This window comes from Pelobates fuscus, chromosome 4 (assembly GCF_036172605.1).
Source record: "Pelobates fuscus isolate aPelFus1 chromosome 4, aPelFus1.pri, whole genome shotgun sequence".
NCBI lineage: Eukaryota > Metazoa > Chordata > Amphibia > Anura > Pelobatidae > Pelobates > Pelobates fuscus.
Genome location: NC_086320.1, coordinates 163,110,476 through 163,234,281, shown reverse-complemented (window position 1 = coordinate 163,234,281; position 123,806 = coordinate 163,110,476). Strand labels below are relative to the sequence as shown.

The 123,806-nt window shown below is 43.2% G+C and overlaps 2 protein-coding genes across 6 annotated transcripts; one reads left to right on the top strand and one right to left on the bottom strand.

Annotated features, from left to right (window-relative positions):
• The first annotated feature begins 19,751 nt into the window (after positions 1 to 19,751).
• Positions 19,752 to 39,684, top strand: TMEM14C (transmembrane protein 14C). Of its 2 annotated transcripts, none has more exons than XM_063451738.1 (5): positions 19,752 to 19,853; positions 21,879 to 21,955; positions 23,149 to 23,250; positions 37,734 to 37,821; positions 39,560 to 39,684. In XM_063451738.1, exons 2-5 carry the CDS (start codon positions 21,880 to 21,882, stop codon positions 39,615 to 39,617), a joined length of 324 nt encoding a protein of 107 aa, XP_063307808.1. In that variant the 5' UTR covers positions 19,752 to 19,853; position 21,879; the 3' UTR covers positions 39,618 to 39,684. The 2 variants fall into 2 exon arrangements, with proteins under 2 accessions (XP_063307808.1, XP_063307809.1); XM_063451739.1 differs by having other exon boundaries at positions 19,766 to 19,853; positions 21,867 to 21,955.
• Positions 39,685 to 42,015: 2,331 nt separating this feature from the next.
• On the bottom strand, positions 42,016 to 82,896 carry MAK (male germ cell associated kinase). 4 transcript variants are annotated; one of them, XM_063451728.1, is made up of 15 exons: positions 82,599 to 82,896; positions 65,171 to 65,492; positions 63,363 to 63,417; positions 62,581 to 62,702; positions 60,854 to 60,936; positions 60,069 to 60,201; positions 58,163 to 58,334; positions 55,548 to 55,715; positions 51,867 to 52,163; positions 51,097 to 51,278; positions 50,267 to 50,385; positions 48,479 to 48,610; positions 46,258 to 46,374; positions 45,658 to 45,750; positions 42,016 to 43,104 (listed from the first exon to the last, which is right to left on the bottom strand). In XM_063451728.1, the coding sequence occupies exons 2-15, from the start codon at positions 65,269 to 65,271 to the stop codon at positions 42,947 to 42,949; spliced, it is 1,932 nt and encodes a 643-aa protein (XP_063307798.1). In that variant the 5' UTR covers positions 65,272 to 65,492; positions 82,599 to 82,896; the 3' UTR covers positions 42,016 to 42,946. The 4 variants fall into 4 exon arrangements, with proteins under 4 accessions (XP_063307798.1, XP_063307799.1, XP_063307796.1 ...); XM_063451729.1 differs by lacking the exon at positions 60,854 to 60,936 and adding an exon at positions 61,432 to 61,511 and having other exon boundaries at positions 65,171 to 65,302; XM_063451726.1 differs by having other exon boundaries at positions 65,171 to 65,302.
• Between the last annotated feature and the right edge of the window lie 40,910 nt (positions 82,897 to 123,806).

Below are 123,806 nucleotides of genomic sequence, written 5' to 3'. Positions count from 1 at the left end.
CCTCCAAGCTCCACAATACCACGACCGACAACCAGACACAGGCTATGGAACAAGCCTGGGGAGGGGGCAGAACCTGTTCCGACAAGCGACAGGGACCACCGAAAAGGACAACACAAATATGTTAAACTGAAGCCTAGCCAGGGCACCGGTTAACTTTCATTAACTTTCTCTAACTTTCTCACTTGGGGATGCAGCTGTAGGCCGCAGCAAACCGCTAAACAGGACCTCTAAATCAAGACGGCCGACCATCTTGACATGACAGCGTGAAAGCAAGTTCGTTCTGTTGAAATTTCACATTGTAGACTAATTTTTACCATAAGTAATAGATAGCCTTTTGAACTGTTAATATATGTCTTAGCTCAAGTTATATTGCCTACTATATAGCTACATAATCAACTATGCCTGTTACAAGCTCCAGGTTAGAATTGATGTACTAGAAATACCTGTCCAAGCCAGTTTACAGTTTGTACCCACTTTGGGTGATAACGCCTTTATTACATGTATATTGAGGCCATGCCGCTCAGTAGCATTAGTCGCTACATATCTAAAGCCGGCTAACCACAAGAGTACCATAGCTATAGACATCACCCTGCTCATACTTACTATGTTTTTTCCATTTTTAACGCAACAGAGTATATCCTATGTAAGGGCGACGTATAATAATCTTTAATATACAAATTATTACTTTTTGCTCTGAAGACATGCTGGAGGCCGTCTGTGACACACCATGCCCTTATGGCGATTGCCATATGCGCCCCCGCTTAAAGTGGCATCTATTTTGTTATGGTCTCTACTTGTAATGCACTTAAATCTTACGTCCATACCACTCACGATCCCCACATAAGATAATGAGCGCAGTTTGGCGTACACGCCTCTACTATAGAGTCTAGGGTTACACTTTGACTCAATGCCACCGCTGCGACAGAGTGAGAGGGCTCATGCCTAGCACTTACCCCTCTTACCTGCGAGATGGCGACATGTTCCATTCTTTTAACCTGTTGCACTATGGTACTAGCTAGCCCTACCTACACCCAGGCCCAACTAGTGAAGTTTTATAAACGTTTAGCCTAACAGGAGGTACTCAAAAATTTATGTCAACCATATCCTAAAACAAAAGCTTAATGTTTTCACATGTACATGTTATATAAAAAAATGTGCACTGCCCAAAAAAAAACAAAAAACTTAAGCTACATTGTGTAAATCTCGCCTTTGCGTTAACTAACATAATTCATTTTTTTTTTTTTTTTTTTTGCATGTTTACGCTCCAAGCCTTAAAGACAACTCACTAAGTCTACCTATTCTGTAAACGTACTATTTGTCTCTCTAACATGTATACATAGTGTTCTTGGTTTTTTTTGTTTGTTTGTTCTTTTTTTTTTTTTTAAACTACTGCGAACCGTACTACTAGATTTTGCTTTATCAAAGCTTAATATGTATAGCCTCCCTAGTTAGTACCCACTTAAACTAACCCTAGCAACGGTTAACTCTTGTTATATTAACTCCTTAAAATTGTGCATGTCACATGTCACATGTTAATTGAAATGTCAATCTACTGTCTACGTTTTCTCTCAACAAAACCTAAAACTGTGCCGTTTATTCATATGCCATGTTTTGATTATTGTCTGTTACCGCTTACGTCTGCTATTGTGGCTGAGTAAGTCTATTGTTATACCTTGCACAACAGAAAATAAAGAATAAAAAAAAAAAAAAAAAAAAAAAGTACGGTTGAACAGACATATAGTCAAATTCCAGGTTTTGTTTACGTTTTGTTTTAATCACAAGGTGTACATTTGGCTCAATTCTTAACCCCTTCAGGACCGGACTGTTTTTGCGATGTTTGTACGTTAAGGACCAGAGCTATTTTAACACTTTTGTGGTGTTTGTGTTTAGCTGTAATTTTCCGCTCTCTCGTTTACTGTTCCGATACAAATTATATATTGTTTTTTTTTCAAGACAAAAAGGGCTTTCTTTACATACTATTATTTTTTTTTTGTCAATCTTTCTTTTATTATGGCATTTGCGTCACAGGGTACAGAATAAAGAAAGGGGTTATTACAAGGTATCAGCCTGGTTTGAAGTACACTCCCAAGAAAGACTGCCACATTTTTTTTTTTTTACAATAGGTAAGCATAATAACACAAGCGAGGTATAAAAAATAGGTTCAAAGAATAATTATAGAGATTATTCAAACGGTGCTTTTCATGAGCAAAATATAGCCAATTAATCATGCTAAGTGTTAAACAATAGATTCTTTCTTTTTTAGTAAGTAGAGTCAAGGTAGGTAACATGCATTAACAGAATAAGTCTGGTAGATAAACGTGTCTATAGGTGAACATAATGGTACTAGCTAGGTTTAACTGTAACGTAAGAATATGTAAAGATTACTTAAGCTGTGCTTGTCATAAGACAGGTATATATAGGAAATTAAACATGCCAAATGTTAAACAGGCTTGTACAATCAGACATACCTGTAGACCGAGCAATTAGTAGACTATGCACAAGGTAACCCGCTACTCTCCCATCTACGACTTTGTACTCAAATCACTGATCATTATTAGTAAAAATAGTTTTTATAAATTTAAACAACATTTGCCCTGAATTTGAACCGAAATATGTTAACAAAATGTACACATCATGGTGAAGAGGTTAGAAGAGCGATATAGGTAGAGAACCTGTCTAGTGTAAGTGAATGTACATAGAGGTTTAAGTACTAATAGAATAAAATCCTCCAGTACTCATTACTGACGTATGTGTGTTGATGAGTTGCGTTCTGTAGACTAGGAGTGTGCATCGCAGAATGATTGGTCGGTTGGGTACTGTTGAAAGTCACATGCTATAGGTATCTGGGGTATAGTTACAGGTTCAGCTGTTTACAGTAGTACTACATTTCACAGCTGCTTAGCAATCAACACATTTGTTCAGAACATAGTTGTAATGGTATTCTAGCACACGTATGTTACGACAAGGATTTGGGGGTAATTAGTTCAGGCCGTGACTTGTCGTCCGTCTCTCAGTTTAACAGGGACGACCTATAGGCTATACCGCTGAGTATGTACTGTTGGGGGTCCATTTGTGTATACATTTGAACTGAGATGCCTCGTGAATAGAGGAAGCAGCGCGTCAATTGACTACCAGGTCTAATTGTGTCTGTGAGGAGATATAAAGCGACCCACATGCCCCCCGGGCCTGTTGGTATGCATGGTAGATTGCGGGGCTAATTACAGTGTGCTCCTGCTTTGCTCAGTCCATTCGTCATTAGGATATGGGCTTATACAGAAAGAACAAGGCATACCTTACGTGTTAAGGACTAATTGACAACTTTGGGTTGGGGCGCGCCTGAGAGGCTATTTCTGAGCAGACTACCGATCCAGTTAGTGGAGTGCTTCTGGGGTGGTGATGGTGGTTTTGGCTGACCCTCGGGCCCCCTTTGACTTCCATTCTAGTGTGTCGTATGTGTGTCAGGGGGGATCCCGTGTACGGGTGTGCCTAGCTTGTGAGGCGTTCTTGTGTGGTCCGTATGGTGCTTCTACATAGTTGGAGGTATGGTCGCCAGTCGTGGGCGTATCGTTATCTGGCTGGCTGTGGGCTATTCCCGGGTATTTTGCCCTGTCTGTGTATCTAATGTTAACAATTGTGTAGGCTGGTAACGGCATGTGGTTGTAACTGAACAAAAACAAAACATAATATAACATCAATTTAACGAAGGTATCTAGGCACCTTGTAGCCGTTTGTTGGGCGGCTCGAGTCCTGGGATGCATTTACGGGTACCGCGCTCGGAAGCAAGTGGCACTGCCCGCCAATGCTCCGGCTTGGTATGACCGCATGATCCCCGGGATTCCCTCAGCTGAGGGTGCGGGGTTCTGGCAAGTGGACGGTCCGTACTCCTTCCAGGCCATAGCACTTCCAGCTGAACATAGGTTGTGCCTGCTCGTAGTCTCAGTGCAGTCCGCAGCAAAAGTAGCGGCTTACGTGCGTCCATGATGCAAATGTCCCGGGTGTCGCCCATTCACTCGGGAAAGGCGTTATCTCGGTCCGAGAAGTAGCATTGGTTGGGTTCCCGTGGGGAGCAGGTTCCCACAGAGGGCAGGAGCGATAGTGAGGTGCGATTGGATTGTGGTGCGGCTGGGGTCGGAGTGGGAGCTCCGTCTAAGTCGTGACTGAGGCGTAGGTCACTGGCGTGGTGTTCCGTGGTATAAATGGAGCGCTCCTCTCTGGGTCGGGGTGGCGGGGGCTCGGGGTTCCGCTTGTGTGAGCGACTCCTGAGGCAGACCCAAGGTCTGCAAAAGGGCTGCTGCGTCCCGCAGACCCTGGATCTGATGAGTTGTCTCGCCCTGCTGCACGAGGAGTGTATGGGAGGACCGCCAGCGGTATTGTATGTTGTGGCGCCGGAGTGTGGCCGTGAGGGGCCGGAGTGTTCTGCGCCATGCCAAAGTCCCGTTAGACAAGTCATTGTAGAAGGTCAACCTTGTATTTTCGAATTGTATGGGGGGTTTACCCCTGAGGGCGGTGAGGACCGCTGCTTTGTCTGACCCATTTTTGAAGGTGAGTATAGTGTCCCTTGTGGCCGTGTCTGGGGCCCCAGCGGATTTCGGGATCCTGAAGAGATCTGCAGGTGTAACATGATTGGGTTGACCTGGGGCAGTATGGTGGCCAGCAGGCGCCTGATCGTGTGCGGCAGCTCTGCCTCCGACATCCCCTCCGGTATCCCTCTGACCTTTATGTTGCACCTCCGCCTCGCGTCCTCCTGGGCATCTAAGCGCCGTTCAAGCTGCCTGTTTTTGTGGGTCAGGTCGCGCATGTCCTGGCGATAGTGTGCTGGTGTTCCTGCGAGACGTTCTCAAGTGCTGTAATACGGCCCGTCAGGCCTTGTAGCTCTCCCCTCAGAGCGTTGACATCCGCAAGGATATTTTTCTGTAAATCCGCTAAGAGGGTTTTAAGCACTCCAGTGGTTACCAGGTCGGCATCAGGGTTATTCTTCGGTGTGTTCGGTTTCATCTTCGGCTTTGGGTCCGGTGCTCGGGGGTAGTCCTCATCGGCTCCCTCTGAGTAGTCTTCCGAAAAATCCGAGCAGCCTCCGTGGAGCGCTGCCATATTGGATTCACTCGGGCCACATGCTTGCCGCCACATCTCCCCAATTGTGAGCCCTGGGGCAGGTTTGTCCGGCTTTTGATTTTTGTTTTTGCGTCCCATGGAGCTGTAGGGGTTCTTGCGTGTGGTCCACGGTTAGTGGGGGTAGTATTTTCCGTGTTTAGGCTTATTATCTCTGGTTTTGGCCCGGAGCTCCAGAGGTGTGCGTCCGTTCGCTTCGGCAGTTCTACATACTATTATTTTTATCATGTCATATAATTTAATTTAATAATAATAATAAAACATGGTGAAAAATTACAAAAAAAAAAACATGTTTTTTGACTTCTCCTTAAAAAATCTTTTACTGATCTACAAAATCGAATGAAACAAACTGCTAAATAGATTCAGAATTTTGTCCTGAGTTTAAAAACACCCAATGTTTACGGGTTTTTTTGCTTTTATTTGCAAGTTATAGGGCTATAAGTACAAGTAGGAAATTGCTGTTTCAAAATGTACATTTTTCAAATGTATCAATAGTGACATTGTAACACTGTTATGTCATAAATCTCCAAAAAACACCCAACATGTATATATTTTTCTTAAACTAGATAACCCAAGGTATTCATCTAAGAATATTTTGATACCTTCTATGCAGCCATTTTACCACAAACCTTTGCCAAACTTTGCATAGGTAGTTAATTTTTTTAATTTTTTTCACATAAATTGCAATTCAGGTATAAATTCACAGATTCTGTTAGTGGCATTACCAAACAACACCCCAATATGTGTTCAGAAACATCTCCCGAGTACAGGGATACCCCCCATGTATAGGTGTGTTGGGTTGTTTGGGGGCTAAAAAGCCAAATTTTGCAGGTGCGCATATCAGTTTCCCAGCTTGGAATTTTGACATTTAGTCAACCTGCATGCATGTCCTATTTGGGACATTTTTTAAGCCGACCAATGTATTTTACCCCCATCAAACCATCTATTTTTGAAAAGTAGACACCCTAGGGTATTTCACATGGTGGTATTTTAACACTTTCCATGCACTAATTCTACCACCAGGCTTTGTCAAACATTGAGTTAGTAAGTTTTTGTTCAGTTTCAGTTTTTTTCACACACCTTGTACTTTAGGCATGAATTAACAGATCCTGTTATGTGTCACTGCCAAACAACGCCCCAATATGTGTTCAGTAACATCTCCTGAGTACAGGGATACCCCCCGTGAATAGGTGTGTCGGGTTGTCGGGGGGCCAAAAGGCCACATTTTGCAGGTGCGCATATCAGTTTCCCAGCTTGGAATTTTGACATGTAGTCAACCTGCATGCATGTCCTTTTTGGGACATTTTTGAAGCCGACCAATGTATTTTACCCCCATCAAACCATCTATTTTTGAAAAGTAGACACCCTAGGGTATTTCACATGGTGGTATTTTAACACTTTCCATGCACTAATTCTACCACCAGGCTTTGTCAAACATTGAGTTAGTGGGGGGGCAGAGCTATAAGCCTGAATCCTGCTATAAGCCTGAATCCTGCCAAAAATCATAGCAAGTGGCCCCAAAAGCTGGTGCACTGTCCCTGGCGACGGGGGGACCACAAACAAAGCAAACCGCCAGCAAGCTCTCAGCCGGTACTAATCGCCACGACCTGGGGATTGATCTGCGGCCTACACGAGGCCTGCCTGAACGACATGGGGGAGACGGCCGCTCCCTCTGCCGAATGCAGCACCAAGGACCGGAGGTCTCCCCAGCATACTCTATCCCCCCCCCCCTGCCGGTGAGGGATATCCCGGCATAGAGTGTGACACAGGAGGGAAGCCCCAGCAGAGGCCTACCTGTCGCGAAACACGAGGACAACCCGACGTGGCGGATGAAGCATGGGACCCTGCATCTTTACCCACTCTGGCAGAGCGGCTAGACCGCCTGTTCGACGCCTTCTGGGCCAAGCTAACCGTGCTCGATACCTCCAGCACTCACGAGTCAGCCGACCAAGCTACTCCAAGCCGGGGCCGCCCAAATGACCGAAAACGGCAACAGAAACTACCTTTACGGGTCCGCGGAGCGGAGGGGCGGCAGATAAAACGCAAGCAGCGGGTGAAACGGATGACCGCATGCGACTCCGCAGCCCAACATGCTACTCCTCCTAAGATCCTGCACGGGCACCCTCCTCCATACTCTGCCCCGCAACGAGCACTATCGAGACCACATCTGACCACAAGGAGCCAGGGGACAGGCTTGAAACCCACGAGGCCGACGTTTATGCACATATGCCGGACCAGGGGCCTGAAGCACCAACTCACACCTCGGCAGGGCACCCAGAGGAATCACCTTCCAAGCAAAATGCCCATGTCTCACAGCCTCACACTTCTGCAGTCCTCCTGCCTCATCAGTGCCAGATGGAATCGCTGGGATATGGAGGTTCAGCCGGCTGTGCGAATCCAGAGGTCGGGAGTGGGCTGAATGCCTATCAGAGACTGCCCGATGTTACCCCGCAACCACATCCTGACTCTTGGACTATGTTTTCTGCTATATGCCTTCTGTTTCGAACCTCTAACATCACACTGTCCACACTCCAACGCTGTCTGACACTCCACTCTTGTCCCATCCACACACCTCACACATCAGACACACTCTACTAGATTATCTCACTCACTCTACTTTAACCCACTGTTACTGCACGCTGTAAGTTTACATGCCCACTACCTCTAACAAACCACTTCTAAGCAACTCTGGGACCTGTCACTTGTTGATAAGCGACATGCATGGCCTTGCTGCCTTTCACGGCCCTGGACACATTCCCTGTCCTATAGGCCTGATTTAAAAAGCCTGATTTAATTGCCTGATTTAACTGCCACATTTAAAAGCCCGATTTCAAACCCTGATTTACAAGCCTGATTTACCAGCCTGATTTATGAGCCTGTTTTATCTAAGCTTGATTTATAAGCCTGTTCTCTAAGCCTGTTTTATATGACTGTCTTCTAAGCCTGTTTTATAAGCCTGTTTTTCATGAATATTTAATAACAAAAAAAGTGCATTGTCTATTTACCCCTACTGTAACTAATGTCCTGAAACCTGCATATGGAATGCCGTTGGGGTACCATATGTATGCCTGATTAATATACGCACTACAAAAATAAAGAATTAAAAAAAAACAAAAAAAAACATTGAGTTAGTAAGTTTTTGTTCAGTTCTTTTCACACACCTTGTACTTTAGGCATGAATTAACAGATCCTGTTATGTGTCACTGCCAAACAACACCCCAATATGTGTTCAGTAACATCTCCCGAGTACAGGGATACCCCCAATGTATAGGTGTGTCGGGTTGTCGGGGGGGCTAAAAGGCCACATTTTGCAGGTGCACATATCAGTTTCCCAGCTTGGAATTTTGACATGTAGTCAACCTGCATGCCAGGGCCGCCATCAGGGGGTGACAACCATAACGGTTGTCACGGGCCCGGCAGCCCTGGGGGGCCCGGCCGTCCGGGCCCCACGTGTAGCGGTGGAACTGCCGCCGGTGCAGTTGCACCGGCGCCCGCACGCTGATGGGGCCCATCGGGTAGCCTTAGGGCCACCCGATGGGCCCCATATCTTCAGGGGCCCGGTCAGCGCTGTGGCCGTGGTATAGCGCGACCGGGCCCCTTTAAAAAATAAATTGCCGCCGCAGCGCAAGTGCTGCTGGGAGGAAGTGGTCACTTCCTCCCAGCTCACTCCGCGCGGGAGGAGGGAGCGCCCGCCCGACAATGAAGAGGGAGAGACAGCTGACTGACAGTCCCATCAGCCCCAGCCAGCCACCCTCCTGCAAAGACAAGGTAAGAAACAGGAGGGTGGCTGGAAAATGAGCTCTGTGTGTGTGTGTATGTCTGTCTGTGTGTGTGTATGTATGTTTGTGTGTATGTATGTTTGTGTGTATGTGTGTATGTCTGTTTGTGTGTATGTCTGTGTGTATGTCTGTGTGTATGTCTGTTTGTGTGTATGTCTGTTTGTGTGTATGCCTGTCTGTATGTCTGTCTGTCTGTTTGTGTGTATGTCTGTCTGTGTGTATGTATGTCTGTATGTGTGTATGTATGTCTGTCTGTGTGTATGTCTGTTTGTGTGTATGTCTGTCTGTATGTCTGTCTGTCTGTTTGTGTGTATGTCTGTCTGTGTGTGTGTATGTCTGTGTGTGTGTATGTCTGTGTGTGTGTATGTCTGTCTGTCTGTGTGTCTGTGTGTGAATGTATGTCTGTTTGCATGTATGTATGTCTATCTGTATGCATGTCATTATGTGTATGAATGTCAGTGTATGTATGTATGCATGTCATTATGAATGTGTGTATGCATGTCATTATGTGTGTGTATGAATGTCAGTGTATGTATGTCTGTATGTCATTATGAATGTCAGTGTATGTATGTCTGTGTGTCATTATGAATGTGTGTATGTATGGATGTCAGTGTCTGTATGGATGTATGTATGCCAGTATGAATGTATGTCTGTATGTATGTATGCATGTATGTCTATCTGTATGCATGTCATTATGTGTGTATGAATGTCAGTGTATGTATGTCTGCATGTCAGTATGAATGTGTGTATGTCAGTATGAATGTCTGTCTGTATGTCATTATGAATGTGTCTGTGTCTGTATGTCCTTATGCATGTGTGTCTGTATCTGTTAGTATGTGTCTGTCACTATGTACGCCTGTGTGTCTGTATATGTGTGTATGTCTCAGTATTTGTGTGTCAGTATGTATGCCTATATGCGTATCAGTATGTGTGTCTGTTAGTATGTATCAGTGTGTGTGTGTGTGTGTGTGTGTATCTGTGTCCTTTTGTATCAGTGAATGTGTCTGTGTGTGTATTCCTGTGGGCGGGATTTGGAGGCGGTCTCTGTGGGCGGTTTTGGAGGCGGGCCCCCAGGGGCCCAGACCCTGAGCTCAGTTAGGGGCCCCAAAATTTCTGGTGGCGGCCCTGCTGCATGCATGTCCTATTTGGGACGTTTTTGAAGCCAGCTAATGTATTTTACCCCCATCAAACCATATATTTTTGAAAAGTAGACACCCTAGGGTATTTCACATGATGGAATTTTTACACTTTCCATGCACTAATTCTACCACCAGGCTTTGTCAAACATTGAGTTAGTAAAAATGTTTCAGTTTATTTCACACACCTTGTACTTTAGGCATGAATTATCAGATCCTGTTATGTGTCACTGCCAAACAACACCCCAATATGTGTTCAGCAAGATCTCCTGAATACAGTGATACCACCCATGCATAGGCTTGTCGGGTTCTTTGGGGGCTAAAAGGCCACGTTTGGCAGGTGCGCTTATCAGTTTCCCAACTTGGAATTTTAAAATGTAATCAACCTGCGCCCATGTCCCATTTCAGCCAATGTATTTTACCCCCATCAAACCATATATTTTTGAAAAGTTGACAACCCAGGGTATTTTAAATGGTGGTATTTTAACACTTTTCATGCACTGAATCCTACCACCACCCTTTGTCAAACTTTTGGATAGTCATCTTTTTTTGTTTCTTTGTCACACACATTGTACTTTAGGCATGAATTAACAGATCCTGTTATGTGTCACTGCCAAACACTGCCCAATATGTTCAGCAACATCTCCTGAGTACAGTGATACCCCCCATGTATAGGGTTGCTGGGTTGTTTGTGGGCCAAAAGGCAACAATCAGAACTTGTACATGTCAGTTTTTCAACTTGATATATAGGTATGCTTGGTCTATCTTCAGTTTGACATATATTTTTGTACCCCCCAGTTAATGTTACCATCATGACAGTATATATAGTATATATTTTTATAAAGTAGACATCAAAGGTTATAGAGGATGGGGTGTTTTGACTTCTTTTCCCCAACCATTTTGCCCCCCAAAGAAAGTGTAGTGGTAATTTTTTTATTCTGGTTTTTATGCACACGTCATCTGGTTTTGGCCAGCTGGTTATGTGTTACTGCCAGAAAAACTTGTTAGGCCAAATGTGCAGGTAGCAAATGTACATTTAGCAGCAATCTTTAAACTGACTCCTGCAAATAGAATCTAACTGGAGATTTGGGGGAAGGAAACTGACCAACAAAAAATGGCTGCTTTCCAAAGAAACAGAAAATAAAATAAAAATTCAAGAACACTTCTTACAACTGTCCTGTGTGGTACAGCTTGAAACATGTTCCTACACATCGTCCTGGTTTCGAAGGGCAATCAGGAAAGTGAAAAGGGGTGTCTGTCCTTTTCCCATTTTTTTTTCCCGCCAACGTTTCTGGGGGGTTTTTTTTCTAGCAGTTGGCGGTAACTTAAAAATAAAATGTCTGGACTCAGCTTGCACCGTTGTTGGAACTTGTCCATCTACATAAATTGTTAAAGAAATTATTTTCAACTGAAATTGGAGAAAGGTGGTTTTCCCTGGATTATTTTTTTTAAAAAAAGCAAAAATGAGTTCTGGGTTGCTATACCATGCTTTGGTTTTTCGTAATATAAGATATGGCTGCATCAGCTGATCAGCCAAATCAACACCCCCCATGTACTTATTATATGCCCTGATGCAAACCGGTTTGGACTCTACTCTGCCCCGGACAGAGACGTCTGACATGCGTTCGACATCGATGGTGGTTAGCATGTTGTCATCCTACCTGTCCCTAAATTTTAGTGCAAGCACTTCAGCTTTGCGAAGTGCTTTACATTCTCCTTTTTTACATTTTGTATCTATGAGAGATCATGGAAAGTCTTTGGAATTTTTTCTGGCAGTGCCGCAGGCCAGTGTCTGTAAACCATAAAGTGTTTTAAACAGACGGACACTACTATAAAAATTATCCACATAAAGATTTTATTAAACAAGGGGTTTAGTAGGTCCCATACAAGTTTCCCATCATATACACGAAAGGCAAATGTGTATCCACTTTCGCTCTCGCACAGTTTGTAGAGTTTTATGACATACCTAGAGCGCTTTGAGGGGATGTATTGTCTGAACCCTAATCTCCCTTTGTATTTCATTAGAGATTCATCTATGGATAAATTTTGTTGGGGGGTGTAAACATCCGAAAATTTGTCCTGAAAATGGTCTAGCAGTGGGCGGATTTTATGAAGCCTATCGTATTGGGGGTGATCTCTAGGGTGACAGAGGGTATTGTCACTGAAATGTAAAAATCTCAGCAGTAACTCGTATCTGGCTCTAGGCATGGTTTGGGAGAATACTGGACTAGACATTATTGGGTTGGTGCTCCAGTATAAGCGAATCGATGGCTTCTTTATAATCCCCATGAGCATTGTAAGAATTTTTTAAGCTCTGGGACATCTGTGGGATGCCAGTCATGCTCCCTGGCTGTATAGCTACCTGGATTGTTATCAATAACTGGGTAGCATACAAGTTAGTCTGGGAAGCAATCTCCTTCCAGATGGTATCCCCTAAAAATAGTTCTACATACTGCATTGGGGAGAAGCCATCCACATTAACATTAATGCCTGTGTTGGCACTAAAAGGGGGGACGTTGGGCTCGGCTAACTGTGGAGGTACCCAGTCCTCCTCCACATTCGGCGTAGCAGAGGAAGCACAGCTTCTTTCTTCAGCCGGCTCACACACAGATGACATGTTGTCTTGACTAGACGTGTCAGAAAACTGACCTGGGTCAAAATCTGACGCAGTGTCAGTGGCGTCAGAGTCTAACGCCAATAAGGCATATGCCTCTTGCAAGTTATACATACGCTGCATGTTTTACACACGACTAAAACAAATTACAAACACACAAAAAACATTTTATACTTTTTTTTTTTACTAAAACAGACTAAACAGCAATCCCTAAACTAACTCCTGTCACAAAAATCTAATGGAGATTTTGGGGAAGGAAACTGACTGACTAAGACAGACCAAGACAGACCAAATGAGACCAAAACAGACCAAGACACAGATTTTTAAAACAAATTTAACCCTTCAAGGGCAAAAAATAAAATAAAAAATACAGACAGTACAAATGCACTGCTGTAACAGATCTGGCAGGGAAGGGGTTAAAACTGATTTTTTTTAATTCACTTTAGATACTGTATAAAGCTCTGGAACACTTCTGCTGCAACAAACTATCACGATCTCTGTTTCTCTCGCCTCACAAAACGCTACAGAGGAGAGAGGGGCAGAGATCACTGTCAAAGTGAGTGTTTGTAACACCCACTTTGACAGCAGCCAAGTGTGAGCGATCGCGGATCGCTCACACGCTGCAATTGGCTGTTACTATCTGCCTGGGATGTCTGGCAGATAGTTACAGCGTTATACTGGCGGGAGCGATCTTTGATCGCTTCCCGCAGCCCGTTTTTCGCTATGACGGTTCAGGACCGTCAGCGGTCCAAACGCACGTTTTACCGCTGACGGTCCTGAACCGTCAGCGGTCCTGAAGGGGTTAACGGGTTAATATGTAGCCCACTCTTTTTTTAAGGAACCAAAAGTAATTGACTCAAAAGCTGTTTCATGAACAGGTGTGGGCTATTTCTTCGTTATTTCTTCATCAATTAATCAGGTAAAAGATCTGGAGTTCATGTTTGCCTATCCTGATTCAATTTAGCAAGTTTACGCCTATATAATGCTCACCATGTCATTCACCTATACTGCCACTAAATGTTTGACTAGCCTGATTTTTATTGTTCTGTATTATTATTTTTTTAAATGAGGCTGCTTTAACTAGGAGTTTATTAACTACATATATACACCTCTTTTTTCTTTACTCTGCATTGTTTTACTCACATGACTCAATTTGGAAAAAAAAAGGGGTCTGGAGTTGATTCCAGGTGTGGCAATCGCAATTGGAAGTTGTTGCTGTGAACCCACAACATGTGGTCAACGGAGCAAGTGAAACAGGCCATCCTTAGACTGTAAAAAACTAAAAATCTACCAGAGAGATAGCAGAAACACTAGGAGTAGACAAATCAACTTTGGTACATTCTGAGAAAAAAAAAAAAAAAAGAGACTACCATGGAAGACAACAGTAGTGGATGATCGTAGGCTCCTTTCCATGGTACAGAAAACCCCCTTCACAACAGCCAAGTGAAGAATACTCTCCAGGAAGTACACATATCTTTATCAAAGTCTGCAATAAAGAGAAGACTCCACAAGAGCAAATATAGAGGGTAACAACAATTTGAAAACCATTCACAAGCCTCAAGAATAGACAGGTCAGATTAGACTTTGCCCCAAAAAACTAAAAAAGCCACCCAGTTCTGGAATAGCATTCTTTGGACAGATAAAAAGAAGATCGACATGTATCAGAATGATGGCAAGAAAAAATAAATAAAGAGGACTTGTAACGGCTCATGATTCGAAGCATACCACATCATCTGTAAAAGACGGTGTGATGGCATGGACATGCATGGCTTCCAATGGCACTGGCTCACTAGTGTTGACAGAAGTAGCCGGATGAAGTGTATAGGGATATATTGCCTGCTCAGATTCAGCCATATTTGGCAAAGTTGATTGGACGGCGCTTCCCTTTACAGATGCACAATAACTCAAAAGCATACTGTGAACGCAACCTAGCAGTTTTTTAAGGCAAGGAAGTGGAATATTTTGCAATGGCAGAGTCAATCACCTGATCTCAACCAGATCGAGCATGCATTTCACTAGCTGAAGACAAAACTAACTGAAGGCAGAAAAACCCATGAACAAACAACAAATGAAGACAGGTGCAGTAAAGGTCTGGCAAAGGAACACACCCAGTGTTTGGTGATGTCCATGCGTTCCAGACTTCAAGCAGTCATTGCCTGGAAAGAATTCTCGATAAAGTATTAAAAATTAACATTTTATTTATGATTGTGTTAATTTGTTCAATTACATTTGAGCCCCTGATATAAGGGGACTGTGTATGAAAACAGTTGCAATTCTGAAACGTTTTATACAATATTTTTGTTCGACCCCTTGAAATAAAGCTGAAAGTCTGCGCTTTCATTGCATCCCAGTTGTTTCATTTCAAATCCATTGTGGTGGCGTACAGAGCCAAAATTATGAAAATTGTGTCAGTGTCCAAATATTTGTGGACCTAACTGCAAGTGTATTTATAAATATGTGTTTGTATAAGTCTTTGTATATACATGTGAGGATACATTAATATGCCCATCACGCAGAACTTAAGTAAAAGCAATAAAGAAAACTCTGAGGCGTATTACCGGGCCTTAGAATGGCCAGATTTAACAGATAAAAGGAAAAGTACAAGACAGGCTGAGGTCAGGAATACAGAGTGTACGTAAACGGTTAGGAAAGCCAAAGGTCAAGGAATACAGAAGTCAGAATAGTCAGTAACAAAGCCAAAGTCCAAGAATTACAGAAATCAGAATAGTCAATAACATAGCCAAGGTCAAAATACACAATAAACGATACCAGAAACGCGCTCTTGGATAACCACAATGGAAACCACGACAGGGCACAGAGAGATGGACAAAAAAGGTTTAAATAGCCTATGGTGCTCCTTCATTGGTTGTAGAGGAGCATGTGACAGTGGAATGTGTGTGTGTGACGTCACACACACACGTTACCCAATAGTTAGGCACTTCAGGGGTTAATTAAGAACTTTAAAAGGTTCTGAAGTGCAGCACCCGGCATCTCTAATGTTTGTAGAGAGGGAGGGAAGGGGCTGTGTGAGGGAAGGGGTACCTGTCAGCTCCGAGACTGCTCGGAGTGAGGACAGCAGGTGCCGCGGGATAAGGTGAGTAATTGCAACATTCCCATTACCACGTAGGAATGCCACTGCAATGAGATGTGCTCGCCAAGTCCCAGTCCACATTCGGGCAGGAGCAGACCTGGCGGTGCCTTGACAAAAAGTAAGTATTTGGCAGCATGCCCCTTATGATGTGGGAATGCCGCCATGACGAGACGCACCTGCCGCTTCCCAGACCGCACTCTGGCAGGAGTGGACCTGGCGGGCAGCGTGGCAATACATGTGTGTTTGTGTATATGAGTCTTTGTGTCTTTGTGTATAGTAATGCGTAAGAATCTGTGTGTGTCCATTTATGTAATTTCCCAAAGAAATGTGGGGTGGGACATTGCATAGTGAGATAATTTCCCCCCAACATTCACAGATTATTTTTTAATTGTAATTTAAATCCACCCAGCCTTTGGGAGAGCTGGGTGGATTTTTTTACCTGGGTCCAGTGGGGCTGCTTGGGCAGGGAGGGAGGTAGACATGCAGGCAGTTGGGCGGCTAGCTGAATTACAAGGTGGGCGGCGTGGGAGCACTGATTTGTGAGCTTTCTCTGCTCAGCTCCCTTGCGCATCGGAGAGTGATGCCGGGAGCCAGAATATGATGTCATTCCGGTTCCCAGCATCACTCTGCGCCCGCCTTGGTACTCAGCTAGCCGCCTGCCACCAGGCTATTTGCCTGGACATTTGGGGCGGCGTTTTTTTGCCGCCCCCTGGAAAGTCAGACATGGTACAGCATGTTGGTTAGCCAACAATTTGAGTTTACATTGCTGCTTACTAACACCTCTAGTGACAGTCACTCAGATGGCCACTAAAGAGCAAACCCAGATTCAATGTCTCCAAGATCTGCATAGAGATTGATTAATGTAATGCATCTCTATGAGGAGATGCAGATTGGTACATTTGCTCCACATGCATAAATTCCTCCCAATGCTTTTCTAAGGGAAAGCATTGGCTTAGCTGAGATCATAAAGATTGATCATCTCAGCCATGGTGAAACTGTCACGGCGTGAGAAAATGGGAAGAAAGTTGAGTAAACACCTTCCTCATGTGATCGGAGGGGGCAGGTACCTAAACGCGCATACACACACTGACAGGCTCTCACACACACCCACTTTGACAGGAACATACACACTCATGCTGACAACAGGCTTGCATGCACACACTTTGACAGACGCGCACACACAAACTCTGACAGGCGCTCACACACATACACTCTGACAGGACACACACACAATCTGACAGGCTCATACACACACACACACTCTGACAGACTCACTCACACTCTTAAGCTGACAACAGGCTTGCACGCACACACTCTGACAAGCGCTCACACAGACTCTCTTGACAGGCTCACACAGACATGCTCAATCACACCCACACACACACTGACAGGCTCTCTCACAAACGCACACACACATTTTTGTTTTAATTGAAACCCACCCAGCCTCCCGACCTTTGGGAGAGCTAAATGGGTCTTTCCTGGGGGGGTCCAGTGTGGCTGCTCTCTTTCTGTGGTAGCAGTACTCTGCCTGTAGCTCATCTCTGCCCCCTCGCGCTCTGTAATGATGCCAGGGCTGGAATGACGCCATAATTCGGCTCCTGACATCATTAGGCAGAGCGAGGGAGCAGACAGCAGCTGCAAACAGAGTACTGCTCCCTTGCGCGCTGCTCACAATGCTCCCGCGGGTGGCAGCACCGCATAGTGCTTCCGCGGGCGGCCGGCAGCCTCCAATATTCGCCATGACGGCCGCCGTCGAAGCTCTCTTCCACACTGACTAGAGAGCTGGCAAATCCCAGACGCCAGGGCGAAATTTCTAGTCGCCGTGGCGATCTGGCGCTTGGGATTTGTCGAGCCATGCTGTTAATAATAAAATACGCAATTTGCTTTTCACAAGATTGCAAAATAATAAAATACGCTAAAGTACACTTTTACCTGCCATGTTACAAAATACGAATTCTAGAGCACTCAAGGCTGCTAGAGCCAAACAGGCTCTGACCTATCAGGAGTCCCAGTAAAATTTCAGATATCTGCTAATCCGAAAAGGTAGTGAAGGACAATCCTCAATTTATGCATTGCAGCACGTAGAGGAAGTAATCTCAGATCACTTCCTCCCAGCACTTCTGAATAGGAATCCACACTGTAGTAGAGCAGCTCGCAGTTGCTGTTGCAGCTCCTATCCTTGACATTCCCATGGCTGGCCTAGTCCCCACTGGAAGCCACCCACACTGCTAGATATACACAGAAATGCAGAATAACCCTCCCCTTATACAAATAATACGGACAGCCCACATACAAACATGCACACAATCCGCACAAACGAAACACCACTAACAATCCATATACAAGCACACAACCCCACATGCTATACCCCAAACAGCTCCCACACACTACCAAACACACACTGTGACATATCCATCCACACACATACACAATTCCACAAGCATACATACACAGCCCACATTCATATGTATCATACACAATACTATAAACTACTCATGAACAATATAATAGCTTGTATACGCAGGGCTGTCTTTAACGCGGGGCAAACTGGCCAGCTGCACCGTGAGCCCTGCTGGCCTCAACTATTTCTTAACCTCTGGCCGGTAATCCGCACACTAAGGAGGCCCACCGCGTTGCCCATGTGCAGAGGACCACCCGGTGGGCTTCTGTCAGCAGGGGACCCGTCGCACGCTGAGGCGCTTTAACAGCGCAAGCGGGCCCCTTGCTTTTCGGCAGCAGGCTGGGAGGAAGTGATGACCGCGCATCATTTCCTCCCACAAAGAGAGGAGCGCGCGGGAAAGAAGAGTAGGCTGATTGGAGGGGAGCTGGCCGAGAGCTCTAGACTCCAACTCCCAACACCTTCAGCCACCAGCAGGAAAGGTAGGATACTGGAGGGTGGGTTTTAAAGTGTATGTCTGTGTCAGTATGTCTGTCAGTGTGTGTGTGTGTTAGTATGTCTGTGTGTGTGTCATCATGTCTTTGTGTGTCAGTATATCTGTGTGTGTGTCAGCATGTCTGTGTGTCAGTATGTCTTTGTGTGTGTCAGTATATCTGTGTGTGTGTCAGTATGTTTGTATGTCAGCATGTCTGTGTGTGTGTGTGTGTGCGCATTTCAGTGTGTATAGATCTGTGTGTGTGTGTGTGTGTGTGTGTGTATATGTGCATACATCTCAGCATTCACACACTAACACTACACACAAATACACCCCTGCATTCAGATTTCAACACTACGTACAAACGCATGTCTGTGTTACACACCAAAATTATATGTTAATACACCCCTGCATTCAAAAACCAACACTACACAAATACATGCTTGCAATCACGCCAACACCACCTACAAACATATTCCATACAAAAACCTGTTTACATTCAAACACACAAAAACTGCTTAGTGCTAAATACAGACCTGCAAACATGGGTTAATGGTAGAGCCCCAGCTGTCTTTGCATTTCTGGAGTTGCACGACAGATGGGGATCTACCTTTTAATCACCTATGCAACAGGGAGACCCCCAAATTTTCTTGCACCTCTCTACTTTATGTCCGCCACTGTGTTGAGATGGAGGATGTGATTGCATGCCTGAGGAGGGGGGACAGGGTCCAGGGGGCCCAAAGCAAATGCTTTGCCCAGAGTCCAGTCACTATTAAAGACGGCCCTGCTTATACGCACAAATACAACGATACAAAGCAATTACAGTAAAAATAACACAAGCAGAATACGGCCACATACACCCCTCGATTAAAAAAAAAAAAAAATAGGACCGGCACGCTACGGGACATCACAATCCTGTATCGGCACAGTGCTGCTAAAAGGTTGCCTACCCCTGTTCTAGAGTGTACACAAAATGGAAAAATATTCTTAGCCTGCAGAGTGACCAAATTACTTTGTGCAGAGCAATGCATTTTATTTGCTTTGTAGTTCTGATAAGCAGGGAGTCAGTTACTTATCTCATAGAGCAGACTGAGAGAAGACCTTCTCATTATTAGCACTGTGGGAGTATCTTGACTGACACACGTGGTACTAAGATCATGTGACCACTCCTCTCTTCCTCTTCCAGGTTCTTAGCTTCTAGCATTGAGGTCATTGCTTTTACTGCAGAGATACACTGTGATCATTTTACAGGTGAGTGTAATTATATCATATGCCTCTGCCAGCTCCTTGCATGTTCTGTGTAATGATTGCAGGTTATTAGACTGTCCATATATTTATTCATATTTGCGAGATCTGCATGAGATTTACATTAAATGTATCACTGTATTCCTGTGCAGCCCAAGTTTGGTGAATTGTGAATAGAATGCTCGTTGCCTGCTGAGAGATGATAGTTTGGGTGGTGGGTCAGTGAGTTTGTATCTGTAGAAGGCTGTTCTGTAAGATAAGGTTCCAAGCAGTAAGAATATGCCCAGTGTAGGGCTGCCAGACCCACCCCACATTACTGGACACATCCATCCATGCTGATGGCAACATATGGAAAATGTTGGCTTTGACAACATATCATTCACATGATATTGCAGGAGGAAAATAATTCAATTATTTATATAACAACAACATTGTCTGCAGTGCTTTGCAGTTATACAGTGGGAATAGTTAACAGTAAGTAACTGACATACACAGATAATGTTGGCAGACAAGGCCCTGTTCAAAATGTGTTTTACAATATAGAGCTCAGGGTAGTTTCTTTGGGATTCCTCCTGGATTGATAAATTATTTATTATTACGATTATTGTTGGCATTTATGTAGCGCCAACATATACTGCAGCACTCTGCAATTACAGAATGGATATATTTAGCAGTAAGTAAGGCCCTGCTCAAACAAGTTTACACTCTGTGAAGATTTGAGGCAGTCAGATATGATGCATCCCTTATTTTTAAAATTAAGTTTCCAAATTTGAATGTGCATTAGATTTGATAGCACATTACATTCAGGGCAAAAATTTTAATTTTCAGGCAAATTCACACAGGTGAATTAAAACTGGTGAATTCACACAGGCAAAATGTATCCCTGAAACTGAGCTTAAGAAATAATAGACTTAAAGGGAAACTCCAGGCACCCAGACCACTTCTGCCCATTGGAGTTGTCTGGGTGCCAACTCCCATCACCCTTAACCCAGTAGTGTAACTAATGCAGTTTTTATAAATAATTACCTTGCAGGGTTAAGTCCTCCTCTAGTGGTTATCTATCAGACAGTCACAAGAGGGACTTCCGGGTTCTTAAAACACAAAAAGTGTTTTAAACGACGCTAGACGTCCTCACGCTATGCATGAGGACCTTCAGTGTCGCCGGAATCCCCATAGGAAAGCATTGAATGCGCATTAGGTCTCTGCATTCTTATGGGGAAATAGCTGACACTGGATGTCTTTCTGCAGAGTGTGAGGACATCCAGCATCCGTTAGCAGCCAGGAAGCTCCTCCAGTCTGCTAGACAGCCACAGACTTAGTGCTGCAATGTAAACATTGCACTATCTCTGGAACTGCAGTGTTTAACATTGCAGCACTAAGTGCAAAAGGGACACTGTACCCAGACCACTTCAATGAGCTAAAGAGGCGTGGGTGCCTATAGTGTCACTTTAAAGCAGCACTGAAACCATCTGGGCACTTTGCAGAATTCGCGAAGATCCCCGATGGTGACATCACCGTTGCGGGCAGGGGGAGGCAAGTAAAGGTAAGATTTGCTTACTTGGACCTGTCCCTTAGCGGATGCAGCCATCTTCCTCTGGGGAGTCTTCTTCAGAAGCGCCAGGAGCTGACACCACTGCTGTACTCTCGCACATGTGAGAAAGTACAGCATTGAGGTCTATGGAGGATCCCACAGGACCACGGAATCCTCCATAGAGCAAGTCAATTCCATGCAGCCTTCACTGGTGGGATTGAAACTTCTAGAAGTCTCAGGCGTAGGAAATCTATAGAGACAAACTAGCGCCTACTTTGTCTCTGTATATCTCTTTCAGTTGAATTCCAACACGGTCAATATGAGTATTTCATACAGATTCTATCTTTATGAAATTATATTTTTTTTAAGGGTGGGGTGACAGTGCAGCTTTAATGATCTTGAAATTCCTATCACTTTACATTTATTTGGAAGTTTTGCTGCTCAATGGATATTTGTTATTTATTTTATTATATTAACTTTGTATTCATTCTCCTGTTTAGAATGCCTGTCGACTGGTTTGGATTTAGCTATGCAGCACTGGTAGCTTCTGGAGGAGTGATTGGCTATGTTAAAGCAGGTATGAAAGAGTTTTCATTTATTTTTTCCTGCATCCACTCCCCACGTGTGTATATACAGGGTTATTTTCAAAATTGGGAATTGATGGGATTGACTAAGGAGCTTCATATTTTAGGCTATAATTGGAAACATTCCCCAATTTGGCTTGTTTTCCAGCCTTACTATTTCAGTCTAAATGTGGGAACTCTCTGCCAGTACGTACATCTATACTGCTTTATTGGGCATGTGGAGTGATTGGCGTTCCGTTACTGGACTTTAGTGGACAGAATGTTGGCCAAATGCAACTTTATTTAATTAAATTCCCATTGCATTGTGATCAGGAAATTAATAAATCCAAAAGAAAACTAGATTAAATATTTTCACTGAGCATTACGTATGACAGTATCTGCATCATCTTAAAGACCTGTAACCAAGTATATCTGTTGTACAGTATTGAGCTGTTTTGAGCAGTTTGACATATACTTCACGATGGAATATAATCTAGTTCTACTAAATCACTATGGCACATTTAAGTTTTGAGATGTCAGAAGAAATGAAAACTGCCATAATTTTTATTTAACAGAATGTTAAGACGTCATTACGTTCTAACTATACCTATAAGCATTAACACCATTAGATTATATTGACATATGCTAATGTTTTGGTATGACCATGGTTAAAACTCTTCTCACAACAGGGAGTCCCAATCATCAATCGATACCTTGGGCTCCCCTCTGTGAGCTGGGGTAATTTTTTAGTGGCCCCAGACTGACATGTATGCTGTATGCAGGGCTGAAGATCAGCTCTGCATACAGCCCTTTAAATATATTCAGAACACCATGGCTGAGAGATAGTCAATCTCAGCCACTGTGATTCTAAGGCTGCAGAAGGTATTGGTTATTCCTGCATGTCCCCCTGTACAGCTGCCCAACACCGATCACCGTGTAATCTGACTGGGAAAGCATGCAGTAATGCTTTAATCACTATTACAGGAAGATGGGCTTTGCAAGGCATTAGGCAAAACTTGAATAGCTTTGTGTGTATTATTTTGATATGCATCCATATAAATACATAGTTTATGGTGTTTTTTTGTTTTTAAGACCACTGTTTGTGCTGCCTATTGAAAAACTAAGAACTCCAAATACGAACAGTAACATAGTTGCAGCTCTGATTTACAGTTGCATTCATGTCTCATCTTTTACTTTTTCATTTCAGGCAGTGTCCCGTCTCTTGCAGCCGGCCTTCTTTTTGGGAGCTTAGCTGGGCTAGGTGCCTATCAAATGTCCCATGACTCCAAGAACATACTGCTATCACTGAGTGAGTAATTGGTTTGTGTTCATTTTTAGTGTTGGATTACCATTATTTACTTGCACTGGTATATGTTTTTACAAGATGACACACACACAAGACTTAGTGTGTGTTTTTGTTTTGTTTTTCCTGACCGTTGCAGGAGATGAATCAATTGAGAGCCATTAACAGTTTAATTGATATGCTTTTGTGAAGAAGTATGTTTGTAATGATTTTTTTCAAGTGGAGACTGGGTAAGCGTTTAATGGAGAAGGGAAGGGAGTTCCGCAGGAACAGTGCAGCCCTAGAGAAGTCTTGAAGGCGAGCATCAGGGACGGCTTTAGGGGTGTGCGAGCTGTGCGGCCGCACAGGGCGCCATGGAGCAGGGGGCACCCTGAGGCCGCATAGCTCACACGGCTGGGGCGTATTAGCCGCGAGGAAAACAAGGCATTTGCCTTGGGCGGCATTTTCCAGGGGGCGGCAAAAAAAGCCGCCCCCAAATGCCCAAGGCAAATGTTTTGTTAGCCTTGCGGCTAACAGACATGCTGGGCGGTCGGGCGGCACTTGCTGGTGGGCGGCTGGCGAGGGAGCACTTCCTCTGAGCTGTCTGCTCAGCTCCCTCGTGCGCCGCAGAGTGAGGCTGGGAGCCGGAATATGATGTCATATTCCGGCTCCCAGCCTCACTCTGAGGCGCGCGAGGGAGCTGAGCAGAGTGCTCAGAGGAAGTGCTCCCTCGCCAGCCGCCCGCCAGCCAGTGCCACTCGCCCAGCAGCCACTGGACCACCAGGGAGGAAGAGACACCCCCCCAGCATTCCCAAAGGTAAGGAGGCTGGGGGGGGGGGTAGGTGTCTAAATGAATGTAAAAAAATGTGTTAATGTGGGTGAGTGTGTCTGTTAGTCTGTGTCTGTTAGTCTGTGTCTGTTAGTCTGTGTCTGTTAGTCTGTGTCTGTTAGTCTGTGTCTGTTAGTCTGTGTCTGTTAGTCTGTGTCTGTTAGTCTGTGTCTGTTAGTCTGTGTCTGTTAGTGTGTTTGCCTGTGTGTGTGACTGTTTGCCTATGTGTGTGAGACTGTTTGCCTGTGTGTGTGACTGTCTGTGTGTGGCTGACTGTTTGTCTGTGTGTGTGTGTGGCTGTTTGCCTCTGTGTGTGTGGCTGTCTGCCTGTGTGTGTGTGACTGGCTGTCTGCCTGTGTTTGTGTGTGACTGGCTATGTGTGACTGTCTGGGCAGACTAGATGGGCCGAATGGTTCTTATCTGCCGTCACATTCTATGTGTGTGTGTGTGTGTGTGTGTGTGGGAAGGGGGAAGGAGTGGGGGAGGGGGGACAGGAAGGTGGGGCTCTGTGAAGATTTTTCGCATAGGGCGCCCAAATGCCGGCCCTGGCGAGCATCAAAGGTGTATTAGTGAGGATATGTAGGTGGGAGCAGCATTATGTGGAGATTTAAAAGCAAGAGCCAAAATTTGACATTGAGCCCCATATCTTACTGTAATAAATGTGAATAGTAGCAAACACTGTAGGAAAAATACAGCACGTTGGCTGCACATCTCTGACATGCTACCAGCCAAAGGCAGTCTATTTTCTCTGATGACCTTCACCTCTTTCCTCATGAGGCAGCTGCCACTGCCCTGATTTGTACTTCACTGCCACTGGATCAGGTTTGTTTTTTACGAATGGAGCAAAACCATTTACAACTTTTTTTTATTTATTTTTTTGGTAAATGAGCAGTGGAGCATTTATGAAATAACAATTTCCTGGTTATTCATTAAAGTGAGAATTCAAAGTGAATTTCAAATTTTATTCTAATATATCCAAAGTGGAAATGTTCTCTGTGAGGTATGTTTTCAGATTTGCTAGTTTGGCCTAAAATTTCAAATTCACTTAGAATTCTCCCTTTAGTGAATAGCATTGTTTCATGTGTTCATTAACAGCATTCCATTTACTTATTTATATTAATGTTATACAGACTGTTGTTTCCAGTGTAGATCACATTTTGCTTACATCTAAGGGAAGGCCTCGGCCTAGCTGCTTTTATGGGTATCCTCATTCTTCAATATATTTTTAAGAAAAGGGAGTTTGATGCAATAGATCTATTTACTGAAGAAACTCTATAGTCACCCAGACCACTTTATCTCAATAAAGTGGTCTTGGTGCAGTTTTTTTTGTGTGTGTAGAAATTGCAGTGTTTACATTGTAGAGTTAAAATCACCTCCGGAAGACACCTGCTAGAGACGTTTCCGCCTGCAGTCAGATTAAAACTCGGACTGGGAACCAAATGCTGGTGACTGCAGTATTTGATTGGAGTTGTGTGATGTAATTCCAGTAAAATACAAGTTTAGCAGGCTAAGATTGCCACAAGGCATATGTATGTATATGTGTTTGTAGTATCAGTTGGTTAATTACACGTAGCTAAGATACTGTCATCACTGTACTGACCAGGTGCAGGAATGTAAGAACTGGAATTACGCGTCCCTCTCCTTTGTATCAGATGAGCCACGTGGTTAGACCGGATGGATGAGTTTAGACTCTATTCATTAAATAGGTTAAGGGTATGTGTGGGTGTAGTTAATTGTGGGAGGAGCTACAGTGCTATATAAGGAATGTACTCTATGTATTCAGTACTCAGACTTTGCTGTATTTTGGTGACGCTAGTCCCTCTGAGTCCCGATCGGTGATCCAATAAAGAATCTCTTCCTTCCTGAAGAAACCTGTGTCCATCTCTCTGTGCTTGGCTTCCGTCAGTTTCTCCGGTATCATTTGGTGCATTGGCCGGGAAGCTCATCGTTCAACGGTAGCTGAGAGGCAGAGGCGTGAGACGGTCTATCTTTGCCCACGTTCTCTACGGCTGCACCCCTGAACTTCTGCGTGGACCTCCCTTCGTCTCGGCGCCACTGGTCTGTTGTCCAGGAGATCATCGGCCTCTACGTGAGAAGTGCTGGGGTGTCCCCGTCGATGAGTGTGAACTCAGGTTCAGGAACGAGGAGGTAAGATAACTGCTGTTTTAGACGGCAGGACCCGCTAGGGGTATACCGATTGTGCGGTAGGCCCAAAGGGGTTTTTGAATCTGTATCTGCCCCCTCTGTCGGAGGGAAGGAGCGAAGGCGCACCGCTCGATCGAACGCTCTTTAGTCAGACCGTTTGATTTGGTTAGTCAGGCGGGGTCCTGGTGTAAGATAGCCCTAGCCGGACACCGGTGTCTTGTCTAGACTAGCGTTCTAGGGTGTATATTACGTTCGCTAGGTCGGAGGGACCGGGAGACTAAGCGGCGCCTGTGTAAATTCGGTTCGCTAGTTCTCATCCTATCTGGGCTAAGTGGGAAGGCGTGTAAATTTGGAACCCACTAGACTTTTGATAGTACGACTAAGAGGCGCCTGTGTAAATTCGGATCTCTAGCTCGTTGTATAGTGCGACTAAGAGGCGCCTGTGTAAATTCGGTTCTCTAGCTCGCTATGTATATGTGGTGATTGGGCAGTGTGGCTAACCAAAACGGGTGTATATAGTTTTAGGTAGTCCATTCAAGGTACTGGCCAATAGTTTAGTTGGGAATTGTAAATGTGTTAATGATTGTTTAGTAAAGTGTATATCTTGTTAGATAGCGCGAGCTCAGCCGTCTAGCGAGAGTGTTAATAGTGTGTTGCTGTATTATAGTGCACGGTACCATAACCCTGTATATTTACTGACACTGTATAATAAGTACTAATCATTGTCGTCCATTGCATGTTTAACACCATAACCACTAATAATTGTATTGTGACCTTAACTTGTGCTTTGACCTATGCTAACCGTACTGTAACCGCTATTTGTAAAAGACGATGTTACTGGGGTGTGTTATAGACGGGTAATTCGTATATAGAGAATTATAGCGTGGGTGACTGTGTAGTTACGCCAAAGGGCATAATATTGATTATATAGTGACTGGTGTAGCAGCTGTGTGTGTACGGGAATTCCCTGAGTGTTTATTGTTATTGTGTACGTTTCACTTGGTAACCGTACCACGTGGTGCTGTTGCCAGAGGAAACGGGTGTGACTGTTGAATAGTACGCGTGTATAGTAATCGTTGTCGACGACGTTCCACTGTTAAATATGGGTGCGTCGCAGTCAACGATTCCGGATCCCTTAGGATGTATGGTTAAGAATTTTAAAAAGGGATTCAAAATTTGTGATTTTGGGGTAAAGATGTCTCCTGTACGTTTGGTCACTTTGTGCACTAGGGAGTGGCCTACTTTGGTTGCGGCATGGCCGCCACGTGGCAGTTTGGATCCAACTCTGGTACAGCGCTTACACGTGGCTGTATCAGGTAGGCCTGAACTTTACGGCCAGTTTCCTTATATTGACTGTTGGAGACAGGCCGTAAATGACTCGCCAAAATGGCTCCAGACATGCCACGAGGAGCAGTGTCGCCTCATGGTAGCTAGGACTTGTTCGTCCACTAGGACTGGTGTTAGGCCCATTTTGGACACGCCCCCTGAGTCCGAGATTCCTTTGCCGCCCCCTTACTTTCCGTTAAGAAGAAGTGACGCAAACGCAGGAAGCCCTGCACCCCTCCCCTCATTACCCTCATCCACTTCCGCTTCCTCCTCCAGTGCAGGATCCACCCCCCCTCGTACTAAATCCCCCCTTCCGGAACCAGATAGACCAACCTCCATTAAAAATGAATATCCTGATTTGGCGCCACTTCAGACTTCCGGTCAAGCTTCATCTAGCTCGGCCCGAAGTGTTCTATTCACTACCTTTTCCCAAAACCAACCTCCCACATCCCCATACCCTATATCTCCCCGACCGGAACCCATGACTGACGCTTCTCTACGTAGCCCCATCCAAACCCGACAGTTGACCGGTGCCCAACAATTGAGACACTATCAGATGCCTCTTCGTCTGAATCCCGGGTCAGCCTATATTAATGCCGCAGGTCAAATGGCACAAGCTGACCCTGTCTTCGTATATGTTCCCTTCACTACAACCGATCTTTTAAACTGGAAGACCCATAATTCCTCGTATACTGAGAAACCACAAGCCATGACTGATCTGTTCACCTCAATAGTACAGACACATAATCCGACATGGGCTGATTGCCAGCAGTTATTAATGACTTTATTTAACAATGAGGAAAGGACAAGAATAAATCAAGCAGCCATTAAAGCATTAGAGGATAGAGCCCGTGCTTTGAACCAAGCTAACCCAGCAGCATGGGCCGCAACACATTATCCCAACACTGATCCCGATTGGAACGTAAATGGTGCTGATATGGTTCAACTCAGAGCCTATAGAGACGCTATAATTGCTGGCATGAAAGCCGGAGGAAAGAAAGCCATTAACATGTCGAAGACAGTTGAGGTGATCCAGAAAAGCGATGAAGCGCCCAGTGTCTTTTATGACCGATTATTGGAGGCGTACCGCTTGTACACCCCCTTTAATCCGGAAGACGCAGACAATTCCCGAATGGTTAACTCCGCCTTTGTCAGCCAAGCTTACGGAGATATTAAGCGCAAGCTACAAAAGTTAGAAGGGTTTGCAGGTATGTCAATCTCCCAACTAATGGAGGTAGCTAATAAGGTCTATATGAATAGGGAAACAGAAAGCAAGAAAGAGGAGGAGCGCAAGATGCGTAAAAAGGCTGATATGCTAGCGGTAGCGATCGCAGGCGTAGATAAACGGGGCCCAGATAGAGGCAATAATAGATGGAGTAGGGAGCCTTTGAGTAGGGATCAGTGTGCGTATTGCAAGGAAGAAGGGCATTGGAGGAACGAATGTCCGCAAAGAGAGCAGTACGAGAGAGACCAACCCAGGGCAGGCTACGGAAACTTTAGAGGCAGAGCGAGAGGTAGAGGAGGTCCCGGAGGGAGTAATGGTTATAGAGGGAGTAATGGGAACAGAGGAAGTGTTAGGGAAGACAGGTATATTCCAGCAGCGCAAAGGTCTCGCGATAGAGAAGGTAGGGACTTTGTAGGATTGGCTGACACGGTCATGGAGGACTATTGATACCGACCGGGCTCCATCCCCCTTGGTCGAGCGGAGCCTATGGTCGATGTATCAATAGGGGGGAAAAGGAGTGCGTTCATGATCGACACTGGTGCTGAACATTCAGTGGTGACTAATCTAGTTGCTCCTCCATCTGGAAGGACTATTACTGTGATAGGAGCAACTGGAAGAAGTGCTGAAAGACCGGTTCTTAAAAGTCGACTCTGTACATTGGGAGGCCACGTAGTAAAACACCAATTCCTTTATATGCCTGAATGTCCAGTCCAATTGCTGGGACGTGATATGCTATCCAAATTACAAGCGCAGATTACGTTCCTACCAGATGGAACAACATCTTTAAAGTTTAATGGACCTTCAGGTATTATGACTTTATCCGTACCAAAGGAAGAAGAGTGGCGACTTTATACAGTGTTGACTAGCCAAAACCCTAGGAGTGATGAGACATTGTTTAACATACCAGGAGTTTGGGCAGAGAACAACCCACCAGGACTGGCCCGCAATATTCCACCAATAAAAATTGAACTGAAACATGGGGTTTATCCAGTGAGCCTAAGACAATATCACATTCCGCAGAAGGCTAAGAAGAACATCCAATCCTATCTGGATAAGTTCATACGGTATGGTATCCTAAAATTCTGTACTTCCCCCTGGAACACCCCATTGCTGCCTGTTCAAAAGCCCGGCACAGATGAGTATCGACCTGTGCAGGACTTAAGAGCAGTCAATGATGTGGTTGTTAGCATACATCCAGTTGTACCCAATCCATATAACCTGCTTGCTTTAATTCCGGGCGGGGCTACTTACTTCACAGTTTTAGACCTCAAAGATGCCTTCTTTTGCCTCCGAATTGCCGCAGAAAGTCAATGTATTTTCGCTTTCCAATGGGAGAACGCTGTAACGGGCTCAAAACGCCAAATGACTTGGACAAGACTGCCCCAAGGGTTTAAAAATTCACCTACCCTATTTGGTTCAGCCCTAAGTCAAGATCTATTGGATTTCGAGTCCATCCCAGGAGAGTGTGTATTGTTACAATATGTAGATGACTTGTTGATAGCAGCAGTTACAAAAGAAATCTGTCAGCAAGCAACGCACGATCTACTACACATTCTCTGGAAGGCAGGATACAAGGTGTCTAGAAAGAAGGCTCAGTTGTGTTTGCCAACTGTCAAGTATCTAGGATTCCATATCTCTGAAGGTCAAAGAATTATGGGGCCAGAGAGAAAAGAGGCTGTCTGCCAAATACCAATACCCAAGAATAGAAGACAAGTGCGAGAATTCTTGGGGGCAGCAGGCTTCTGTAGGATATGGATTCCCAGCTATGCGATACTGGCAAAACCTCTGTACGCAGCTATCAAAGGTACAGAGCACGACCCCTTCCTATGGACCCAAGAACAGCAAACGGCATTTGAAGATGTGAAGAAGGCTTTGATGAGTGCCCCAGCATTAGGTCTACCTGATCACACACGACCATTCTACCTGTATGTACACGAGCAAAGAAGAATGGCTGTGGGAGTATTGACACAGTACTTGGGATCATGGCAAAGACCTGTTGCCTACATGTCTAAACAATTGGATGCAGTGGCCAGCGGACTTCCACCTTGTCTAAGAGCCGTAGCTGCAGCCGCCCTGCTAGTAGCTGAAGCCGATAAACTCACTCTGGGTCAAGAACTTTATGTACGAGTCCCACATGCAGTACAGACGTTGTTGGATTACAAAGGAAATCATTGGTTTAGTAATAGCCGTATGACCAAGTATCAAGCAATGTTGTGTGAAAACCCAAGAGTGCATTTAGAGACTGTAAACACCTTAAATCCAGCTACCCTTTTGCCACAACCTACTGAAAGTCAACATGATTGTTTGGAAGTAATGGATGAAGTATTCTCAAGTAGACCAGATCTTCGTGATTTTCCCATCCAGAACCCCGATGTTCAATATTACACCGACGGCAGTAGTTATGTGAAAGAAGGGATCCGCTATGCAGGATATGCAGTAACAACAATAGACAAGGTGATAGAAGCTCGGCCACTGGCGAAAGGAACATCAGCACAAAAGGCAGAATTAATAGCACTAACACGAGCGTTACAATTGGCTGAAGGTTTAAGAGTAAATATCTATACGGACTCTAAGTATGCGTTTTTAACCACTCATGCCCACGGAGCTTTGTATAAAGAAAGAGGACTACTGAATTCAGAAGGCAAAGAAATCAAGTACGCAGCTGAAATCCTACAACTATTGGAAGCAGTGTGGGAGCCGAAAGAAGTCGGTATCATACATTGTCGAGCACATCTGAGAGGTGATGGTGATGTAACCAAGGGAAATCGGATGGCAGATAGTGCAGCTAAGCGTGCTGCTGAATCAGGAAGACAGGAGTATGTAGGGCATATAGCTGCTCTTATACCAACTCCACTGTCCCAATGGACTCCAGTTTATACAGCTCAAGAAGAGGAGTGGTTAAAGACTGAACCGGGAAAGTATCTGGAGAACAAGTGGTATCAGCTAGAAGATGGAAGAATAGTTATACCAGCATCGCTAGCGGTAGAAATTGTCCAAAATTATCACAACGGGACACATTCTGGGAGAGACAGTACTGAAGAATCTCTTAGAAAACATTTCTACATACCAAGATTGTCCAACTTGACTCAGGCCATTGTACGCAGATGTGTAACGTGTGCTAAGAATAATGCAAGACAAGGACCAGTAAAGCCACCAGGAGTTCAGTTTATGGGGGGACTCCCCATGTCCGATCTACAAATAGACTTTACAGTGATGCCTAAATCGGGTGGACATCGTTACCTGCTGGTAATTGTGTGCACCTATTCAGGCTGGGTAGAAGCATGTCCTACTCGTACAGAGAAAGCAGGAGAAGTTGTGAGATTCCTGCTACGAGAAATAATACCCCGATATGGACTACCCTGTTCTATAGGATCGGACAATGGTCCAGCTTTTGTTCACCAGTGCCTACAACAACTGACTCATATGCTTGGTATAAAGTGGAGGCTTCATACTGCATATAGACCCCAGAGTTCTGGTAAGGTAGAGAGAATGAATAGAACTATAAAGAACCAGTTGGCTAAAATGTGTCAGGAAACCCAACTTAAGTGGAACGTTCTCTTACCTATAGCCTTATTGCGAATCCGCAGTACCCCTACCAGAAGGATGGGCCTCTCTCCTTTTGAAATCATGTATGGGCGACCACCTCCCGTACTTGGTAACTTAAGGGGGGACTTGAGTCAGTTGGGAGAAGGAATTACCCGGCAGCAGGTTGTAGAGTTGGGTAAGACTATGGAGGAGGTACAGAAATGGGTACAAGATAGATTACCTGTGAATATTTATCCCCCTGTTCATAGTTATCATCCAGGAGATCAAGTGTGGATTAAAGAGTGGAATAATGTACCGTTAGGGCCCAAGTGGAGAGGTCCTTATGTTGTTCTTTTGTCTACCCCTACAGCAATAAAAGTAGCAGAAGTGACTCCGTGGATACATCACTCCAGGGTTAAACCAGCAGCAGTCGATTCTTGGCAAGTTACAGCAGATCCAGAGAATCCCTGCAAGATCCGGTTGAAACGCACTACTCAGTCGGAGTAACGAGGAATTATTGTGGATTACAAATTTTATTGTTACAGGTGTGAGTGAGAAGGCCATAATAAAGCCTGTCCGCTTACCATCACATAGTGTATAAGCCAGGAAAGTCTCGAAGGGACACCTGTGAAGACGAGCAGAACTCCATTCCCTGCAGCCCTCACATCCTGGAAGCTGAGGTTCCATCGCACGGACGAAGACTGAGGATGACGGCGAAAGATGTGCTTTTGATAGTGTTTATTTATATGTGTTTTTATATTCAGGAAGGTAGAGGTACCGACACTCCTAGCTGTGAGGTATGCATTAAGACTACGAGAACAGGTAACCATATTTCCCAAACCCTAATTTGGCATTCACAATACGAGTGTAAAGGAGATGTATCGAGATGTAGATACTTAAATATAGATTATAGTGTGTGCCATTTAGGAGTAGGAGAACCTAAGTGCTTCAGTCCGGAGTATCAACCTCGTACAATTTGGTTGACTCTCAGGAATGGAGATCCTCAGGGGACCCTAATTAATAAAACGGTGTTAGAATCCGTACATTCTTCGGGTGTTCTGCTATTTGATGCGTGTAAAGCGATATCGAGTGGTAGAAAGCCGTGGAATGTATGTGGGGATCTTAGATGGGAGAGGACGTATGGGTCTAACGATAAATATATTTGTCCCAGTAGCAAAAATAAATATGTGAGTCCTAGATGCCCAAATAAAGACTATAACTTTTGTCCATATTGGTCTTGTGTGGGGTGGGCAACTTGGGGACAGACAGTAGACAAAGACATGATTGTTACTAAGTTGCCTACCAATCCATACTGTAAGTCTATGGAATGCAATCCAGTCCATATTCTTATAAATAACCCCGACAAGTTCTTAGATAAATATGGTAATTTATTTGTGTTTCAAATATACGGGACGGGTTTAGACCCTGGGACAATATTATTTATAGGGATAGAGACTGATACGGTATCCTCCCAGACTCATCAAGTATACCATTCCTTTTACGAAGAGATGAGTATAGATAATAAGATCCCCCATAATGCTAAAAACCTGTTCATTGATCTAGCTGAAAGTATTGCCGGTAGTCTTAATGTTACCAACTGCTATGTGTGTGGAGGTACTAACATGGGAGACCAATGGCCTTAGGAAGCAAAGGAGGTAATGTCCGGTTCTGAGGCAGTTCAACAATTAATATCTTCACAAGCCGATTATCATATGAGTGTTAGAGGTAAATCTGAGTGGAGATTAAAGACCTCCATCATAGGTTATGTTTGCATAGCAAGGAAAGGAATAATGTATAATACTTCTGTAGGAGAATTAACTTGTCTAGGGCAAAAAGCTTATGATGATGATACAAAGAATACAACTTGGTGGTCGGCTTCAAATGTCTCAGAACCATCTAACCCGTTTGCTAGATATGCCAATTTAAAGGACGTGTGGTTTGATCTATCCATCACATCTATTTGGAGAGCCCCAGCAAATTTGTACTGGATCTGTGGTAAGAAAGCCTATTCGGAGCTGCCACAGGACTGGGAAGGGGCATGTGTGTTGGGTATGCTCAAACCATCCTTCTTCTTGTTACCGATTGAAACAGGTGAGACTTTAGGTGTTAAAGTGTATGATGTGAATCATAGGAAGAAAAGGGGACCCATAGAGATAGGCGCCTGGGAAGATGATGAATGGCCTCCCCAGCGTATCATAGATTATTATGGGCCAGCCACGTGGGCTGAGGATGGTACCTTTGGTTATAGAACCCCTATTTATATGCTCAACCGTATTATAAGATTACAGGCGGTGGTTGAGATTATCACAAATGAGACATCACAAGCGCTCAATCTTCTAGCGAAGCATAACACCAGGATGAGGACCGCAGTCTACCAGAATAGATTAGCCTTGGATTACCTTTTGGCAGTAGAGGGAGGTGTATGTGGGAAGTTTAACCTAAGTAATTGCTGTCTTCAAATAGATGACGAAGGGCAAGCAATAGCTGAGCTTACTAGCCATATGGTTAAACTAGCGCATGTGCCTACTCAGGTATGGAAAGGGTATAATCCAAGTAGTTGGTTTGGTAGCTGGTATGAGTGGTTTGGAGGGCTTAAGGCAGTGGTAGGTGGAGTCCTACTGATTTTACTGTTGTGTCTACTCCTGCCGTGTCTTATACCCTTAGTAGTTAGGTCTGTGCAAAGCCTGATAGGAACTATAGCAGAGAGGAAGGCTGCTGCACAGATAATGGCGATATATAAGTATAAGGCTCTAGATCAGGGAGAACCAATGCAAGAAGATGAATGAGAAGATTCACATCATAAGATAAGTCTGGTTTGGTTCAAGGTAACTTGCGGTGTAAGCAAACCAAGGTTAAGTGATGCCTCAAGTAATTGTGAAATATCAGAGGCATCAAAGGGGGGAATGTGATGTAATTCCAGTAAAATACAAGTTTAGCAGGCTAAGATTGCCACAAGGCATATGTATGTATATGTGTTTGTAGTATCAGTTGGTTAATTACACGTAGCTAAGATACTGTCATCACTGTACTGACCAGGTGCAGGAATGTAAGAACTGGAATTACGCGTCCCTCTCCTTTGTATCAGATGAGCCACGTGGTTAGACCGGATGGATGAGTTTAGACTCTATTCATTAAATAGGTTAAGGGTATGTGTGGGTGTAGTTAATTGTGGGAGGAGCTACAGTGCTATATAAGGAATGTACTCTATGTATTCAGTACTCAGACTTTGCTGTATTTTGGTGACGCTAGTCCCTCTGAGTCCCGATCGGTGATCCAATAAAGAATCTCTTCCTTCCTGAAGAAACCTGTGTCCATCTCTCTGTGCTTGGCTTCCGTCAGTTTCTCCGGTATCATTTGCGCCGTGTCTTGCCACGCATGCGCTCTCCAATCCAGTGCCTATCTATGAGAAACATTGGATTAGAAGAGATCGGGGTGATGTTGGCATTGGAGGTTGGAGTGGAGAAGTCCTGGCAATGGAAACGGGCTGAATAATATTTATTTAAAAAACAAAATTAGGGCAAAGGTAGGATGGACAGAAGGGAACCTATAGTCTTGAAAGAGCGATAGAAATAGGTTCCCTTTTTAAGGCAAAAACAGAGCAAAGTGCTAAATAAGGAGTAACCACTATATAAACCAATAGAATGTATTTCACCATTTAGTGTTTTGCTCACGTAGCAGCACCTATTTTGCCTTGGTAAATCTCTCCATAAATATCCTCTTCTTGGTTTATAGTTGATTAAATAAAGCCTGTCATTTTCTTGACGATTTATAAAAGTGCCGATTTTCTATAGAAATTGGCACTTTTCTAATTGTGGACAGAAACACTTGACAGGGTGCCACAGAGCTAACAGAAGCGGCAAGCACGACCATGGCTCTATCACAGAGAATTCTTAATGAGAAGCCTCTGATTGGTCTATTTCCTGACAACGGAAACGGGGGTGGGCTTGCAAATTTCTTTTCCATATACGCCCAAAGAAAGATGTTTACTTTGGGGGTATATCTCCTAAATGATTAAGATTTAAATGGAGTGTTCCTTTGCTGCTCAGTACTGTTTATCTCCTCTTGTACTCATACCTTGCTAATGAACAGTTTATACGCCAGTACTAATGTCTTTCTTTCATTGCTGCACTTAGCAGCTTTTAACTCTTTCACCTATTAGTCCCTCTCTTTCTTGTTACGCGTCATCTATTCTGTCTACTTCACTGAACCTCTACCGCTTCCCCATTGTGTGTTAGATTTCCTCAGTAGGCATTGCTACTGCTTCATATTTGGCCTCTAGGGCAATGCCTCTCTCACTCCTTTAACCCCTTAAGAACACATGACATGAGTGACATGTCATGATTCCCTTTTATTCCAGAAGTTTGGTCCTTAAGGGGTTAAAGTCCATTCCTGTTTGTCCACATTAAATGACCTAATGTTATGTGCCTATTTCTAATGATCAATGTTATTGTACCCAGAGTTAATATCTCACCATGTGCTTGCTGTCTCATTTGCCCTATATCCGATTAGCTTATCATCATGTATTTTTGTATTCTCGTTTTTCGGGAACTTCATTTTCTAAATGGTGATCTCCTTACTAATCTTTCTTTTGTTATTTTTTTTTCTTTTCCATACTCTCCCACATATTTTATTGAAAATGTAATAAAAACATATCTACAAATAAATCCATATTTACTGATTCGCCAAAAATAAACTACTGACGGAGTGACATAACAGCTTTTGTTTTAGGTATTTTCTTTTCTTTTATTGTTTTTTTCCCACTCCTGTCTCTCCCTGCCGACCTCCATTGAACTGTGAAGGCCTTTTTGCAGCAATACAATATATAACCCATACTTATGGTCTCAGTGTGTTATTTAATTTAAAAGGCATTCATATTCAAGCATCACTTACCTCTTAGCCCAGATGAAATGTTGTGACATGACTTGCAGCAAGCAGTTCGTACAAGACTGCCTAGAAAGAACATTAAATTGAAGCGTTCCTATAAAGAGGAAGTGTCACAATACCTTCAAGCTGCTATGCAGGATAGATCCATAGGACAAGAAAGGATACTTTTTGAACATACAATGCATGGTGGATCAGTAGGTTCAGTTTAACAAGTCATGAAAATGTGGGTTTGTTTTATTTGTATTCTGCCTGCGCTGTTTGTTCAGCAAGATTATCTGTTATTTCAAGATAACACTGTTACGTTTCAAGGGTTCACAAACTCTCCCCATTGTTTCTTGGTGGCTTTATAAAAATCAATGTACAAAAAGGATCTCCTGTCAACAATTTGTATATTATATCAGAAGTGCCATATTGATTTAAAGGATTAAAAAGACTGACTAGACTATTCCTCTTTTGATTAATTGTGGGTGAATATGATCAATTACTATCCCACTGTAAAGCGCTGCTGAATTTGTTGGCGCTATATAAATAATAACATAATAATAATAATAATGAAATTTTTTTTTTTTTTTTTAGTTGCATCTGGTACTTTGGCTGGAGTTATGGGATTCCGATTTTACAACTCTGGAAAATTCATGCCTGCTGGATTGATTGCAGGTGCTAGGTATGTTAAACTTTCACTGCATTGTTGCATAAATGTATTTTATATTTCGACCATATATATATGTGTCTATTACATGCTTACATATTGCAGTACTTTAAGCACAGCAGTTTTATTTCTACCTCTGTACAGGTGTTAAGAACCAACATTATTTCTCCAGGTGAAGGGGATAACCACTTATGTTATAGTGCAAAGAACTCCTTATTGTCTAATATCATCCAACACTTTAGTGTTGCAACTAGGTACCCAGTCCTGCACCTGATGTCTTAGAAGAAGAAAAAAAAAAAAAGCATAGATTTCCCACTGACTTGACAAGGTCTTGCACAGTCCTTGGTAACTTATGGGCTCATTCATAGGTTTTTCATGAATTTTACAAGACCAGATGCTTGTGAGAACATGACTTCCATTCTAGGAATTTTGATATAACCTCTATAGTGGCTGTGTGACAGTACATGCAGCAAGGTCTTTCAGTAGAAATCCCACAAATGGGCTACCCCAGTGCACAGAACTCCCACTGGAAATGAGTGAAGACCATAAGCTGGTTGATACTTTGTTGTCTCTGCAGACCCTAACGATTTGAAGCAATCAATGGACATTCAGATATTTTTTCCATTATTATGCTTCTCATATATATTTGTTTTTGTATATTCTCTCCATTTTTTTGTTTTGTCATAATGATCTTCATAATATATTTTTAAAAAGGGGCGAATCACAAGTCATCGAGCTACATTGTGTAACTTTGCTATATTTTTACTAACAACTACAAATTGGGTAAGGAGCACAACCATAAATGTTTATATACAACAAAAATCTTTATTTAATGGGTACACACTAATGATATATCTCATTACATGAGAAACCAAGATATAAAGTCAGATCATGTTGTAAAGCAACAGCCAGAACAATTCTGGATATATATAAACGCCAAATGCGTAATGTGTGAAAAGCAAAAAATTTCAGTATCATGGGTAGTAAAAATATCAAGAGGCTCCCTTGATAAAGGCATTTTTGCCAAAACGTTGGGGGTGGTTTGGTGATTGACCCTGTCCCTGCTTCTCACTAGGTCTGGTATGCTTGTATTTTTTTCTATATGTATTTGTATTTGTGGGGTTGGATTGTATTGGTATCTCATTTTTACTACCCATAATACTGACATTTTTTGCTTTTGACACATTACGCATTTGGCGTATATATATATATATATATATATATATATATATATCCAGAATTGTTCTGGCTGTTGCTTTACAACATGATATGACTTTATATTTTGGTTTCTCATGTAATGAGATATATCATTAGTGTGTACCCATTGAATAAATAAAAATTTTTTTTTGTATATAAACATTTATGGTTGTGCTCCTTACCCAATTTGTAGTTGCATGTATTTGGGATTTTGGGGATAGAGCCTTATGTAAGTGAGCACCATGCATCCTACTATCATAGAGCTCAATTTGGGGCTAGCTTGTGTGTAACATTGGAGTGTGCCTACATTGTATCATTTGTTACTATATTTTTACTAACACACAGTATGTTTATTTTTTTTTTTTTTTTTTTTTAACTGTGCATTTGATTAAAAAAAACGTGGATTAGAAACACTTCACTGTAGTAAATGGTTTAGAATTCTTTAAAAATAGTGTACATTACATAGTCTACGTGTGTTTAATATTGTACTAATGCTACTTCTTAGAAAGTTGTTTAATAATGTCATTTTTTTTTTTTTAATTTCCATTTAATACAGTCTTCTAATGGTTGGCAGACTTGGACTCAAGATGTTGCAGAAACCTCATGATCCATAACGGGAGTTAAAAATTAATGTGTTTAATTATTCTTTAAATGTATGCCAATTACCTTTTTCTGAATAAACCCACCTATATTTTTTACAAACTAGTAACTTGTATGGTGTGATTTCTCTTGCATGTGTTACACAAACAGATCATCGTGTACACGATTTATTAGAAGGGAAAATAACAGCTGTTGCTTTTTGTTTAAACTTAAATAATCTGAACAATGACAACTAATATGCAAACTAAATGTGATAAAAGTAATATTGCATGACCTAGAATTAAATAAAATTGAACACCTTAGTTTGTTCACGTTTAAAGAATGAAAGGCACTGAAAGCATGCCAGGAGTGTTAAACTTACACACTATTAGATGCATGTATCCAGCCTATGGGTCATGAGTACAGAAGGAGCATGCCATTTGACTGCGTGCAGCCCAGCTACATGGATACCAGATAGGTGATTAGTAGATGGAACTATGGCTTTTCCATCTCCATGATACTTGGCAAGGAAGTGCAAACAATAAGAATGTCCCTGCTGCAAGGCTTTGCAGTGGATTGCCCCAAGTCATATCCCAGATGCATCCCTGCAGCGCTACTACAGAGCAAGGCAATGCTCGGTACTTATGCTTCCTCCACTTGGATGACAGACATTAAGCCTCCTTTTTATTCATATTATCCATGCCCCACTATTTGTACTTTTATGTAATATTCTGTCCTAAATGGAAAATTAGTCTGACATGTCTGCTGTATGATTTCATTCATTGATATTTTATAACTAGAATTAATGCAAACATTTGGTGGTTTCCGCCACACATGTGCCAAAAGAATTCATAAGGATGAGTGTCCTCTTTATGTCTTCCCATAATGTGTATATATTTCGCTGTCATGGACGTGACTAATCCTAGTAGACCTGGCTAATCGCCATGTTGGAAAAACGGATGGAATGCAAACACAGATTACTCTTGTTCTGTAGTAAAGTATTTATTAAAATGTATGCTACCATATAGAAATATATATATTCACTTAATATTTTACAAATACAGATTATTTTTGTTTCTATTAAACTGTATTTTGCATTAACAAGTACTAACAATATCATACTGTACATGTTCTAAGTAAGAACTGTAAACCATATATAGAAGTATTTTTTTTTTGTTTTTGCTTTAACCATAAGTATGAATATGATTTTCTAAACTATATAGTAAACATTTCCTTTGGGCAGCCATATGTATTGAATGGCCAATGTACTGTGTTCTAGAGATCGCTCAGAAATACACAACTCTATATGAAACATTTTGTGCTATAAAATGTGTTCACATAGAACAAATATGTAAACTCCACTCTGAAAATATTTCTAAGGTTCTTTAACCCCTTAAGGACACATAACATGTGTGACGTCATGATTCCCTTTTATTCCAGGAGTTTGGTCCTTAAGGGGTTAAACAACTTGTACTTATTGTCCATTAGCTGTAAAATAATATGACAACTCTTACATTCAAATGAGCAGTATGTAAAATGGCAGGCGTTTTACTTTTAACAAATCTACAACTTACCGTAGTTCACAGTAAGCAATTAAATACATTTCTATACTACTATAGACAGTGCGGTTTATTACTCAAAATAAATGGTCGAATGCAGTGATTTACATACATAAAACATGACATTAGATGTGAATAGGAGAAGCCATGATGTATTCTGTCCAGTGTAAATGTAATCATCCAATGTCTGCCATCTTGTGCAATAAGATATGGAACAGCTACAAACTGTGCAAACATTGCTTTTGTTGTGGAATGGACCAATACAAAAGTGAGAATTAAGAAATTATGTTTTTGGTTTTTAAGGAACACTCCAGGCACCTAAAGGGCACAATGGAAATGCTGGTGAAATTGTATAGATGTTTGCATGATGCGATATGCATGGTTTTGCAAAAAAAAAAAAAAAAAAACACTTGCATCAGAACACTATTCCTTTAATTCCCAACCAAGCTTTGAAACTTACAAGCATTTCCCAGAAAACAGTTTATGTTGATCAGAAACCTCTTGTGCACAGGGTTTCTGGGAAAATTGAACGTTTATCATAGGTTTCCTGTGGGTTTTCTCCCATTGGCTTGTTCTCATTCATCAATGTTCTGAACGAGTAGCATTTGCTTAGGAGAAGGCTCTGTCAGCTTCTATTTACCGGTGTGAGTTTCATTTACATTCTTTTGTCTTTTCTTCCAGTGAATGAGAAGCGACCAGTGAACGAGCTTTAACATATAGCTCTCTATACCATTAGTATGGACACTGTACTTCTTTACCTTAATCCTCTGGTGTGCAGTAGGGATTTCTGAGATATTTTAGCACTCTTGTTGGAATCAGTGAGTGGAGAACTATGCTCATAAAGACTTTTTTTGTATGATAGTTTTTTTTTTTTTTTTTTTTAACTACATTATATTAAAAAGGGTTAACTGCATTCTGAAGTGCTCCTTTAGTGGATCCGGATTTCATGCAGTACTGATTTCACTGTTCCAAAAAAGTATTCTGAAATATTTTACTGTACGTTTTGTCTATAACCTGTTGGATTTGGAATGTACATTTATCCAATGCTGGAAAAAACAAAACAAAACATTCGGATGGGAGTGTAAAGTAATTATAGAATCTCTGTAACAATCCAGGGCTGTAGAGTCAGTACACAAAACCTTCGACTCCACCTATTCGTTTTATGGTATCACCAACTCCGACTCCTTATATATAATTATATTACAATTGATTGTGTATGTCAACATGTTAAGTGTATTTAAAAAAAAAAAAAATCCCAAAAGCTTGTGGTCGACTAATGTGCAAAACAAAGTTTTTTGGTTTTTTTATATATATGGCCGAGACGTAAATAAGGCCTTTGCATAATTTTTGATACACGTGATGCTTTACCTTTCTCATACCTCTTTATCACTCCCAACTTCTTTTCTAAAGAAATACAATTTCTGGAGTGCTTACCATCACTGTTATCACTCAGTTGAGTATGTTTAGTATGTTTAGTCATTATTCACTCTTATTAATCATATAATAATATAATCATAAAAGGATAATTTACTGAAAAAAATTTTTTTTTTCAACTGGACTATTTGTTGACTTCTGCTGCCTAAAGGCACAAAAGTTGCACATTATTTTGGGAATTAACTTATCTGTCAATTATAAGCTTAAACCTATGTTACACATGTAATTTCTGAGGCTTGAAATAACGCCGGATCAACTTGCATACCAGCAAATGTAGCTTTAGTAAGTGTTGGTATATTTTTACTGACTCTGACTCCAGTAACCCAATAATTACTTCCAACTCCCCCTCCCCAGTACTGGTAACAATACTTTTAGCGATGGCCGCCATACTTGGCTGCCCAGTCTGTTCTCCCGTGCACTGGCTGAAGTGGTTGTGGCCGGTTTATCACAGACAGGTTCTTAGTTGCTGGTTTGAATGATGAACCTGGCAATTGTGTGCGCGCAGTTTTTGTTTTCCAGGCATCAAAATCTGAAAAATACAAACAGATCAAGTTATTTGTGCTTCACAACAGGTTAAACATGTAAAACCAAAATGCAAATGTGTATTTCACATTACAAACACTGTATTTGTGGGAATTTGGTGAGTCATTCAGTATGATGATATAGCCCGTACAAATGTACACCAAGTACACACCATCTTACAATACTGGAAACCGCATTAAACTTGGCCCTCTCATATTAGTTATTCTTTTCCTTCTGCCTTCCTATCTTTTCAGCAGAATGAGGTGTCTTGATCAAATTCAAATTGTATTTGTTGTGGTAAGAGAAGATTGTTTACATTTATTAAAAACTAAAAAACATTTTAGAATCTTAAACATGAGTAATTTAAGCACGCGTTAATAGTGACTATATTTTATTCACTGAATAGTGCAGTATGCAGATTTAAAGGACAAGTGTCATCAAATGTTCGCTTCTCGTTTTTTAAAAGTTTTTTTTACACTTAAAGGACAACTGTCACCTTAAAACTATTTTTTATTACAGTTCATAGTTTTCCCTGCTTCACTCCCTGCACAAAAGCAGGGAAGATAATGGAATTAACTGTCCATTTCCAAACACTGTCTGACACAAGGTGCACATATATGGCTGAAGAATCCTGTCATATACTAAAGGTAGGAATTAGTTTTTATAATTCTTAAACAAAAAATCGATTTATTTTCAAAAACTTGATAAACATTTACAGTATCTCACAAAAGTGAGTACACCCTCACATTTTTGTAAATATTTTATTATATATTTTCATGTGACAACACTGAAGAAATTACACTCTGCTACCATGTAAAGTAGTAAGTGTACAGCCTGTATAACAGTGTAAAAATTTGCTGTCCCCTCAAAATAACTCAACACACAGCCATTAATGTGTAAACCGTTGGCAACAAAAGTGAGTACAACCCTAAGTGGAAATGTCCAAACTGGGCCCAATTAGCCATTTTCCCTCCCCGGTGTCATGTGACTTGTTAGTGTTACAATGTCTCAGGTGGGGAGCAGGTGTGTTAAATTTGGTGTTATTGCCCTCACACTCTCTCATACTGGTCACTGGAAGTTCAACATGGCACCTCATGGCAAAGAACTCTGAGGATCTGAAAAAAAAGAATTGTTGCTATACATAAAGATGGCCTAGGCTATAAGAAGATTGCCAAGACACTGAAACTGAGCTGCAGCACGGTGGGCAACACCACCAGGCCTCACCATGGTCGACCAAAGAAGTTGAGTGCACGTGCTCAGTGTCAATGCAGAGGTTGTCTTTAGGAAATAGACGTATGAGTGCTGCCATCATTGCTGCAAAGGTTGAAGGGGTGGGGGGGTCAGCCTGTCAGTGCTCATACCATACGCCACACACCATCAAATTGGTCTGCATGGCTATCGTCCCAGAAGGAAGCCTCTTCTAAAGATGATGCACAAGAAACCCAGCAAACGGTGTACTGAAGACAAGCAGACCAAAGACATGGATTACTGGAACCATGTCCTGTGGTACTATGACACCAAGATAAACTTATTTAATTCAGATGTTGTCAAGTGTGTGTGGCGTCAATCAGGTGAGGAGTACAAAAACAAGTGTGTCTTGCCTACAGTCAAGCATGGTAGTGGTAGTGTCATGGTCTGGGCCTGCATGAGTGCTGCCGGCACTGGGGAGCTAGAGTTCATTGAGGGAACCATGAATGCCAAGATGTACTGTGACATACTGAAGCAGCGCATGACCCCTTTCCTACGTAGACTTGGCTACAGGGCAGTATTCCAACATGATAACGACCCCAAACACACCTCCAAAATGACCATTGCCTTGCTAAAGAAGATGAAGGTAAGGTGATGGACTGGCCAAGCATGTCTCCAGACCTAAAGCCTCTGTGGGGCATCCTCAAACGTAAGGTGGGGGAGCGCAAGGTCTCTTACATCCACCAGCTCCGTGATGTCGTCTTGGAGGAGTGAAAGAGGTCTCCAGTAGCAACCTGTGAAGCTCTGGTGAACTCCATGCCCATGAAGGTTAAGGCAGTTCTAGAAAATAATGGTGGCCACACAAAATATTGACACTTTTGGCCCAATTTGGACATTTCCACTTAGGGGTGTACTCACTTTTGTTACCAATGGTTTAGACATTAATGGCTGTGTGTTGAGTTATTTTGAAGGGACAGCAAATTTACACTGTTATACAGGCTGTACACTTATTACTTTAAATTGTAGCAGAGTTGTTATTTCTTCAGTGTTGTCACATGAAAAGATATAATAAAATATTTACAAAAATGTGAGGGGTGTACTCACGTTTGTGAAATACTGTATATAAAACTTTTTTTTTTAAAGCCCCCCCCCCCCCCATTCTTCCCCAATAACTGTGCTTTATGATTGTAGAGTGGTCCTTTAACATAAAAAGAGATCAGCTATGCATCACTCTGCACTTTGAACATCTGGGCGACTCAAGTGTTTGAGGGAGGAAAAGAAAGTTCAGGAGAGGACAGAGACAGAGGAACTATGTTTCACACATAACTTTTTTATATCTCTTGATTTTTCTACATAAAAAGGGACAATGTACCTGGTGGACTCTCACATACTGCTTTTAGGCAGATAGGCTTTGGTTTGATAACCTTTGGTTTACCATTCACAGCATCACTGTTGGTGGGTAATGCTAACAAGGAGAATGAAAAAGATATAAGAAAGAAGAAAGAAATAGTAAAGAATATAAATAAGAGAAAAGAACCAGATACAACAGATCCCCGCTATGCCACGTCAGTGAATTCAATTATAAAAACCTGTTTCTTAATATATTACTCTAAGATGGAAAATCACTCTGGGAACATGGATAATACCACAAAGATTTTGTTTTGTAGCTGTAACGTGTACAGGTGTAACAATTGCATGTGGATTTTGTTCCACATCATGAGGAAAAAAATCATAGTTGCTATGGTCTGAAGTACATGTTACATTTTATAAAACCAAAATATGAAGGGTTTGGAGTTTCTACCTAAATTGTATATAGACTGGTGCATGTATTGGTTTTAAACTGTCTAATAAAACTGATTAAATGCAGAGGTATATTACTATTGGTAATTGTAATAAAATCTGATTATAATATACTTGTTGCGTGTGTATTTTTTTTTTAAAATCATAATAGGTTTTATTAAAAATCTCTTACTTGCTGCTCCCCCAAGAGGTGCAAGTTGTATTCTTTGTCCTGCAGAGCCAACTTCTTTTTTGTGAATGGATGGAATGTATCCTCCATTTGGGTTATATGAAGGACCAGCAAATCCTCCTAAAGGAACCATAGAAATAAAGTTGTGAAGTGAACAACATGTAAAGTAAAAAAATAAAAACACCTGCATTGATGATCAATCTCCTGTTGCAGAAGCACAAAGTACACATATATAAACACATTTAAGATTCTATGGAAGCAACGCATACAACAAGATAGAAGTTCTCATGGCCCACCAACAGCCCAGGTTTTGTCAGTATCTCAATTGGAATAAAACAGAGACATACATAAATCCTGGACTGCTGGAACCACTGCAACAGGAGATTTCCACAGAAAATTGTATATTCTGATACAATTCACCATTTCCCCTTGATAATATTAAAGGACATCCCAGTGTAAATGGACATCTGTATAAAGTTTCAGAAGTCCATACAGGGCTACCTTTAGCATTTATTTGAAAGGAACACAATAAGTTATCCTGCAGTTCTAAGTGGTCCTCTCTTGATCCATTTTATTCATGGGCAGACACCATTTCTAGAATAACAAGAGCTAGCTTCCTTCTATTAGAGAGAAGAACTTTTAAATATATACACACACACACACACACACATACCCACCATTGGACTCAATTTAATATTTTTGGATGAGCTTTTCAAATTTCAAAATATTAAAAATAAAATAAAAAATAAATGTATATATATTTTACCAATATATTAAAAACACATTATTAATCATGTTTTATAATTCTAATAGTGTATCCAAAAATAAAAATAAAAAGCTTATTTAAAAAAATAATATTAAATCGCGGCTATACTCTATTATATATATATATTTTTTTAAGAAAACCATTTTTATTTTTATGTTTATGGCATAGGTTTGTTTGGAAACAAAAAAGCTTTAGAACACTGAAGTGACAACAGTGATATATTAGTATAGATGAGACCTTGAGGGACCAGAAAACAGGGAGGAAAACACCCTACCCTGTTACCGTCTCTTAGGTAAAGGATGGTCACCTAGACTGGGTAAAAAGGGGGTAACCCTAGGGTAATGAAACAAAATATACTATACTATAATGTACTATATACCTTAATAAAGTTATTTATTATTTTTTCCTTTAAACATTTACTATCGGAATTGGACTGGGTACTTTTCCTCATGGTTGTCTCTTAGTTAGACCACCTTTGGATTTATTTTCTTCATTTTGTAACAGTGATATATTGTTTATTTGTAAATAAATGTTTATTTGTATTCCTATTGAATGCAAAATTAAAGCAGGTTGGTATAAACTTGGCAAGATAAAGCCCTAAAACCCAAATGAAACACCAAATAAGCAATCTGCATGCAATGAAGAATGTAAATATTTTCTATTTTATAGGAACAGTCCAAGTACTGTAAGGTGTCATCCTGTTTTAGAACAGTTAACCTCTTACCCAGAATCCACCAGGCACTGCTGCCTGTCTCCACTACTAGCTAGAGCTTAGCTCAGGAAAGCTAACTGAAGAAGTGAAGGGAGGGAGTGGCACCTGATGGACCCCCGTTAAGTCAAACCATTCAAAAACAGTTTTAACCCTGGTATTTGTCAAACCACTTTTTAATGGTTCTAAAAAAACAACCACACAAATAAAGCAAAAACAAATGTGGGCTGTCGCCCACATAATTTTTGTTTTGCACAGTTACAGCTACAGCACTGTATAGCTACATTATAGTGATTATGGGATAGAATATCTCTCTAAGTACAATTTAGGAGACAGGCAGCATTTTGGCTCTTCCATCATGTTATCCATCATCAACGTTCCCCAAACATACTTCAGTTTTGCATTTTAAGGAGGCCACACAAATTAATAACATGATTTACAACAAACATTTTAATTGTTACTTTTCATTGTATTACGCGTAAATTTCTAATTTATTTGAAAACATTTTAACAAAGTTTAACATATCAAATGCTTCTTTATTTCCTTACAGAAGAGAGAGAGAGAGAGAGAGAGAGAGAGAGAGAGAGAGAGAGAGAGAGAGAATGAATTTCTGCATATCTCCAGAATTCAATCAAGTTTTTAAACTTATTATGATTGTTAAATGAACAATTTAATGAATACATACATTTTTCTACTTCTATTTTAGAACTTTTTAAAGCTGGTATGCTATTTTCTAATACAATATTTACCTGCAATAGCTCTATTAAACGTCATACCTCCTCCAATGGGAGCAAGTGGTTTAGAAGTTAGTGCACTATTCCATGCTGAATTATTTACTTCCTTGTTGGCTAGCCCGAATCCTAAATTCTTTGGGTTCATCCCTTAGAACAGTAAAAAAGAGGTATGTTAGAATTAAAAAGCTCACATTCATACAACCATTTCCCAACTTTGGGCCACCAACTATTGCTCTAATATTAGCATAATTCGCTGTTGCCCCAAGACTGGTGATGAATTGTAGCAGCTGAATGGCTAAAGTTGTTAATGCTGCCATAGAAAGAACTGTGGTTCTGAAAATTTCGGTAGGAAACATACTGAAACCTGCCATGTGAAAGGAATTAAACCTGAATGTGGAATCAACTTGCCACTCATGTTTTGTATATTCTTTTTTTTTTAACTGCATATCACAAGTCAGGGGTATTAAAAGAAAATCAGATCAAAAGTGCTTAGAATGGTTGTGAATAATTTCCATAGTAAACAATTCACTAGTTGACTTCTGCAATAAACCCTTGTGCTTAATAAATAGGGAACAAACTTTTCACTATGCAGAAAATAACCTTGTATGTAAAGGAAAGATATCAAAGTCTAAACAAGAACAACACTTATCAAAGAGTAAACAATACATACCAAGTAAAAATGAATACCGCAAATATCCAAAATTATCCTTTTAAACATTGTAATTGGAAAATAGATAGAGAGAGATGGACTATAAAGAAATTAAACTGTGTGTATTTTATGCATTCAATTAAAGGGTTAACATTTCTAAGCTAAAAACCAACAGAAAAAGTTGTCATATCTCCAAAATTACCAAAAAACTGTTTAATATTTGGGGTTTTGACCTTTGAAGAAGACTAGATTCTAGATTAACGAAATATGGTTATGATAAATTGTTAACACCTCTCTACTGTAATCTTTATAAAAATAAGATGCATTATATTTTTGAGAAATGCTTTACATTCATGATGACAATTTAATAATGACATCTAAGACCATTTTATAGCAAAATGTGCATTTATTCAGGATATCAATGCAGTGACCAATGCAGTACTGTTTCGTAAACGGACACTATAGTCACCATAACAACTACAGCTTAATGTAGTGGTTCTGGTGTCTATAGCCTAATCCTGCAGGCTTTTCAATGTAAACAATTGCTGTCTAGTAACACGTCTGATGGCAGTCACTCAAACAGCAACTACAGGTGCTTCCTAATCCATGCTGCACTGTGTGCAGCACTGGCATTCAGCGTCTTCACGCTCTGCATGGAGGCGCTGAATGTTCCCCATAGAGATGCACTGATTTAATGTATCTCTATAGAGAGATGCTGATTGGCACAATGCAGCATTTTGCCGTGCATGCGCAATAGCTGCCCAGTACTTTCCTATGGAACTGCATTGGACTGGCTGAGATCATCAACATTTATTATCCCAGTCATGGAGGGGCTAGCCATGGCGAATCACCTTTCCAAAGCGATCTAATGGGGTCCGGTGATCTAAACAGCCACACCAGCACTATAGTGTCAAGAATACATGTTTGTATTCCTGACACTTTAGTTCAGAGATTTATTTCTTTTAAATGAACACTAATCTGGAACAATCTGAATTTGTGAATCTTTTCTCGTCTGAACATAGATGTAAACTGAATTTGAGCTAAAATGTTTTTGTACATTTCCTTCACCTGGGAATAACAACTGTATTATCTCCTATGGCGATTTGCTTCTAGCAACTTTGCTAAGTGTGTAAATTCTGCTGTTTAATACTTACCAGGTAGATATCGAGACTGCCTTAGATAATGCTGTTTAGCTGACATGGTTTGGCTTGAATCCGTTCTCAGAATCCTCGTGTTTGTCATTGCTTTGTTTTCTTGTCCATATTCTGCCATGCTGAAGAGAAAACCACAATATCAATGTACAATGTATATATATATATATATATATATATATATATGTGAAGAAAAATGTGAACAGTTTTATATATTCGTGTTTTAAAAGAAAAGGAGTATTTTCTCAGATTTGTAATATGTAACATTTGTTGTTCTTTGTATGATCAATAATGTACTGTAACTCTTGTAAAAACTATAATTATGTAACTTTAATGTCCCATAACTAACTCACTCAAGGATTGAATCAAAATGTGCTCATCACTTTTTGTGTGTGATTGTGTGTGAGTGCCACTGTGCATAACGGCGTTGTACAACAACAACTGTTCAATAGATGGTCAATCGATATTTAAGAATACAATTAGAATGATATTCAATTACTTGACCTTCCCTGGATTTCCTGGCCATAGAGACATCTTGGATCAAACAGTAGTTAACACCTTTACTCTCCTTTGTACAGTTTAATGCTGGGAACTAATAGGCTCATTCCAGGAAATACAAGATAGCAGAAATTTGCCGTTGACAGTTTTTTTTAAAACTACCAATGAACAACTCAACTAACCTACATTTTGAAGATGAATAAACAGTTGGATACAATATGGCTGTTTGGAAAAAAATGCCAGTGGTTTTTAAGATGTTAAACAGATTTATGTGAACATATGTTAAGGTTACAAAACTGCTTTAGGAGTTAAAGTCATTTCTAATGATGTCTCACCCGAATAATGGATCATTGTTTTTATTCTCTTTAACTCCTCCCATACTGGGTTTTTTAGAATAAGAGATGCCAAATTCTTTATCAAAGTCATCCCAACTATCCTTTAGAACGGACTGTCCCCAGCGCCGTCTTCCATTTTTAGCATTAGCAGCCATATGTTGAGATCCAGTGGCCACTGGCTTCTATGGGGAAAACAAATAAAGCATGCCGGTCATTTTTATTGCTTTATTTCGAAACAGATATGAGCTGAAATGTGTAGCGTGGAATATTCTTTTTCCAAATTTGACAATTTGTATTTGTTTTATAAGAACAGGGGGGGCGGTGGGGGGGGGGGGGGGGTACAGAAGACAAAAGGGATGGGGGGAGTCAGGAATATTCTTTTTATATAACATATTTATTGGAATCCTTACAAAATACCCATCAAGCTGAAATATTTGTAAAACATATTTCTTTATTACTGAAGTTATATACATATTGATCATAGGAACGAAATCCTCCATTGGGTAGCTATAACTGTATTGCAGATAAATAAAAGTGCTGTAAATAGCCAAATAAAAAAGCTTTGCATCATTTTAAAAGGAATATTCATATAATACAGTTATCCATTGAAGAAAAAAAAGGTCATTGTGTAATAGTACTTTTTAACCCCTTAAGGACCAAACTTCTGGAATTAAAGGGAATCATGACATGTCACACATGTCATGTGTCCTTAAGGGGTTAAATAACCAGGTGAGATGCCGGGGGAATATTAGAAATGATACGTTACTTACTGGAGACACTGTATTACTGATATTGGGCAGGAACACTGGAGAAGGTTTAGGCAGCAGAATGTTGTTAGCTGTGCTCTGCGGCACCTGAATCTGCTGCAGAGGCCTGTGGTTCACCACTGGTGAGTCAGCTATTGTCTTCTCTAATGCATCAGGTGGAGAAGGAGATTGTTTCTTTGTTGAAGATGACGGCTGCGGTTGTACGGGTTGCACTGCTTTTTTTACAGGCCTTTTCTGCTCAATGTATTGCGGTGCAGGTCCCAATACTTGACCATTGTTAAAATAAGGGTACCTTAAAGCCTACGGATAAATAAATGCAGGTTTGAGGTTATTCTTCCATTCAGTGCCTCAAAATGGTTTTATATTAATTGTTATCTTGACAAGCACATCCATATAAGAGCTGGCGTATCGAGATAATGAAAGGCAAGATTTGTATTCCAGTACTTTTCTTTCTACTAAAAGGCTACATCAAATGAGCTATAAGAGAGCTTTTATAAGCCCTCAGCTTCTCCCACCACAGTAAAACTATTTGCTAACACAGTCTATGGAGCTGCATTTCTGCTTCTTCTTTTGTTGATTGACAAAATGGGACACACAATCCTTTTCCATAAATAAGTTTAAGTTAGCGGCAGGCCATGCTTTCTGGATCAGAGTTAGATAAAGCAGATGTGGACAGTTACAGAGAGGAACGGGGTTAAAACACAGACTTCGGGGTTAAACTCTTTGTGAACGATTTAACCCCTAAAGGTAAGGAAGCGCCTGAGGGGTTCTGGCAACATAACAACTTTATTTTTATTAAGTTGTTATGGTACGGTTCATGTTAAAAAACACACAACTCTTTTATAGATGACTCCTAGATTTACTGTGTAAATAAAAAATAAAAAATACATGCACATTAACATTTCAATGCTTTCCTATGGGAAGAAAAAAAAAGATTTAAGAAGAAAGAAGACATCTAATGGTAAGTAGATATTTTTACAGGCATAAGTCATATTGCACCTCTCACTATTATTAATTAGGGTACTTCTATTTAGAAGGGGGTGGCTAGGGGATTGGGGACCCCTATCCATCCAGTGACTACTTTACTTTAGGACAATTTGGGGGATAGACAATGATATGTCCACCCCTTCTTGTATATTTAATTAATTAGAGCTCCCACCTGCCACCCATGGGTGGGGGCGGGGGGGGGGGGGAGGGGGGGTGCAATTATAAATAGAGCAGTCGTTTCTGGCCATCTGGGGGGCACGGAAGTGACACTATGTTTACCCTAGATTATTGTTCATTTAGAGCATTATGGTGGGGGTACAGGGAGAATCTGTCACCGCCCCCCCATTAAATTTATTTCATATGTGCACAGAAGTGGGGTGGACAGTGATTTATCCATCTACTAAGCTTTAATGTGAAGCCCTCATCCAATGCGAACAAGTAGGGGTACGTGAGAGACTTTTACCAGGTCACTCTGAAAGTTACTAGTGATTGGGAGAATTGTTTCTTGAGCAGCCAACCTGTTTATTCAGTTTAGCAGCTAGAATTTCAACTGATGTAAAATCCAGTCGAAATGTGATAAAAATAGCAGCAGAATGCGGTTGATAGTTACCGACTAGATTTTGCCAGTGGCCTTTGTTGTTGGTGCTATAACTCAATAGCTTGCACTAACTATGGTCATGGAGCAGCTGTGGCATATTAATTGAAGTGTGAATATGGGAACAATTACAGAAATACTGCATGCTAATGTATGCTTTGTCCAAATAAAGAAAACCATCAAACTTGCATGACTTGTTCTTCTAACATCTATTTTAAGACATTCACATGTAAATATTTTAAACTGGATATTGGCGGAGCTAGACTGCCAAAGCAAACGGTCGCAAGTTTTTGGAGCTCCAGCTAATCGCAGCAAAAAACCTGCATATTGACCCACCATTTCAGAAAACTAAGCCCGGAGAGACCCCCTGGAAAATACCATCATAATGGGGCACAAATCCAAAAAACAGAAACCCGACAAGCCCACCACAGGTCTGACAATCGGGGATCTGTGGCGGCAAGCTCATGGTTCAGCCGGACCCAAGAGGGTCACCCTCACAGGAGGCTGCTCAGACTTCTCCGATGAACTATCGTACGAGACGGAGAACTTACCTGCACCAGCGAAATCCCCACTGCAACCGAGGGACAGAGACTCCTCGCTAGGCACAATATCCGTCCTGGGAGAGTTCCCAGCGGATCTACAACATAATATCTGCGCTGATGTCACCATGCTCCAAGGGGAACTGCAGGAACTGACAGGCCGACTGGGTGGAAGGCACCTCTACCACACACACTCAGCAAATAAAGTCACTCCGACAAACAGTGCAGGAGCTGCAGCGACAAAAACGAATGCACAAACGCTGCTTTGTGGCCCATGAAGACGCCAGATGCAGGAACAATTTGAAGGTGCGGGGAATTTACCCAGGACATACTTGAAAATGAGAGAAATCTCAATGTATCTTTCCTAGTAAAATATTTCATAAATAAATAAATCTCCGAAGACATACCGGAGGCAGAGTTACCGCATCTTATGAGGCGCCTGCTCGTGTCCTTGTTGTCACTGCGGCAGGCCAAGATGGTGACTTTAGACTGCTCTTTTTCCACGTCCCCAAGCTGAGCAGTGCACCAACTACTACCCCAAGAGACTTGGTGGTCCGTTTTTGGAACAGGACCGATAAAACGGCTGTCCTGGCTGCACTCAGAGGGAACTCACCTTACCCGTTCGAGAACATGACACTCTCCTTCTATGCCGATTCATCTGGCTGCACCTTGGCATGGCGGAGGTTGCTGAAGCCGCTTACTTCGCTCCTACAGAAGCACAATGTAGGCTACAGTTGATATATAGCTTGCACCCTTGTCTTCACTCTTTTAGATGTGGACCCCAGCGTGCATCGCCTTACAAGCTTCTGCCAACGTTGTCACAAATCTAGCTCACTTAATCTTGCGCAACCCAACCTTGCCGCACTAATCAGTGACTTTCCTGCAATCCTGAACCAGGGCATTGGCTGACGCTGATCAACTATCCTGAGCCCATAATGGCCCTCTAAGGCAAATTTTATCTTGTCTCTGTCACCTCCACCTAGCATTTCTATGCACCCATACACCCATGCTGATGTTGATTTTGATTTTCTTTTGATTTACTGTTAGTTTTACTTTCTGCAGTGTTGTATGGTGGTAGAGAACAAAGCTCCAGAGGTCTTTTTACTTGTGCATGTTAGCCTGTTCACCGGTAAATCATATATGCCGGTTACCTAGCATGATTCTTGCCCTAATCCACCTCTAGGTTGGCACCAGTGGATTATTTACTTGACAATACTAGCATGTTCGGAACCTTGGGCATCCAGTCCTTACTTATTTTAATATCAATCAACAAGTGCTTCAGTCATGCATAAGCTCTAAACATGTGTATCCCGTCTGCTTATATTTTATATTGATAACTTACTTTAAAATAGAGACTGTCTTACATTGGAGACAAAAAAAAGTGCAATTTCCTTGATGTTTCATATTGTCTGCTTGCAACCTTTCATATCTTATATGCTCTCATGAAAATATTAATTTCTTTCTGTATGTTTATGATTGCATGTTCAAAATAAAGAATGTAAAAAAAATAAAATAAATGGATGTTGCATCATGAATTAACTGTAAAGAATCAGTGACCAGTACCTGACTTGCAGTGGGTCGTTTCTTTGGGTCCCAATGCAGCATGTCCTTCATTAGTGTTATAGCTTCTTCACTAGCATTAGGGATAAGAGTTTTGAGGTTAACAGGAACACACTGTGGGAAGCGGAAATTCATGGATGCTGCAAGTTGATATCCTTCTGGCCACTCATTCTGCCAAGGAAAAGGTACCATTAGCAACATGAAAAGGATTGCCACTATTGAAAAGATTTTTCAATGTTATTAGCATTTATAAATACAAACATATTTAACAGCCTTTTATAATTATACAGTGGGGATATAGAGTAATAACGGGGTTATTCATTAATGTGTGAGTTGTTGAAAGTAGATTATTATTTCAAATGTTTAATATATATGTGTATTAATGAATGTATGTTGCTATATGAAGTTACTGAGTAACTAGAGGATTCCACCAAAAAACTCTTTTAGTCTGCTGTGACATCTCTGCCTGTCAAGAACTATGGTCATCAGGTTCTTATGCCTCTGAATAAAGATTATTTGGAAAATGTATTTTAAATAAGTATTTTCGTTGGGAAATCGTGAATTCAAAATGCATTTCATAATTGAGGTGAAGTAGCCACCTGGATTATTTCTCCAAGTCAACTATGTTTTCAGTTAATGTACTATGGCCTAAAAAATCAATCAAATATGAATTACTGACAAGTCACCCTTTCTTGATTAAAGGGACACTATAGTCACCCAGACCACTTCAGCTCAATGAAGTGGTCTGGGTGCCAGGTCCCTCAGGTTTTAACCCTTCAGATGCAAACATAGTAGTGTCAGAGAAACTGCTATGTTTACATTTGGGGTTAATCCAGCCTCTAGTGGCTGTCTTCCGGACAGCCACTAGAGGCGCATCTGTGACGCTGGAGGCATATTATGCCTCCATCGCGCAGAGCATCCATAGGAAAGCAGTGAGAAATGCTTTCCTATGGACACTTTGAATGCGCGAGCAGCACTTGCCGCGCATGCGCATTTGGCTCCGCTGAGGACAGGAGAGGAGAGGTCCCCAGCGCCGAGGGAGCCCAGTGCTGGATTAAGGTAAGCTGCTGAAGGGGTTTTAACCCCTTCAGCACCACAGGAGGGGGACCCTGAGGGCACTATAGTGTCAGGAAAACCGCTTTGATTTCCTGACACTATAGTGATCCTTTAACTGCAATTGACAGCAATGGTAGCTGGCTGGTGACTTTTCAGGTTGGTGGGGCACCAGACTTGACACAGTCAAATACACATGCATTTGAATCTGTACCTAATTATTAATAATCAAGAATAGGAATAAGTCTATATGACTCTTATACCTCCCAATATGTGGACAATGCCACATATAGGTAATAATCCATATAGACATTTTCCTAATGATTAAAATAAATTGGTTATTTTGAGGCTAAAATCAAATTACAAGTGTAATACAGAATTTAGCCACAAGATGCCGCCAAAGTATTACTTTAAAAAAAAAAAAATTACCGGTAACAGGAAAATAAAAAATACATCTAATAGAAAAAAAATGTATATAAGAGCAGATGTCTCTGCATTCAGATTTTTAGTTACACAATATTCTCATGAGGAGTTTTCCCACAGGAGAAATGTTATAACTAAAATAAAATAAGAATAAAAAACAAAAAACAAACAAACGGCCAGGCTGCATTAGTGACAGGCACCCACTGTTGCAGTGGATGCCTGTCACTATGTGGCTTTTTTAGATGTGTCAGGGCAGCAGGGTCTGAGTAGGGATTTTAATTAACCCTAAAGTAAGGCCATACCACTGGTGTGCATGTCTTACTTTAGTGTTTAGGAGGGAGTCGGGGAGATAAGTGACAGGCACCTCTGCTGGAGCAGTGCCTGCCTGTTGAACATAGGGAAAGGTGACAGGCAGCCACTTTTCGAGCAGTGCCGCCGGTCACAATACATGCTGGCTCTATGTAATCTTATTAATGAACAGAGCCAAGGAAACTGTAAGCATGACAGTAGGCACCCGGTGGTAACGAAGTGCCTGCTGCCACTGTTAGTGAGCAAAATACAGTAGAGTAGGGTGGGATGGAGCCGGGGAGAGAGATATCTCAGCAGCAGTGTGTGTGAAGAAAGTGCCCTGTTTTTTTATTTCCAAAAATTCTAGAAATTGGAACTTTTTCAAATTAACCTTGTTACATCCCTGTGTGTCAGACAACCAGTCCTATTACTTCCTGGTTGTTTAGCTCTGTGGAGCTAAACTCAAGAGGCAGCAATTGCTCAGAGCACATACCTTGCAAACATTTCTCATTAAGCTTCATTGGGACATCTGTGATTGGAGTTGAGTATCCCTTTAAGTCACAGTTTTATAAAGTCAGTGATGACAATTAAAAATTTGCACATGCAAAATAATGGATTGCCAGTCAGAAAAAAAGTTGAGCATTCTGCTATCTTCCCATTGCTCAAATAGTCAAGTATTTATTTCAATGATAAGGCTTGAATAGTGCACAGTTCAATGCTGCACATTGTATCAGTGGTTCAATATTTTATGAAAAATATTAATATGAGTGAAAATAACGTATATTGCTGACCTTATACAGAATACTACATAGACAATTAGTGTTAAACTGAAATGGTCTTCCCATGATACTCACTTTTTTTGGTGTCCCTATAACTTGGCAAATTTTGAAAATTTCATCAATCTCACTTGTTCCTGGGAAGAGAGGTCGTAGCGTATATAGTTCAGCCATTATACTGCCAACTGCCCACATATCTATTGGCGAACTATATGCAGCGGATCTCAGCAATACCTCAGGTGCCCTATACCTAAAAAAAAATATTGTAATAAAAAGAAGATGTATTAGATAACTGATCAAGATAAAGTTATGAGGGAATTCTCATGACACCAAATGAGGGAAAAAAGTGTAAAGGCATGTTTAAAAATATTGACATTTTTAGACAACCACTCAGGGCAGGATTTTTAATTAGGGCATGCCTACAGGTGCATGTCCAGTAGGGGGCACCTATTTTTGGAGCTTTAAGTTGTATCTATAGATTGGGAGAAAAAGCCAATTTAAAAATTTTTTTTTTCCTATCTCACTCTCTTAATTCCTTTGGAAACACCGAATGCCATAGCATGATGTAGCAGAAGAGAACTCCACTAGGAGGTCCCTTTGCTATCCCTCATAGTGACCTCCCTAGCTCTGGCTAGGGAGTATAGGAACGGAGTAGCATAAGGTCACTCTGTTCAGAGGCCGGCACATTGGTGATTGGCGTCATAAAGGAGGATTGCCCTGCTTGGTAAATGTCCCCAAGCAAGGCAAATCGGCAAAGAAGAGAGGAGGAGCGCAGGCAGACCAGAGGTGGGTGTTACAGAAGTGTAACACCCACCTCTTTAATGAGATTGTGGTGGAGGAATGGAGGGTCGGTAAGCCATGACCTTAAGTGGGCTGGTAGAGAGATAATTACCAGTAGCCATGGTTAGAGTCCTCTGAAGCCCAGCCAGCTTTCTATGCTTGATAACAGCACTGTGAAATATGTTGGTGCTTTATAAATACCAGTAATAAATAAAATAAATAAATAACAGCTGCACAAACAATTTTAAATGGTGTACAACTAGGTTTTGTCCCAGATATTCCGGTATCTGTGTGTGAGGCTGGACAGGAAGTGGAAGGAATCATTTCCCATCTGTCCACCAACAGCCGAGAAATGCCTTGCAGGAGAAGTTGGAGCACTGAGTGATTCACATTGTACAACAGCTACCGCAGCTCTATTATCAATCATAGGAAGTTCACTGGACTACAGAAGAGATAGGACAGGGAGTACTTTGTAAATAACAAATCAAACTCCACATGCCCTAGAAACCCTTTCCACTAACCTTAAATTTAACCCAGAAAATCTAAACACACCCTTTCCTTATTTACAAATTTAAGCACTCAAATCTTTAGTAGCTTGTATGCCTGCAATGTCCAATATCCTGTAGCCCCAAATTATTAACCAGTTAACACATTCTATTGGCTTCTTATTTTAAACCACTCAGCACATTTTATTGGCTTCTTATTGTTGGGGGAGGGTGGGGGGTGGGGGGGGGGGGGGGAGGAGAGGTAGCTGTGCCTACAGTCACATGACATGTAAATCTGCCCATGTATGCAGACTCGGGCAAACTCAAGCTGACTGACAGCCAAGTAAGAAATACTATTTTTGATGTGCTTTCTTATTTTCAAATGTTATATGGCTCCATCCTCCTTAATACTTACTAGAAGGGAAGGGGTGGGAGTCATGGTAGTTGAATGGATAGTGGTGGTAAAGAAGCACACACTTTTGAATTAGGAAAGAGCATCCTCTGACACATTTTAGGGTGGAGAGAGTATTAGAAGTATGCTTTTAGCATCGATTGGGCATCCCCGGCCCATAGCGATCTCACTTAATTCTTCTTCCTTCCACCCCAAATCAAGACCTTATCCCATTAACCCTTCACCCTCTGCACATTGAATAGGTGTTTCAAGCCAACATCTTAACTGTGCACAGTGTAGACGTGGAACAGGTAACTACAGAACTTACCACCTGGTAGATACATAATCAGTGTAGGGCGGCTGAGATCTCAATTCTCGGACTAATCCAAAATCTGCTATTTTGACAAGATCAGGACCCATACATAAAAGATTTTCAGGTTTCATATCTCTGTGGAAGTACCCTAATTAATTGTTGGCAAAAAAAAAAAAATCTCATTAGTAAATAGCATATTAGGTTTATCCATTTATAACAAACTAAAGAACTACTATTGACTCTATATTAGTATATTTTATTTATATTGTATTAGGCAACCTGCAATTGTACTACAAAACCACACAGACATTTAAAAAATGTCTGAAAGAGTGTGCAGCAGAGGTATTCAGAAAAAGAAGTTACCCTTGCTGCACTTTGGGGTTATCAGTGTACACATGCCTGTGTGTGAATTAAAATAAATAAAGGATGCAAAACTGTTTTACAACAGACCTGCATATCATGCAGATACGATTAATTTACTGAAATATGTTGGGTTGCTTTTTTTTTTACGAAAGCCAATAGCTAAGTTCAAAATATAATCTATGGGTCCAGTAACTCATTTCTATATTCTTTGAATTGGGCTATACTATATCAATCAGCCCACATGATCATTTTAATGGTCCCTTACCATATATTCTACTCTGTACCCCCAAATCAAATGAACAAATGGGCTCAAAAGTAATCTTTACAAAACTACCCTACTTGGACACCAATGATGATAACAGTACCCACAAAAATATAATTGCTGGGACAGAAACACAAAAGATAAGACAAGGTAATCTAATCATCTAAACGCTTACCATGCTTGTGCACAAAGGCTAACCCAGAAATCACCTGGAACATAATGTTCCTTATTTCATTCTCAGTGAACATCTTATTTTCTCTGGCACGAGGAAGAGATAGAAAAGCAGCAGCAAAATGAAAAATAAATAAATGAAAATGGAAGAGACAGAATGTGAAAGAATAAAACAGAATAAAATCAAGAGCATTATATACCAGTTAGGAGAGATCCGTCAGACATCTGGTGATGCAACCGATTCAGAGTGAGCCAATACCTATATCAAATTCTAACAGAAGCATAGCTGCCGGCCAACCAACCATTAGTAAAAATAAAAATGGGTTATGTCGCCCATCCTTAATTCCTTCGATAATTATGTTTGGAAGTCTTTTTAAGAAAAGGTGGCAATTCAAGAATCAACTGTAACATAAAATGCTAATTGCCACTTTTCTTATTTCAGGAATAATGCTTACACATATCGCTTTCATCAAATGTCCCTGTGGCTCGTGTCACATGCTGTTGTAGTTAACAACACCTTGTATATTTCGACATTCGGTAGCGAGTACAGTGAAAAAGTTATGAGCCTACCAAATAACCTACCGTGCTTATGGATAAAAGCTAGCCCTTGTAATATTTGATACATAATGTTTCTGATGACTGACTCAGGAAACAATTTACTTCTGCAAAGAGACAAATTCACAATTTCAAGCAATGTATTAAATGTGATTACAGATCGCAGTGTAACTATTTTATGCCAATCAGAATTATATTCAAAGTTCTCTGTCAGACTGCTTTGTATGGCCAGATACAAATAGGGTGGTTATTCGTATAATTAAAATTTCCAAGCAGGTCTAATTTTTTTGCACACATCTAACAAGTTGAGACCTCAAACAGCTCTGAAACTTAATCAGAGAACATAGATAAATGTAGTTCTGAAATCACTGAATATCAAAGTGATAATTCTGATAAAAGTGTTTGTGAATGGTCATACCAGGGCTTTTTGCCCTTGCTAGCTATGAACAGCATCTATTGTGAGATTTAATAGTTTATTAAATGTGACCAAATAGGTACTGTACTATAATGTCACTTTGGGGCAAGATTGGCTCATTCCACATTGTGTAAACATGTCTATAACAACCATATGAAATTGTATTAGTATTTGTCTCATATTAATGGATCTTATCAACATTATAGGAAACCCCCCACCCCAGCTAGCAAGCCCAAAAAGCAGATGACTGCAAACTATTTTGAGTTTTCACTCACACTTCTTTGGAATGTCTTTGAGTTTACAAATTGCATATAAAACATTTTCTAAATATAAATGTTTATATGTGTGTTACAAACCTTAATATATAGGAAAACCCCATGTGTAAATAGTCTATAGAAAGTAGATTTTCTAAATAGATTCATATTTTTATCTTCTTGTAAGTAAGGAAAATGAGTTTATTTTCCAAGTACATTGTAATTAGACTGCTGGTTATAATTTATGTTACAGGACACGTATGCATTTTTGGGATTGTGTTTCCACATGTTGTGGTGCATAAAGTCGTTCCTGGATTGCTCTAATAAAAATAGTGGGATGTGAAAACTTAGTTAGGTCTCCCAGATATTTCTCTACTTAAAGAAGAACAGTATATAATACTCTAGATGCATGGGATATCTTTGTTTCAGCACAGCACTGCAGAATTCACATTTATTAATTTCTTGTATAACAATTACTATTGAAGTTGATCAAGTGTTAAGACATACCGGTCTTTCATTAACTGGTAAAGGTTTTCTTTCATATATTCAAACACAAAATAAAGCTGGTCATTTTCTCTGATCACTTCCTTTAGTTTGATGACATTAGCGTGATTCAGTTTCTTTAGCGACTAAAAATAAAATTAAAAAAATAATAGTTAAAAAAAATATATGTATGTTCCAGTACTGCAGATAATTGGCTGCAATGGTTCATAAGGCTGGACAGGGCACAAGGATATGCATGTATTATAGGAAAATAGGTTTTTAATGGTAAGCAGTGAAGAAGTAGTAAGATCTTGGCTGAATGGCCATCAGCTACTGCTCATAGTTGTTTCAACTAAAGTGGAGGCATTAGCTCATGCAAAAGAGAAGAGCCGAGTTGCCCCTGTCCCAAGCTATTATTATAATAAAAGACTACATTGAGAGGAAATGTGATGACAGATTCTCTATGCCACTTTAAGAATCTCATACCTCACTCTCATGATTTAGAAACACTGATTCCGAAATTTAAACTTTAACCCTTGCTAAATGTTATTGAGTTCTCTAAGGTGTATTGTAGGGTTTATGGTGCAGTCCCTCATTTTAATGTGGTTTGTCAACACATAGAGGACCAGCACCCAAAGCCCACGTATTGTTTGTTTGGGACATGATAACATGATCAATGTTTGTAAAGGCTAAGTAAGAATCAGCAGTGATCCATTCACCATGACATAGGTTGCCTAGATTCATTTCACGGTTATATTATTTGCATTGGGTAAAAAAATAAAATAAAAGAGAAAATATAATGTTACCTTTACTTCTCTCAAATTCATACATTCTTCCCATGAATAAAACTTCCTTTTCATCCTGCAAAAAAATGTTAAAAATCACACCAAATGTATAAAAAGATGAACAGCTAAATCTCTGCTAAAGGTTATTAATATTAGTATTAGACATGCCAAAACATTATGAAGCAAGAATTGAATCACAAATTCTTCCACCTCAAGCAAAGTACATTAGAACATGCAATTATTTTAATTTGAAGATCTCCAAGAGCCACAGTGAGATACCCTCTTGTTGCTGTATTAACCCCTTAAGGACCAAACTTCTGGAATAAAAGGGAATCATGACATGTCACACATGTCATGTGTCCTTAAGGGGTTAAAGGTAACTACCAATTTCTTTTATACGTACTTGGGGGGAAAGAGGGCCATTAAACTCAACAAGACTCCAATGTTATAAACACATGTACTTATTTATAATGTTGGGGTGTTTCTATAACTTGTGAATGGATAGCTTTAATATAAGCACAATAAAACTAACCTTATATCCCCACTCTTCTGCGTCCAATCCTGTATGCCTGTATGCTTCACATTAACATGGCAGGTGTTTTGGGAGGTGTGGGGGGGAGTATTTTTTGCTTTTTAATTTTGCTTCTATTACACAACATACCGGGCTATTCAGCAAAGTGAGAATTTAAAGGACCACTATAGTGTCAGGAAAACAAAGTGGTTTTCCTGACACTATAATGCCCTGAGGGTGCCCCCACCCTTAAAAACCCCTTCAGCAGCCTACTTTATACCAGGACCGGGCTCCCTTGGCGCTGGTGACCTCTCCCCCCCCCCCCCCCTCTGCCGACGTCAGCTCCCTCTGCCGGCGTCAGCTTCCTCTGCCGATGTCAGCGAAGCCGAATGCACATGTGCGGCAAGTGCCACGTGCGCATTCAAGTTGTCAACTGCTATGTTTGCATATGCAGGGTTAAAACCTGAGGGACATTGCACCCAGACCACTTCATTGAGCTGAAGTGGTCTGGGTGACTATAGTGTCTCTTTAAATTTTAACACCAGAGTAGCCAAAATGAAAGCATAGTTGAATTCATCTTGAATCCTCACTTTTTTGAATAACCGTGAGAGTTCTGCAATTGGTTCCTCAATAGCTTTAAAACACACAGAAACAATGCAAGCATTTAAGAGTTTATTTTTCTATATAGAAAATAAATATCAGTGCCGTCTCTTTACATATCAACAGTTTATTACTGAACTAAAAGGAAATGTAAATTGGGTGTTTTTTTATATACCATTCTATATATATATATATATATATATATATATATATATATTTACAATAATCCAGTAATATATAAAGAAAATGAAGGGAATAGAAACAGAAAGTGCCTATAGGCAAAGGATGCTAATCATACAATATACACATGCTAATCATACAATATACAATCACTTATCCAATACAGAACAAAAAATCAATGCTTCATTTGGAGTAAAAATGGTAGGTGCTCTTTGTATTGAAACAACATACATAATAGAAACATACTAACTGCTTATATTTTAAGAAATGCTTGCAATAATTAATTGAAAGATTGTTGAACTTATATAGCAAAAACATAGGCTCTAATTCAAATTTCTTGTTTTAACTCACATAAAACACACTAAAACACATGTATGACTCTCCTGACCCTTAACTACTTTTCTTACTTAGAGGTGCTTCGGTGAAACAGGAATACTCAACACAATGTTCATAAAATGTCAAAATATGAATCTGGTAACATAACTATATCAGTATGGAGTATTATCACTGCAAATCACATTAAAATAATAATGCTTACCTTTTGATAGCTACTAGCTCCCCTGATTCATTGCTTTTCCCCATCAACACACTGCCATAGGTACCATCCCCGAGCTGTTTCATAGTGGTATAACGATTCATTTTTGTTTCAGTGTTAATGGACTTGCAGTACCTTTTCGTGGGCAATTCACAGTATTAATGAATCAGTGTTAAGTAAACAAAACAGATTGTCTTTTCTTCAAGACAACAAAGTCAAGGTCTAAGGACAAAGCATGTGATCATTTTGCATCTGAATTACTGAAGAAGTGGCATGGCAGGATGAGAATGAAAACAAGCCAGTGTTGGAGCCATTCCACTGTAACCTTAGGAAAAAAGGAGAAGATGATGCAAACATTGGTTGCATAAATATACTGAGCAGAAAAATGAAGTAAACAACCATAAGTTACAATGAAACTATAATCACAAAACAAAGCTATAATATGAGCTCAAAATCAAGTCTAGTTTGGCGAAGAAATATATATATATACATACATATATATATATATATATACACATACACACACACACTGTGTGGGCATATCTATGTAATGCTAGAGCAAGCAAAAAAATATGTAAAAGACAATGAGTATTGGAGTTTGTGGAAATCAATGATAATGGAGAGAGGTAAATTTTCTCTATTTGGGGGATCATTCAAATGTTTTACCAGAGGATTATTTATAAAACTCGGTCTTTATGTAAAAGACAATGAGTATTAACAAACTTACCTTGCTTCACCACCAGCCTTCATTTGTGATGGCTGATGGGAAAAGGCATCTTTTTGCACTATAGATTCTAGAGATAATTGTGGGGGATTCTGCAGTCTTGTGTGATCATTCATAGTCCCCATTTTATACTTTAATGCACTGGCGTACATACCGCGGTCGCAGGGGTCACAGCTGCGACCGGGCCCGGGTATGTACGCCAGTTTGCCAGCCTCTTCTCCGGGGGGCCCAGGAGCTAGCCACTTCAGGGCCCCCCCGAGGCTGGCAGTGGCATTACCGGCCGGCCAGTCACTGCAGGCGGCGAGGGAGCACTCTCCCCTGAGTGCTCTCTGCCCAGCTCCCTCTGGGAATGCTCCCTCGCGCGCCCGCAGTGACTGGCCGCGCAGCAGCACCACTGGACCCCAGGGAATCCCCTCAGCACTCCCAAGGGTAAGGAGGCTGGGGGATTAAATAAAAAAAAAAATATGAGTGTGTTTGTGTGTGTGTCAGTGAGTGTGTTACTGTGTGTGTGTTCATTTTTGTGTTTCAGTGTTTGTTACTGAGTGTGTTAGTTGTGTGTCTGTTATTAAGTGTGTTTGTTAGTTTTTGTGTGTGTGTTACTGTGTGTGTTAGTTTGTGTGTGTCTGTTATTGAATGCGTGTCTGCTAGTGAGGGTCAGTGTGTGTGTGTGTGTGTGTGTGTCAGTGGAACACAAACCTGTGTGTGTGTGTGTCTGTTACTGAGCATGTTAGTTTGTGTGGGTCTGTTAGGAAGTCTGTTTCGTGTCTGTTAGTGAGTGTGTGTTTGTAAGTGAGAGTGTATGTTTTGTAAGTGAGTGTGTGTGTCTGTTAGCTAGTGTGTATGCATCTGTTCGTGAGAGTGTCTGTGGTTAAAACCCCTTCAGCACTTAACTTTCTCCAGCGCCGGGCTCCCTTGGCGCTGGGGATTTCTCCGCCCAGATCCGCCTCTAACCTTCGCATGCGTGGCAAGAGCTGCGCGCGCATTCAAACCGCCCATAGGAAAGCACTACTAAACGCTTTCCTATGGACGTCCAGTGTCTTCTCGCTATGATTTTCACAGTGAGAATCGAGGAAGCGCCTCTAGTGGCTGTCAGTGAGACAGCTACTAGAGGCTGGATTAACCCTCAGTGAAACATAGCAGTTTCTCTGAAACTGCTATGTTTTCAGCTGCAGGGTTAAAACTAGAGGGACCTGGCACCCAGACCACTTCATTGGGCTGAAGTGATCTGAGTGCCTATAGTGGTCCATTAAGTGTATGTATCTGCATGCAGTGGCGTACATACTGCGGTCGCAAGGGTTGCAGCCCTGCGAACAGGTGTCTGCGGCCATGTGTTGAGGCCCCGGCCCACCCAGAGTAAGCGCGTGGGGGGGGGGGGCACGGATCAATTTTTAAACCAGGGCCCCATGGATCGTGTGTACGCCACTGCTTTAATGTGTACATGAGAATACAAAGAGAGTGTGAAAACAGGTATAGAAAGGCGACCATAATGGTGATATATGACATCAACCTTCTCTCTTCCTCAAAAAAACATTAACTTTCAGCAGACATGTTACATGGGGTATGGGGCTTTGCATATAATTGAAGCAAGATATTTCCTTTAAAAAGAGTTACTTTTACTTGTTCAATTTAAGCTCACCTAATTGCTAGCTTAAAGGAACACTATAGGGTCAGGAACACAAACCTGTATTCATGACCCTATAGTGTTAGAAACCCCTTAGAGTGGGGTTAAAACTCACTCACTTATTTCCAGTGCCACGTGGGTCCTCCGGCGCTGGCCCTGATCCACCACCATTATGACATAATCAGAATTTCAATTTTTTTGCCAATTCAATGCTTTCCCATAGGTAAATTGAATCAAGCATCTCTATGAGGAAAATGTAGAGTCTCCATGCAGAGCGTGGAGACGCTGAACAGCAGTGCTACCTACTGTGCAGCATTGTCCCAGGAAGCACCTCCAGTGGCCATCTAAGTGTTTGCATGAAAATGCCTGAAGGGAATGCTTATACTCACCAGAACAACTACATTAAGCTGTAGTTGTTCTGTTGACTATATAGTGTTAGCTATTGGTTGTAATTTTAACAAAAATAGTGCTCTTTGTATATGTAAAAGCAGCAGTATCAAAAAAAAATAAAAAAAAAAAAAATATATATATATATATATATATATATATATAGTAAATATATTGTAAAACTGTGAGTACAATACATTTATACTACAGGGCCGTTGAATGCTTCAATCTGATTGGTTGACGAACGTTCTAAGGTGAGCATTATTTTCAGGGAGACGCATGGCTAAAGTAGTTCCAGACAGGTCTTGACCGCATTACAGTTGCATAAGAAACTAGCCCTACATACAAGAGCGTTTTAATGACAAAAACTTGACAAACGTCTTGAAATACATCATCTGAACAATGTTTCGAGGTGTGGTAACCGTAGTATAAGCGGAATAATTGACTCCAGGCCTTGGATTTATTAGAAAAAAAATAAGGCACACTCCGCTTCGCGTCGTGACCGCATTACCTACCTCGGGTGAGCATTATTTTTCTAATAATTCAATGGCCTGTCGTCAATTATTCCTTACATATACTTTTGATACTGGTTTTACATATACAGAGAGCACTATTTTTGTTTTTTATTGCTCTGGGTCCTTTTGATGTTTTACCGTTGGGAAATCTGAGAACTCCACCTAACCATAAATCTTAGAAGTGGGGATAATACCACTTTACGGTATCATTAATAGAGCTGGTCATAGCTCTGGTAAATGTGAGTAGAATCAATATTACCATTTACTCAGCTATAAGTTATATATATACTGTATGTACCATTGGGATTTTTTCTGCTCTCTAATATGCACATATGGATACCAAGCCACCTCTGACCCGAATATTCCCTATAAGAAAAGTACCTCCTTCAAGACTTGGCGGTTTCTCTTGCAAGTGGTATTTTCTTCTATTTTGAACTTTATTGTGGACATCTTTATATTTTACAGTACCTTTTAGTTTTTATTTATATATATATATATATATATATATATATATATATATATATATATATATATATATATAATACACTAACTACTACTGGCACTACCTTCCTCTTTCTTCCTTTTTCTCTTCTAAGAAACATTATAGACCAAAGGTTTTTACGCATAAAATATGGATTAGGTATGTTGCATGAGGCTTTATGAGATGCAGCTGTAATAGGAGAGAAAGGGAGCAGGAAATACCACTGTAATAAGAGTGAAGGGGGCATAAGATATGGCTGAATTTTAATGGGATGGGGGGTGGAGTGTGGCTGGCTGGGGAGCTTACAGAGGAAGGAACAGGTCATAAAACCAAGTAAGGCAGAAAAAAAAATATATAAAATAACAGTACAAAGTATCCACTGCTTCACAATTTGCTGTTCTCTTTAAAAACAAAATCCTTTATTCGCATGCTTAATTACATTCTTCAATACAAGACACAGACTGGCAAAAAAATGCTCATGTTTGCTCCATGTAAGGTCCACAAAGGACATGTTTCGTGTTTCCTTTGAACGTAGTTTTTCAAGTTCACGCTGATATTTTTCCTTGAGTGACTTTCACATAGTCTTTTCTTGCCAGAGTCTGTTTATTCATTGGTAGTTTAAAAACTCAGCACAGTTTTATTTTGTTTTGAGACATGGGTGGTTTCAAATCTCCCTTTTACTAATACAAGGGTTATAGTTGGCTGCTAGTCATGGGCGTAGGAACCCCAAAAAATCTGGGGGGGATAGCATTTTTACTCGCCGGTTATATTCTTATTCCGTAAACTAGGAGTTGTTTATCCCATTGTACAGCGCTACGGAATTTGCAGTCGCTATATAAATAATTAAATAATAACATTAAAGGGTCACTACAAGGAAGGGGTTTTACTTACCCGGATACAGCGCCGGGATCCTCCTGATTAGAACCACCCCTACCCTTCCCATGAATATTAGAACCACCACTACCCCTTCCATGCACAAAAGAACCCCACCTACCCCTTCCACGCATATTAACCCCCTACCCCTTCCATGCATATTAGTACCCCCCCTAACCACTTCCATGCATATTAGTACCCCCTAACCCCTTCCATGCATATTAGAACCCACCCTACCTCTTCCATTCATATTAGTACTCCCCTAACCCCTTCCAATAATTTTTCTACCTCCCCCCTCCTCCCATACATATTAGTAGCCCCCCCTAAACCCTTCCAATTATTTTTCTACCTACCCCTCTCCCCCTATCCTTATTAGTAGCCCCCCAACCCTTTCCAATTATTTTTCTGCCATGTTAACTAACGCCAGTGCTGGAGTGCCGCCATGTTTACATTAAAAGGCCTGCAGGGACAGGCTATAGACACCAGAACCACTACATTAAGCTGCAGTGCTTCTGGGGACTATAGTGTTTCTTTAATGTGAGGTAAATTAGAGATTAGTGCCACGAATAATATGCTAGATTGCCTACTTACAACCAGATGAGGATGATGATGGGCTCTAGCTGCAGTCTGGCTCCACTGGTCTGGTGTAGAACAGGCTCTCTGGAGGCTGTTTGTAACTGTGGTCCCAAAAATCAATGTTCTGTGAGAACGGGAAGCAGCTCCATTTTTTGGGGGCCCTTTACACAGCTCAAGGTCTGGGTCCCAGGGTCCACCTTCACGTTCCACCAATGAGTTTGTTCACAGGGGGTGGAGTAGGGGATGTCCTGATATGTGTGTAAGGAATGCATTGTGTGAATCTGTGTTTGTATGTGTAAGGGCTGCAAGGTGTGATTCTGTGTATGTACGGGATGCAGTGTGTGCGTCTGTAAGGGGTGCATTGAGTGTGTGTACGGGGTGCATTGAGTGTGTGTACGGGGTGCATTGAGTGTGTGTACGGGGTGCATTGAGTGTGTGTAAGGAATGCATTGAGTGTGTGTAAGGATTGCATGATTGTGTGTGTGTGCACGGGGTGCATTGAGTGTGTGTAAGGATGAATTGTGTGTTTCTGTGTGTGTAAGGGTGGCATGATTGTGTGATTGTGTGTGATGGATGTCAATCTCTTTCTCCCCCTCCCTCGTCACTCTCTTTCTCCCCCTCCCTCCCTCCCTCCCTTGTCACTCTCTCTCTCTCCCTCCCTTGTCACTCACTTTCTCCCCCCCTCCCTCCGTCCCCCTTGTCACTCACTTTCTCCCCCCTCCCTCCCTGTTTCTTTCTCCCCCTCACTCCCTGTTTCTTTCTCCCCCCTCCCTCCCTGTTTCTTTCTCCCCCCTCCCTATTTCTTTCTCCCCCCTCCCTATTTCTTTCTCCCCCTCCCTATTTCTTTCTCCCCCCTCCCTATTTCTTTCTCCCCCTCCCTATTTCTTTCTCCCCCCCTCCCTGTCTCTTTCTACCCCCTCCCTGTCTCTTTCTACCCCCTCCCTGTCTCTTTCTCCCCCCTCCCTCCCTGTTTCTTTCTCCCCCCTGCCTCCCTCCCTGTTTCTTTCTCCCCCCTGCCTCCCTCCCTGTTTCTTTCTCCCCCCTGCCTCCCTCCCTGTTTCTTTCTCCCCCCTCCCTCCCTGTTTCTTTCTCCCCTCCCTCCCTGTTTCTTTATCCCCCCTCCCTCCCTGTTTCTTTCTTCTCCCCTCCCCTCCCCTCCCTGTTTCTTTCTCCCCCTCCTCCCTCCCTGTTTCTTTATCCCCCCTCCCTCCCTGTTTCTTTATCCCCCCTCCCTCCCTGTTTCTTTATCCCCCCTCCCTCCCTGTTTCTTTATCCCCCCTCCCTCCCTGTTTCTTTATCCCCCCCTCCCTCCCTGTTTCTTTATCCCCCCCTCCCTCCCTGTTTCTTTATCCCCCCTCCCTGTTTCTTTACCCCCCTCCCTGTTTCTTTATCCCCCCTCCCTCCCTGTTTCTTTATCCCCCCTCCCTCCCTGTTTCTTTATCCCCCCTCCCTGTTTATTTACCCCCCCTCCCTCCCTGTTTCTTTACCCCCCCTCCCTCCCTGTTTCTTTACCCCCCCTCCCTCCCTGTTTCTTTACCCCCCCTCCCTCCCTGTTTCTTTACCCCCCTCCCTCCCCTCCCCTCCCTCCCTCCCTCCCTCCCTGTCTGTTTCTTTCTTCCCCCCCTCCCCTCCCCTACCTGTGTTGTAGCGTGGCCGAGCTCTGTACTGTCCGCGGGTACAGGGAGCTTTTGTTTCCTGTACCCGGCGGACTAACAGGAAGTGCACACTCAGTGTTCACTTCCTTTTAGTCCGGCCGGGTACAGGAGACAGATGCTCCCTGTACCGGCGGACTATACAGCGCTCGGCCATGCTACATTGAGGGAGTGACAGGAGGGAGCGCTGAGCGCTTACCTCCTGTAAGCCCCTCTCCTCTGGCTGCGCCCAGCCCGGGCAGAGCTGCAGCCGCCTGAGGCTCTCTACAGAGCGCTCGGGCGGCTGCAGCAAAAGGGGGGCCGGCGGAGCTGGGGGGGATTTCCCCATTACTTGTCCCCCCCGCATGATTTGCTGGGGGGATGCGTCCCCCCCATCCCCCCCGGTTCCTACGCCCATGCTGCTAGTGCCTTTCAGAGAAGATTATGTCCTCAATAAATGATGAGTGCATCACCAAATCCAATAATTGCAATGGAAAATATGTGACACATTTTTTATATTTACTGGCTCTCGATTTGAAAGGACAAAAGGTTTATCAGGAGCCAATAAACAGCTGGTACACTTGATCATGTTATTGAGGCTTGCAGTGCTATAGTTACGGTTTCCCTAAACATTACTCTGCCATTGAACATTTTTGTTTCAACCACTAATTCATTAAAGTATCAGGAAATCCTAGGAGAAAACATTATGCCATTTGTGAGGAATCTGAAGCTTGGGCGTCATTAGACCTTCCAACAAGACAATGATCCCAAGCATACCTCGAACTCCATTAAGACTTGATTGCAGAAAAAGTCCTGGAAAAATGCTACTGTGACCATCACAGTCACCTGACTTGAACCCCATAGAAAATCTCTGGTGGGATTTGAAGAAGGCGGTTGTAGCACTCAAAGCTAAGAATATTACCAAACTGGTGGCCTTTGCTCATGAGCAAGAAAACTCAGGAAAGCTGCCAGAAGCTGGTGCCTGGCTATGCAACTCTTTTGCAGCTCCTCATAACAGCAAATGGGGAGGAGCAGATGCAATCTCCCCCAGCTCCCGCCACTGAAGCAAATTATTGCCCCAAACTCACGAACTGCCTGACATCCAGGGCCCTAACGGTGATATAAGTGCTGGGGATAACACACAGGTCCCGTGGATGCCTTTTTTATACACGGGAGGCACCAGAATCCGGCGCAGAGTGCCTCAGGCCTACCGCGCGGGAATCCCGTGGCTGCCGCCCATTAACCTCTGGGACGGAGACGACTTTGACCCGGCACCACTTACAGCCAGCCCACCTATGGAACCACCAAAACACATGAAAGGCTGCAAATCCCAGAAACAGACGACGGCAGCAACTGCCTTAAACCATGATATTGGCCAGATGCACCCGGGGGACATCACCACACCAGCCTGAGACAACTCCCAGCATGGTACGGGAGAAAGCACGTACAGACGAAGCCCGGGCTGTGCTTGGAACAGAAACACCTGTGACAAAGCAGCAGGGCCCGACTGGGGATATGAAGCAGCCCTGGAAAAAAATCTATGCCAGCCCCATAAGTCATCTGCCATGTAGTGTGTGATATATATTTACATACATATACACACATACATATCTATATATAAATATATATATATATATATATATATATAATTGGTATATTTATTTTTCTAATTCAAAATATTAGTCCTTTCAGGATAATTAAATTACACAGTATGCACACAAATAGGCTCATTGACAGACAATCTCAATGACACACACAGACCAGGTTACTGGTACACACACAAATTTAGTACAGACAAACTCTGATACACACGCAAGCTTACTACAGACAAGCTCACTGTCACACACACACGCACACTACAGACAAGCTCACTGATGCGCACACATGGTGACTACAGACAAGCTCATGATCACACACATGCTTACTACAGACAAGCTCACTGCACACAAATGCTCACCACAGACTGGCTCAGGCACATCCAGCTCCCTACATACATACATTTTTTTTTTTTATCACGGCCGGCCGTGTGTGCCGGCTGCCTGGCTCCCCCTGCTCCCATAGGGCCCTGTGCGACCGCACAGCTCGCACATGGCCGGCCGGGATTACAGGAGCCTTATCACTTATCACTGATGAATAGGGCTGTCAGCCCAGCCCCAGGTGCCGCGGCCCACTGGGAAATTTCCCGGTATCCCAGTGGGCCAATCCGGCCCTGCAAAGCAGGGCATACACGACTTACTGGCACACTTCCAGGACATGTTCTTTGCAGAAATCAATCTGGTAAAAACTGAATTACAAGCAGTCACAGAATGCCTCCGAGCATCTGAGGAGGACACTGCTGACCTGAGGCAAGGCATGATGACTCAAGGGGAATAAATACAGCACCTGCAAGATTCCCCATAATTGCTGCCAGAATTAATACCCTAAAAGACAAGAGCCGACAAAAGAAAGCCAAAATTCGGGGTGTGTCAACAATTGATTTGCTTGCAGACGCGGTTGTGGCACTGCACGCTTTTTTCTACTCGCTTGCACTACCAAAATAAAGAATTAAAAAAACAAAAAAAAAAACGCAAATGGGTGCTCTACTAAGTACTGAAGATGCTTGCCATGAAGGAGTTAAATCATTTTGAGATTTTGAGTTTTCAGATGAATTTGGGAAAACTACTTGAAGCATTTGTTGTGTTCAACTGTTTCAATTGCTATTGTTGATTGAAAACAGCTGAAAGTCTATACATTTTGACAATAAACCTGATTTTAAATGGGGTTGAATCCTTTTTATTACAACTGTATATCCCCTGATGGTGTGCACTTGTGTTAGTTGATTAGTTACCTTTGTTCAAAGTGGCTACAAGGAAGCTTGATATTGCACAATAATCTGCAACGCTGCCCAGAACACCTTAAAACGTAATCCACTTTCAACTTTTGTTACTTGTTGTGACCTACTTGTGCTAACTTGGGTTACAGTGCAGCTACATAGGCAGTTCAAAGTTACAGCATATGATGATATCGTGTCAATGCTGCTATCCAGTGAAACCTGATGTCCACATAATCTTTAATTATCGTTGCCATTAGATTTTAAAATGCCACAAATGTAACAGGAGTGCCTGGACATTCCCGACAGCTAAACTCTCTAAATAGCACACAAAGTTAAATTTCTAAATGGTTGTCAATGAACTCATAAAACAAACACTACTGTAACAAATAGTGGGGTGACTCAATTAAAATGACAATACAGTATAAAGAGATAAAACACTCTCACATATAAAACAAACACATGCACTATGTTCATGGTTAACAACAATACTTTAAGAGGTGGAGAAGCACCATAGTGTCACAGACAGACTGGCAAATATAAGGAAAGCAAATACTAAAAGAACAAGTGTATTACCGGACCTTAGAATGGCCGGATTAAGCGCACCAAGAATATTACAAGACAAGCCGAGGTCAGGGATACAGAATTTACAATAAATGTATGGAAAAGCCAAAGATCAAGGACAATCAAAAGGGAGAATAGTCAAAGATAAGCCGAAAAATACAAGAAATAAATAAATAGTCAAAATGCCAAAAAATACAAGAAATAAACGCGGATTTACCACAAAATGGAAACCACGACAGGGCATCAAACAATTGGTAAAGTGAGTTTAAATGCCTAAGAAGGGTTCCCATTGGTTGATGGGACCTGGTGACGCCAAAACGTGCGTGCAATTTGTGTCTGACTTTAAATTGCGACTTGTGGAAGCGGCCGGCATCCATGGAAATGCCAGCGCGACTTACAGCCGTGTAGCGTGAAGAGCGGAGGGACACCCAGCAAGAGATAAGTTTATTATCTATTTGTCCGTGCTGTTCAGGTGCGGAAACGCGATTACGCCGACTGGGCCCGGTCAGGCCATATGACACATAGTACCTAAAATTGGCAGGGAACATTTATATACACGTTTAAAAACACACATGCACAAATGGGCAGATCATGTTTTCACAATCCTGTACTGAATAGATGGTGATATTACCAGTTCAATTATTCTATATAATGATATGGAAGAAAATGCATGGTCCTCCTAAATTTGGGCAAAACCAGATTATCCATGTCCAAGTCTGCCTGAATTCAGTGAGTGCTACAGTTTCAATCACATATCTCCCAACAGTCCTGATTCCTGTCCCTTGGGATCCTGTCCCTTCTTCTTGGGTTTTCTCTTCAGCTTCAAGAGATACCAGAGACTAAGTCCCTATCAAGCGCATTGCTAGCACATCTTTAGACTATTGGGAGATCTGCGACTGCAAATGTCACCATTTTAATTCAGATTGCTCCAACTAAACTGCACAATAGTCAACTTATCAAATAGTTGGTTGCGTTTTTGGAGAAAACCTATGTTGTTTTAGTGTAACTATTACAGTTTAGTTGTCAATTCCCCAAAATTATATGGTCTGCAAAATGAACCTCTTAAGTATCCAATTAACAATAATTCCCAGCATAGAGGTAATTTGAATCCAGACAGTTGAAATAATTCTACATATCTGAGAAGTCTAAAATAAGATAGGAAAATCCAATTGTGAACAGACTGCTGCCTGGTTTTAGTGACTAAAAGCTAATCGCCTTATATAAGATTAGAGATTAATTACCCAGGAAACAGATAGAGGACATTTCAAGACCAATAGAAAATATTGTAATTAAGCATTTTGCATTCTAAGATAAGTCCTGTCCTTGGTAACGTTTTTTTTTTTTTTCCCCGTTTTTTTTTTCAATATAATTTGAGTGTAATTCATATTCTGCCCTTTATGACACTTTCACAGAACAGTGATGCTGAAACAAGAATGCATATAAAAGGGCATTCTGAGGACCATAATCACGACGGCTTGTTTTACTGGGTATGTGTGATATATCCAAAGTTTATGTCAAATGGCCGGACAAGGAATTATAAAATAAAACACAGAGCTGTCCCAGTGTTTATAGCCCACATTACTACTAGCTTATCCTTGCAAAGTGGACGGGCCAGTGATGAAAACAGATTAATATAAACCGTAGAGACAGCACCCACAGGCTTTTGCACTGTAACCACTGTAGTGGTTATTATTCTTAGTCAATGCTGCCAGTCAAGAGAGGGCATTCAGTGTATAGCTTATACTTTGCATATTTATAGTATAACTAGGTCTGGTAAAACTAACTCAATTGGCTGATAATGCTTTAATGCTTTCAAAACAGATGATGCTCCAGGACAGTCATGATAAAAAGGGATTCAGGTCATTGCCTTCATTTCACACAGACTTGACCAAAAAAAAAACGAAAAAAAAAATGATGTTTGTACTCCCTTAGACCACAAAGAGAAGTACAACAACAACAAGGCACAGGGTTATTCGCTGAGTTGGAAATTCAATGTGAATTTCAAATTTAAGACCATAATAGCAAGACTGGAAAAATTGTCAAAGTCAAATATGTTTCCACTATATCCTCAGGCAGACATAGAAAAACGTATGATTTGGACTGTCCAGCTGCTTCAAAAGATACAGACACAAGTTTATTTATTTATTTATTTATTAAAAATTCTTAAGAAACGCAGTCTTATTACCCATAGGGTCTCGATGCACATACCAGCAATAAAACAGACAAAACAATATCCAGCAAACAACAGCATTATAATCACATGCATTTGAACCAGGTTAAAAGTTTCATGTCATCCCATACGCCTGAGCAAATAAAACTGTTTTTAAGCTCCGGCGAAACTTCAGTAGATCATTCTCAAGTCTTAATGTCAGAGGCAGGGAGTTCCAAAATTGCGCTCCCTGAACATCACTCGTTCTCCCTCCGCACTTTTTCTTTTTAAAATTTGGAATCTTCAATAAAGCTAAATCAGCCGATCTCAAGGATCGACTGGGAGTATAGCGTGTGAATTTATCCTTCAGATACCATACCATGGACTGCCTTATATACCAAACAACCATTTTTAAACAGAACCCGTTCACGAACGGGCAACCAGTGCAAGGCTCTTAATGATGGAGTGATATGGTCATTGCGGGCCACACCCGTAAGTAGCCTTGCAGCTGCGTTCTGTATCAACTGTAGCTTGTGTATGATGTTCTGAGGCAGTCCAATGTACAGAGCATTGCAGTAGTCCAATCGGCTACTGATGATGGCGTTGACCACCGAGATTTGATCGGAGGGGGCAATGAATCTGAAAATAGACCTCAGAAGCTTCAGGTGGTAGTGGCAAGAGCTTACCACCTGATTAATCTGAGGCTTCAGTGTCAACCTGGAATCGAGAATGACTCCCAGATCTCTGACCTTAGTGGCAGGACTCGGAGATGGAGAAAACGAGTCCGGCCATGAGGGAAAGATACTATTCACCTCCTGGTTACTGAAGATGATGCATTCAGTTTTGGAGCCATTAAGTTTTAAATAATTGGCTCCCATCCACGACTGGATATCCTGTAGGCATGAAGAAAGATTGATTTGATCCTCCTTTTTCTTGGCCAGGCGAAAGTACAACTGGGTATCGTCGGCATAGATATGATAGGGAAGCATGTGGCGGCGGATGATATGGGTCAGTGGCCTCATATAGATGTTAAACAGGATTGGAGATAAAGCCGAACCCTGGGGGACTCCACACGTCAGGGAGATGTTAGAGGAGTAAAATGTCCCCAATTTTACCCTTTGAACCCTGTCGTGGAGAAACGAGGTCACCCAAGCTAGCGCCCTGTCATCCACACCAGCCACAGTAAGTAGCCTCTCTGTCAATCTATCATGATCGATGGTATCGAAGGCCGCCGATAAATCCAGGAGTACCAGGGCAATTTCCTCCCCTCTGTCCAAAGCCCACAGGAGATCGTCGTGGACTTTAACCAGGGCAGTTTCTGTCCCTCTACCAGGTCGAAATCCCGATTGGAAGTCATCCAGAATGTGATTAGATTCCAGGTGAGGCTGAATTTGCCATACCGCCGCTCTCTCGATGATCTTGGCCAAAAAAGGCAAGGTGGAAATAGGTCGATTGTTGCTCAACTCGGAGCGTGGCACAGTTGGTGTCTTCAGCAGAGGGATAACCAAGGCACATGTGTTTAGTTGCACATGTGCCTTGCACTGTTTAGTGGTGACAAGGTCCAGCCAAACAGCGAGAGGTAAGGCACCATGCATAATGAGGTAAAGCTCTCTGGTTGATTTTTTTTTTATATTTACTGTCCCTTTCATAGAAATGACATCTGAATGTAAACTAAAACAGCAAAAGGGATGGTGATGTCAACTAATTTCAAGCTGCTCTTTATGAAGGGTCGTCTTCCTCGGCAAAGACAGCATAAAATAATATCGCTTTTTATTGTTGACATTTTCAAGACTGATTTAGTAAAGTCGTACCAGACTTGAATTTGTGAATTTGATGTAGATGGGGTAGAATTGAAGAACCATTTCTCTACAATAACATAAAACCATATAATATGTTAAGAAGGCAATGAATTTTAAGAATACAGCCAGTACTTAAAGAAACATTTTAGTGTTAGGAATACAAATATGTATTTCTAACACCAATGTATTCCTCAGCCCAAATGCCCCCGCCCCCATGTTGTAATGGGTTAAAGGGACACTTTAGTCACCCAGACCACTTCAGCTCAATGAAGTGGTCTGGGTGTCCCTCTAGGGTTAACCCTGCCTGATGTAAACATAGCAGTTTCTGAGAAACTGCTTTGTTTACATCTGGGGTTAAGCCAGCCTCTAGTGGCTGTCTTCCATATTATATGCCTCAATCACGCAGAGCGTCCATAGGAAAGCATTGCGCATTTGGCCCTGGTGACGTTAGACAAGGATTTTGACGTCGGCGGGGGAGGAGAGGTAAGGGAGCCCGGCGGGGGAAAAGGGTGAGTAGCTGAAGGGGTTCACTTTGTCTTCTCACTTTAGAGAATAACTCTGATAATTTTGGAATTCCGAGGCGTGATGGTTCCTCTTTAAGTGAAGTACACTATTATTATTTATATAGCGCCAACAGATTCCAAAACACTGTACAATGGTTGGACTTACAGACAAGTTAGACGCACGGGAACAGATGGGGTTGAGGACCCTGCTCAAACAAGCTTACATGCTAGAGGAGCAGCTTGTGTACAGATTTTGTGTGAGGCTTCACTGGCTTCCAATCCTACTGAACAATGCAGGCATTGACTGTGCTTCTAAAATCAAGACATATGGTAAGTGGGCTGTCACTGAGGCAGTAATGTGCAGGACCTGAAATGTTGGCAACACAGGGTCTGTCCATCTTAGTATATTATCAATGTACATGTCCAGGGCTACCTGACTTTAATGGTGTTCACACTTGCAGACAGCAGCCACCATTTACAACTACTGTCACTTGTTCTACGCCCATACAATTACCCATATACTGGCTGAGGGGCTAGGATGAGAGAGAGAGATAGGCTATGTCATGTAATATAAAAAGGCACATGAGGGTGAATCATGTGTTAGGGAAAATAAGGCAATTTTGCGTTTCCAGAGACAAGCATAAAACACTCAGTGGTTTGTGACGTCTCCAGGACCCCTCGATGACATTATATTCTTGTAAAACACATTTTTCATTATTATATAAATGGAACGACATGTTTTCATGTCACACACTGCTCAGCATAACACTATGAATAAAATCTGTACTGCATGAGGAGATAGACACTATGTAACGTGGGTTGAAGTTACATTACCAGGCACAAACTGCTGTCATTTAGACCATCTCCTGAAACTGACAAGCTAGGAGATGGATTTAAAAGACAGAAATACCGGTACTGCCATGCTTTCTTCTCTCAGCACGTTACTAAAGGGAGAAAGCTTTAAAGGAATACTCCACTGCCCAAATAAAATAAATACATAAAATAGAAAGCACTATTCAGTAGATATATCCCAATTAAAGGATGTATGCATTTAATTATTCATTTTGTCATTGGGGTTATATCTAAAAATACTGTGCAGATCTCTTGCCTAAAGCCTTTACAAGCCCCCTCACCGCTTCTTCCCCATGCCAGACCTTCTGTGGCTGTCCAATTACATACTTCCCAATACAGCTCTGTCCAATCGCTGCCTTTTGAGTTTAGTGCCACTGAGTTAAACAACCAGAAGTAACTGAACCGGTTGCCTGAATGGCAGCCTGGGGGTGTAACAATGTTAATTTATAAAAGTATACATTTCTATTGAAATCTTCACTTTTGTAAAAACAAAAGATAAACACACTATTTACCGATAAAGCACTTTGGCAAGTTAAAGTGCTTTACTGGTCTGAAGTGTCCCTTTAATTAAGAGGTACACTCCACGCACCTAATGCACTTTAGCTTTCTGAAGTTCTTTACAGGTGGGTTACCATATCCACTATGTTTTTTTAGGGACACATATCATGCATATATATTGATGGGCAGCACATGAAAAGGATAGCCCCGTAGTATGTAGAATTCAGAAGAAGGTATATATATTAACTAATTAGCAATGAAGAATCCTGCAGGACAACCCTTTTAATGCTCCTTCGCAGACCCCTCTGGCTTCACTGGGGCAATGTGCAGTCCAATCACAGGCTTCCTTTTTCTTACAGTCCTCTCAAAAAATATTAAATGTATGTTTTTTGTGGAGTACATAATCTAACAGGTCATTTACTAAAATGAGAATTGTAAATATTTTAAAGTGAATTTCAAATTTGTCAAAGAAGGCAAAATGGAAGTATAACTAACTGGGAGATTTTTTTCCATTTTGACTACTTTGGCCTAAAATTTGAAATTCACTCTGAATTCCCAGCAATTCTTACTTTAGTGAATAACTGCAATTTGTTTTTTTTTTTTCTTTTTCTTTTGTTTTTTTTTAATTAAGTGTTCTTTTTATGTCAACAGCAGGAGAAAGCATCTGTTACTCAGGAGTGCATTCCCAATAATATGTTAAGCATGATTCATACAGCAACCACTACTATATGAACTGCCCTTTAACTACATTGCAAGAGAAAGATATTTATTTCGATAAATAGCTCCTGGTTCTCCCTAAAAACTAAAATTGCATATAAAATACTTCATTAAATATTCTTACACATTATGCTAAAATAGAAAGCTTTTAAAAATATATTTATCAGATGGAGAACAATAAAGAACAGGATAACTAATTTATAATTTCTGTATCGATAAACACAATGCAATGGTTACCATTTATCCAACTATTCATTGTATAAATCGCTTATAAACACTTTTGCCTTGCTCTTATATTAATTCCTAATTAGTTTATACATTGTACAGTGTAATCACATACACTTTGTACCTGCCTTCACACAGTGACACCCTATGTCTGTTTTATAATCACACACAGCCAGCCCTATTAAATCTATACATTGTGCCATCCTGTATTATCACACACAGCCAGCCCTAATAAATCTATACCTTGTTTCCACCTATAGCCAGCAACTATACTTCTGGATTGCACCACCTCTATAATCTCACACTACCAGCCCCTATAACTCTATACCTTGTGCCATCCTGTATAATCACTCTCAGCCAGCCCCTATAACTCGATACAATGTGCCATCCTGTATAATCACTCTCAGCCAGCCCCTATAACTCGATACAATGTGCCATCCTTTATAAGCACTCTCAGCCAGCCCCTACAACTCGATACAATGTGCCATCCTGTATGTGGGCGCTCACCTGGTCTCTGAGGTTCTGTCTGTCCCACCAGTGTCACATGAGGTACAAACCTGCCCAGCTTCCCCGCTCCGTATGTGACTCGTCTCCCTGGTAACAGCTGGCTGCGCAAAGTAGGAGGGGCGATGTGGATGACGTCATGGTGTCAGTGGGCTGCTCTTCCTGGTGACTTTCTGGCTCGTGCTGGAGAAGCGCCGCGCGGCTGGCTTGGAGGACCGTCACCATAGCGACAGCGGGGCATGTCCTGGCCTTGTGTTTACAGCCTTAGTAATCTATGATTGTTTACCTGTTGTGAGAGACAGTGTGTGTCTATTAGCAGCCTCGCTGGTTGGACAGTGCAGTGTTTAGAGCCCCGCAGCTGTTCCCATGGCTCCTACTGAGTGATGGAGAAAGCAACCTGTTCTGTCAGCTTTGTATTGAGAATACGGACCCATTCACTCAGTTTAACCCCTTACTGACCAGACCGTTATTCAATGATCTTACCGTTTGGGACCAGGGCTGTTTTTACATTTCTGCTGTGTTTGTGTTTAGCTGTAATTCTCCTCTTGCTCATTTACTGTACCCACACATATTAATACCGTTCTTCTCGCCATTAAATGGCCTTTCTACAGATACCATTATTTTCATGATATCATATAATTTACTATAAAAAAAATGACACACTTTTTCTAAGTTTGACCCCCAAAATCTGTTACGCATCTACAACTGCCAAAAAACACCCATGCTAAATAGTTTCTACATTTTGTCCTAGGTTTAGAAATACCCAATGTTAACATGTGCTTTTTATTTGCAAGTTATAGGGCAATAAGTACAAGCAGCACTTTGCTATTTGCAAACCATTTTTTTTTCTAAATTAACACAAGTTACATTGTAACACTGATATCTGTCAGGAATCCCTGAATAGCCCTTCACAAGTATAAATATGTTTAACCCCTTAAGGACGGCAGGCGTTCAATGCCGTCCTTAAGGGGATGGCCCTAAACGCCGGCGGGCGGCATAGAACATCCTATCCGTTCTTGCAGCCCACGTGTATTTCGGGGGGCGGGGCCTGACAGCCAAGATGGCCGGACGTGCTCTCTGAGAGCTCTGGCCACGGCGGGCAAACAACCGACAATCCTGACTGACCCACCCGTGCAAGCAACACACGGGGCCCAAAAACCGATGCAGGACACCTCGGGGATTCGAACGATGCCCGCCGTGCACCACTATGCACTACGGGCACAACCCGACCATGCGGCCTACATCGGCACGGAGCCTGGGGCCTGAGGGAGACGGCCTTCATCACAAGCGAGCGTTGAATACTGCCCTGCTACCCCCCCCTATGGACCGGCGGGGGTCATCCCGGTCCTCGCTGGGGACGATAACCCCCGTAAAGCGACCTGTACAAGCGACTAAACCCACATCCCCACGGGTCGATGAGGACCCAATCAAGATGGCGGCACCACAGCGCCCTGCGCCAAGATGCACCCTCACTAAGCCGCCTGAGAACACCCTAGAGTTCTTCACCAAGCTACGCAGCGTGTGGACAAAAAGCCATAATAAAGGCTGGTCCCTCCACCTAATTATGAGGGCAATGGCGGCATGGCTCCGGCCAGCAACCCGGCGCCATCTGGGCAACTACTTACCTCGAGCACACAAGATGGCTTCCAGTCGGAGACGGAGTCGGAGAGCAGACGGGCGGAAAACGGCGACACCCCACTCGGATGCTGACACTTGGCCTTACACCTCTCGAAGCGAGACCACTGAACAGATGAGACCCACTAACTGCTCAGCGACATGGAGATACACCACTAAGTCTCCCCACGAGGCACAACCTCACGCCCTACCGAAAAGCACTGCATCAAAGGACACAAGTCTGCGGCAAAGCGACTACACTCCTCTCCATAGACTGGGCATCGGATGAACAGGTGAAAAGACCCGGACCGCCTGCCAGCCGGCCCCGGTAATGTTGCCGACATAGACGACCGTGCTGTACACACTTAACCTGGCGGACACGTAAAATGAGATGACATCCCTAGACACAAATAGCATACCCTGCCCCTGCATTGAAATCAGCACCCAACCTCTGAACCCCAATGTTTTTTCTGGATGCAATCCTAAAGATACTCTTGGGGTTGGGCTGAGCCCAGAACTGCCGTTTTGTCCAAGAACGGACCCAAACCTGGGGGACCCCAGGGGACATTATGGTACTGCATTAGTTACTCTTTTTGCAAACACATCTGTACATTCAAGTCCATGCCTGCCAACTCACACTTATTGTATAGGCGCTCAACTTGTTCCTGATCTCTCTTGTGTATGTTTTTTTTTTTTTTCTTTATGTTTTAGACTACCCCTACCACATAATATGGTACTGCAAGCTATGGTTAGTGCACTGGGACCCGTCCTATACAGTTTAAAGCGAGAGTGCAATGTTGAATGCCGTATAAATGACGCAGCCCGCAATGTCTAGCACAATTGGGTAGGCATAGCCTTATACACAGTGTGAGCCTAACCGTTGTTAGCCAATGGCATACCGATGTCTAGTAAAACACTAGGTAGAGTGAACCGCCTGTTAACTCACTGCTTTGTCTCTCCTGCAGCCGTGTACGTAACACAACGTTGGTAGCCCTATGCTAGGATATCTGCAAATGCAGTGCCCCTACTCAGTGTCTCTCGTCTGTCTTTTCTTACATGCCAAACTCCTCTAGATCCATAACTACAGAGAGATTCTAAACAATTGTAAATCTGGTATAAGAGTAAACGTTTAACCTCATCAGAAATGAGATACCATAGACATGACATACCATTTGATATAATCCTGAACGTGACTAAACCATCTCTAAGCTTGTCTAGCCTAGCGTGTCCAACACCCTACTATTGTTATAAAGCCAGTTATTTTCATGTTAAAAACAAAAAATGTGCAAACCTCTCGTGCCACTGTTAATACTATGCTTAACTATTCAACCACGCTGTTGTGGCGTATGTTTTTGCTCTGTAATCACCTGCACGACAAAAATAAAGAATTAAAAAAAAAATGTATTTCTTCCCTTTGTGTCAGTCGCAGCAACCCAAATCTCCCTTAACCCTTTCCTCGCTGCCGTGATTACTGTACTGTACAGTATATCTGCTGTACAGTACTGTATCAGTGATCACTGTGATCAGAGGGCTGTCTGATCAGACTGACCTTTTTTAGGGTTATTTTTATAGATCAAGAAATAAAAATAACCCTTTCAGTACTGATTGCAGCTGCCTATACTCAGTACATTTATATAATTTTTGAGGGTGGGTAGTAGGTGTTAGGCAGGTAGATTATAATTAATTACCCCCTTAGTATATAAATTAATTAATTTTGTCCCCCTAGAATGGCACGTCGCTACTCAGCCGAGGAGGCGGATGCCATTCTGGCAGGCAGTGATAGTGAGACTCTGCAAGACAGTGACACTATCACTGCCTCTGACATTGAGCCTCTGAGTGACACCTCAAGTGATGGTGCCCCACCACCACTCACAAGAGGACGCTCAGCAAGCCCAATGCCAGACGGAGACTGGGTGCCTCCAAACATGATGGCCCCAGAAATACCGCCGTTCACTGTTACACCTGGCATCACTGTAACAGTGGACGACTGTGAGCCAATTAGTTTTTTTGAGCTCTTTATGTCGGACGATGTATTTGAGCTCATGGCTCAGCAAACAAATTTGTGTGCCATGCAGTATGTCTCTGCACATCCAGGGTCCCATTATAGTCGCATGAATATGTGGAGACCCACGGATGTCGCAGAGATGAAGCGGTTTGGGGCTTTAACCCTAATGATGGGTATAGTTAAAAAGCCCAGTATCAGGTCCTACTGGAGCAAGCAGCGCATCCTGGCTACCCCTCTTTTCCCTGAGGTTATGCAGAGGGATCGCTACCTGCAACTGCTGCGATTCCTTCATTTTAATGACAACTCACTGTGTCCCCCTAGAAACGACCCACTGTTTGACAGGCTGTATAAAATTCGGCCATTTATCCAACTCCTGTCAGACTCATTTTCTGAAAATTATGTCCCCGATAAAGATATTTCAATTGACGAGTCCCTTATGAAATTTAAAGGTCGACTGCTATTTAAGCAATATATTCCATCTAAGCGGTCCCGATATGGCGTTAAATTTTATAAATTATGCAAATCCTGTACTGGTTACACATGGGCGTTTCGCATTTACCAGGGGAAGGATAGCCATCTTGACCCACCAGGATGCCCTGATTCTGTGGGTACAAGTGGCAAGATTGTTTGGGATCTATTCCTTCACTTGTTAAATAAGGGATATAGGCTATGGGTTGACAATTATTATACCAGTATACAATTATTTAAAAATGTATATTGCTTTGAAACCCTAGCCTGTGGCACAGTGAGGAAGAATCGCAGGGGTTTCCCCCAAGCCCAGGCAAGAGGCAGAAGCAGTAGAGGTTCCTCTTCAGCTCTCCGCCAGGATGAGTTGCTTGCTCTTCGCTTCAGAGATAGGAAAGATGTATACATGCTGTCTACGATGCTTGACGAAAGTACAGTGCCAGTGTCTGTGAGAGGTAGCACTGCGGAACCTGGAAAAGCCGAAGTGCATTGTAGACTACAGCAAGTTTATGGGGGGAGTAGACTTGGGTGACCAATGCATACAGCCCTATCTGGTGAACCGAAAACCTAGGACCTGCTACAAGAAAATTGCAATCTACGTGAGCCAGATTGCAATTTTCAATGCCTATGTCCTCTATAAAAAAGAGGTCATAGGTAAGCCCTGCCCTTTCCTCGAATTCACGCTGAGCCTTTTGTCCCGTATGTTATTTACCCAGCCCCCCAAGCCCACTTTGGAATCAGTAGATCTCCAAAGACTTTGTGGCAAACACTTCCCTTCCCGAATCCCACCCACCCCCAGTAAAAAAGTTCCCCAAAGTGCATAGCAGACTGTTTCAAAGTCTATCATACAGAGCTATGCTTTGTTAACTGCCTGTACCGACCCACTGGCTTATTTTACCGACTACTCTGACTTCTGGATTCCCCTGACCTTGGCCTGTCCCTGAAAGGGCATCTGAAAGGGCATCTAATATATTTCGCCCTGTGACTTATCAGAAAAAATCTGAAATAATGGTACGTGGGGGTACAGTTATATTCAGAAGACAGTGTTAAATCAAAATACCAAGTCTCTATTGCACTAACTAATATCAGGATTATGACATTTCCTGTGAAAATGCAATCTATCTGATTAAAAAGACAAAAATAAAAGTAGAAATCGCTATATGGGCCCAGCATTTCTGTTAAAATGGCTAGACCAAACATCTCAAATTATGCCATTTGGAATACTCTGGGTTGCCTACGTTTGAAAATGGTATGCCATAATAGTGGAAAAATTATTACCCAGGCTGCCATGCTCTCTCAAAGGCAAGATCGGCCCAGAAAATCACTTTGCCAAATTTCAATATGAAAAAGCATAAATGGATAAGCTGAATATATGACCCTGTAACTTGCCAAATCCCATAAAACCTATACATGGGGAGTACCGTGGCGCTTGTGAGACATCACTGAACAGAAATTGGAGTGTTTCAGGGCAGTAAACTATATACTAACAATAATATTATCAGTGAAAGTACAGTTTTTATGTGAAAAATGCAAAAAAAAAAAAACGAAAGTTAACTTTGGCTAGGGTTTGTGCCCAAGTGGCTACTACAAAAGACTGGGCATACCCCATTTTGAATACCCTGGGATGTCTACTTTTTTAAATGGTATGCCATGATGGGGGTAATTTTCATTTCTTGGCTGCCATACAGTCTCAAAGGCAGCCTAGACATGGCAAACTAATCTGACAAATTTCAACGTTAAAAAGCATAAATGGATAAGCCGTATATATGACCCTGTAACTTGCCAGAACCCCATAAAACCTATACATGGGGGGGTACCGTGGCGCTTGTGAGACATCACTGAACAGAAATTGGAGTGTTTCAGGGCAGTAAACTATATACTAACAATAATATTATCAGTGAAAGTACAGTTTTTATGTGAAAAATGCAACAACAACAAAAACCGAACGCTAACTTTGGCTAGGGTTTGTGCCCAAGTGGCTACTAGAAAAGACTGGGCATACCCCATTTTGAATACCCTGGGATGTCTACTTTTTCAAATGGTATGCCATGATGGGGGTAATTTTCATTTCTTGGCTGCCATACGGTCTCAAAGGCAGCCTAGACACGGCTAGTAATCTGACAAATTTCAACGTGAAAAAGCATAAATGGATAAGCCGTATATATGACCCTGTAACTTGTCAAAACCCCATAAAACCTATACATGGGGGTGCTGTTTTACTCGTGAGACATTACTGAATACAAATATGTATGTTTTATTGCAGGAAAAGCGAACAGTATTCTGACACTAACAGTTAACCCCTCAACGCCGTTACAGCGTTCTATGCCATCCCGCATTAAAAGGGCTTTAAAGCCGTTGCGGCGGCATAAAACGCCGTAACGGCTTTCAGCCCCTGGACGTCCGGTGTACTTACCTACGCCGCGATCCTCTTCTGGAGGGATGACTGACAGCCCAGGCAGCCCTCCCACGGCAAATGAGGGCCCCGGAGGCCATGTGATCGCTCTCAAAGAGCGATCACATGGCCCCCTATAGCTGGCTGTGGATCTGCCAGCAAGCGGACTGTCTAAAATGTCAGACAGTCCCCCTGCTGGGGGGGAGTGTAAAAAAATAATAATTAGACATGTGTAAAATAAAAAAGAAATGTACCGTATATACTCGAGTATAAGCCGACCCGAATATAAGCCGAGGCCCCTAATTTTATCCCAAAAAACTGGGAAAACTTATTGACTCGAGTATAAGACTAGGGTGGGAAATGCAGCAGCTACTGGTAAATTTCTAAATAAAATTAGATCCTAAAAAAAATATATTAATTGAATATTTATTTACAGTGTGTGTATAATGAATGCAGTGTGTGCGTATGTGTGTGTGTATGAGTGCAGCGTGTGTGTATGAATGCAGTGTGTGTATGAGTGCAGTGTGTGTGTGCATGAATGCAGTGTGTGTGTGCATGAATGCAGTGTGTGTGTGCATGAATGCAGTGTGTGCAGGGCTGGTGCAAGGATATTTGCCGCCGTAGGCAAAAAAAAATTTGCCGCCCCCTCCCCCCCCCATATGTCCTGACTTCCCCTCCTCCTCCCTCAGTGGTCCTTACCTCCCCACCCCCGTGTTCCTTCACTCCCCCCCCCAGTGGTCCTGACTCACCCCTCCCCTAGTGGTCCTTACCCTCCCCTCCCCTAGTGGTCCTTACTTCCCCCTCCCCTCCCATAGTGGTCCTTATCCCACCCCCTCCCTCTCATAGTGGTCCTTATCCCCCTTCTCCCTCCCATAGTGTTCCTTATCCCCCCCATCCCTCCCATAGTGGTCCATATACCCCCCCCCCTCCCTCCCATAATGGTCCTTATACCCCCCCTCCCTCCCATAGTGGTCCTTATCCCACCCCCTCCCATAGTGGTCCTTATACCCCCCCTCCCTCCCATAGTGGTCCTTATACCCCCCTCCCTCCAATAGTGGTCCTTATCCCCCCCCCTCCCTCCCATTGGTCCTTATCCCCCCTCCCTCCCATAGTGGTCCTTATACCCCCCTCCCTCCCATAGTGGTCCTTATCCCCCCCTCCCTCCCATAGTGGTCCTTATACCCCCCTCCCTCCCATAGTGGTCCTTATACCCCCCTCCCTCCCATAGTGGTCCTTATACCCCCCTCCCTCCCATAGTGGTCCTTATACCCCCCCCTCCCTCCCATAGTGGTCCTTACCCCCCCCCTCCCTCCCATAGTGGTCCTTATACCCCCCCCCCCCTCCCATAGCGGTCCTTATACCCCCCTCCCTCCCATAGTGGTCCTTAACCCACCCCCTCCCTCCCATAGTGGTCCTTATACCCCCCCCCCCCTCCCATAGTGGTCCTTATACCCCTTTTTTTATTATTAATTTTTTTTTTATTATTTTATTTCTTATTTTATTTATATTTTTTTTTTTTCGTCCCCCCTCCCTGCTTGATATATGGCAGGGAGGGGGGCTCTCCTTTCCTGGTGGTCCAGTGGCAGTTCAGTGGGGGGGAGAGGGGGGCTGTCAGAGCTGTACTTACCTTTCCTGCAGCTCCTGTCAGCTCTCTCCTCCTCTGCGCCGTCCGTTCTGCTCTTCTGTCAGCTCACAGTGTAAGTCTCGCGAGAGCCGCGGCTCTCGCGAGACTTACACTGGGAGCTGACCGAGGTGCTGAACGGACGGCGCGGAGGAGGAGAGAGCTGACAGGAGCTGCAGGAAAGGTAAGTACAGCTCTGACAGCCCCCCTCTCCCCCCAGTCTGTATTATGGCAATGCAAATTGCCATAATACAGACTCTGACTCGAGTATAAGCCGAGTTGGGGTTTTTCAGCCCAAAAAATGGGCTGAAAAACTCGGCTTATACTCGAGTATATACGGTATTTATATATATATAGTATATGCATATCTATAATATGTATATATATTATATATATAATAGATATATAGACATATATTATATACATATATACGTATAATTACAATAATAAATAAATACAATAATTAAATAAATAAAATATTGAAACAAAATTTAATATAAATTATATATTCATATGTAATTTCATTCTAACTGTATTTTGTTATTAATATATATATATATATTGGTAACAAAATACACTTAGAATGACATTCTATATCTATCTATCTATATATAAAATACAAATAACCGCAAATATATATATATATATAGATAAATACATATAATTACATAAAAGATTACATTAGTATACACGTAGAATTTAAATACCTATAAATGCATATATATTAAAATTCTAAATGTATATTTAAGTAATCTTTTAACATAATTATGTGATTTGAGTAATTAAAATTTGATTGACATGCCTGACAACACAGGGAGAAAGTGCAGAGAATTTAATTCGCAAGCACTATATTTGACCCTGTAACTCTCCAAGACATCATAAAACCTGTACATAGGGGGTACTGTTTTACTCAGGAGACTTCGCTGAACTCAAATATTACTGTTTAAAACTGGTAAATTGTATTACAACGATGATATTTTAAGTAAAAGTGACGTTTTTTGCATTTTTTTTTACAAACGAACGGCACTTTTATGGACTATATTATCGTTGTAATATTTTTTACTGTTTTAAAACACTAATATTTGTGTTTAGTGAAGTCTCCCGAGAATAACAGTATCCCCCATGTACAGGTTTTATGGTGTTTTGGAAAGTTAGAGAGTCACATATAAGGCTTGCATTTCATTTTTTTTACATTAAAATTTGCCAGATTGGTTATGTTGCCTTTGAGAGCGTATGGTAGCCCAGGAATGAGAATTACCCCCATGATGGCATACCATTTGCAAAAGTAGACAACCCAAGGTCTTGCAAGTGGAGTATGTCCAGTCTTTCTTAGTAGCCTCTTAGTCACAAACATTGGCCAAATATTAGTTTTAGCTTTTTTCCCACAAAAACAAAAATGAACGCTAACTTTGGCCAGTGTTTGTGACTAAGTGACTAAGTGGCTACTAAAAAAGACTAAACATACCCCACTTTCAATACCTTGGGTTGTCTACTTTTTCAACTGGTATGCCATTATGGGGGTAATTCTCATTCCTGGGCCACCACACCATCTCAAAGGTAACATTACTAATCTGTCAAATTTCAATTTGAAAATGGAACGTTCTATATTTGACCCTGTAACTTTCCAAAACACCATAAAACCTGTTAATGGGGGGTACTGTTGTACTCGTGAGAGATCGCTGATTACAAATATGAGCATTTGTTTGCAGTAAAACCTAACAGTATTATGACATTCACAGCTAAAATGTCAGACGGAAATACAAATTTAAAAAGAAAATCTTATTTTCTCACATTTTATTCACAATAAATTATGTTCCATATATGAATAGTTAATGATAAATTCAAGCCCTGTTTCTCCTGAACGAAATGATATATAATACGTGTGGGTGCACTTAATGTGACAGCGGTGAATTACGGTTGAACAGTAGAGATGTCGCGAACATGAAATTTTCCGTTCGCGAACGGCGAACGCGAATTTCCGCAAATATTCGCGAACAGGCAAACCGCCATAGACTTCAATAGGCAGGCGAATTTTAAAACCCACAGGGACTCTTTCTGGCCACAATAGTGATGGAAAAGTTGTTTCAAGGGGACTAACACCTGAACTGTGGCATGCCGGAGGGGGATCCATGGCAAAACTCCCATGGAAAATTACATAGTTGATGCAGAGTCTGGTTTTAATCCATAAAGGGCATAAATCACCTAACATTCCTAAATTGTTTGGAATAACGTGCTTTAAAACATCAGGTATGATGTTGTATCGATCAGGTAGTGTAAGGGTTACGCCCGCTTCACAGTGACAGACCAAACTCCCCGTTTAACGCACCACAAACACCGCAAACAGTCCATTTGCACAACCGCAAACTCCCCATTTGCACAAGGTTGGATACCAAGCTAGCCATGTCCTCACTGATGTCATTGAAGGTCTCTTCCTCCACCCAGCCACGTACAACACCAAGGGTCCCCGAAAGGTGACAACAAGCCCCCTGGGACGCCTGCTGTGTTTGGTCTTCCACCTCCTCAAAGCCACCTTCCTCCTCTGACTCCTCTTCTTCAGACTCTCTCTGCGTTGCCTCTCTCTGCGTTATTATAAGGTGTGTTAAGTAGTACTATTCCTATCAGTTTAATCCCTGTTACGTCCCCTATCAGGGGACGTGTATATGGCATCAATTTTAGGAACCGGGAGATGGAAAAAGATTCTTGGTCGGTCCTCCTACTTCAAATTTGGGGCACTGCGCGTGCAATCTAATGTGCCACCAGATAGGAGTGGTGTGTTAAGTAGTACTATTCTTATCAGTTTAATCCCTGTTACGTCCCCTATCAGGGGACGTGTATATGGCATCGATTTTAGGAACCGGGAGATGGAAAAAGATGCTTGGTTGGTCCTCCTACTTCAAATTTGGGGCACTGCGCGTGTAATCTAATGTGCCACCAGATAGGAGTGGTGTGTTAAGTAGTACTATTCTTATCAGTTTAATCCCTGTTATGTCCCCTATCAGGGGACATGTATATGGCATCGATTTTAAATTTGGGGCACTGCGCGTGCAATCTAATGTGCCACCAGATAGGAGTGGTGTGTTAAGTAGTACTATTCTTATCAGTTTAATCCCTGTTACGTCCCCCTCATCAGGCTTTTTTTAGTCGAATGTATCGCCCACTGTCAGTCCCTTCGGGATCCATCCCTCATTCATCTTAATAAAGGTGAGGTAATCTAGACTTTTTTGACCTAGGCGACTTCTCTTCTCAGTGACAATACCTCCTGCTGTACTGAAGGTCCTTTCTGACAGGACACTTGAAGCGGGGCAGGCCAGAAGTTCTATCGCAAATTGGGATAGCTCAGGCCACAGATAAAGCCTGCACACCCAGTAGTCAAGGGGTTCATCGTTCCTCAGAGTGTCGATATCTGCAGTTAAAGCGAGGTTGACTGCTACCTGTCGGTCGAGTCATTCTCTGAGGGTGGACCCCGAAGGGCTGTGGCGATGCATAGGATTTAAAAAGCTCTGCATGTCCTCCATCAACAACACGTCTGTAAAGCGTCCTGTCCTTGCCAGTGTGGTCGTGAGAGGAGGAGGATTACTTTCACCTCTTCCCCTGTTAGATTCCCGTTGTGCTGTGAAATCACCCTTATACGCTGTGTAAAGCATACTTTTTAATTTATTTTGGAACTGCTGCATCCTTTCCGACTTGCGGTAATTCGGTAACATTTCAGGCACTTTCTGCTTATACTGGGGGTCTAGTAGCGTGGACACCCAGTACAGGTCATTCTCCTTCAGCCTTTTTATACGAGGGTCCCTCAACAGGCACGACAGCATGAAAGATCCCATTTGCACAAGGTTGGATGCCGAGCTACTCATGTCCCGTTCCTCGTCCTCAGTGATCTCACTGAAGGTATGTTCATCCCCCCAGCCACATACAACACCACGGGTACCAGATAGGTGACAACGAGCACCCTGGGATGCCTGTTGTGGTTGGTCTTCCTCCTCCTCCTCAAACCACATTCCTCCTCTGACTCCTCTTCCTCACAATCCTCTTCCAGCGTTGCCGCAGGTCCAGCAAGCGATGCTGATAAGGCTGTTTCTGGTGGTGATGGTGACCACAACTCTTCCTCTTCCTCTTCACGCTCATCTACGGCCTTATCCAGCACTCTTCGCAGGGCACGCTCCAGGAAGAAAACAAATGGTATGATGTCGCTGATGGTGCCTTCGGTGCGACTGACTAGGTTTGTCACCTCATCAAAAGGACGCATAAGCCTACAGGCATTGCGCATGAGTGTCCAGTAACGTGGCAAAAAAAATCCCACTCAGAAGAGGCTGTCCAAGCACAGGGCCGGCGCGTCCATAAGGCGGCACAGGCGGCCGCCTTAGGGCGCCAGAGAAGGGGGGCGCAAAAATCCGAATCCCCTGCCTCTGGCTGGAGACTCGGATTTTTAATCTCACCTCTCTCCCTGCAGCCAGCACACAGGAGCCTGGCAGTGAAGTCAGCCGTCCTCCTCTGATGATGTCAGAAGGGGGCGGGACTTCTACTGCTCCCAGACTCCCCAGCGGTCCTGATTGCAGCTCCAGCCTCCAGTGCAGCCCATCCCATCCCATCCGACCACCAGGGGTAAGGTTCTCCCTCCTGGACCAAGGTAAGTCTCTGGGAGGGGGTGGGGGAAGAACTTGTAGCATTTTTTTTTTTTTAAATCAAAACGTTTTTTTTTTTCAGCCCCTTTCTTCAGCCCCTGCCTCCACCATACTCCCCCCTGCCCCCACCATACTCCCCCTGCCCCCCACCATACTGCCCCCACCATACTCCCCCTGCCCCCCACCATACTCCCCCTGCCCCCACCATACTCTCCCTGCCCCCACTATACTCTCCCTGCCCCCACTATACTGCCCCTGCCCCCACTATACTCCCCCTGCCCCCACTATACTCCCCCTGCCCCCACTATACTCCCCCTGCCCCCACTATACTCCCCCTGCCCCCACTATACTCCCCCTTCCCCCACTATACTCCCCCTGCCCCACCATACTATCCCTGCCCCCACCATACACCCCCTGCCCCCACTATACTCCCCCTGCCCCCACTATACTCCCCCTGCCCCCACCATACGGCCCCTGCCCCCACTATACTCCCCTGCCACCTCTATAGCCCCTGCCCCCACTATACTCCCCTGCCACCTCTATAGCCCCTGCCCCACCATACTACCCCTGACACCTCTATAGTCCCTGCCCCCTCTACAGCCCCTACCCCTCCAAACTGCCCCACCATACTACCCCTGCCCCCTTTACAGCCCCTCTATAGCCCCTGCCCCACCATAGTGCCTCTGCCCCCTCTACTGCCCCATGTGCCCCTCTACAGCACTTCTATTTCCCTCTATAGACCCTGCCCCCACCATACTGCCCCCTTTACAGCCCCTGCCCCCACTATACTCCCCCTGCCCCCACTATACTCCCCCTGCCCCCACCATACTCCCCCTGCCCCACCATACTCCCCCTGCCCCCACCATACTCCCCCTGCCCCCACCATACTCCCCCCTGCCCCCACCATACTCCCCCCTGCCCCCACCATACTCCCCCCTGCCCCACCATACTCCCCCCGCCCCACCATACTCCCCCCTGCCCCACCATACTCCCCCCTGCCCCACCATACTCCCCCCTGCCCCACCATTCTCCCCCCTGCCCCACCATACTACCCCTGCCACCTCTATAGCCCCTGCCCCACCATACTACCCCTGCCACCTCTATAGCCCCTGCCCCATCATACTACCCCTGCCCCCTCTACTGCCCCATGTGCCCCTCTACAGCACTTCTATTTCCCTCTACAGCCTCTGCCCCCCTTTCACACGCCTCTACTGCCCCTGTCTCCCCCCTCTACTTCCTCTACCCGCCTCAACAGCCCCTGTCCCCCCCTCTACTTCCCATTTACCCCCTACCATACTGTCCCTGTGACACCACTTTATTGCCTCAGTGTCCCTCGTTACAGCCTGTGCCCACACCATACTGCCCCTGTGTCCCCCTCTACTGCCCCTGTGTCCCCCCTCTACTGCCCATTTCCAACCACATTGCCCCTTTGCTCCCACCACAGCCCCTATACTCCCTTCTACAGCCTCTAACTCCCTTACTTCACATCCCTTCCACTCCCTTTTACCCCATAGCTCCAGTACAGCCCCTATTCCCTTACTACAGTCCTTACCCCCACTACAGCCCCTCTCCCCCAAATTGCTGCCCATATCCCCCACACTACAGCCCCTGTTCCCACTTGCAGCCATCAACCTACTTCAGTCCCTAACCCCCTACTACAGCCCCAATTCCCCACTACATTTCCTAAGCCCCCAATTACAGCCCCTAACTCTCAACTACAGCCCCTGTCCCCCTACTACAGCCCTTAACTCGTTAATTAGAGCCCCTATTACCCCACTAAAACTCACTACCACCTCCCCCCCCCCACCCAATATTAGGTTCTGGATCTGCCCCTGCTCTGTATACCTGTCTGCATGTCTCTGTATGACTGTCTGTCTGTGTTTGTATGTCTCTATATGACTGTGTCCGTGTGTTTCTGAATGTCCCTGTATGCCTGTATGTCGCTGTATGACTGTATCCATATGTCTCTGTATGCCTTGTTCTGTATATCTTTGTGTGACTGTCTGTGTATATATGTCTCTGTATGCATTGTTCGTTATGTCTCTGTATGCCTGCATCTTCATGTCTCTGTATGTCTGTGTTTGTATAACTGTGTTTTTATTTATCTATATGCCAGTGTCTGCATGTCTGTGTGTGTGTGTCTGTATGACTGTATGTCTGTGTACCTGTATGTGTTGATTGTATGACTGTGTGCCTGTATGGCTGTGTTTGTTTGTTTGTGTGCCTGCATATTTCTGTGACTATGTGCCTGTATGTGTGTGTGTAGCTATATATCTATGTCTATATGGCTTGGGAGGGAAAAGTTACACAAAGGAGCCTGAGGGGAAGAGGGACACACAAAAAACAGGCTGAGGGGAGAGACCCACAGAAAAGGGCTGTGGGAAAGAAAGACACACAAAGGGGCTGGGGGGGGGGAAGGAGATACACATGGGGGTTGTAAGAGACATACAAGGGGGTGTAAGACACACTAAAGGGGGGTACAATACACTACATGGGGTTTTCAAAAGGCTGGATATGAGACACCGCTAAAGATACATCTTATTTGTGTGTGGGGGGGCGGCAAAATTCATCTTCGCCTGTGTAGCCAAAAATCCTTGCACCGGCCCTGTCCAAGCACCTCGGTCATACAAATAGTCGTTAATGGCTTTTTCTTGTTGGAGCAAGCGGTCGAACATTAGGAGTGTTGAATTCCAACGTGTCGGGCTGTCTCAAATCAAGCGCCTCACTGGCATATCTGAAAAGTGCGCCATGGCCGTGTAGGAACGCCTGAAATGGCCACACACCTTCCTGGCCTGCTTCAGGATGTCCTGTAAGCCTGGGTACTTATGCACAAAGCGTTGTACGATCAGATTACACACATGTGCCATGCACGGCACATGTGTCAATTTGGCCAAATTCAATGCCGCCAACAAATTTCTTCTGTTGTCACAAACCACTTTGCCGATCTCCAGTTGGTGCGGAGTCAGCCACTGATCCACCTGTGCGTTCAGGGCGGCCAGGAGTGCTGGTCCGTTGTGACTCTCTGCTTTCAGGCAAGTCAACCCCAAGACGGCGTGACACTGCCGTATCCGGGATGTGGAATAGTACCTGGGGAGCTGGGGGGGTGCCGTTGATGTGGAGCAAGTCGCAGCAGCAGAAGAGGACTCAGCCGAGGAGGTTATGGAAGAGTATGGAGTAGGAGGAGTAGAGGAGGTGGCAGCAGGCCTGCCTGCAAGTCGTGGCGGTGTCACCAACTCCTCTGCAGAGCCACGCATTCCATGCTTGGCAGCCGTCAGCAGGTTTACCCAATGCGCAGTGTAGGTGATATACCTGCCCTGACCATGCTTTGCAGACCAGGTATCAGTGGTCAGATGGACCCTTGTCCCAACACTGTGTGCCAGGCATGCCATTACTTCCTTTAGCACAATCGAGTACAGGTTGGGGATTGCCTTTTGTGCAAAGAAATTTCGGCCGGGTACCTTCCACTGCGGTGTCCCAATAGCTACACATTTTTGGAACGCCTCAGACTCCACCAGCTTGTATTGTATAAGCTGGCGGGCTAAGAGTTCAGACAAGCCAGATGTCAGATGCCGGGCAAGGGGGTGACTTTGTGACATTGGCTTCTTACGCTCAAACATGTCCTTGACAGACACCTGACTGTGGGCAGATGAGCAGGAACTGCTCAAGGCGAGAGACGGAGTGGCGGATGGTTGAGAGGGGGCAAGGAGGACAGCAGTGGTTGACGTGGCTGAAGATGCTGGACCAGGAGGAGGATGGCGGCTTTCAGTTTGTGTGCTGCTTGTACTCATGTGTTGATCCCATAGGTGTTTGTGATGTGCAATCATGTGCCTTCGCAAAGCAGTTGTACCTAGGTGGGTGTTGGACTTCCCACAACTCCGTTTCTTTTGGCACAGGTTGCAAATGGCATTGCTGTTGTCAGAGGCAGACACACAAAAAAAATGCCACACTGCTGAGCTCTGCAATGACGGCATTCTGGTGGTGGCAACAGCATGCGTTGATTGGCGTGCTGTCTGGCTGACCCCGGGTGCCGATGCATGCTGTCTGACTGTGCCACTAGCTCCTTGCGACGACCTCCCCCTGCTTCCAACTCGTCTCCTCCTCCTCTCTGTCTCCCCATCTGAACTTTCCCCCTGTTCTTCTTCTCTTCTAGCGGGCACCCACGTGACATCCACGGACGCATCGTCATCATCAACCGCTTCACTTGTATCTGACAACTTAGCAAAGGAAGCAGCAGCGGGTACAACATCATCATCATCACACCGTACGTCCATGTGTGTAATGCTGCCTGACTGAGACATATCCCTGTTATCTACATCCTCTGGCAATAATGGTTGTGCATCACTCATTTCTTCCAACTGATGTGTAAATAACTCCTCTGACAGATCAAGTGAAGCGGCTGTGGTGCTAGTGTTAGTGGTGGCGGCAGGCGGGCGAGTGGTAACTTGAGAGGTGCCCGAAGCTAAGCTAAGGAGGATGGTGCGTCAAGCTTCCGAGCGGAAGCTGTAGAAGATTGGGTGTCCTGTGTTAGCCAGTCAACTATGTCCTCAGAACTTTTCGAGTTCAGGGTACGTGGCCTCTGAACACTGGGCATTATTCTAGGACCAAAGGGAATCACAGCACCACGACCACGACGGCCCCTGCGGGGTGGCCTGCCTCTGCCTGTCATTTTTTTCGATTAGTGGTACTATGCGTGCAAGCTACTGTGACAACAGATATGAGTGGCACTGTGCACTGGCAGAAGTTGGCAGAGTAGACGCTGTAGGCCTGACACACACGCTTGCAGACAACTAACTGCTATTCAATCTATTACAGTCAAATTTATTTTTATTTTTTTAAATGTACACTACTGTTACACCAGATATGAGTTGCACTGGTGTGACACTGTGCCCTGGCAGGCCCTGAAATGCACACGTGGGAAGGAAACTGACTGCTATTATTTCACAGTCAAATTTCTATTTTTTTTTAATGTACACTACTGTTACACCAGATATGAGTTGCACTGGTGTGTCACTGTGCCCTGGCAGGCCCTGAAATGCACACGTGTGAAGGAAACTGACTGCTATTATTTCACAGTCAAATGTCTATATTTTTTTAATGTACACTACTGTTACACCAGATATGAGTTGCACTGGTGTGACACTGTGCCCTGGCAGGCCCTGAAACGCACACGTTTGAAGGAAACTGACTGCTATTATATTACAGTCAAAAAAGTTTTTAGTTTTTTTTTAAATGCAAGCTATTGTGACACCAGATATGAGTGGTGGCACTGGGCAAGTGGGCACAGTATACGCTGTGAGCCTGACACACACGCTGGCAGGCAGGCAACTGCAATTAGATTACACAGGAAAAAAAAAAGAAGAAGACTGATGTTCTAGCCCTAAAAAGGGCTTTTTGAGGCGCTGTCCTTACAGCAGAGATCATATGAGTCCTTCAGGACTGTAGTGGACACTGAATATACTAGCCTAGCTATCGATTTCCCTATTAAATCAGCAGCAGCTACACTGTCCCTCTTCTCACTAAGAATGCAGCTTCTGGGGGGCGGGGCCTAGCTGTCATGGAGGAAAGACGCACTTCGCGTGAGCATTCTCAATATCTCACTTTAAGCAGCTATCGACAAGCGAATTTCACCCCAGAAGGGGATGACCCAGCAATGTTGCTCCTACCTGACCGACCCGACATGCTTAATAGCGGTCAGCAACTCGACAGAGTCTTACTTACCTCCGCGTGGCAAGTGTGGCCTGGTGCTCACCGGGCGGGAGAGGCGGCCAATCTCCCCAGGAGCAGCTACTTCCCGGCTGGAGCTCCGTTACCCCCCCCCTCGGACTGGTGGGGGTTATCCCGGTCCACCCCTGAGAGGCTGTCTGGAGCTAATGAACGCACAGAGCACAGCCGCCCAGACTGACATACTCATCTGCGACTCTCCCAATATGGCGGAAGCCGCGTGTCCTCCTGGTACCAGCAAAGCATGGCAGGATATTGAGTCTAAGCTGGACAGATTCTTTAATCAATTTTGGAAGCAAATAACAAGCAGGAAGCCCCAACAAGCTCCACCACAGCCCCAACAAGCTCCACCACAGCTAAGCAAAGCAGTCCCCATTAAAATCCACCAACGCAAAAGGCATCGAAGACGGGACCCGAGGCACAAACAGAAATGCAGAGCCTGCCCATGTCAAGAACTCGCCTCCACCTTAATCCACCACAATCCCGTACCGGACGTGAAGCACCACCGGGACATATCCGACCACCCGACAAAACAAGCTTCCAGCACCTCAAGCCGCGAACCCGGCACTCAGCCAGAGACTTGCATTTGTTGTTCCAGGTATCAGGGACTCCCAGGGTCTGCACCTGGCGCCCAGAAGGGATCGGAAGAGCTCAAGCAGTAAACAGCAGCCTGCCAAGCATGTCCCACTATAGCCGAGCCTCCACACCATGCCTTTGATCACATGAACTGCTCTCTGCACATTAACTAATCGTAAAGTAGCAAGCGTTTAAACATGTCATTATTTCACCTCCTAAAGAGTTTATTGTCGTAGTTCCTTACATGCCTTTACCTTAACTGTTCATGTATTATGTTATTCACTAGTCTCATCTCATGGGGCGACTCACACTTGATTTATAACTAGTGGTGGAGCTGCTGATATAAATACACAGTTGATAACGTGCAAGCTATACCATAAACATGACAGCCATCTTTCACAACAATGTACTGCTATATACTCATACCCTCAGTGCAACTAGCCATGATATACGCACGTTCACTTCTGTCTAAAAAAAAAAAAGATTGCAGCTTCCAAATGAATCTAAAATGGATGCTGTCCAGGAGGTGGGAGGGTCTGGGAGGGAGGGTCTGCTGCTGATTGGCTGGAATGTGTCTGCTGACTGTGAGGTACAGGGTCAAAGTTTACTCAATGTTGACGAATAGGGGCGGACCGAACATCGCATATGTTCGCCCGCCGTGGCGAACGCGAACAAGCTATGTTCGCCAGGAACTATTCGCTGGCGAACTATTTGGGACATCTCTATTGAACAGACATATAGCGCAAATTCCAGTTTTTGTTTACGTTTTGTTTTGATCATAACGTGTACTATTGACTCCGTCCTGAAGGGGTTAAATTGCCATGCAGAAATTGAAAAATAACAAGATGTCTTAATTTTGAAAAAGTTTTTTAGATTTTATTCATATAAAATGGCGTTCCATATATGTATGTTTGATATGAAATGAAAGCTCTGTTTCCCTTGAACAAAATGATATATATGGGTACACTTAGTATGAAAGAGGTAAATTATTGTGAAACAGACATAGTCAAATTCTGTGGTTTGTTTACATTTTGTTTTGATCACAACTTGTACATTTGGCTCAGTCCTTAAGGGGTCAAAATAATACAACCTAAGGTATTAAACTTGGGGTATTTTGACTCTTTTCATGCAACCATTTAACCATCAATCTATGCCAAATGTAAAAAATAAATAATTGGTGATTTATTTTTTTACACACATAGCAATTTAAGAATACATGTACTGCATGTACTTAGAACTTTGAGGGTTACTGCCAAACACCCCGATATGTGTTCACCAACATCTCCTGAGTACAGTGATACCACCCATGTATAGGTGTCTTGGGTTCTCTAGGGGACCTTATTTGGAGGGTGCGCATTCCAGTTTTTCAACTTGGAATTTTCACAGCTGGTCATCATGCACCCATTTCCTATTTGGGACATTTTTGAACCCGGCCAATGTAATTTACCCCCATAAATCCATATATTTGTTTAAGGTACACAACCCAGGGTATTCAATATGGGGTATGTCCAGTCTTTTTTTAGTAGCCATTTAGTCACAAACATTGGCCAAAATTAGCATTTATATTTGTGTGTTAAAAATGCAAAAACATCTATGAACGCTAAATTTGGCCAGTGTTTGTGACTAAGTGGCTATGAAAAAAGACTGAATATACCCCATTTGTAGTACCTTGGGTTGTCTTCTTTTGCAAATGGTATGCCATCATGGTGGTAATTCTCATTCCTTGGCTACCATATGCTCTTAAAGGCAACATAACCAATCTGCCAAATTAAAAAATAACAGAAAAATCAAGCCTTATATTTGACCCTGTAACTTTCAAAAACACTATAAAACCTGTACATGGGGGGTACTGTTATACTCAGGAGACTTTGCTGAACACAAATGTTTGTGTTTAAAAACAGTAAAACGTATCACAACAATGATATCATCAGTGAAAGTGCCGTTTGTGTGTGGAAAATGCAAAAAATGTCACTTTCACTGACAATATCATCGCTGTGATATGTTTTACTGTTTTGAAAAACTAATATTTGTGTTTAGCAAAGTCTACCGAGTAAAACAGTACCCCATGTACAGGATTTAGGGTGTCTTGGACAGTTACAGAGTTAAATATGGTACCAGCAAATTAAATTCTCTGGACTTTTGGCCTGGGTTGTCAGACAGGTCCCTCAAATTGCAATCAATAAAATTACTTAATTATGTAAAAATATTACATACATTCGCACGTAGAATTTAAATATATATACATATTTATATATTTAAAGTCTACTTGTATATTTATGAAATTATGTAATCATGTATATGGACATATCGATATTTTGTATTATTTTTTATTTATATATACATATATATATATATATATATATATATATATATATATATATATATAACATTTCATTCTAAGTGTATTTTGATATTATATATATATATATATATATGTGTATATATAATATTAAAATACAGTTAGAATAAAATTACAAATATATATATAATTTTTAAAAACACATTTTTATTATTTTTATTTATTTGTAATTAATTATTTATTTTTTATAATATATATTCAATATATATAGTTATTATATATATTATATATATATACACGTGTGTAAGTTTACTCTAAGTTTATTTTTTTATTAATATATGTATATATTAATAGAAAAATACACTTAGTATAACGTTATATATAAGATATATATATACATATTATATAGAGATATGATTGATATGTATCAATATCAATGATATATATCATATACGATACCAGTAGAGAGCACTCAGGAGTCTTTTAAAGTAAATTTCATCTGTTGCTTTATTGAGCAATTACAAATTCACACAACGTTCCAGTCGACGTTTCAGTCTGTAAAATACTTTTTTCATATATATATATTTTTATTTTTTTATTAACTTTAGTTTTTTATTTTGAAACTTTTTAAAAAAACTTTTTTCATCAGCAGGGGGACTGCCTGTCAGTTCAGGCAGTCCCCCTGCAGGCAACACTATGGACGCCTATTGCGGCCATGTGAATGCTCTTTCAGAGCGATCACATGGTCCTTGGGGTCCTATTTTGCCGAGGGTGGACTGTCTGGGCTGTCAGACAGTCCCCCCAGTGGAGAAGGTGGAGGGAGAGGTGGTTAATATTTAAATCCTCTGGTATAGATTTATTATGGCTGGTTTGCTGTGTGTGATAATACAGGATGGCACAATGTATAGATTTAATAGGGCTGTCTGTGTGTGATTATAAAACAGACACTGTGTGAAGGCAGGGACAAAGTGTATGTGATTACACCGTACAATGTATAAACTAATTAGGAATTAATACAAGAGCAAGGCAAAAGTGTTTATAAGCGATTTATTTTGAATAGTTGTATAAATAGTAACCATTGCATTATGTTTATCGATACAGAAATGATAAATTAGTTATCCTGTTCTTTATTGTTCTCCATCTGATAAATATATTTTTAAAAGCTTTCTATTTTAGCATAATGTGTTAGAATATTTAATGAAGTATTTTATATGCAATTTTAGTTTAGACCACTGCCCAGTCTCCCTCTGGTCCGGTCCCCAGCGTGTGCGACACTCTTAGGAGCGCCGACCGTTGCAGTTCAGATTGTTGTAGTAAACTTACCTTCGCCCACACCAAAGATGGCTCCAATATGCATGCGACGTCACGTCATAGACGCGCACGCACTTTTGGGGTCAGACGTCGGAGACAGCGAATTACAGCTGAAGGAGGGTTATTTAAACCCAAATTACCTTTCTGTCAGTGCCCTGTCGTGGTTTCCTTTTGATGGTTATCCGAGAGTGTGTTCCTGATCGTGTATATCTGATTTTTTTTTACTTTGGCTTTGTTCTTACTTCCCTGATTTCTGGGGTAACGATTTAACCCTCTCTCAAAGCCTCTGAATGTTGACAGATGCATTCAAGCTAAAAAGAAGAGAAAAAAATTATAATAACGAAATTCGTGGCTTGACTTCAACGTATATATGAAAACACTGTGATGTATCATCAAGAAAAATACTTCAAATTACTAATTTGACATAGTTACTCAAATGTCTCACCTGAGATTACATGTCTTGAGCCTACTATGTGTACTTCTAATCACATATCATAATCCACATTGTGGTTCCTTAAAATTATCATCCCAATATCCAAACCCGAGGGAGGGTGGGAAGGGAATAATACTCGCCTCTGTGTCATTAATAAAATCATGACTTTACGTCATGTTTATAGTAAAATCTGGGAATTTTATTAAAGACACAGAGGCTCCTATTATGCTATTTTAAAGCTGAGCTTATTTTGAGAAGTGTTGGATTGGTCTAAAGTAGAAGTTTCGGAAAGTGGATTCCGTAGACCGATCTGCAGCCTTCAATATGTCTTCCAGTCTACAGCCTATCGTCGACGCCTTCGAATCCATAGTGCATCTGACTGTCACGGCTCCCGTTGATTCTGCCGGTGTGGTTGCACATAAAATAAGCAACCACGCCGACAGAAACAATTCATACTTACCTTCTTGCGGCAGACCACTGCCCGGTCTACCTGCGGTCCGGTCCCCAGTGGGTGTGCCGCCATTAGGAGCGCTGACCGCTGTGGTTCGGATTTTTGTAGTAAACTTAACTTCACCCACACCAAAGATGGCAACAAAATACGTGCGACGTCACGTCATAGACACGCAGGTCGGAGGTCAGGGGACAGCCAATTACAGCCAAATGAGGGTTATTTAAACCCTCACACCTTTCTGTCACCTTTCTATCAGTGCCTTCTGTCAGTACCTTTCTGTCAGTGCCCTGTCGTGGTTTCCCTTTGATGGTTATCCGCAAGTGTGTTCCTGATCGTGTATATCTGATTTTTTTTTACTTTTACTTTGTTCTGACTTCCCTGATTTCTGGTACCCTTGACTTTTGTACTTTTCCTTATCGCTGTTCCTCGTTCTGTATCCCTGACCTCGGCAAGTATTTTGACTATTCTCTGGTACGTTAAATCCAGACATTTTAAGGTCTGGTTAGACGTTATCTGTAGTCCTAGGTGTGATATAATTCTGCGTGCTGGATCAACAGTAATCCTGACGCTGACTGAATGAGAGGAGAAAACCGTGGTATCAATTCTAGCCGAGGCTAACAACCATTTGGCCTAGTGAGCGAGAGTAGGTGTAGACACTGGTAGGTGAGGTCTCTTGAATGAAATGAATAATGGGCAATCTTGTGATGGGCGTAACGGAAATGTGCGCAACTCATATTCCTTCAGACATAAACAGGCACAGATTTGGTTGTCCTGGTAATCTAGGGTAAAAGACATTCTTGCTCACAGACTTCGTCCTTTGTGAGATATTGAAGGATGCTCTTTCTGGGGTGAACACCCGGGCTTGCCAATCCAAAGCTCTGACGTCAGATACTCGTTTGCAGGAGAGCAAACAAAACAGCATGAGTAATTTGGCTGATAATTGTTTCAGAGATAATTCGGTGTTTAGTGGCCAGTTGTCTAGTAGTTTGAAAATCCCATTCACGTCCCAAAATTATCCATACTTAGGTTTTGGGGGCTTGAAAAACGAATACCCTTGAGTAGGCGGCAGATCATTGGGTCTTGCCCGATTTGAAGACCATCTAAACTTTTATGGCCTGCCGAAATTGCTGACCAGTATAAGTTGATGGTACGAAAGGCCTTGCCTGATTCGAACAGGTGCATAAGAAAATTCAACACCATATTCCCAGTAGCTGATATAGGATCCACTGACCATTCCAGGCACCAATCGTTTTACATGCTGCATGATAGGAACTCTGCGTTTCTGGTGCCCAAGCATTTGCCAGGAGTTGGGCAGTTGTTTTTGAAATGTCTGTGATTTCCCAGGGTCCCCGGAAATGAGCCATGCTACGAGACACAGAAGGCCCTGGTCTATGAGTCTGTGAGTTTCCCCATCCGGATTGGTCAGAAGGAAGGGGTTGTCCGGTAGCAGTCTATTTCCAATAGGTGTGGGAACCAAGGTTTTGACCTCCAGCATGGAGTTATCAGGACTATCGTGCCTTTGCATTGTCGCAGGTATGCCAGAGTCCGAGCAATCAGATTAAATGGAGGGAAGGCATACAAACGGCCTGCAGTCCAATCCTGAAGGAATGCATCAATTTCTACGGCTTCCTGGTCCGGCCCCCAGCTGAAGAACAGAGGTAGTTGAGTGTTCAGTCTGGATGCTAAGAGGTCCACGTGTAGGGACCCCAAGAGGTGGGTAAACTTTTTGAATATAGAAGGTTGAAGTCTCCAATCCCCCATGTCCCTCAGGTAACGGGAGTTCCAGTCTGCCGTGTAATTCTCCAGACCTGGCATGTGCTCAGTAGTCACGGAAATGCTGTGTCATAGACAATAATGCCATAAATCTCGAGCCAATACCGCTAAGATTCGTGATTAGGTGGCCCCAGATGATAGATGTGTTGGATGGCAGAAACGTTGTCTAGTTTGAGGAGGATCGAAACAGGAGATGTCCTTGGGAGAGAAACTGCAAATGGCAAACGAGGCTGCCAGCAGCACCAGGCAATTGATATGCAGAAAGGATTCATCTGTGGACCATCTGCCTCCGGTGGATATTGGGACCGCAACGCTCGCATCCGATTCTATCACGATATCTGAATATCACTCTCCCGTTCCATGCTTCCATGTGGGCCAGTCACCTGGTCAATTCTTCCCTGGATTCCTCATCTAGCGAAATGCATGTATGAGTGGCCACTTCTTAAGCAGGATGCCTTCAGTCTCTGCAAAGCCCGGTAGTGTAATGAGCCCGGGAAAATTGCCTGGATGGAGACAAAATCCCAGAAACTCCATATGTTGGGATGGTTGGAGTACTGATTTTTCCCTGTTCACCAGTAAACCTATGTTATGAAGGAGATGTATGGTACATGTCAGATGGATAATCAGATGTTCTTGCTTTTGTGAAAGTAGGAGGATATCGTCTAAGTAGATGATTAGTCAAATTCTGTGTAGTCTCAGGAACGCCACCACTGGTTTCAGGACTTTCGTGAAGCACCAGGGGGCTGAGGACAGGCCAAAGGGGAGGCAAGTGAAGCTCTTTTCTTCACTCCCCATCAGAATTGTAGCAGATCCCTGTGGTCCTCTGCCACGGGAACTGTCAGGTAAGCATCCTTCATGTCGAGTTTGACCACCCAATCCTTTGGTAGTAGTAGGTCTCTGAGGCAGTGGATGCCTTCAATCTTGAAATGCTGGTGTTGGACAAAGGCATTCAGTGGTCGCAAATTTATGACTGGTCGGACGCCTCCGCCCTTCTTTGGCACCATAAAGAGGTTGCTCACAAACACTGGCGTATCTCGAGGGACTTCCTCAACAGCGTTCTTTGACCTGAATTCCCAGTACCCAGGTTCAAATCCCTTGTTGGGCACTTCTGGGGTGACTTTGTCTGGCAGTCTGGATGTTGCGGTGAGAACTGTGACAGGCAGACGGTGGCCAGAAGGCCCATCGCCAGCAGACTGCATGCTGAAGTTAAAGCAGGAACTGTATACCCCCAAAAGGGTATAAAGGTATAAATAGGTATAAAGCCTAGCAAAGCCACTTAGGGTCCTGAAAGAAAAAAATAGATATAAAGCCTAGCAGAGCCACTTAGGGTCCTGAAAGAAAAAAACCCTATTAAGGTTAGCAACAAGGAGAAAAATTGATAAATGAGGCAAGGATTGCTTAATCCAGCCACACTAAGCTAAGGAGTCAATAGGAGCAAAGAAAAATCACAGTATACACAGGCAAATTCAACAATACCAGTGACCGGGAGTGTGCCAGAGGAATAGGAGCTGTGTTCTGCCTAATAACCGGACCCACACTGAGATTCTGCCACTAGGGGCGACAACTGAAACCAATAAAATGGCCGCCACGAGCGCACTACGCATGCGCGGCTATCGGGATCCGAACAGCGCTCAATATTCACGAGAATCTCGCGAACAGCACTATACTCACTGAGAAACTTGTGACGAAAGCTGCAGGATGAATTCTTGACCCCAGAATGGCAGTCAGATTTATCCTAGCTATTACCCTACATTGAAATATTATATCCTTGAATAATCTGTTTTTGTAAGTATGCATCTAGTTGCTGTTTGAACATCTGTATGGACTCTGATAAAACCAATTCTTCAGACAGAGAATTCCACATCCTTATTGTTCTTACAGTAAAAAAACATTTCCTTTGCCTTAGTCTTAATCTTCTTTCTTCCAGTTTAAACGCATGACCCCATGTCCTATGTAAAGTCCGGTTTGTGAATAGATTTCCACACAATGGTTTGAATTGCCCCCAATATATTTGTATAATGTTATCATATCCCCTCTCAGGCAACGTTTTTCTAAACTAAAGAGGTTTAAATTTGTTAACCTTTCTTCATAGCTGATATGTTCCATTCCTTTTATTAATTTTGAAGCCCGCCTCTGCACTTTTTCTAGTGCCATAATATCCTTCTTTAGAACAGGTGCCCAAAATTGCACAGCATATTCAATATGTGGTCTTACCAGTGATTTATAAAATGATATTCTCATCCCGAGAATGAATGCCCTTTTTCATGCATGACAATACCTTACTGGCCCTAGCCACATTGTTGCATAGTTTGTTGTCTATAACAATTCCCAAGTCCTTTTCGTGTGTTGTTATCCCTAATTCGCTTCCATTAAGGGTATATGGTGCTTGTGCATTATTTACACCAAAGTGCATAACTTTGCATTTTTCAACATTCAATTTCATTTGCCATTTGTGTGCCCAGTCCCCCAGTCTAAATCCTTCTGCAGCAAAGTAATATCTTGCACATTGTATCACTTTACATAGTTTTGTTTCATCTGCAAACACTGAAACATGACTTGCAATGCTTTTTTCAAGATCATTTATAAACATGTTAAATAGAAGGCTCCCAGAACAAAACCCTGAGGGACACCACTTGCCACCTCTGTCCAGCTTGAAAATTTACCATTAATGACAACTCTTTGAACTCTATTTTTAAGCCAACAAGCATTTTCATCTAGACAGATTTCCTTGAGTTTGCACACTAATCTATTATGTGGAACTGTATCAAATGCCTTGGCAAAATCCAAATAGATCACATCCACTGCAACACCCTGATCTATACTTCTACTTACTTCTTTGTAGAATGCAATCAAGTTCGTTTGACATGACCCATGCTTCAAAAAAAAAAAAAAATGATGATTTTTGCTTATAACCATGTTCTTCTCAAGGAATTATTGAATATTATCCCTTAATAACCTTTCAAATATTTTCCCAGCGACAGAAGTTAAGCTCACAGGTTTATAATTTGCAGGCAAGGATTTGTAACCCTTTTTGAATATAGGAACCACATCTGCCTTCCTCCAGTCCTCCGGAACACTTCCTAAAAGAAAATAATCTTGAACGATTAAAAACAGAGGTTCACTTAATTCTACACTTAGTTCCTTAAGTACTCGTGGATGAATACCGTCAGGCCCTGGAGCTTTGTTTATATTAACTTTCTTTAGTTGCTGCAGCACCTTGTCTTGAGTTAACCAATTCCAATTATTCTGCAAGTTTTTAGAGGCAATCATTTGCAAATTTATTGCCATGGGTTCTTCCTTGGTATATATGGAGGAGAAATAGTTATTTAAAATTTCTGCCTTTTCCTGGTCTTCATTAACTAACACCCCCATTTCAGTTTTTAGTGTACCTACACTTTCATTTTTTTTTCTTTTAGGATTTATGTACTTAAAGAGACACTCCAGGCACCCAGACCACTTCTGCCCATTGGAGTGGTCTGGGTAACAACCCCCACTACCCTTAACCCTGCATCTGTATTTATTGCAGTTTTCATAAACAGCAATAATTACATTGCAGGGTTAACTCCTCCTCTAGTGGCTGTCTACTAGACAGCCAATAGAGGGCACTTCCGGGATTCTAGCACAGGTTTTCCGTGCTAGAGCGTCGCTGGACATCCTCACGCTTTGTGAGGACCTCCAGCGTCGCTAGAATCCCCATAGGAAAGCATTGAAAAGCATTTTCAATGCTTTCCTATTGAGAGGGTCTAATGCGTGTGCATTAGGTCTCCCCAGCCGTCGGGCGTGATCAGTCTCCCCCGCCGGCTGACGTGATGAAGGGGAGGAGCAGCGGCGGAGGAAGAAGCAGCGACGAGGGACATCGTCGCTGCCTTTGGTAGGTGACTGAAGGGGTTTTCCCCCCTTCAGCAACCGGGGATGGGAGGTGGGAGGGAGAGGGGACCTGCAGTGCCAGGAAAACGGATTGTTTTCCTGGCACTGGAGATTCCCTTTAAAGAATGCTTCAGGGTTGGTTTTGCTCTTTTTGGCTATCATTTTTTCATTTTGAAGTTTAGCGAATCTAATTGCCTTTTTGCACGCATTATTGGCTTACTTATATCTTTTATAGGATGCATCTGATTTGTCCGATTTAAATGCTTTAAATGCCCTTTTCTTGTTTTTAATCTCTTGTTTTACTTCTCTACTAAGCCACATTGGTTTCAATTTGTTTCTTTTATATTTATTACACAATGGCACATAATGAGAAATGTACCTTTCTAATATTTGTTGGAAGATGTTCCATTTATCCTCAGTGTTCTTTTCACTAAAGAGTTTATGCCAGTCAATATATTATAAAGCTGCCCTTAACTTATAGAATTTGGCCTTTTTAAAATTACATGTTTTAGTATACCCCATGTACTTTTGTTTTTTTGAGTTTATTTCAAAGGACACTATATTGTGATCACTATTTCCCAAGTGCTCACCTACTTGAATGTTGGTCAAAAGATCAACGTTGTTTGTTAAAACCAGGTCCAGACAAGGGTCCTTTCTAGTTGGTGCTTGTACAAGTTGTGACATGAAGGTGTCATTTAATAAATTCAAAAAACGAATTCCCTTTGCTGAACTACTAGTCCCTCTGTCCCAATTTATGTCCGGGTAATTAAAATCAACAATAATAAAAGTGTTACCCAGATTTGCAGCTTTTTCAATTTGCTCAAACAGCTGTTGTTCCTCATCAATATTTTTTTTGTAAATATGTGTTTATTGAAGTATTTTGTTGTTCATTTTGTTATTCAACCTTGAGTAAACTTCGATTGGGACACGCAGGTCCCGACAATCTAGTACATTAACGGTAGCATGTAAAAACTGTATACTATCATATCAATTAAGGCGACACGCAGGTCACCGTATTACATGAGTATCCTTTCTCTTACGGCCAATATTCTAACATTCTGTTTTCCCCCCCTCCATGCCTGGTCCCCCCAACCAGCTCCCCCCCCGCCGCCCCCCATGTGTAGTTGGTCGAATCCAGTGGTGTACTACAGGGAGTATCAAGTGAGGCAGTTGGATATGGTTTTCATAGCTTTAAATAAGGAGACGTGTAGATTGTTATAGGTCATGGGTACCAGTTTAGCGACCTATCCGACCATATCCGACACAGGGGCCTAATGGTGTTAGGCGTAAGGTGTGGTTCGGGGCCCGCAGAGTGGGACTAGCATTTCAGATGGGGTCATGCATATAGCCCTACTTGATCTTGGGTGGGCAGGCGTCAAGTTGCCGTTGCAGTGGGAGTGGCTACACGAGGTGCAGTTTACCACTAGGCGGGATCAGGAGGGTAGTTGTTATGGCCTTATTACCATGCATTCTCTGGGATGTATAAAGCATCCTCTTCCCCCCTCCCCCCCCTCCTCTCCCCTCACCTGTATTTACCAGTGGGTGTTGTGCGGTTCCATGAAGGGTAGCCGTGCTTGGAAATTGATGTGTCCCACCAATGGCGTGTTCATGTGTTTGGCTAGTACCGGGGCATCCGGTGTATGGATCAGGGCTAGTGTAGGGTCAGTAGGTCGTCTGTTCCCCCGTCTGTTCCAGCTGCCTAAGTGACTGCTGTCGGGTCACGTGTGTACTGGGGTCAATGGCCAGTGTGTTCCCTCTATTCACTCATCCTCTAAGGTCCTCAGTATCTGGGGAGCCGTCTCTTGACCAGTCGAGCTTCTGGTTCGCGTGTGTGTGTCTATTCAGGTGATCTTAGGTACTAGTATGTGCGTGTGGTATGTGTTGTGGCATGTGTCCCATATGTTCCGCTCTCCGCCTCCCTGTATGCCAGCTGTCTCCTGTGTGGGTTAGTTCGGGTTTAGTCGCGCATGTGTGGCATCGGTTACCAGTACGGTCATTTTATGTTATAAGATAATGGTCATCTCCCTACGCGCGCTATATGCAAATCTGGTGTCTCTGTTCGCGGATGGTGTTCCCCCCGCTCCCGTCTCCCATGTACCAACTCCTGTTAGTAGTGAGGTCTCCGCTCCGGTCCTGCAGGGGTCCCTGCCCGCCTGTCCCCCAGTCCCTGGGTGAGGATAGGGTGGGCTAGTGCAAAAGTGGAGAAGTCGTATCTGGCAAGCCCGGGCCCCGTATTCCCTCTCCCCTCCTAGTCAACATCTGCATTTTGCGAGCGGTATAAGAACCAGAGTCTCCATTGTTCCGTGTGCTTTTCTTGTTTGCCCAGCAGGTTTGCTATTGTGGATTCAGCTTTTTGCACATCGTCCACTTTGCGTCTCCATTGTCCGATTGTCGGCGGGTGTGTCTTTTTCCACAGCAGTGGTATCAGTATCTTCGCCGCGTTTAAGAGGTGTCGAAGGATCGATTTTTTATATACTGAGAGCGTTTTATCTGTGTGGTGCAGTAAGGCTAGGTCTGCTGTCAGGTTCGGGGGTTCGTCAAGTATCTTTTGTATTTCCTCCCCAACTTTCTTCCAGTATGGCTTAATACCGTCGCATTCCCACCAGATATGCTGGAGGGTCCCGGTCTCAGTCTCGCATCTCCAGCATGTGTTTGGTATCTCCGAGCTGATTCGGTGTAGCAATGATGGGCTGCGGTACCAGTGAGACAGCAATTTGTAATTTGTCTCCTGGTATTGTGAGCTGGATGAGCTCTTATGTTGTAGCAGTAATATTTGCTCCCATTGACTTTCCGTGTACTCTTTGTCTAGTACTTCTTCCCAGCGCCTCTTGAAAGTATCTTTCCTCTCCCTCTCGCCCGTCGCCAACCGCTGGTACATTATGGAGACTGTGCCATCCGCCTCGGGTGTCTGGTAGCATAGCTTTTCAAACCACGATAGGTCTCTATGTAGTCTATTTTTATGCGGCAAGTTATGGTAAAAGTGTTTGAGTTGGGCATAATGAAATTGGTGTATCATCGTGGGCCTCTCTACTTCCGACAGGTCCTGTAGCGTCTTCATCCCTCTGTCTGTTACAGCAATATGTATCGGTATGAACCCATCTTGGTTAGTTAGTGGCCATGCGGGTGGCGGTATTCCATCGCCTATGTATGTGTTATGAGCGATGGGGATCAGGGGGCTCGGGGTGGGCGAGATATAGGATGTTTTCCTCAATCGGGTCCACGTCTTAAGGGTCTGGGTGATGGGTGAGTCCTCCCCGAGGTCCTTTTTGGCGTCAGTTTCCTTGTGCCAGAGGAAGAGGTGGAGATGATTGTTCGCAAGTTCCCTGCCTAAGGTCCACCGTTTATGAGGGGTTGCCAAGTGTAGTTCCCTGATGCGTTGTAGGACCGTGGCTTGGTAGTACTTGTGGAGGTTAGGCAGGGCCAGGCCTCCCCATGGTTTGGGAAGGCAGAGTGTGTCATGTTTAATTCTGGCTCTATCTCCCCTCCATATATATCTGAGGAACGCTGTTCGGAGGGTTTTAAAGAATGCCGGTGGGATTGTGCGAGGTATGGTGTGGAACTTGTATAATATCCTCGGAAGGACGTTCATTTTAATGACTGCTATACGACCTTGCCAGGAGATGTGGTTGTAGTTCCATCTCTTCAGGTCGTCGAGGATGTCTGTCAGGAGGGGTGTGTAGTTATGTGCATATAGGTCCTTAGCCTCAGGTGTGACCCGGAGCCCGAGATATGACATATAGTCTGTGCACCAGTGGAACGGGAACCGGTGTTGCAAGGTAGCGCATTCCTCACCTCGTACCTACACATTCAAGACCTCACATTTAGGTAGGTTGAGCTTAAGCCCCGATAGGGCACCATATAACTGGAATTCGCTCATGAGTTGTGGGAGCGACTCAAGGGGTTCAGCTAAGAAGAACAGCATGTCGTCCGCGTAAGCGGCCACTTTGTGTTCTTGTGTTTTGTATGTAAGGCCCAAGATCCGGGGGTTGTTACGGATTTTGTCAAGGAACGGTTCCAGGGTAAGCGCGAACAAGAGCGGTGAGAGTGGGCACCCCTGCCTGGTCCCATTCCGAATCGCGAAACTGTCTGTGAGAGCTCCGTTCACCCTGACTCTGGCGTTCGGTTGATGGTATAGCGTCTGGATCCACGTCAGCATTCCCTCCCCGACTCCAACCCTCCTCAGCGTCTCCATCATAAAGTGCCAGTTCACCCTGTCGAATGCTTTTTCCGCATCCGTGGATAGCAGAAGTAGCTTTTTCTTCAGGTGTTTTGCAAGGTGTTGCAGCATAAAGAGCCGGAGCGTACTATCTCTGGCTTCTCTGCCCGGGATGAAGCCTGTCTGGTCAGGGTGGACTAGCCTAGGCATGATGGCCTGCAGACGGAGGGAGAGTATCTTGGAGAAGAGTTTTACGTCTGCGTTGATGAGGGAGATTGGGCGGTAATTACCCACCTGCTCCGTGTTCTTGCCTGGTTTAGGTATCACTGTGATCGTCGCCGCCAGGGATTCCTTATGAAAGGATGCTCCATCACGTAGGTTGTTAAGGGCCTTCACTAATCTCGGTATCAGGTCATCACTAAATTTCTTATAGTATTCCACTGGGAACCCATCCGGGCCCGGCGTCTTACCATTTTTTGCGGATTTTAAGGCCAGCTTAAGTTCCCCTTCGGTGACAGGCGCTTCAAGTTCTTCCGCTTCTTCCGGGGTGAGGGCGTCTGGATTGAAACCTTGTAGGTAGTTGGTGGTTTCAATTCTCTTCTGTGCGGTAGTAGTATCTCCATCTGCGTCAGGGATGTTGTACAGTTTTAAGTAATACGTCCGGAATTCGCTTGCGATGTCTCCTGGGAATTGTGTTAGCTTACCCTGTCCGGTGCGCAGGGTGTGCACCTGCGCCTGTTTCTGTGGGCCCCTGAGCATTTGGGCGAGAAGTTTGCCCCCCTTGTTAGCGTGTGTGTAGAAGAACGCCTTTGAGCGTTGCACCTGTCTCATGTGGTTACGTTCCAGGATGTCCGTGAGTTGTTTTCTTTTTGGGGTCAGCTCACGGTATGTCGGGTCGTGTTGGGTTCTTTTATGTATTTGTTCCAGGTCCGCTATCTGTTTGGTGAGGTCTTTAATCTGTGCACCTGCCTCTTTCTTTTTTTGTGTAGCCATTCTAATGAGATGGCCCCTCAGAACACTTTTGTGTGCCTCCCAGATGGTCATGTCTGATACGTCGTCTGTGGAGTTCTCTTCAAAGTATTGACGGATGTGGTCCGCAATCAGCGTTCTCGACGGTACATCTAGGAGGAGAGCGTCATTGAGTCTCCACGTCATTCTGGCTGGGCAATACAGTGGTGACTCTAGTTCCACCCTCACTTCACTGTGGTCTGACCAGGGAGTGGAGTGGATGTTTGCCTTTCGGAGGAATGTGAGTCCTTCCTGCTGTATGCATATGTAGTCGATCCGAGAGTATCTATGGTGCAGCGTTGAGTAATAGGTGTAGTCCCGGTCCGCAGGATGGAGTGCCCTCCATGTGTCAGTCAGGCGAAGTGCTCTGAGGGATTTTCGAATGGTTTGCAGGGCCGAGTCAGGTACATTGCTTCGTCCCATGGACGTATCAACCAGAGGGTCTAGTGGAACATTTAGGTCGCCACCTAGTATCAGCACTCCTTCTGTGAAGTTAGCAAGCTTTCTCAGTGTCCTGCGGATGAAGCTGAGTCCCGAGTTCGGGGTGTATATGTTTGCTACTGTATACGTCCTTCCCGCCAGGATCCCCTTAACGAAGACGTATCTGCCGTCGCCGTCTGACAGATGGTCTGTGGGCACGAATTGGAGGTTAGCTGCGATTTGGATAGCTGTCCCCGTTTTTCGCATTGTAGGGTGATTGCTATAGAAATTCAGTGGGTAGTGTCGGTTTTTGAGTAACGAATTTGCCTCCGCTCTCAGGTGTGTCTCCTGCAGGAGAGCAATTGAGACGTGTTGCCTCTTGAGGGCTCTCAAGAGGTGCGATCTCTTTTCAGGGGTGTTGAGACCCCTACATTTCTGTGTCGTGATGATCAGGGGTGCCGGAGAGTAAGCCATCGCAGTGTCCCACTCGTCTGGTCAGCTGTGTGCGGTCTAATATGTACCTGCAGCCAGGGGTCTCCTCCCCTTTTTCGCGGGTAAGGGGCCGGGGCTTGCCAGATCGTCCGCCGTAGGGTGGCGGAGAGAAGGAGCGCGAGCAAGGGAGGGGAAGAAGAGCGCGGAGGGGAGAGAGAGAGGCAGGAAGGGGGGGGGGGCGGGGGGCCAGGCGAGCGCCCCCTCGGCGCGTCCAGCGATGAGTTAGAGCGCTGTGAGTATGAAGTCCCCCCTGTGGTCGTGTGTCACAGCCGTAAGTCGTCCGCGGGGTGTGTCTCCGTAGGCGTGTGTGTGCCTACTTGTGTTTAGTGTGTCCGCGAGAGTGTGTGTGTGCCTAGTTGTGTGTGGTGGTGAGAGTGTGTGCGCGGCTGTTTGTGTAGGGTATGTCCGTGTGTGTGTGTGTGCCTACTTATGTATAGGGTGTCAGTGTCCCCTCCTGTGTAGGATGAGGTCCCGTGTAACTGGGTGGGTGTCCAGAGCCGTACCACTGCACGGTATATACCGGAGTAGCCGCGGCTGTGGCCCCCTCAGTGGTTCTGGTTTGCACGGGCTTGGTTCGGGTCGTGGCCTATGCCAAGTCGAAGTGGTGTGCGGGTGTGTCTGGAAGTCTCAAGTGGGCTACCTTTCCCGCTTAAGACGTAGCGTCTTGTGTGCACTATGTTGCTTGTGTTACAAGTGGTTATGTACTCTCCCTTCGGGTCCATGTCAGCACTCTCTAATATTGCGTTAGTAGAGTCTCCTCCGTCTGGCGGTCCAGGCACCACAGTGTCCTACGGCCGGTCAGCTCTCAGGTAGCGGTGGGTGTGTCAGAGTCAGTCAGGTTAGATTAGGTGAAACGTAGGTCATCACGTTTTGTCATCGTCGCGGTGGGGGGGTTGTGCTGGCCGAGTGGCGGTCAGTAACAGTGGGCGTGTCCCTTGGGTGCTTGCATCTTCAGTGCGAGTGTGGTCTAGGGCGTGGGAAAACCTGCGTTGGGTGTAGGGTTGGCATAAGCGTCTGAGCTAGGTCTGGGACGTGTGTCTGAAGCTTTACAGGGTATATTCACCCCACGCTTGGCAACCTGTCCTATCTAGTAATTTTAGGACCTTCCCATGCCATGTATAATGCTTAATGGGCCCCATGTCTCACTTCCCCCTTTCCCTCCATTATATATTTTCTTCCTCCCCCACCCCCGCTCACCCGACCCAAGTATTTTTCCCACCAACATTTAACATGTCCCTAGTCCCCCTCCCCCACAGTCTCAATAATCTAGTAGAGCCGGGGGCAGCATCAGGTTGCTCCCCCAGGTTGACGGTGGTCTGGGTACTGCGTCTCTTCAGTATTATGCGGTGAAGTCCCTTTTCCCATCTTTCACCCCCCTCCCCAAGAAGCGTCTAGGGTCCCGTACCCTCTATACAGTGATGCCATGCTGCCAATATCTCGTTGGTGTATAGGCGCCTCAGGTTTCATTAGGTAGGGGAGGTGTTGTCGGGTAGGTGGCAACAGTCCGCAAGGATTCAGTCCACGCCAACAGCGAGCATTTCAGGTGATAAAAGTCAATAGTCCCAGGTCAAAGTCAATGCGTGTCAGGACAATAACATAAATGTACTTAGCTGTTACGATCTCAGTCACATGGATGCCTCAGTCCCACCAGCCGGGGGAATCGCCAAAACGTCCGCCTTGGTGCCAATACGTTAGTCGGCCTGCTGAGCCGGGTTGCGCGGTCGGTGCGCAGGCGGTCTGTGTGGTGATTCTTCTCTGCGGCGTCGTGCGAGTCTTTGTGCTAACGGGCCAGGGCGTGGTTCTATCGGCCTCAGGATCCAGTCTTCCACCTCCGTGGGCGGTAGGCCCAGTCGTCTCAAAAATATCGGCACTTCATCTGCCCACCGTACCGGGATCCATTAATTTTCATGGCGGGCCAGTAGGCTAAAGGGGAAGCCCCACTTATAGGGGATGTTGCGGCTTCTCAGAAGTTGGGTTACCGGCCTGAGTGCCCTGCGAGCCTCCAGGGTGAGAGGTGACAGGTCCTGGTAAAGGGCTACTTCCGATCCCTGGTATGGCCAGGACTGTTTAGAGCGGGCCTTGGACATTATCAGTTCTTTCAGTTTAAATTCATGCAGGCAACAAATAATGTCTCTGGGAGAATTATCTATGTTTCTTGGTCTTGTGGCCCTATGAGCCCTGTCGAATTGGATATGTTGCGGTGCATCCGGACCCAGTATACCTTTGAAAAGGGCGGTAAGTACGGCCTCCACGTCTTCTTCGCCGTTAGGTTCAGGGAGGTTGCGAACTCTTATATTAGACCTGCGCCCTCTGTTATCCAGATCTTCAGCTTGTCGTCTGAGGTGCAGTAGGATAGTTCCCTGTCGAGTAATTGCCAGGTTATTGGCTTCTATGCGGCTAGACATCGCTTGCTCTGCGGCCTCCAGGGTCGGAATGCGGCTGCCTTGTGCTGCCAGGTCGCTTCCCAAGATGGCGACCTCTGCTCTAATCGCCTCATGGAGCGTGTCCGAGGTGCTTTTAAGGTCATCTTTCATGGTGGCAGTAAGGGCCCTGATATCTGCTCTGATGTCCGCCAGGGATAGGGTATGGGGCTCCATCCCTGGCGGTGAGTACTGGCTGTCGGCCATGTTGGGGCCTTGTGCGCCGCGCGGCTGGCTGCTCGGTGTTTGCAGGTAGCCGTCTAGGGAGCCGGCGTGCGGGCTGTTCAGCGGTCTCCTGGGGGTCTGGTGGGTGTCTGCCCGTTTAGTGCGCCCCATCGGGAGAGTAGTGCTGCGGTTAGTGCTTCTTACAATGCTGCGCGGGTCGGAGCTCAGGAATTAAGCGGCCATCTCCGACGGCTTCCAGGCCACGCCCCCCCGTTCCTCATCAATATTAACATCAGGTGGTTTATAACATATCCCAACCAATAGTTTATTTCCCTTCTTTTGCCCCAAGCAGATATTTACCCATAAAGCTTCCACATTTTCCTCATCACATTCCACTTGCTTAAGATTTGGCTTTAACTCATGGTTGATATACAAACATACCCCACCACCCTTCTAGTTTTTCCTATCCTTTCTAAATAACATGTACCCATTTAAGTTAACTGCCCAGTCATGTGTCTCATCCCACCATGTTTCAGTTATGCCTATAATGTCATATTGTTTAGTGTATGCTTGTAACGGAACGCCTGGCACCCCGACCGGGCACCTTCCGCTGATGGATGCTCCTAGTGCTTTCCGAGGGCTCCAAGCACTCCACCTGACACCATAACCACTGCAGACCCCACGAACCGCCGGAGCTTGGTTGGGGTCTCGCCATCTCCACCCACTCTGGACCCAAGACCAGCGTCCAGCTTCCAGTAGGTCGACCTCTCCGAATTCCAGAGAGCAGGAACAGGAACAAGCTCTTAGCAGAGCTTAGTGATTATACCCTGGGGAGTATAGTGATTATAGCAATCCCCAGAGTGTAGTTCTCCATCCCCTCAAACATGAGCCGAAACTTCATGAAGGTACAAGGTGATCTCTTTAATGAGCACCAAAGGGCTTTCTTTTATGCAGGTTTTTTCACAAGGTTACCACCCACGTGGACCTTGTGGTACACAGGACATGTAGTTAGACAATCAAAACATAACAGTACAGCCTGTGATATAATTACTGAACACAATGGGTTAACTCAATTATCACAGGCAGGAAAATATACAGTTTTATACAATATTCATAACTTCCAAACCATACATGCAATTCACATAAAAGTTCTGAACCAGCATACGCAGTATACAAACATATGTCAAAATCATACAAATTGGTCCAGTGGTTCAAATGTTAAGTGGAAGTCCTATTTGACTAACTGCAAGCATGGCTTTCCTGCCCAAAACAGTTCCACAGATTTAGGCTGTGCAGTGGGTCTATCTTCTCCTCTATCCTGGAGATAATTGGCTTAAATGGGTGTGGTAACTTAATTATGTCCAGGTACAGGGAATATCTCCATTTACAACAACAGTAAAAATACATAAAAATACATAATTCCTATTTTACTGAACAGAACCCTCACATTCAACCTATCCCCAGATAGCTTGGATCTGAGCGCGCAATATATCCGAACAGTGCTCAGATCCCACGAACAGAATAAAATCGCCATGGTTTTAAAGTTTAGCAAGGGCTGATGAGAGATTGAGGAGGGACAAAGCAGCCAGTTTAAACTGGTCTGGCAGTGTCCCTGGGACAACGCCCTGCTGGAGAAACAATAGACAGGAAAAAGGGTGAGGGGAAGAGGCACATTTTCTCATGGAATTAAAGGGGCAGAAAAAGTGTGTTACAATCCAATATGCCCAAATAATGTTTTTAAAGGGCCATACACCCCAGGGCCATAGTCAAAAGGCAAGAGGCTGGCAATCAGGCTCCTCCAAAAGCCAGGGGCAATGGGCAGTTGGTAAATAAAAAGCCAGTGACAAAATGCAGTTTGTCACAATGCTATTGCCTCTAGTTCCCCCATTTTGTTATTTATGGCACCTTGTATTAGTAAGCATACATTTATTATCATGAGTCACTTGTACTTTTTGTGAATTATCAATATTACATACCTTCTCTGTTCTGAGCTTGCCGCTCCGCCATCTCCACCCCCTTATACTGAGCTAAAGCCCATCTCCTTTCTGTCGTATCTCCATTTTGTAGATTGCTATGACCCTTCCCCCCCACTACTAGTTTAAAATCTCCTCCAACCTTCTAGCCATCGTATCCCCCAGCACTGCTGACCCTCTCCCATTTAGGTGCAACCCATCACTGTAATAAAGGTTGTACCCAAGTGCAAAGTCGGCCTAGACTTCAGCCAAGCATTGACCTCTCTAATCTCCTGCTGCCTTTCCACTGTAGCGCGTGGCACAGGTAATATCTCAGAGAATACCACCTTGGAGGTCCTTTTCTTAAGTTTGCTACCTAATTCCCTGAAATCATTCTTTAAGGCCTTCCATCTTCCTCTCACTTTGTCATTGGTACCAGCATGGACCATGACTGCTGGATCATCCACAGCCCCAGATATGTATAGAGGGGAAACTAGCTGGCACACTCCACAGACAGTAAAAAAAAACAACAACAAAAAACACTCACACCAAAGTAGCAATTAAGCTAACATAAGATGACTCTTGGTACTAAAAATACAATTGTGTAATGTAGAAACAAGGAATGTACTTAACTGGTCTGAGGGAGCAGTGAAGTAAGAGGAAGAGTTATGGAGTGCTACACCTTATATACTACGTGCTGGGTTCTGATTGGTAGCACTGTTACTATGCAATGTTATGTTATTTGTCTTTTTTGTATACATCTCTCTTTTCGCTGCTGAGGGAAATTAAAGGAAAGAGAAAGCATAATAGGAACTTTGTTGACTCCTTTTTCAAGCTGTGAACTATAATGAACAGGAGCAGAGTATGAAGAGGTAACCAGCGAAACCAGAGCTGAATAGCTGGAAAAATCCACAACCAATAGGGTAAGCAACTTCAAGCACGGCATTTGAAAATAACTTTAAACTGAAGCAAGAAAAGAGATTAATCAGGGAAATGGACTTTGAAAAGCATGTAAACCTTACAAGACTATGTACTGTTATATGAGTATAACTACATTTGACCTGCAAGGCAGCTGAATAAGAACATGTCATGTCGAACGCAAACGACCAGAAAGAAAGACCAGAAAGAAACAATTGGTACACTTATCCACCTTATTCGGAAGAACATCACTAAGAAAGAAACAGGTAAGTTAAAGAATGGGTGGGAAAATATTTGCCTCCTGTCATTAAATGGATCCTTTAGTGCCAGGAAAACAAATCTGTTTTCTGGCACTATAGGCTCCTGGAGTGCCCCCCTCCCTCGCACCCCCTCTCATGGGGCTGAAGGGGTTAAAACCACTTCAGCCACTTACCTGAATCCAGCCCCGATGTCCCTCGGCGCTGGGTCAAGCTCCACCCACGCTCTTCCCGCATCGACGGCAGCCGTCAGGGTAGACCTAATGCACATGC

Excerpts from the sequence above, each read along its gene's own strand:
- TMEM14C (XM_063451738.1), top strand. The coding sequence starts at position 21,880 with ATGCCTGTCGACTGGTTTGGATTTAGCTATGCAGCACTGGTAGCTTCT. Across the intron at positions 21,956-23,148 it reads GATTGGCTATGTTAAAGCAG|GCAGTGTCCCGTCTCTTGCA; the intron begins GTATGAAAGAGT and ends TTTTCATTTCAG. Across the intron at positions 37,822-39,559 it reads GGATTGATTGCAGGTGCTAG|TCTTCTAATGGTTGGCAGAC; the intron begins GTATGTTAAACT and ends CATTTAATACAG.
- MAK (XM_063451728.1), bottom strand. The coding sequence starts at position 65,271 with ATGAATCGTTATACCACTATGAAACAGCTCGGGGATGGTACCTATGGC. Across the intron at positions 62,703-63,362 it reads TGAATTTGAGAGAAGTAAAG|TCGCTAAAGAAACTGAATCA; the intron begins GTAACATTATAT and ends TTTTATTTTTAG. Across the intron at positions 43,105-45,657 it reads AGTATGTGAGAGTCCACCAG|ATTTTGATGCCTGGAAAACA; the intron begins GTACATTGTCCC and ends TGTATTTTTCAG.